Source organism: Notolepis coatsorum (assembly GCF_963971535.1).
Source record: "Notolepis coatsorum genome assembly, chromosome: 17".
In the NCBI taxonomy this organism is placed as follows: Eukaryota; Metazoa; Chordata; class Actinopteri; order Aulopiformes; family Paralepididae; genus Notolepis; species Notolepis coatsorum.
This window is the reverse complement of record NC_140181.1, coordinates 65,917,299-66,061,477: the sequence shown is the minus strand read 5'-3', so window position 1 is coordinate 66,061,477 and position 144,179 is coordinate 65,917,299. Positions and strand designations below refer to the sequence as shown.

The window sequence follows — 144,179 nt, the reverse complement described above, 5'->3', positions numbered from 1 at the left end:
CGTAGGCGCCAGTGCACGCGCCCCTCTAGACATGTTTCAGAACATGTTCAGACATGCCCGGACAAGTGAGAGAGCATATTGATCTGTATGGGTGAATAGGCTCAGAACACAGGAAAACTAGCAGAGTGAGAGAGAAGTAACGTTTGGAGCAGTTGTAAACAGCACGGCCAGGCAACGTATCGTTATAGAGAGCCGCACGGCTAATTAGATACAACTATAATATTGTCGAGCCATTATTGGCACAGTATAGTGACTTGTGTAAGCGAAGTAACGTGGAGAGACTTATAGTTGAACCCAGCGACGTTCTGGATATAACTACTCATTGGAGACTTCCTGCGGGTTAGCTTTAAGTACAAACGGAGCTAACTAGCTATCATCCATGCCAACGGGCTTTTGGACTAATAGCTATTAATCCTGCCATCGGGCGCTAGGAATAGAAGGATCGGTCCGTACGAGACCCTCTTTCCCAGCGACGACAGGATTATCCCACCAGTCTCCAGTTTCTCTGGAGCCGGAGCTCTAGAGAGAACCACCGTCTCCAGCCCTATCTTGCTTTTCCCAGTGCCGCTTCGCTCCGTCTCACTCCCTTCAGAGCTCCACCAGTCGGGTATCCGTAGTATAGGAACTATCGTTACCTCTGACTTTGTTGCACTGACATTCTATTATTAAAAGAGAGCTGTGATATATAATATGTATGTTGCTATTAACATTAAAATGCTTGTTTAACTTGTATCACTGTCCCCGCGCCGTTAATAGAGTGTCCGCCATTTTGTGTACTTATACTGTCTGGCCATCAACATATTCTTTAGCAGTGGTTTAATCTAACATATCTAAATACAGTCAGGGTTGTGTAGCCCCTTAGCTACACTTAGGCTACACTTCAACCCTTCACTCACAATTCATTTGGTAAGCGGGCACTTTAGGTTGGCTTGCAACTCCTCTCTGAGCTTTTTGGAGGAGAGCGTTTGGAGGAGATTCAGGGGCGTGAGTCTCAGGGTCCCCTTCTCCAGTTTTAATCCTTTTTGGTTTTGGACTGTTTGCTTTTTGGACACTGTGATGAAAGAACATCGAGCAGCCTTCCACCTGAACTCCATCCACCACGTTGCGGCTTGGCGGCTTCCCAGCGCAGGGACAGGGCTGGCCAAAATGTCTGTGACAGTAACGTTGATGACAAGACAGCACTGTGCCCATGCCTCCATTAGAGCAGTCTAGATTTGCATTCACCAGGTTTGGTTAGTGATCAAGTTCATGACAAACACGTATAGGTTTCAGTTTTGGGTTACACACGTTCAGAATCAGATTATTTCATTGTCACAGCTTTTTTAAATGTAGGCCTACTGTACATACATTCAGAAAAACGTGAGATGCTGGTTTTTCCCAGCTCCTCAACTGTAGTAGATTTGCAAACATAGTACACAACGTATATTCTATCTATACAAATTATAACTATAAACTATAACTATCAATATAAACTAAATAAGCTATAAATAAGCTATAAACTATAAACTAAACTATAAACGAAACTACACACTAAACATAATACACAATGTATATTCTATCAATACAAACTATACAATACAAGGTATATTAGCAGCAGTGTGTGCGTGTAAGGTGATTTTGTGTGTATGCTCATGTGATAATTCAGAGTCTATCTGTCAGTAGTCATGTACTAGTCATGTAGGCATGTAGTCATGTAGGCCTCTTGGTTCGCTGTAGAGTCACTTTTAGCATGTGTATGAGTCAGGGGCTTGGGTCGTAACACTATGAATATTATGCCATACTATCCTATAGAGGCCTTGCACAGAAAGTGCCACATAGTAGTAGGAAAAACACTGAAAAAGCATGATATTACTAAGATAATGATAATAATTAATAAGACATTCAGTTATTATGTTTTGTTGATATATTCATCATAAATGAACACATAAACCGTTGTTTTGCACATACTGTAGCAACCGTTGTGTTATGGTTTGTAACCGACCCCAATCGCACAACACAGGACAGGTATGAGAGTAAGCCAAAACAGGGCATTTATTTATTACAAAACAAAAAGCGGCACAGTCCCTTTAAGGGAGAACACAAAAACACTAGAGTCAAAGAAATATGGAAAATGCGGCACTGTGCCTTTAAGAGGCGAACAGGCTAAGGGACTAAGGCTAAGGGACAGGGCCAGGGCTAAATGTCAAGGACCAGGACCAGGGGCACTGGAGAGGGGGACAGGGACAGAGGCCCGGAGAGGCGGGCTGGAGACAGGGACAGAGAACAGGGTTAAGGCCTTGGACAGGGCGAGGGCCAGAGCTGCTTACAGGGATGAGGACAGGGTTCCGACGGCGGAGGCCTGGCAAATGTATATAATTAATCATTAAAACAGATATGTAACAAATAAGAAATACAAATTCCACAGAAGGCATTAAATAATTATTATTTTCAATCATTTCACAATAATTGCATAATTGTGTTTGAATATCTGAGTAATTAAAGTAATTATACATTTGTCCAAAATAGCTGGTTCAGATATGGTTAATCCAGCTGCCCTGTGATCAGATGAATCCATATTATTTATTTTTCCGACATCAAATGCGTAATTTCTTATCGTACAAATATTGTCATATTTATTTTAATTATGATTAACTAATTAATTCCAAGGAGGCCTGTAGTGTTGACATGAAGGAATCACTATGAGAACACAGTCTGTCAAGTTAATAAAATGTTCAATTAGTCAATCAATCATAAGTGTGCTCCTCAGCACTCTTAAATCTGCTCTCAGCCACGCTCAAATCTGATCTCAGGAAAATTTGGGGAATCGCGCTAGCAGCCCTAATATGTCTTAAATGGGCAGAAATCTGCCTAAGAGGAAATGTTTGGTCATAAATCCATTCGGGGATGAGACCCATTGTCATTTAGCATTCTGATGGCCTGAGGATAGATGCTTCTTCTTAGTCTCTCTGTGCTTGCCATGAGACTCCGGTATCGCTTGCCTGACCGCAGCAGTTCAAAGAGGCAGTTGTTTGGGTGGCTGGAGTCTTTGATTATTCTCTTAGCCTTACCCATGCACCGCTTGTTGTAAATGTCTTGGAGAGTGGGAAGCCCTCCTCCAATTGTGCGTTCGGCTGAACGGGCCACTCTCTGTAGTCTGCTACAGTCTTGTGCGGTGCTATTCTGAAACCAGGAGGTGATATTGCCAGTCAGGATGCTCTCTATTGTGCATGAGTAGAAGTTCTTAAGGATCTTCTGACTGACTTGGAACTTCCTTAGGCGCCTGAGGAAGTAGAGGCGTTGCCGTGCCTTCTTCACAACACTGTCAATGTGTGTGGTCCATGTCAAGTCCTCGGATATGTGGACTCTGAGGTACATTAAACTGTACACTCTCTCAACCGGTGCCCCCCTCGATGCTGAGGGGGCTGTAGTCCCTGACCCCCGACCTCCTGAAGTCCACAATCATCTCTTTTGTTTTGCTGACTTCAGGGAGAGGCAGTTCTCCTGACACCACTGCGACAGATTCTTTACCTCTTCCAGGTAGGCCCTCTCGTCGTTGGCGGAGATCAGGCCCACCACTACTGTGTCGTCAGCATATTTGATGATTGTGTTGTTGTTCCACTGTGCCACACAGTCGTGTGTGTACAGCGAGTAGAGGAGGGGACTCAGAACACAGCCCTGGGGGGCCCCTATGTTGAGCGTGATGGATGAGGAGGTGCAGTTGCCTGCTCTCACCACCTGGGGTCTACCCGTCAGGAAGTCCAAGACCCACTGGCAGAGGTCATAGTTCAAGCCCAGGTCCCTGAGCTTGGCTATGAGTTTGGAGGGGACTATGGTATTGAATGCTGAGCTGTAGTCAATGAACAGCATTCTCACATAGTTTCCCTGCCTCTTGTCCAGGTGTGATGCTGCTGTGTGCAGCACATGGGCTATGGCGTCCTCCGTGGACCTGTTGGGGCCATATGCAAATTGCAGGGGGTCCAGGTTGATGAATAGTCTCCACAAGTCGCGATCGCCATAGCTCACAAACTTGGCCCATTGATGACGGATCACGACATCATCAGAAATGAATGCAAGGACATATTCGCTGCTTGGCAGTCAGGAACAGCACAAAATATCTTGCCCGTTTTGCTCATAACGTTTTTTAAATGCTAACCCAATGCTAACTCACTGTTCAACTTAAATTCCACTAATTTGCTTGCATACTGCAATAAATAATGTTTGAGTGTGTGCACCTGCGGTGGCTGGCAGCTGGCAACAAACATAGAGGGGGCGGGCGTTATTATGCAGATGAGAAACTCTTGACGTCAAAGGTACGCTAAATTTCAGATGACTCACTTGAGTGAGGGACAATATTGTGAGAATTGGAAGAATGCGCCAAAATGAGAATTAGAGACATAGATCCTATAAATATAAGCCCACATAGCTATAGAAAACAATGCTAAACACTGGAAGAGGCCATTTATAAGATAGTTCCCCTTTAAATTGTGAAATAATCTAGTCTGTATTTCTTGATTGATTGTATGTTGATTTAGGTTTGTCTCTGTAGGAGGAGCTTCCAGGATAAAGCATTTGACAGAAGCTCCTCTCAGGTGGAAGAGGAAGAGAGACACAGTCGTGCTTGAGATAGCAGAGCTAGTTCCCATAGCCAAGGGCCTATAGTTTATTTTGCGATATTTTGTTTGTTAGAAAGTTAAGTATAGTTGTTTTCTCAAATGGCATTTCTTTAAATACTACATTATTGTAAATAGTTGTGCTGCAGATTTTTTCTCCCAACTGGAGAACAAATAAAAGAGAGAAAATAAAAACAAAACACCGGGTGATGACAACCTGCCTCAGACTCTCTTTTTCCACCACTTGGCCACATCCTAACAGTTAGCCTATGACCCTATCTGCAGCCTATAGTGATGACTAGTCCTATACATATGGAAACCTGAATTACTCTTATCGGCTAATAACCTGTATAAAAAAAAACCAATAACAAATAACAAAAAACATATAAATAACAAATAAAAAAATCAGTAGCACTTAAGAAATTGCTATTTTTGTCAACTATATCAAAATTGCGAAAAGGCATTCCTCTCATCAAAATGGATGAGAACAACTACACTATAGTACTTATTCTCATGCAAAATCATTGTAATGGTATTATAATGGTATACCTACATACCTAAAAATAGGGAAACAATGTCCAGGCACGCACTCCAGGTTTTTCCAAATTTATTTGCAGCCTGTAATCATGACGTTTCGGTGTGAACACACCTTCTTCAGAATGGCTTGCCATTCAATGGCTTGCCATTCTGAAGAAGGTGTGTTCACACCGAAACGTCATGATTACAGGCTGCCAATACATTTGGAAAAACCTGGAGTGCGTGCCTGGACATTGTTTCCCTATTTTTATGTATGATATTAGAGGTTACAGCACCCAGTGTCAAGTCTAGTGAGGTGAGCGGGTTCTTCTACTTTTTTTTTTATACCTATGTACCTAAAATTATTATTTTCTGAGCATTTATAGTTCAATAGGCTATGAATATAAGGTTTTTCCTGGCTCAGAATCTGATGGTGGCACCTCAGTTTATTGAATTGAAGAGCCAACCTTTAACCTAACATTACATCATTGTAATGTTTGCTTCCATTCCAGTCACACTTGCATAGAAGTCTTTGACATAACGTTACACTTATTATTATTATTATTATTATTATTATTATTATTATTATTATTATTATTATTATTATTATTATTATTATTATTATTATTATTATTATTATTATTATTATTATTATTATTATTATTAAACTCAAGTATTTGTGCAGCAACCTAACCTTATCTTCTTAACGTACTGTCTCTCTCTCTCTCTCTCTCTCTCTCTCTCTCTCTCTCTCTCTCTCTCTCTCCCCTCTCTCTCTCTCTCTCTCTCTCTATCTCTCTCTCTCTCTCTCTCTCTCTCTCTCTCTCTCTCTCTCTCTCTCTCTCTCTCTCTCTCTCTCTCTCTCTCTCTCTCTCTCTCTCTCTCTCCATCTCTCAAGCGTTGCCAGTTAGGCCAAAGACATTTCAGTATCTTGGTTAACATAACATACTAATGTCACTGCTTGAACTGGATAGACTTATTTTTTTTAGTGTCAATGGGGTGCTATCCGCATGTTTATTGAGCCAAAAAAAACAACCTGCAAGTTGGACTTACAGTAGCTAACATTCACTAACGCCAATGCGGTTGGTCAGGCTCGGCTGTTGGCTATAGCATGACTAAACAGTACACGGTACAAACTATTATTCACCAGTAACCTAACACATCTAACATGGAGGAGAATGAGGTGGTGGTTATGTTAACCAAAGATACAACTTTCTCTGGTCTGCATCCCCTTAACAATTGTGTGTATTGAGCTGTACTGTATTGTACCAATTCTGCAATCTGTTAATACAATTTTCAATCAATCAATCAATCAATCAATCAATCAATCAATCAATCAATCAATCAATCAATCAATCAATCAATCAATCAATCAATCAATCACCTCATTTGTTTTGTTAAAATAACCAATTTTAGTGCTATTTGACAAAGGTGCTTGCTAATGCTATACTATAGCAGTAGGTGCTATATAGCACCAAAAGGATTGATTGATTGAAAACTTTATTAACAGATTGCAGAATGGGCACAGTACAGTACAGCTCAATACATTGTTAAGGGGATGCAGACCAGAGAAAGACTTTCGTCTTGTTTACATCAGGGTCCCCCATTTTCAATTCATCATAACATATATGACACACACGACATACAGATAGACAGTACTGCTACATCTATACATTTATGACATACCATATTTGCAAATACAGTACTGTTTGTGATACAAAAAGTGTCCAGAAAAGAGTGTATATAAAAAAAAAAATTATCCACTTTTTCTCCCATTTTCTATATTTTCTCCCATCCCAATTTCGTATCATCCAATTCAACCCTCCCCTGTCACGAACGCTGTTTCTTGCCTCCCACAAGCCGGCTGCAATGTGGACTAAGTCATACATAGCACAAGTCCCCTCCGGTACTTGAGGTAACAGCAGTCGCATCTTTTCACCTGCGCAGCTCGATCTCTCAGTGGCGAGGAGTAACGCGTGGGAGGCTCACGCTGCCCCCGACACTTCCTGATTCTACTGCGCAGGCGCACCAACCGACCTGTAGGAGTCGCTGTCCACAACGCCCGATCCCCACCCATCAGTTTCCCACCCCCTAATACGGCCAATGTGTATTAGTATGAATGACCAGCTAAACTGAAAGCAATGTGGAGCGCTGGGCTCGAACAGGCGAGCCCAGCGTCTCTGCATTCGTGGCGAGCGCCTTGCCCACTATGCCACGTAGCCGCCCAGAGTGTATATACATTTAACGTAGAAACTGTACATTGGAGGAGGTTGGGTAGGTGGGGTGGGGTTGGGTGGGTGGGGGGGGGACACTGTACATTGGAGGTGGGGGGGGGGGTTGGGTAGGGGGTGGGTGGGTGGGGCGTGGGGGACACTGTACATTGTACATTGGAATACTGACAAAGCCATACTTGGTCATTTACTGTACAACTGGGTTAGGACATTATAGGGGCCAGTTTCTTTGAGAGTGTTTTTGAAAGTGGGTATTCACATTCCTTTGCAGCTTTGGGTAGGGCGTTCCAGGGGTTCCCTTTGATTACAAATTATTTTTGCTATTTAGCACCCTTTTTGTTTTTGTATAATTTTTTAAAAACAATTTACGATATGTATAGCCAATAGGGTCGATATTTGACCATTATTATTCACCTTGGGACATTGCAGATGTTTTTTGAACAGGTGAAGTGTCAAGTGCTGACGTTCGCAAGAGGGGATGACTCACACCTGCGTCAGACTTCGTCGTCGTGACTTTACCATAGTAATTCCACCATCCTCTGTATTGTTTGTCCTCCCACCGTCCACGACACAATAACCACGTGGACACCAGTGAGCTGACGTTACGAAGCAACGGGCAGGCTTAACTGAGATGCCTGTGCTTTAAATTAACATTTTATCTAAATGAAAGGCAAGCGTATTTATAATCCAACCGCCGTTGAGTTACTGCGTCACATTTCACACGCCTTGCATGTCGACATAGGAGCTCCATAATTTCGCATCTCTGTGCATGCGATGATGCTGCCTCCGAAGATGAAGCCTGAATGAAGACGCACTTGGATCAGACGCTTTATTGAATCAGACGTGTTACCGTGCCACAGATTAAGGTAAGAATATATTTCTAGCCGATATAATTTTATCAATAAAACCACGCTTATTTTATTGCAACGTTCCCCTTTAAAGACAAGTCACTTGAGCGATATGTGTTTATTCTTTCCCGAAATATCAATACAAATCACGTAAAGGTGGATTTGTTAGTGGAAATTGAAGGTCAGGTTTTTTTTTTTTTTTTTTTTTTTTTTACCTCGTCTTTGGCACCCGTGATTTCACATACGTGCATGGTGGTATTATTACGCTCCGTGCATCCTGGAGTGGAAGAGGGTTTGTTTGTTAATTCACCCACGTTGACGATGTCGTGCCGTGTGTGTCCAAACTGGCACGTGTCATAGACCTATTATTAACCATAGTGTTTAATATTGCTTTTGTTTGTTTCTGTAAAATCTTTCATCATTTGACCTTGACACGGCATTATAGGTTATCCACACATGGGGTCTTCAAGCATTAGTAGCTAGGCCTGGATGCACTGTCTATGCAAAGGTGTTTCACAGTCGAATGCCTCATTTGACACGAAGATACCAATTCTGACCTGTCAGATTGACTGATGAATGTCAGCTACCCAGGAGGCAAATCATTCATGTTTTCTTATTGTCTGTTGTCCAACCCTTGGTATCAAGGATACCATTTTCAATTCAAAAATTACTTATCATTGTCAATTTCATAATGGAAGTCATATTTTCAGACATGATGAATTCTGATGGCCTACGGGGTGTTTATTCTCCATGTATAACTCCATGTTATTTGCAGCTGTCCTTCAGGGGATATCACGTCTGTCCATATGAGCCAGTGAGAGGAGAGATAGGGTACCACTGATGCTGCAGGATATAGGATTTCAATTGAGCAGGCAGAGCCATTGCTTAGCAACCAGACTAGATCAAAGTGGAACACTTCCATGTGGCTGACACCGGTAACCTGGACTGGTGTTCACCAGCATGCACCAGGCTGTCCACAGAGAGAGTTGCTAGGATGCAGCCAGGAGCACGTGGTGGGAGGATGCAGTGCAGGAGCAGATCCAGGCCTCAGCAGGGTGCCAACTGGGTCATTGGCTACACAGCTTTTTATCAGATTTTAACATTTTAGAAATAATCTACAAGGATTATATATGATTGATTATTATTATTATTATTATTATTATTATTATTATTATTATTATTATTATTATTATTATTATTATTGACAAATCAACCAATGTATACTGTAAGAATATAGGCTATGTTATCATTCCATGGCCTGCTGTGTGAGCATATTATATACATCTATGAGGGAATCATGTTCCCTCGGTCCCACGGAGCCGCAGCATAAGCCAGCTTAATGTTATCATCCCTGACCCCCACCCCACAACTGAATATACTCATAATGTCGCATGATACTATTCATTACATAATAACCGCACAATGTCACAGTGCATGGATATCATTTCTACTATGAGAGGTTGATGGTACAGAACATGTAAGTCGCTTTGGATAAAAGCGTCAGCTAAATGACTAAATGTAAATGTAAATGATGGGGGGAAATGGGTCATATAGGAGTGACAGCTCCCAGTCTGAGAACTGGGCTGGCCCCTATGTCCCACCCAGAAGAGGGTTTAAAGGGGAAAGCTTTCTGTAGCACAGCTGCTAGGGGTTTGGGGGGGGGGGGGGGGGGGGGGGGGGGGGGGCGCAGCAATAGACATATGTTAATCTTAACTATATGAACTGCTGACCAGGTTTTATTTTTAGCCAAAATAGTGACCATCATTCTCATCATTCATCATACTCGTTAAAACAAAACCATTACCATTTGTTTTTGCTTTGATAATATATTATGTGTATGTGTGTGTGTGTGTTGTGTGTGTGTGTGTGTGTGTGTGTGTGTGTGTGTGTGTGTGTGGTGTGTGTGTGTGTGTGTGTGTGTGTGTGTGTGTGTGTGTGTGTGTGTGTGTGTGCGTGCGTGCGTGTGTGTGTGTGTGTAAGCCTGCATAGCCCCTCACACTGAGTAAATCTCTTCCAATTTGCATGTACAGTATGGAGGTAGGAGAGAGAGAGCAGCTGATATGAGTGTTGATATGAGTTATCATGTCCATCTTCAGTTTGACTTTATTCGTCATGTGTAGGTTAACACATGGGGTCATGCAGTCCAATGAAATGTATTTGACGAGAGAAACTGGTCAGCTTAGCAGTTAAGAGCACTATAGCCGCAATAGAGCGCTATTCATAGAAAGATAAAGAAAAAATGATTAATTAAAAAAAGTTTTAAAAAATATATATAAAAAAATTAATATATATAATGATGGCTTTAGTTGATTTGATTTGATCTTTATTTATCTCGAACAACCATAAACACACAAACTTGAAATAACAAAAAAATTACAAAAACTAAATAAAATAATATAAAAAAAACGAAATAAAATACAAATACAAATACAATTTAATATATCTTCCTAGACATTGAAGCAATTGTCAACATAGCTCAAGACAAATGGTTTTCTTCGAGAAGGGACAGAAGAAGCTAAGCTTATCTGGTCCTGCCCCTTCCATACAATATCATATTAATATGTAATAGGCTTAAGTTATCTATCAATATTAGGGATGTCCGATATTATCGGCCGACCGATATTATCGGCCGATATCGGCAGTAAAATGTGATATCGGAAAATATCGGTATCGGTTTAAAAAAAGAAAAAAACAATAACAATATTTGTTATATATATATCCAGTGAAATTATTAGTTACCTGAAATTATTCCGTTTTTTGGGGGGGGGGGGGGCCCTGCATATATCGGTATCGGTTGATATCGGTTGATATCGGTATCGGAAATTAAGAGTTGGACAATATCGGAATATCGGTATCGGTAAAAAAGCCAATATCGAGCATCCCTAATCAATATCAAAAATAATATACCTATCCACTACAGCAAAAGATAAATAAATAATTACAAAAATACTAGTTCACATTATTTTCAAGCTCCTCTAACTTATACTTGTCCAAGAATTCCTGTTTATATCTGCATTTAAACATTTCAATAGTACTTGTTTTTATTGCTCAAGGCCATTCCAAATGGTTGAATTTATATAGCGCCTTTCACGTACCCAAGGCGCTTTACAATAAAAAGGGGGAGGGGAGAGGATAACGGTGACCTAAACTAACAAACAAAATACAAAAACAGACAAGAACAAACAGAACAGAACAGAACAAAAACAGAACAAAACTAAATAGAACAAAACTGAATGAATAGGATGCTCAGGAGCATCAGAGACCATAGGCCTGTGTGAAGAGATAGGTCTTCAGCAGGTTTTTAAACTGGACAAGAGAATTAGCATTTTGGATGTCCATGGTGGGGGCAGCGACACTAAAAGCCCTGTCCCTGAAGGTCCGCAACCTGGCTTGTGGGATGGTAAGTAAGCCTGTGTCAGAGGAGCGGAGATTCCGGGGGTGTAGGTGTGGAGAAGGTCAGATAGGTATTGAGGGCCGGTGGTGTGCAGGGATTTATATGTGAGCAGGATGATCTTGAAGGTGAGACGAGATTTGACAGGAAGCCAGTGAAGGTGTATAAGGGTGGGGGTGATATGCTACCAGGGTTTGGTGTGGGTGAGAATGAGAACCCTGGCGGCAGAGTTCTGAACGTATTGGAGCCTAGGGCTTTGTGGCTCACCCCGGATAGGACTCCATTACAATAGTCCAAGCGGGAGGTGATGAGGGTTTCAGCCACAGAGTCTGTAAGCAGTGGCGGCCGGTGGGTTTCGCCACTAGGGGGCGCTATACCAAACATTTTGCAAAATGCAAACATGTACAGTACAGTACCACGCAACACTCATTGCCAGACGTGAGCGATTCGACTCACGCTCACGGCAATGAATCGGCTCTTATGAACGAGTCGCTCAGCTGTTACTACAACAACACACAACCAGTCAAATAAAGTATAGTCTAGACTCTAATTCACAACTTGAAACACAATATATAAATAGAAAAGTTAGAAACAAAACTCGCCCGTCTACAAACACAGGCAGATCTCTCCCTCTCTCCTTCTCTCTCTCACACACAGCGCGACGTGGAATCGATTCGTTACACAATCAGACCTATTATATACCAAGAATAACTTCAGTATGAGTACAGGGCTGTACACATATTTTGCATATTGTTAAACGAGCCAAGGCTAGCTATTAAACTATCGATATGAATCGAAAATCTGGGACCCTGATGTAAACAAGACAAACGTCTTTCTCTGGTCTGCATCCCCTTAACAATTGTGTGTATTGAGCCGTACTGTATTGTACCCATTCTGCAATCTGTTAATAAAGTTCTCATTCATTCATTCAAACATAGACGATCTCTCTGTCTCTCAGATCAATCAAATCAAATAATTAACACATGTATGTTGTCATTTTAAACAACTCACCATTCATTCATTATGCATCAGCAGCATCAGAGAGCATTTTAGTAGTTACATTTTCAACAAGATTGCTGCTATTTAAACACTTCATGGAAACGGGGTAACGTTAACCTTATGTCGACTGTAGTATTGTATGACCTCGACATAACGTTTAAATGTATGTTGTCATTTTAAACAACTCACCATTCATTCATTATGCATCAGCAGCAACACAAACACGCACAGCTCTCTCTCTCTCTCTCTCTCTCTCTCTCTCTCTCGCTCTCTCTCTCTCTCACTCTCTCTCAGATGATGTCAGAACCATTCAATAATAAACACATTTGTAAAGCTCGTTATTTTAAACAAGTTACCATTCATTGTCTGAGTGGTTATGTCCCACATGCAGCGAAATTAGAGAGAGAGAGAGAGAGAGAGAGAGAGAGAGAGAGAGAGAGAGCGAGAGAGCGAGAGCATTTTACTAGTAAAGTTACATTTTCAAGATTGCTGCTATTTAAACACTTCATGGAAACGGGGTAACGTTAACCTTATGTCGACTGTAGTATTGTATGACCTCGACATAACGTTTAAACGTTAACTTTACTCCGTTTCCATGCAGGAATTATAAAAGTGGCCGGCTAACGGAGCTAACAGCTAGCAGTACTGTAACGTTACATTATGCGGCATCAGTAGACAACGTATCATGTATTAAACTAGAGTTAAGATCGCTAATCTACCTTGTTGTTGGCTTGTTGTTGTTGATAAAGTATATCCACTCCATCCAGCCTGTGTTGATGTCCATCCATTGTCCATACATGTCCCTCCATGACTGCATCCATATTATAGCTTGCAAGCTGTGTGAGTGAAGAGCTGTGCATTTGTCCATGTCCGCCTCGAACAGCCTGCAAACTACCTGGCGTTCTATCGCCATGCTCTAAGACAAACTCTAACCTTAACCAACTTTGAAAGAGTGCCTAAGCTTAGCCTCAGTGTAGTTACTTGCTGTTGTTGTTGACGAGTCAACTGAACTGCTCTCTGTAAACCAACCCGAGAAATGCGGCTATGGAAAAAAACTGGCATCGCGTCGGCCAATCAGAGAGCGTCTCCACGAAATGCGGCTATGGAAAATTCTTCACGGAAGTTCACGCGGCTGGGCTAGACCGCTTCAAATAGCGCTCGGATTCCAACATAATAGTCATATTTCAACGCACAACGCCGTATGCACTGATTGGCTGTGACGGAGACAGCGATCAAACTGTGACGCGCAGTCAGAGCGCTATCGCTTCTTGCCCGGGCGTGAAATACAAAAAAAAAAAAAAAAACGTCACTTCCTGCCCATGAAAACGCTGTTTTTTTTATTTAGATAATAACGTTATATTGTGCATTGGAAATACAAACATACTTAAAACGAGTAAATATTATTCATTTTAAACATGTTTATATTATTTATAGGGCTATAAAACAAAAAACAAAAAAGTTTTTTTTTTCTTCTTATTCTCTCATTTAACAGGTGGGTCGGCGCCCATAGCGCCACCAGTGGCGAGCCGCTACTGTCTGTAAGTGAGGGCCGGAGTCTTGAAATGTACTTGAGGTGAAAAAACGGCTGATTTATATTATATATATATATATATATATATATATATACCCAAATGGCAAGTAAATGTACCATGAAGTAATAAATAAAAAGTAATTAGTGACAAGTAAAATATGAAGTATAACACTATATACATTGGAAAAAAGGACATACAGTATGAGAGTAAAGTGACAAGTGTGTATCAGTAAATTGCACAAATGGAACAGAAGACAAATGAAATATGAGATACGAGAGAATGGAGTGAGATAACTATACCTCTATATATGAAATGGGGATTTGTGTGAAAGAGTGTGTATGACACAACAGTGGAGTAATCCCCCCTTTTTTTTATCCACTTTTTCTCCTTATTTTCTATTTCTCCTTATTTTCCATCCCAATTTCGTGTATCCAATTCTCCCCTCCCCTGTCTTGAACGTTGCTCGACTATGCCCCCCACTGGTCGGTTGTAAGGAGGATAGAAGCCTTGCATCACGTGTCCCCTCCGGTACACGAGAGGGCAGCCTGTAACATCTTTTCACCTGCCAGCGCATACTCTCAGTGGCGAGGTGTAACGCATGGGAGGCTCACACTACCCCCGCTACTTCCTGTCTCTACTGTGCAGGCGTCCCCCAACCGACCTGTAGGAGTCGCTGTCCACAACGTCCAATCTCCACCCATCGACTTCCACCCTCTAACTCTGCCAATTGAGTTAGTATGACGGCTGGCCCAAGCCGGAGGCAATGCTGACACCCGGATTCGAGACCGGAGTCTCTTGCATTGGTGACGAGCACAATCTCCGCTACGCCACCCAGCCGCCTAGTAATCCCTTTTCTTGTTCCAAGATGATAGCTTAACCCTTTCACTACCACACCACAGAAGGTTAACCCTTTCACTACCACACTACAGACGGTTAACCATCTGTAGTGTGGTAGTGAAAGGGTTAACATTCTGTAGTGTGGTCGTGAAAGGGTTAACCCTTTGTCGCGTGGCAGTGAAAGGGTTAACCTTCTGTATTGTCACAGTGAAAGGGTTAACCCTTTGGTAGTGTGGCAGTGAAAGGGTTAAATATCACACCATGGGAGGGCAGAGGGCCAAGGCTCTCACCCCTCCTTAATCTTAAGGCCAGTGTCCCCATACCCTTTTCAGTGTAACCTAGTTGGCCATGATGGGAGCACTCCTTTTCAGACAAGCTCATTTGACCTCTCCACGTGTAGTACAGGGATTCATGTGTCTTACTAATAAACCTATACTGATCATGAAGATCTGTCCACGAGCATAATTGATGAATCTGGTTCCACCACAGTGTGTAGCAGTCCAGGTTCAACAGCAGCAGTCGTGGTTTGATGAATTTTTTTTATTGCATTTGTATGTAAACATTGCAGGTTTATGAGTTGAGAAGCCTGATGGCCCGTGGTCTTTGAGTCTGGTAGTGCGTGCGGCCAATGCTGCTGTATCGTCTGCCAGATGGTAACAAGAACATTCTGCATGCTGGGTGGCTGTGGTCCTTAATGATGCTGATGAAAGATGTGCTGAATGACCGGGATGTTGCCAGCGGTGTGTGCTGTGCTGCCTCCGCTGTTCTCCACCTCCCCATCTGTAGTCCACGATCATCTCGTTAGTTTTGCTGACGTTGAGCAAGAGGGTGTAGTCCTGGCATGAGTGAGTGTCCTCACATCCTCTCTTGTCGGCTGTCCCAGCATTGTCTGTGATGAGGCCCGGGATGGTCGTGTCATCAGGGAGCTGCACTTGGCAGCACAGTCATAGGTGAACAGGGAATACAGGAGAGGGCTGAGCACACAGCCCTGTGGTGCGCATGTGTTAAGGGTTAGCGAGGAGGAGGTGTGGCTGCCGATTCTCACTACCTGGGGCCTGCCTGTCAGGAAATCGAATATCCAGCTGCAGATAGAGCTCTCCAGTCTGAGATCAGTGAGCTTACAGACGAGTTTAGAGGGAATGATGATGTTGAATGCTGAGCTGTAATCAATGAAGAGCATTCTCACATATGTATTCTCTTTGTCCAGGTGATTGAGTGCGGTGTCACCAGCAGGGGTGCAGTCGTAATATGGGCGAAGGCCAAACGCCCGCGCAAGCGCGCTCCCGCGCACGCGCGCGCGTGCACACGCATACATGTTCCCTCTGTTGCGCACAAAACAGATGATACACCTTGTCTCATCCTTCCAGTGAAGTCGGGAGATCAAGCAACCCCCCACCACACCTACAGGGCTTGTATGTGGTTGTCGGTATCCTATTATTATGCAAAGTCTAGGTGATAAGTGGCACGACGAGTCATTTTATCACCTAGACTTTGCATAATAATAGGATGCGCGCACTTCGGCCTCAGTGACGAAGGCCAAACGCCGTTTGACTGTGTTTGCCCAGCACTGCACCCCTGGTCACCAGGGCGATGGCATCTTCCATGGTCCTGTTTGGTCTGTATGTGAACTAGGGAGACATTGTGAATATGATTAGATTTATTGTATAGCCTTAATAAGTAACTTCCAGTCTCGGGAGTCTCGGGAGTCTCGGGAGTTGTACAGTGTGCAACAGGTAAATTTGGTAGAAAAGATGGCTGCTATCCTGTGAATGAGAAAAGCCAGCCCCCAGCCTAGTGAATGAGAAAAGCCTGCCCCTAGTGGAGCAGGAAAGTCCCTACACAATTACAGTGGCGTCGCGTGGGTAAAATAACAGGGGAAGCCAAAAAAAAATTATTAAAAAAAAATTATTCAATATTTTTATTAATAATTTTTTTTTTTTTTTTTTTTTTTTTTTAAGTCAAGCAGTCACCATGTACACTACAGTATGGCTCGGCGGCCAGTCAAACGTTATTTTTATTTATTTAACAGATTGCAGAATGGGTACAATACAGTACGGCTCAATACACATTTACGATGAATTGAAAATGGGGGACCCTGATGTAAACAAGACGAAAGTCTTTCTCTGGTCTGCATCCCCTTAACAATTGTATGTATTGAGCTGTACTGTACTGTACCCATTCTGCAATCTGTTAATAAAGTTTTCATTCATTCACACACAGTTGTATAAGGGGATGCAGACCAGAGAAAGACGTTTGTCTTGTTTACATCAGGGTCATTAATACTGCTGGAGCATTGGTTAATTTTTGGTCCGATTTTTCCTTGCGCGATTTTGCGCGCCGCGTGGGAGCAAATTCGAGACACATATTCGGTTGCAAAAAGGTGTCCCACGGTCTCCTCTATGGCCGTGAATATTTTCACGCGGATCGGAATCACGGCGCGCCCGTGGGACACTTTTCCGTTTCGGCGAGTTTATTCCACGCTTTCTGTTTTCCTTTTCTAAGCATTTTAGGGGCTACATGTGAATCAGTAAAAGTTGCGGGACGCCCAGATGTTTCCACGATAGAAAGCTCGCGTGGATCCCATAATAGGCTCACTTAATACAGCGTTTTTAAAATCACGCGACATTTTCAGGGTCGCGAGCCGACCTTTTCCCCTCGTTTTCGATGATGGAAGTGATTTAGGAAAAGCTTCGGCACGCCGAGAGGTCCCCGTGGATTTAATCTCGCGAGGATCGGGGCAATATTCGGCCCGTGGGAACAGTTACGGGTTAATACAATGTTCAGAGTGCAGAGGGGAAAATATGGCACCTGCCCCGCCTCCAGGTGGAATATTATGCTGAACGTCTTCCTCCCAGCTCCGTTTTAAACTTTTAGGGTGTGGCCAGTGGCAGTCAGCTCGAATCTGATTGGCTAGGATCGGATTTGGAGTTTGGACTCACTCTATAATGCTGGAAGCCTGGAGAAAGAGACCTACCCACTGCTTCTCTCCTATACTAGCTGCAGTAGTGAGCACAGTCTGACAGTGTGTTAGAGGGAGTGAGAAGGAGAAGAGGGAGACATTAAAAAAAAAAAAAAAAAAAAACACAGATGCACAGATGAAAATGAATGTAAACTATATTAAAAACAAATTATATTTTTTTTTTTTTTTTTTTCATATTTCATATTTCATAATTTGATATGAAATGTATAGGGAGGCATGGCTTCCGTTGGCTTCCACAAGGATTCGCCACTGCACAATTACAACAGTACAGGCAGTGGTGCGTTGTTAATATGGACTGAGCCGGCACGCAGGATAATGACGCCGCGCGCACGGGCGCGCGCACGCGGCCCCGCGTGCATGCGCATATGTTCCCTCCCGCACATAATAATAATAATACACTTTGTTTGTATAGCCTTTCATACAGAAACTGCAGCTCAAAGTGCTTCACAACAGAAGAAAGACAGGCATAAAATGAGCACATAAAGTGCAGACATATAAAATCAGTTTTTCACATTAGGATCTAACATCCCAACAGGCAACCTTGTTTATGGTTTGATTCAGTTTTAATATAAATAATAAAAATAAAGAGAAGATTAATTAATTATCTACTCAGTCCCAAAGTTTGTGATGTAAATATGGAATGTCCCAAGTTGCTGCTGTTTACAGAGTGTATTGTTGTCCAAAGGTGAATGATGGTGAATGAAGGGTTAAATCAAAACAGTTGTCAATTCCAAACGGTGAGACACATCATTCACCTTTGGACAACAATACACTCTGTAAACAGCAGCAACTTGGGACATTCCATATTTACATCACAAAGAGTCCAGACGTGGTTGAAGACACCGGCCTAGCGGCTATTGTTATGATAATGCGAGGTAGCGCCGGGAGGCAGGTAAACAGACGAGCCGAGTCGAGCGCAGCGTGTTCTTGAGTGCACGCGCATGCGCGCACAACCATGCATGTGCGTGCACGCGCTTCTGCTCAAATCTTTAATACTCAGTGAGCTTGCACACCGTGCTACCCCGTCCCATGAACAACGCATGCCTGAGTACAGGACACAACATGATCGAACTCCTACTGACTAGGGCTGCACGATTCTTGCTAAAATGTGAATCACGATTTTTCTCTCTAAGAATTGAGATCACGATTCTCTCACACGATTCTTATTTTTCGTCATCATTTAAAAAAAGTTAAGTAAAAAGTTAAAAAATATAAAAAATAGTAAAAAAAAATGAAGTAAAAACTAAAAGTTAATAAAAAAAATCATCATAATTTAGAAATGAGATCGCATAGGTCTATGAATCGAGATTGCGTTTTTTTTTTCTCGGTTAATCGGGCAGCCCTAATGTGAACTGAAGGGGGTCTAAGGTGTTGGGGGAGTAGGGATGGGTACCGTTCACATTTGAACCGATACGGTACCGGTACCGGTACCTGTGAATCGATCTACCTATATCAGTTGTAAAAAAAAAAATCCAAACTTCAAATAACCACACTTTTGACCGTTTTCGGCTTGCCATTGCCCCGACTGCTTTGTTGTTGAATCAAGTCAAATCCTAGGTAAGCGTATATTGTGCGTGTGAACGTTGACATGAAAAGAAAAAAGTTTATAAATTTTTTTACAGTACCGACAACGGTATCTCACGTGAATCGATACTCGGTAGTACCAAGGTGTTTCGGTAAGTACCTTTAAAAGTACCGAATTCGGTACCCATCCCTATCGGGGAGAGAGGAGCAGAAGTGGGTTTTTACTAGTCACTCAAAGTACTTCATGATAACTGATGTCAGTGCCATAAGGCGGTTATTTAGGCAGGAGGCCACTGTTTTTTTTTGGGAACAGGGACGATGGTGGTTGCCTTGAAGGGGGTGGGGACCACAGACTGACTCAGGAAGATGTTGAATAATGCTGGTGAACACCTCTGCCAGTTGGTCAGTGCACTGTCTAGCCGTGGAGCCATGTCTGTCCCTCCCTGGTCCAACAGTGAATCAGAAATACTGTGTCTATGTCTAATGAACCACCATCATCTCAACCCTATGTTGTATTAAGGTTATGGTTATGGTTAGGATTAAGGGTGGGTTTACAGTTAGTTGTGCACTCACCAATTCATAGGAAATCCAACAAAAAATCTGACTCATGAGAATTGAAATGACACGGCATATTCACACGGCAGCCATTTTGCTTTTATGTCACACTCCAGTTGGATTCTGTAAACAGGGTGGAAAGGAACCAAGCCTGAACATGACATAAAAACAAAATGACCGATGTGTGAATATGGTCATGGTCATTGAGTCAGAAGAACACTCTTGGCCAAATCTGAGTTGGTGTGGGGGGGGGGGGGGGGGGGGGTAATGTTTACAAACATAATACACATAATTGTCTCACACATCGTTAGTAGAGTGTTTGATGATGACTCAGGGCATTGTGTACTGTAGAGAGCTATGGGCGAGAGGCATTGTTGCTTAGGGAGTAGTATGGATGAGCACCGGGCCTCAGGCTGATCTGCTGCATGGCGTGACTGCAGGGGCTCACTGCTCCCGAGGAATGTGATGTGCGTGCAGCTGGAGTGACCCTCTGGGTGGGCCGACTGACTGACCGGCCCGGGCCGCCTGGCCACCTTCTTAAGAAGTCAGTCCACATGAAAGCTCAGCTTTGGCATTCGGTCTGCCGCGTTCGTCCTCACACTGTGCCGGCCTCTTCTCCTGTTCAAACGCCTCTGGCTGTTGTCCCGTGCCCTTCGGCTGCCGTGAGTGACACGCCAGATCTGTTGCCAGTCGCCACTTGGGCAGCGCTGCCTTAAGTCCAGCGTGGAAACAAACTACCCCCTGCGGACTGTCAGCAGAGTGACGTGACTCTGCTACTCTTGCTGCTGTTTGGCATTTAACCAATGATTGTTCTCCTCATGCATTGTTCAAATAAAATTGTATTAAGTAGTTGACATAATGACAAACGTTTACATTTCAATAAAACAATTTCTAGTCTTTTGTGTGCAAATACATTGTCTTTAGGTCTCGTCTCCACGCCTGGTGTGATGACTACAACATGTAGACAGCTATCTATGTCAGTGCAGATGAACGAGGCACTTGGACCCTCTGGGTTTTAGTTTGTGTTGCATTGCATTCTCTTCAGACCAGTAGCCACACAAACAGACTACAGACTGGAGGCTGTTCATGTGCTCAGCAATGACACTCACATGACTCAACTTTAGAGGATAATGAGGTTGTGTTTCTCTCATCCACTGCTAAAATGCATTGCTGAGATTCTTCACCAGTCTTATACTTGCCTACAAACAAAGGCATGGATCCAGTTAGCACTGTCTGTGAGGCACAGTATTATTATTATATTATTGAACACACCGGATGCATATAGATGTGAATGTTCTGTGGCATAGATGGTAGATTTAATGTTGCTGCTTTCCTCCTGCAAAATTTCCTATATCCCATTATTTGGTCATTATGTCTCTGCCTGTGATTATTTGTCCTCATTCATTTAGTAAAAGTCAAAGTTTAACCCTTTCACTACCACACTATTAACACTTTCACTACAGAATCTTGACCCTTTCATTACCACACTACAAAGGGTTAACATGTTCACTACTACACTACAAAGGGTAAATGCTTTCACTAAATGGTAAATGGCAAATGGCTGCATTTATATAGCGCTTTTATCCAAAGCGCTTTACAATTTGTTCCTCACATTTTACGCATTCACTCACACATTCACACACCGACGGCGGAGGCAACCATGCAAGGTGCCAATCTGCTCATCGGGAGCAGTTAGGGGTTAAGTGTCTTGCTCAAGGACACTTCGACACGCTGCCCGGGAGGAGCGGGAATCGAACCGGGAACCTCCGGATAACCAGATGCCTGCTCTACCTACCGAGCCACTGTCGCCCCGGGTTAACCGTCTATAGTGTGGTAGTGAAAGGTTAACCTTCTATAGTGTGGTAGTGAAAGGGTTAAAGTGCCTCAACTGGAATACACTCGCTGCCTTTTTAACATTGTCAAAAGGTTTCTATATGCTGCTGTCTACACTGCACCCAGTGGAGAATCCAACACAAGCTCTATAGTCGTTCCATATAAAGTCTCATCATAACACTATGATGAACTAGTAAAAACTGTTCATTATCCAATGTGTCCAGTGTTATGAACTTTGACATTTTGTAATTCACGACACCTGCCTTCTTTAACAGCCTGGAAAAATAGAGCCAGTACTCTATTCAAATACATTAATGAATTGATTCAAGATTCAAGAGGTTTATTCATCACACAAGACATATAGTGAAATGAAGGTGGCCATGCCCACCTTCGATTGTGCAAAAAATACAAATACTAATAGAATAAAATAGAATAGATAATAAAATTGTATGAAATTGAATTCAACAGTAACCATGAATGTGTTTTGGCAATAGAGCCTTCATCAGCGTATAAACAAACAAACTACATCAATTGGACAGGTGTCAGCTTAGGGATTTGATCAGGCCATTTCTTTGAGGGTACTGGCTGGTCTTTCCAGGTTTGCAATATATTTAACCTTTGCACCCCAATCTTACATCATATTGTGAGTTCATAACCTCCCACTGTGCTTTCACTTACCACCTCCAAAACCTCTGTTCACAGGTTGTGGGGCGAAGCACCGTTCTCCTCGGCACCTTCCCAGGTTCCTCCTTATCTCCTCCCTGCTTCTCCGCCTCTCCTGTTTCTATCCTCCATCTCCCCCGTCCCTCCCTCCATCACTTCCACCGTTAGTTCATCTCTCACCACCACCACCACCATGCCGAAGAATAGCAAGGTGACCCAGAAGGAGCACAGCAATGAGCCGGTCACCGAGTCTGTGGCTAACCTGCTGTCGCTGGAGCATCCCATGGACTATAAGAGCAGTCAGATGAGCATGGGCCTCAGCCCCGGGGCCATCGCCCCCGGGAGGAGCCTGCTGCCTTCTCCCGATCCGGACGTCGAGGATGGCCGGCCGGCCTGGAATAACAAGCTGGAGTACATCTTGGCCCAGGTGGGCTTCTCCGTAGGCCTGGGAAATGTCTGGAGGTTCCCATACCTCTGCCAGAAGAATGGAGGAGGTAAGTTCCCTGGGGAGATACAATAACACGGGGCCAGTCGAATAAAATGGCTAATCTAATGTGTTAAAGGCTGATGTAATGTGCTCTGGTGAAACCAGTTTTAGATTAGCTTCAAATGTATTGTCATTCATTATACAGTACAACGAAAATAAGTTTGGCATCCAACCAGGGTGCAATAGTAATATACAATGTACAGGTGATTAGACTGGGTTTAATCGTGTGTGATACATTATCAATTAGTACTACTGGGTGTAGTACTAATCAGAGTTGTAATGCCAATATGTACAGGGATAATACAGGTATAAAGACAGTGTGGTTGTAGTCATACTGGCCAGCAGCGTAACTATTAAGAGTAGGTAAGGGATATGTACAGATATATAGTATCTACAGATATGCAAAATTATTATGTGCAGGTATGTACAGACAGGTGGATAGATATATAAGAATACGGTATATACAGAATTATTATACATGCTATCATACAGAGTTATATAGGTTATATGCAGGTGTATAAGTAGGTATATAGGAGGATTATATGCAGGTATATTCAGACATATATATATATATATATATATATATATATATATGCGGTAAATATAAATATATAATGCGGTATATACAGCACTGTTGTATATTTAACAAGTATATGAATACAGGTGCAGCTCAATAGATTAGAATATCGTGGAAAAGTCTATATATTTAGCTGTATTGATGCAGTCATTTGTGCAAAAGGAGCCCCAACCAAGTACTGAGTGAACATACATAAACGTACTTTTCAGAAGGCCGACATTTCTATATACAAAAGAAAAATACATCTATTTTTTTTTTAATTATTGGTGATACAGAATTTTGGGATTTCATGAGCTGTAAGACATAATCATCAACATTTTAACAAATAAAGGCTTGAAATATTTCACTTTGTGTGTAATGAATCTATAATCTATGAGAGTTTCGCTTTTTGAATTGAATTACTGAAATAAAATAACTTTTCCACGATATTCTAATTTATCGAGCTGCACCTGTATCTATGTCAGTCTTTTTTTTGTGTCTGGTCTGGTTCCAAAAAAAGAAATTCCAACTAAATTGGAATACAGTCTTTTAAGTTTCATACTATCTTAATACATTGGGCACCAAAGACGAGTTAACCCGTTTTTGGCCGCCATGTGTTGAGCGCCAAAGACGAGTAAACTCGTTTTTAGATCCTTTTTTCTTTTATTCGATTTTTTTATTCATTACAGGTTCACGGACCTCTGTGTTACCATAGGAAATCATTCTGAGATCCCGAGAGTGCAATACCGGCCGCATCCTGCTAGGTGGCAGTATCGCCCACCATTTGAAATCTTATTTCACACTGTGTGTCACATCTAATTTCATCCGGGCGGAGAATTTAGACCAAGCCAAGTAAATCGCTTCATCCGATCACTTCTAAACACGTTCAGCACACTTGAGGTATATCTTGTGCCACTTCATGTCAGGGACCCGATCGACATCAATACTGGAAATCGCGATCAGACAATTGGAATATTCTTTTTGGAATAACCCAGATCAAAGGTAAGGACTATCTGACATCAATTCCACCTTGATCCTACAATGATTTCATATCGATCCAGGCGATCAACGTATGTAGTATTCAAAACGAATGCCGTTACTGGCGATCAAAGCATCAAACCCCCCCCTTTCATTCATTCATGATGAAACATAATACCTATTATATACCTTTGATTTGGAAATAGTAGCATGTCCAGGCGAGCAACGCGAACGCTTTTAGCAAAATTCACGTATTGCTCCATAACACAGTTACCAGGAATTAGCCAGGATCACTCTGAAACTATACAATATTCACCACAGTGAATTATACGCGAAGGTTGTGTCTTAGGAACACAGCCTTGTACAGCTCACTGAGGGAGGGGGATTTAGGGGTGTATTTGTATATGTATGTTTTTAAGCTCGGCTCTCAACGGGACCTCAATAGTTGGATGTATATCCATTGTGAATTCGTACTCCAGAAGCATTACCAACAATTACACAACAACATGTATAGATTATGGCTAGTTTGAATATAATGATCTGGAATACTGGGGGAATAAATAATCAACATAAACGCAAAAGCGTGCTCACACTGATGAAAAACAAACAGGTCGATGTGGCTCTTCTAAGCGAAACGCACATTTTAGTGGAAGACAAAACTACGTTAGCGGACAACATATATCATAACATTAGTCACTCTTCCTTTGGAACGAGATCCCATGGAGTTGCTATAGTCGTGAAACGGAAGTTGAATATTGAATTGAAGGAAGTATGGTCTGATACAGATGGTCGGATAACCATAGCTAAAATTGTATACAGGAATAGGAAAATAGCGTTGGTAGCGGCATATGCCCCAAATCTGTATGAGGCTAACTTCTACACTACACTTACCAGAACAATGTTAAACCTTCCTGAATACTCATTTATAATTGGCGCGGATTTTAATGCCATTTGGGATCCCGGGATGGATAAATCTTATCCCACCTTTTCCAACGACCAGAAAAATTCATCTAATGCGTTAAAGGATTGGGCTAAGAATACAGGTGTAAAAATTCCACAATGTACCTTTACATCCCAACATTCGTCTGGCCACACCCCTATCCGCTTACCTTCATAAGCAGGTGTGTGGTCACCTACTCGCCTCCTTCTTCACTTTCACCACAAGGAAGTGCCTTCGGTAGATCCCACACTTGACGAGGTTGTTAGCTGAAGAAAGTTGAGACGTGTTTACATTTCTTCTTGCTTTTTTCTTCTCTCATATATTTCGAAAGAAAAAAGCTAAGTCATAATGTTTACTTCGGAGGGTCGCGCTCGCAACGCTACTCTTCACCAGCGGTTCTCCATCGCCGCCTCTGTCGTGCGTCTTGGAGCGGGGTTGAGGCCTCTCTCGTGGTCGGCAGCCACGCCCGGTAGGCGTCCGATGGGTAGTTTGCCTCTCCAAGGAGCTGGTGCACCAGTGCCGTCTCCTGTGCGATGGCCTGGTTCCGGCTCTGGTTCCTCTGCTTCCGGGGAGTCGTCCGCTGTTGGGCGGCCGGCTCCTTTGGTTGCGGGGGATTTGAGACGCAAACTTTTTGCGTCAGCTCGCTCCCGTCGCAAGATGGTGGCTTGCAGACGCGAACGGCCTGGTTTTGGTGAGTTGCTGGAGCCAGATGAGGATGCGTCGGTCTCTACATGCCCGATGGAGACAGAGGACTACATGATAGAGGCGGACAGGTTCTTGTTTGAAGGCCCGGTGGAGACATGTCCCCTGCCTGTCCAGGTAACACTGGAGGGGGGTGAGATGTCTCCTTCGGGTTCCTCCGCAGATGTTGGGTTAGAACTTCCGACTCGGCGGCGGGATGCCCTGCTATCAGCCACATCAGAATGTGGCTCCTTGACCAGTAGTCTGTTGTACGTGAGGGACGCGGGCTCGGAGGAGGAAAGTATGCAGGGGGAACTGCGTGCTTTGTTCCCCGAGCTCATGGCGGCGGCGGCAGTCGCAAACGGCGTGCCGCTGCCGCAGCCACTGCCTGTTCCTGTCCCTGACGATCTCATAGGTCATCTATGGCAACGTCGCCCGGTGAGAGGGGTGGACGTTGTCTACCCATTTTTCCCCTCAATTGCGGCCTATGTCCGTCAGGGCCAGGTGGTCTCCCACATCATGGGCCTTACTCCCGCCTACGTGCAAGTCACGCGGGTGGCGGGTTTGGTAGACGGTATGAAGGAGGGCGTGCCACGGCTTGATAGGCCAATGGCGGCGCTCCTTTGTCCTGAGGTGGTGTGGGAGCCGTTACGGAAGCCGGTTCCCCAAGGGAAATCGGCGAGGCGGATGGCATTTTGGAGCGACCAGTCATTTATCTCCGGAACACAATCTTTAGCTGCCACTTCTAACATCGCGCAGCTGGCGAGATTCATGTCCGGGATATTGACGGGCGGCACGGAGCTGACTGATTTACAGCATGATCAGCTCGCATTGTGGGCAGGAGCCATCCTGCATCTGTTTCAGCCGCAGGCTATAGCCGCTGGGAAAGTGCGCGCCCTGGCCACTCTGATCCAGCGCCACCTTTGGCTGGAGCAGGCGCGTGTGCCGGAGAAGAAGAGGACTCCCCTTCTGACGGCACCTCTCTCCGAGGCTGGACTATTCGGGTCGGCACTGCAGCTGATGACCTCAACCTGCAGGGAGATGCAGGAGGAGCGCTCCGTGCTCCAGCCTCATTTCCCCCCGCCCGATGTTGCCGGTGGAGTCAGACGGCCGCCGCGTCGTCGAGGTTCCTCCGCCGTGGCCGGCGCTGCTACCACCGCCACTGCTGGACCTTCAGCGAAGAAGGCCAGGAGGAGAGAGGGCGCCTCCGCCACTGCAGCCGGCCCATCTACGCCCGGAGGTGACGGTAGGGATCATCGAGACCAGCCGCCGATCGTTTACCGTCCCTCCGGGGCTCCACGGGGTGGGAAGCCCCGAGCGGCTCGTGGCAGGCGTCGCTAAGACTTCAGTGACTTTTTCCCTCTGTGGTCCCCCCCTGTTTCCCTTCCCGGCCCCTCTATGATTATTGTTGGAAAATAAAGAGTCCCTCCTAAAGGGGGACTGTATTTTTTGTTAACAAACTGTGTGTTTATTCACCAAACATATGATGGGGATGCAATGTGTGACTCTTTCGCTAGTATGGGTTTGATAGGAGGGCTAGACGTTATTTTCATGTTAGAGCTTAAGCAAGGCCTGCAGCCTACACTCGGTTGAAAAAGGTTTTTTTCTGCCTCGACTTGAATCTCCACATAACAGTAGAGGTTAGTTGTGTGCTCTGTTGCTTAAACAGTGATATTGAACTGCAACACTATTGTGTTGGTTTGCAGTAATGCTCGTATGAAAACGTACCGCGGCTCACCCGCTCTCTCTCTCTATCAGATTTTCTGTGTCTTACAACATAGATACGGGTGTCGGGTTCACACACACACAACTTGGTCTTGCTATAAACCCTGTTCACAGATGTGTCTGTGGTTAGCGTGCAGTGAATTAGCTTGCGCTATTCATTAGCATTGCTACTGAAGGTATCATATGGCTATTGTTGTTGTCGTATGCAAGGGTTGGGCTTGTGAGGGGGTACCGGATAAACCCCTCCTTCCCTCTTCTGATTGGTCAGGGGGTTATTGGAATCTATTTTCATTTGATCAGGGCCAAGCTGTTAGGCGGCTTGGCAAGGAGGGGGGGGGGGGGAGGGTATCCCAGACTCCGCACCTATCACGGGCGGTTGAGTCTTGGGTTTCCCCCCGTCATAGCAAATGTCACTAAGCACGTTTCTATTGGACGACGGCTTCCGTGAGTTTAGACCCGTATGTAGGATCTGTTGTTGTCAAGTTGTCGGGGCAGAGCGTAGGAACTTACTGTTCTACTACGCTCGATATACGTGTAACTTGAGTCGGTTGGTCACATGACTCAATGTTACCGTGACTTTTCAATCTATGGCTCACGTGGGAAGTCTCTCCTCTGTGGTGAGGGTGGCGGGATGTAAAAATGTAGAACAAATGTAGAACATTTTTACCCTCGGCTGCGTCACGTGGGATTCATGTCAGTCGGTGTTTCTTTCTTTTTTAATAAAAAGAGTGGGGAATATGAAGCACGACAACCTTCTTGTCGTTCTCCCAGGCGCCTTGAAGGATCAATGTGGGGTCTGGTTAGACTGTCCATTGATGTGTTTTGGGTCCCGACGCATACATAGTGCTGGCTCGGGGTGTTTCTGTTAAGAATCATGCAGGAGGCTAGTACGCCTTGGTTGCTTGTTATTAAAACAGCGTTTTTATAGGGCAACTGGGATGGGGAATTTTTTTCTCACGCCCTTGGGGGTGGGCCACTGAGCGCGGTATAAATAGGACCGTCTGGGTGGCGCCCTCTTTTCATGTTTTAGATCAACACGCATTTCTGCCCCCTCTCCTGGAGTGGGCATGTCGGCGTGGTTAGGGCACGGGACTGGTTCTGGTCACGCTGGTCCAGGTCAGTTAACCCGTTGTCCGCCGGGGATGCAGGTCTGCTGTTCTGGTACCCTGAGAGACTTGCGCTTTTTTCAGGGGGAAAAATGCCGGGTCGGCCCGGGTGTCACGGGGTTAGGCGTTATGGAGACCCTTTGTTGGGTACATGTTGTACCTGGCACTATTGTAAGGGGCTGGTTCTCCTTTCTTTCGCTCCTCTCTCTCGCATGGCGAAGAGGGGGCTGTTGGGGTGGTCTTCTGGACCTCCTCTGGTAACCCTGTGTGCTTCCCGAGCCGCCGGGCCCGGTCCGAAGTAATGTTTAGTTGAAACCGTAGGCCTGGGATAAGCCTTTTTCTTGAGGGGTTATAGGAACAACCACCGTCTGTGTACCGAGAGGGTGGTTGATTCCCTGGTGTGTTGGAGCAGAGTCAACTCCCGGGTTACCCGGTTGAGTGTGCCCCTGCACGTTCATGACGTCTGCCAATCGTGTCAGCCTTCTCTGCCTCGACCCCTCTCTGGGTGGGTTTTTTTTTTATTGAGGCTTTGTCATGGTGCTCAACAACGCCAGCATACGCCCCTTCCTCCGGGGGGGCTGTTTTCAGTTGACCCCTTTGGCGCCTGTCTCGTCCGCAGTGCTCCAGGCTCAGGTCTACAGCCTGCTGCCTGGTTTCCCCTGTGCGCTGCCTGCTTCCGTTGGTTAACCTTTTTTGGGTGCTTTATGGCCATGCTGACTGCCTGTGTTACAGGGTCAGTGTGCCAGGCGGTGTACTATTGGGGGGAAAGGGCCCGCTCTTGGAGGGGCCCTGTCCGAATACGCTGGCGATGTGGGGGGCGGTCTCACTAAGTGACCGCCTGGTGGGGTCTTGATGCCTGGCGTCATTGACCTCTCCGGGCCCCCTTTTTCCAGGGGATCCAGTCCCTTCAGTGGGTCTGGGTCTTCCTTCACGCTCCGCTGCTACGGCCTTGCCACAGGGTTGAGTTTGCTCTTGACTCCGTGATTTTGGGGGCAGTAACGAGGGTTGTTCCTTCCGTTCGTTCCCTGGTGGCATGCGGGTTGTGCGTGTGCGTGGTCGTGGGGTCAAGCCACGATCTGCTCACCCTGTGCGTTGAGTTGCTTGAGTTCCTCTTCGCACGGTCGGATCTGTCTCCCTCCCATCCGCCAATAGGGAGGGTATCCTCCATTAGGGAGGGTCGGGGGGCTCAGTCCTCCCCGGTCTGATGGTTGTGGGGGGCCTCAGTGGGGTACATTTGTCGAGCTTCAGGCTCCCGCTCAGCTCCTGTAGTGCAGATGACGCTGAGCGGCAGCCATAATGAAATAGAACATAAGGTTATGTATATAACCAAGTTCTATGAATTCTGGTGACGCTCAGCGTCAGGACGCCACTGCGGCCCTTGATCTCACCTTGTGGTGAAAGTTTGGGAAGGAGGCGAGTAGGTGACCACACACCTGCTTATGAAGGTAAGCGGATAGGGGTGTGGCCAGACGAATGTTGGGATGTAAAGGTACATTGTGGAATTTTTTATTCAGTGCTCGTGCACGAAGTGAAGTGCGTGCAGATGACGCTGAGCGTCACCATAATTCATAGAACTTGGTTATATACATAACCTTACGTTAGAAACACCCATCACACTAGATGAACTTAGGGAGGCCATATCTGAAATGCAAAGTGGTAGGGCTCCTGGAAGAGACGGTTTCCCACCAGAAATGTACCTCTCATGTTGGGATGTAATTGGACCCCTATTACTTAATATGATTCTATATTCAATCAAGGAGGGGAACTTCCATAAGAACGACAATATTGCACTCATAACAGTCCTCCTTAAAAAAGACAAAGACCCTACCGATTGCGGTAGTTATAGACCCGTAAGCCTCCTCGGAACCGATATCAAGCTGTACTCCAAGGTATTAGCCATCAGATTTCAAAAGCATATGACGTCTTTAGTTCATCCTGACCAGACTGGCTTCATAAGAGGCCGCTTGATCACGGATAATATAAGACGGTTACTACATGTGCTATATGCCAGCAAGGATGACACCACACCTAAGGCGATGCTGTCCCTGGATGCGATGAAAGCCTTTGATAGGTTGGAATGGTCTTATCTATGGGCAGTATTAGAAGGAAAAGGATTCATTGATATGATTAAAGTATTATACAAAGACCCACCGGCCATGATTACAACAGGTATAATCACCTCCGAAATCTTTACGGTATCGCGCTCTTCCAGACAGGGTTGCCCTCTTAGTCGCGGACTATTCGCTTTATCATTAGAGCCTTTAGCACAATATATAAGACAATCCCAATCCATAGAACCAATCGCAATTAAGGGCACACAACATCATATTAGTTTATATGCGGACGACGTAATATTGTTCATGCAAAACCCTAACACCTCAATGCCTCATCTTCTCAAGTTGATTGATGACTTTGGCAATCTATCGGGATTTAGGATAAATTGGCCAAAGTCGGCTTTCCTTTCACTTAATGCCCCTGCAAAGAATATACTCCTTCCAGAAGAAATACCAATGGTTAAACACTTCAGAAGTTTAGGAATTGAGGTATTCCCTACTATAAGCCAAACGGTGAAGTACAATTACACAAAAATCCAAGATAAGATCAAATATGACTTTGACAGGTGGTCCAAACTTAAAAACTCAGTACAGGCATGTCATGTACAAAGGTCTAAGGACCACACAGAATAATAACTGGAGCTGGCTACACATGAGCAAAAGCAGCCTCTCTCAGTAAATGCTTTCAAAACAGTCCCGGGCAGGTAGGTAATAATAAACACAAGACGTTGTTCCAAAAATAGTAAATTATATTTATTATGCAGGGTAGGGGTTTAAACCTCCACTGATATTTAAATAGGCAACAAAGGGAAAAAACAACCCACAAACAATTAACAAACAGGGAGAGGGATAAAGGGAGAACACACAAGGTAAGTATAATACAAAGTAAACTAGATAAGCGCCCACAGACACTCACCAACCAGCCAGAGGTTGGTACTGGGAAAACCCCCAGCAAGGGTACCAAAGGTACAATTCCACACTCAGTGGGATTAGGCCTAAAGCCAACAAGAGAATACTTACTCCAATGGAGGAGTGGCGCAGAGGCCAACAATATCTATATACATATACCAGTACTTTAGTCCACCTGAAGCAGTAGATAAGCACAGTATCAATTCCACCACAGTGGCAAACAATGGCAACCTCACTCTACTCTGGTCACTGGCAATTGACAGAATGAGGCGCCCAGACGTGCTGTCAGGTATTTGGCTACCCATCCCTCTCGAGGTGATTGCCATCAGCTGTCATTCATTAGGCAATCAGCACTCTTCAGTGTAGGGACGGGCAGCACCTGACAGGGAGAGAAAAGAGACAGCATTAGCTCTCATGTTCACACACACACATCACATACAAAACACAACACATTAAATATACTAACCTGATGTTCAGAAGGTGTCATAAATACAGTAATAATGGTAATGACCAACCCACGTACCCAGGTACGTCACAAGGCACGAGTATCAATAGTTAAGATGGATGTTTTACCTAGAATCAACTTCATTAGCTCAATGTTACAGTTACCCCCTCCTGATGGTTACTGGAAAAAATTACACTCCACCGCATATAAATTTATTTGGAATAACAAACCTCCATGAATAAAAAGATCCACCGCACAGAGAAACAAAGCCGACGGAGGTTTGGCATTTCCAGACTTTTACCACTATTTTAAAGCGTACTCTTTAAGACCACTGACAACCTGGTTTGACTCCCAAGCATCTGTATCCTGGAGAAACTTAGAAGAAAATATAGTAGCACCACATAGACTGCAGGACATAGTATACACCATATTATCAATTAAGCAATGCAAATTGAAATTTGGCCCCCTTATTACACATGTGATCCGGATATGGCGTGAAACACAAAAAAATATTCTAACCAACATAAATGGCATAGCCATACTCCCCTATTCAATAACAATGCACTCCTTATTGGAAAACAACCTATAAGATACCCCAAATGGGAAAAGCAGGGCATACACACATTGGGAGATGTTTTCAACAAACAGGGTTTTTGTAGCTATCAAGATATACATAAAAAATGTAACCTCACCAGTTCCACATATTATTTTTACGCACAGTTATTGGATTGTTTGAAGGCTCATGGAGTCCCATTAAGGATACCAATTGAGCACCACAGATATCACAAATTCTTCTATGAAAGAGAGACATAGAGAGGATTCGTATCTGATTTTTATCATCACTTACTAACGTCTTCGTATGGAATCCTCCCCCTAGACTCAGTCTGGAGGAGGGATATACCAGACTTGGAAATAGATTTTGATTGGCAAGAAGTCTGGGCAAACGTTCGAATTGCGTCACGTAACCCGGACCATCAACAAATTAATCTTAATTATATTCATAGGACATACCTGACTCCTATAAGATTGAACAGAATGGGACTTAAACAAGACTCCTTATGTTCCTTATGTACAAATGGGGATGAGGGTACATTCATGCACATGTATTGGGATTGCCCACCGGTTAAGATATTTTGGAAAGAAGTGTCCCAGCAATTATCAGTATTCTTATCTCTGAACATACCTCTGTAATGCTGTTGAATGATGTATTTCAGTTTGCAGCCCCTATACAGCTAAAGAGACTAGTTTTATCTGGTCTCACAGCTGCTAAAAAGCTGATAGCATCACGATGGATTCAACCGGAAAAAATGTGCCGGAAGGTATGGGTTCTTACTTATCTCGATGTGATTTATCTAGAAATATCTACAGCTAGAATTTTAGGTGTCAGTGAAACCAACATTGCAATCTGGTTAGAAGTGGTGGAGAGAATAAAAGCTAGCATATGAATTGTAGTGCCTGGTTAGAAACGAAAGAAAATGGATGGATTATCCAAGTGGGGGTCCGGGGGGGGTGAGCGAGCAAGAGCATATGTATGTAGGGTATTAGATAGCAAGTATTATGTATATAACTCGTAAACTACATTTATAATGATTCAAATGGTGATTTCATTGGATGTTTACTGTTAATGCTTGTGAGCCTAATTTGTTTTTATGTTTATGTGTATGTTTAAAAAATAATAAAAAAATATATATAAAAAATATATATATATATATATATTCACCACGGTATAACACGCAAACGTATACATGAAAACATTTATTATTTTTCACATGTTGAACGAGGGATAGTTCATGTCAAATGAGCCATAGTATTGTCTCCATAGCTATAATATAGAATATATATAGCCCTGCAAACACCGCGACACAGTGAAAATCCCTATCTCTTACAGCGGTGGCCCATTGAGTACAAGAATACCTAGAACGGCTGGCGCTGAAAGTGTTAATGGAATAGAAGTATGTAAATGCTTGGAGATGCTTTTGCTGTATGTTTTGGATATGTTTTATCTTACCTGATCTTGGGCTTAAAACCAGATAAGCTTCTAAGTCAAGGCAACTATTTCCTTTTGAGTTGTGTAAGAAGGACAGCAACGACAGCAGTGGCCAACAGTGTTTAACATGGTGCATGTTTACTACTGTCATTTAATGATCCTGACTCTCCAACTCTGTCTGGGAGTGTCCTTGTCCAGTGTTCCTTAACACATTCTGCGCCAAAAACGAGTTAACTCGTTATTGCCGTCCAATCGAATAACGCCAACAACGAGTCAACTCGTTATTGTGATCGTTATTTATTGTATTCGCTATTTCCATTCATAATTCATCCAGCAAGGCTCTGAGAAACTCTGGCACTCTGTCTGTGATTGCAATGGCCCGATACCGCCGCCTGGTGGATTTCGGCCGATGTTGCACTTACTTTCTACAGGAAGTATGACTGTGCATCTGTGAATGTCGTCCCGGTGCAGTTTTCTCGTAACGTGAATCCAGATGAACAGTCGAGTGCATTGAATCGCCTTCGAGACGCAAGAATCATTATGCTTTTGGAGTTTAGGGTGTCGGCCAAATGGACATACGATCTAGCAGAAGGCAATCAAATAATTGGAATATTTTTTCTGCAGTATCATCGGCCGGAGGTAAGAGCAATCTGATTCCAGCTGATTGTCCATTTCTTTCATTGCAATTCATCTGATCAACGTATGCTGATGCGCTAAAGAAAGCCGTTATTGACAATCAATTAATCATAAACGACCCCCCCCCCATTTCCTTCATGCATAATTGTAGCGTCTATAGGGACGAAATGCCAATGGATTAAGTATAATATGCGTCAGGGCCTATTACTAGCATTCTAGGAAAATACCCCAGACCACTAAAACTATACTTATATTCACCACGGTGTAAAATGAGAATGTATGAATGGAAAAAGTATTACTTTCCCACATCTTGAACGATAAATACCTGATGTCGAATGGGCAATAGTATATCAGATATAGCTATAATATTTAAATAGTTATAGCCCTGCAAACAAGGTGAGCGACTCCCATCGTTTACAGCGTGGCGGTAGCAGGGGTGTAGCTCCAGATTCTGGGCCCCATGAAAGAATGTATTTGTAGGCCCCCAGTGAATGCGAGCGTGCGTAAGCGCGCAAGCAGATTTCTTTTTGGCAATTTTTTTATTGATGAAAACGCATAATATGGTTTTTACCTATACATTCGGATCAGCAGTTCAGCACCTGCACTGTTGGTGGGTGAGCCTAGTAAAGGATGTCGCATTGCGTTCATCTTCAATGAATGGACCAATGCAATAGTCTACCAAAGCCCCCCCTCTCTCTATATATATCTCACACACACACACACACACACACACACACACACACACACACACACACACACACACACACACACACACACACACACACACACACACACACACACACACACACACACACACACACACACACACACACACACACACTTCAGAAACAAACATAGTATCAATGAGAGCATCAATAATACACCTGAGTGATGTCTAGTGCTGGGCCCTTGGAATCATCCTAAGCTACCCCCCCCCCAGCTACGCCCCTGGGCGGTAGAGCTATAAGATGCTGATGTTGCGTGGCAGATATTGTGTTAAGGCGAGACAGTCTAGGTGAATAGGCAAAAGAAATATTTCTATGAAACTTTCCCAGTTTGTTATGTATATAACAACTAAGAATGTATTGCAAGTTTTCTGAGATGTTATGTTTATATATGCAAAATGGACGTTACCTAATTAAATATGCGCTCATTTGCATATATCGCCAGGATAGACATCACAAACTTTGGATGATGCAGGATTAAAAAAAAATCATTATGTTGACACATAACACAATTAACTTTTTACAGAAGGGATTGTGGCTATGTCTTTTTTTTTATCATCCCATAAATCAGGAAATACTGTCTACAGTCATAAAAATACATTTTCACCAGGTTTTTTTTGTATAGATGTACTATAAATCAGGCTATGAATGATGTATCAACAAATCCCTCTGTATGATGCAGGGTATAGATAGGAAGAAATGTGAAAAGTATGGTGTGTGTGTAGGTGCTAGGGAAATGGGACATTTCATCTCTTGTGTGTGTAAGAAAAACGCATAAAAACAAGATTTTGGGAATAAGATAAGATTTGTTTATTAAGGACAATGCAAATTAATGAACATCATTTACATGTGTATGCATAACATCACAGCATGATAAGGACGTAAATATGCCGGGAATAGCACAGGGCTAATTTCCACCCGTAGTCCTAACATAAAACAAACACAAAACGGACCATACAACGTTCATTCATAAAAACTGACATCACTGACATGACCACACTAACATGACATTCAGTCAGTACAACATCACTAACATCCCTAATGAGTGCATATTTGGCTGTCTAACAGCCATTTCCTGAGTTGGCCCTTAAAGGTGGACAGGGTGGGACATTCCCTTAAAGGACGACTCCACTTTTTTTGGAAATTAGCTTATTTAACATCTTCCCTGGAGTTAGACAAGAAGATGCATACCTTTTTTGTCTCTGTGCGTGCATTTTTAGCTTTGGGAATAGACGCTCCGTTAGCATAGCTTAGCTTCATCACTGGAAGTGGGGGAGGACAGTAGCCTTACAGTGCCTTACAGTGTATTGCAAGGTCTGACATTGACCAAACTTGATATGCATGACCTTGGTGGGCTCTAGGTCAACTCCTGAAAAGGGGGTCAATGTCAGACTTTGCAATCAAAGTTAGGGGGCTAATAACCCTGGCCATAATTTCAGTGCGCCCCCTAACTTTTGATTGCAAGGTCTGACATTGACCCCCTTTTCAGGAGTTGACCTAGAGCCCACCAAGGTCATGCATATCAAGTTTGGTCAATGTCAGACCTTGCAATACACTGTAAGGCACTGTAAGGCTACTGTCCTCCCCCACTTCCAGTGATGAAGCTAAGCTATGCTAACGGAGCGTCTATTCCCAAAGCTAAAATGCACGCACAGAGACAAAAAAGGTATGCATCTTCTTGTCTAACTCCAGGGAAGATGTTAAATAAGCTAATTTCCAAAAAAAGTGGAGTCGTCCTTTAAGGGGACCGGAAGGCTGTTCCATGTTCCACTTCCCTTTACCGATAGACAATTTTTGCTGAAGGCGGTCTTTCTAAAATGGACCTCACAATCCCCTCTGGTGTTTGATCTAGTGGCTAATCCAGTGTTCCTTTTCTCGTGGATAAACTCCTTGAGAGGGGGAGGGGCTAATCTGTGCAGGCATTTATATACAAAGCAGGAACTTTTATAACGTCTGAGGTTTTCAAAATTTAAAATTTGATGCTTATCCAGGATTTTACAGTGGTGGTATGAGTACTGTTTCCTGTCATATACCTTCAATGCTCTGTTGTAGAGTTGTTCTATGGGTTTCATGGCTGTGGCCCCAGTAAATGACCAGTTTAGAAGGCAATATTCAATGTGAGAGAAGACCATACAGTGTAGGTATGTCTTTGCGGCTTCAAGTGTTAGGGAGGGCCGTATTTGTTTGAAGTTGGAAATGTTGAAGTTGATGGTGTTCCTCACTTTCTTTATGTGTTTCTTAAAGGTCAGGTTTGAGTCCAAGATGACCCCAAGGAATTTGAAGTGGGAAACAAGTTCTAGTTCTTCCTTCCTTCCCTCCTTCCTCAGGAACACATTGGACCGCTTGATGGTTTCTGGACGCTTGCTAAAGAACATGCACACAGTCTTTTTCGCATTAAGTAGGAGACAGGTGCTGTTTAGCCAGCATTGTACCTTGTCTAGTGCGCATGTGAGCCTAGATGTAATCAACTCTATGTCCTTGCCCTGTGTGTAGATGACTGCGTCATCGGCATACATCTGTACATTGAGTTCGGGACACACATTTGGCAGGTCATTGATATACAGGGAGAATAGCAGGGGCCCAAGGATTGATCCCTGAGGGACACCTACAGGGTTGTCTAGATATGGGGACTTGGCGCCATTGACCGTGACACATTGTTTTCGGTTTGATAAGTAGGATCTAAACCATTCTATTGTAGCAGCTGAGAAATTGAAGTGAGTTAGTTTGGTTAGGAGGATATTATGGTTGACACAGTCGAAAGCCTTGCTAAGGTCTAAGAAGACAGCACCAACATACTTGTTGCTATCTAGTGCACTCTTGACCTTTTCAACAAACAGACAGTTGGCTGACTCTGTTGAGTGAAGGGCACGGAATCCAAACTGCATTGGGTTAAGTGGGGTGGGGCCCAAGTCGAGATGTTTAGTCATGAGATTCGACACCCACTTCTCTGCAACTTTGGATATGACAGGAAGTATACTGATGGGCCTATAATTGGTCACCAGTGCCTTGTTGCCAGATTTAAAGATAGGGGTCACCATGGCCATCTTCCAGGATGATGGAACTTCCCTGGAGGTGATTGATTGATTCACTAGTAGAGTGATGGGTTTAATGAGTGCATCAGAGTATGTTTTGAGGAAATCAGTGTCGAGCCCGTAGACGTCCTTGGCTTTGGAGCCTTTCAGAGCCAGAATGATCTTTTTCACTTCAGGCTCTGTTATCTCCTCCAGTTCAAAGATAGGCTGGGTGTTGGTTACTGGGTTTGGTAGGATACTGGAGAGGGCAAAGTGTTTGGTGCTGTCTAGAACACTATTTAAGAAGTGTTCGTTGAGGGTGCAGGCCAGTACTGTGGGGTCTTTAACTAGTATGTCATTCACATTCAGTTCTAGGGGGTCTTTTCCCCGATTCTGGTGTTTGCCTAGGAGTTTATTCAAGGTTTGCCAGATTTTTTTGACGTTCCCTTTTCCTGCTTCAATTATACTAATAAAGAAGTTTGCTCTGGCCTTTCTGAGGGTCTGTGTGACCTTGTTCCTAGCATGCGTGAATCTCTGTCTGTCGATAGACAGTCCAGACTTTAAGCTCTGTTTGAGGAGTGAGTCCCTGTATTTCAATTGCTGTCTGCAGCTGTGATCTAGCCATGGGAGGTGGGTTTGTTTTTTGACTTTTTGGCTCCCCTTCCTAGAGAAGGAGGCCATCGTCTCCTTGATTTTTGTTGTGAAGAGGGTGCAGTTTTTCTCTGTGGTATTGGAGGATAGTATCTCCTGCCAGTCAAGCTTTTTCACTGCATCCTCAAAGCTCTGTTGCAGGTTTTTTGGGATGTAGTTTGATGAGGTGGCAGATTTTTTGGATGTTTTTAGAAAGCGAGTTTTATTGAGTTTCCTGGTGAAACAGATGAAATTGTGGTCAGATATACCGGTCAACATATTGTTGGTCTTAGTGATTCTATCCGGTTGGTTGGTGAAAACTAGATCTATTTTGGTCTGGGAGGTTTTGGTAATTCTAGTTGGCTGTTTGATTATTTGTTCAAAGCTGTGGGCATCCATGGATTGTTTTAAGTTCTTTCTAGCCTGTTTACTGTCCCAGTTGACATTGAAGTCACCTATGATTATTGTTTCCTTGTTGCAGGATTTTAGGACATGTTTTAACTGGTCGTAAAACTCAACTTTTGCATCTGGTTTTCTGTAGAGACATATCAGGGTAAATTACATTTGTTCAGCGAGAGTGATTTCCACACCAACAGATTCTACACCAACACATTCAAAGTCAGTGGACCATTCCAGTTTTTTACAGGCAATTGTGTCTCTGATGTACAGTAGGACTCCCCCACCTCCTTTCCCAGTCTTCCTGTCATTCCTAAATACATTGTAGCCTGGCATGGATACTAGGGCTTCAGGGGATGACTTCTTTAGCCATGTCTCACTCAGACCTAAGCAATGTAAGTTAGAATCAAGTAGGAGGTGCTCTAGCTGTTCGCGTTTATTACCAACACTACGAATGTTGAGGTGACCACAAAAGAAACCCTTTGGTTTGCATAGGGGGTCCCATACAGTTCTGGCCTGGTTTAGGGTACCAAATAGTTTAGTCTTGCGGTGCTTTCTCAGTACATGGTTTCTACCTCTAGGTGCTACCTCAGGGTCTCCTCTGGCAGTGGAGATGTGGGGTGACAGCTCAGTGTTGGCCGCTGGGTTGCCAGTACTTGGGGGCCCGGGAGTTTCTAAGACGCTGGTAGCCGGACACTGCTGCGGAGCTGATGCTTGTCCACCAGTGCCGGTGAGCAAACGGAATACAGGTGGGGGTAGGTGGAGGATGTTGAGCCAATGTTTTAGGATTGGCTGGCAGCTGTTCAGAATTGTCTGACTATTATTTAATTGGATTGGCCAGGTGAATTGCAGGGTACTACTGTGTGTTGGAATGCTAGCACTGGTGATTGTGTTGGCAGCGCTGTTTAACACAGTCTCTGCGTTGTCACAGGGGCCAGGATGTTGGTGAATATCCCCACTCAGCAAAAAGCAGAGTATGATGATAAGTTTGCTTGCATTAATAGACTGTGTGTAAAACTTGGACTTGCGTTTGTTACTGGTTCTGTCATGGTTAATCAGGAAACTGAAAAGTACAGCATGTCCATACCCAGTGTGTTTCTCCGGTTTTCCATATGTGCAGCTCTTCTGGGTGTGTGGATATATTCCAGTACAGTTTAAAAATAGGAAGAATACTAGCAGCGTTGCGGTCGTTCCAAGGTAACCTGGTGGTGACATGTTATTGATTGCCAAGCAGCTAGCTAGCAACAGCAATGGCAAACTAGCTGGCTCTGGTGGTGGCTAGGCTGTTGGTGTAGCCTGGTGGTGGCTAGGCTATTGCTGTGGCCAGGTGGCGGCTAGGCTGTGGATTCACTACACATGGGGCTGGCCTGGTGGCCGGTAGCCTGGGGTTGGCCTGGCGGTGGTGGCTTGGTAGCTGGTATCCTGGGGCTGGCCTGGCGGTGGTGGCTGGTAGCTGGTATCCTGGGGCTGGCCTGGCGGTGGTGGCTGGTAGCTGGTATCCTGGGGCTGGCCTGGTGGTGGTGGCTGGTAGCTGGTTTCCTGGGGCTGGCCTGGTGGTGGTGGCTGGTAGCTGGTATCCTGGGGCTGGCCTGGTGGTGGTGGCTGGTAGCTGGTATCCTGGGGCTGGCCTGGTGGTGGTGGCTGGTAGCTAGTAGCCTGGGGCTGGCCTGGTGGTGGTGGCTGGTAGCTAGTAGCCTGGGGCTGGCCTGGTGGTGGTGGCTGGTAGCTAGTAGCCTGGGGCTGGCCTGGTGACTGGTAGCTGGTAGCCTGGGGCTGGCCTGGTGATGGTGGATGGTAGCTGGTAGCCTGGTGCTGACCTGGTGATGGTGGCTCAGAGTTCTGTATTGTAATTGTGATCTATGTATGGACACAATCAGACACGATTAAATTAAATAAACAACTAATTGTGTATTTTCTATATTGTATTGCCACTAGTTTGAAATAAGACATGTTAACACTTTGAGTGCCACGCCGGGTTTTCCTTTTTACCCCCTTGATGCCACCATCCACTTCAATGTTAACGTTAATATCGCCTAATCTATGTTTTAAATTATGTGTCTAATCTGCCCGTCGCTTATCAAAGACTATTTTCCAGTCAGTGATGTCAAGGCAGATTGTTTTTTTATCGCTTCATTTCCGTTTTAGAGCATTTAGAAAAGCACCCGTTTTGAGATAAAAAACAGTTCATTCTGGACCATTCTATGAAAATCGTCTTTTACTGGAATATTCCACAACGTTGATATTCGTCTGCCTATTTATGAATCGTTTTCAAATAAACGCTAGATGATCAATATTATACGTGCACGCAAGCACATTCGGGCCGCGCACAGGGATAATCGCCGCGTTGATTTCCTCTTGGACTTTTACAGTGAAACCGAAAGAGCCCATTTCACAAAACAGCTTATAACTTCATCAAAATTAGTCTGATTATCCTAACACTGATAACATAGATTCCTTACCTGACATCAGATGGTATCCAACTGGTATATTCCAATTCCTGATCACCATTCGAAAAAATCGATAAGTGTATAGATCCACCGTGTGTACAGTGCAGTACATGATTCCGCGGGTCTCAGAGGCTCCAGAATGAACTGTGATAACCCCGGCTGGATCAGTGGACTGGAAAATGTGGAATACCGGATTTTTTTCCCCATCCATTTTCATTGAGTCCATTCCAAAATCCCTTATGTCATCTGGGAGACGATAGGGGGCGCTTTTTTCCACATATGATCGCCGGCGGTGCTCGGGTATACTCGGGTAGGCTTGCGTGATGCAATATGATTTCAGATCGCTAAAAAAATAAAAATAAAAAAATTCAGAGAAATCTCGTGAGTGGCTTTCAACCACATATTAATAAACCCGAGATATCTCGTGTGTGGCAGTTAAAGTGTTAAGGAAGCAAAATATAAACAAATCTCAAAATCTAACAATTTCTTTTTTTACCTATTCACCTAGGCTGTCTCGCCTTAAATTGGGATTTTGCATAATGCAAGAGTGCAGCGAGAGTCCAGAGCGTGGTTTGGTGCCAGGTTACTGTGCTGGAGTGTAATGAGATTGGGAAATGCCCACTAGTCTCTGTGATTGGCGTGATATTTAATGCCGTTCTGCTCCATCTTGTGGAAATTGCATTTGTGTCACATTACCTTACTGTAGAAATGCTGCTGCAGTTGCAACTAATCTAGCTCTCATTTCCTTAATGTCAAGTGCAGTCAATCTATCCAGTACGCTAAGTGCTGCACTTCCATTTCAGTGGTACAGCTGACATAGAGGCAGCCATAGAGATGCTATCTTCTCAAGGAGGCCCAGTATTCCTGCTAATGCTCCAGTGTGTGTGTGTGTGTGTGTGTGTGTGTGTGTGTGTGTGTGTGTGTGTGTGTGTGTGTGTGTGTGTGTGTGTGTGTGTGTGTGTGTGTGTGTGTGTGTGTGTGTGTGTGTGTGTGTGTGTGTGTGTGTGTGTGTGTGTGTGTGTGTGTGTGTGTGTGTGTGTGTGTGTGTGTGTGTGTGCGTGCGTGCGTGCGTGCGTGCGTGCGTGCGTGCGTTGTCCTCTGGCCATCCAGTGCCAGAGGACAACATGTGGTGACAGGTTCAATACCTGCAGTTTCACACCCACCCGACCTAAACTTCCACAACAAGGTCTCCGCTACGTAGAGATGCATTCTACCCATGATCTTACTCCATTTACCATCTGCTTTTTAGACAGAAGAAGTACATTGGTATTAATGTTGGACAATATATCAATATTTTATCGTCTGTCATTGTGATTGTATCATTGATTGTCTTTGATATCATGAATAATGATGTGCAATATTGCTAAGAAAGCTAAAAGTAGAATTTCTGATAATATTTCAAAAGTGTATCAAAAGTTTCCAATTACCATGCAGTTTCTGTGGTGAGGAGGACATGTGATGATCACCAGACTTAACTCACCCACAGCCCCAGCTGAGATGGAGGAAGTGCAACAGTCAACACATTGATTGATTGTTGGTTGATCTCAGTGGCGGTTCTAGATCCTTTTTAGAGGGGCTGAAGACCAGAACAGAACAGTACAGACCAGTTTTATTATTATTATTATTATTATTATTACAGAGATGGATTGCCTGTAGTAGCCTGTTGAACTCATTGGTTAACTATAAACAAAATAATAATATTAAATAATATAAGCAGATGTAGCTAGCTACCTACTGTAACTAGTTTAGTAATAGTGAATTTGCCAGTGCTGATGAGCAACAAAACAAGTATGTTGAAACGTTAGCTAGCACTATATAAAATGACTGACTATTCTGACAGAGAATATTGTCAAATTGGTCATTAGTTCCATGGTGTTGGTGTAATAATAGTGTCAAAGAATGTTAGCTAATGTTAGCTAGCTGATGCTATTCGCTAGTTAGCTAGGGGTCCGCAAGGACGACTTCAAGCTGGAAATGGTAACAACAGATGAGGTACTCAATAAACTGAGCGCCCTCCAACCTAACAAGGCCACTGGCCATGACAACATCCCCTCCAAATTCCTCAGAGACTCAGCAGCCGCCATCACCCCAATCATCACACACATAATAAACCTCTTCATAAAACAGGGACACGTCCCCAAGGACTTCAAAATTGCGAGGGTGACCCCTCTGCACAAAAAGGGCAGCAAATTAGACCCAGGCAACTACCGCCCTGTTTCTATTCTCACCTCCATCTCGAAAGTCATGGAAAAAATAGTCTACGAACAGGTCGAAAAGTACCTAGCGGAAAAAAATCTAATCTACGAATTCCAATCTGGCTTCAGAACATCCCACTCCACTGACACATGCCTTCTCTATTTGAATGACCACATCAAACAAGAGGTGGACGCAGGCAAATACTGCGGCATGGTCATGCTGGACCTACAAAAGGCCTTTGACACGGTCAATCACTCCATTCTGATTGACAAGCTTAAATCAATTGGTTTTGATAGTCTATCAGTGAGCTGGATGCAATCCTACCTTGAGGGGAGGGAACAGATGGTGGAGGTAAACGGTACCCTATCCCCCCCCCCTCACAGTGAGCTGTGGTGTTCCACAAGGAAGCATACTAGGACCGCTACTGTTCCTAATTTATGCAAATGACATGTCGTCAGCTTGTGACTGCAACTTGTTCCTGTTTGCGGACGACTCAGCCCTGCTGGTCTCTGATAAGAACAAGTTACAGGTTGAAAAAACCCTCAGCTCGGAACTAGGCAGAATCTGCATATGGCTCGCTGATAACAAACTATCATTACACATGGGCAAAACAGAGTCAATTCTCTTCGGTTCAAATAACAAACTCAGCAAGACCGACGGCTTCTCAGTTACAGTGGGTGACAATATTGTCACAAGGAAAGATGAAATTACCTACCTGGGTTCCATCCTAGAGGCTAATCTCTCCTGTGACAAAATGGCATCCAATGTAATAAAAAAAGTCAACCAACGAACTCGATTCTTGTACCGGATCTCCTCTCTGGTAAACAAGAATACCCTGAAGACTCTGGCAGGAGCACTCATTCAGGGGTACTACGACTATGCTTGCACCTCATGGTACCAAAGCACCTCAAAGGCGCTAAAAACAAAATTACAAACATCTCAAAACAAACTGGTCAGACTACTGCTTGACCTTACTCCTAGAACCCACCTCACCCCTGCCCACTTTGACAACCTAGGATGGCTTAGAGTAGACGACAGAGTACAGCAACTTGCAATGGGCCTGGTCTACAAGATACACTACATGACCAAGGTACCCATATACATGTCAAAATACTTCCCAAAGGTCAGTGAATACCACGATCACAACACCAGAGGGAGCTCCACAAATCATGTTAAACCCAGATTCGGCTCAAATAAGGGACTAAACACGTTTCGCAATTATGCCACATCAATGTGGAACGCCCTACCCAAAGCTGTAAAGGAATGTGGATCACTACCCACTTTCAAAACCTCTCTCAAGGGACACCTACGGGAGACTGCAATTCAACACTGGCCCCTGTAAATATCCTAACCCAACCCCCTCCAATGTACAGTCATTTACCTAGTATGGTTTTGTCAATAGTCCAATGTACAATTTTGTTTGTTTGTACAGTGTCCCCCCCCCCCCCCCCCTCAATGTACAGTTTTGCTTGTTTATACAGTGTGCCCCCCCCCCCCCCAACCACCTCCAATGTAAATTACCCAGTATGGTTGTCAATATCCCAATGTACCCAACCCCCCCCACCCAACCTCCTCCAATGTACAGTTTCTACGTCAAATGTATATACTCCCTTTTCTTGACTCCTTCTGTATCACAAACAGTACTGTATTTGCAAATCTGGTATGTCATAAATGTATAGATGTAGCAGTACTGACTATCTGTATGTCATGCATGTCATATATGTCCTGATGAATTGAAAATGGGGGACCCTGATGTAAACAAGACAAAAGTCTTTCTCTGGTCTGCATCCCCTTAACAATTGTGTGTATTGAGCTGTACTGTATTGTACCCATTCTGCAATCTGTTAATAAAGTTTTCAATCAATCAATCAATCAGCTATCAAGCAAATGTCAGTTCAGCTAATGTTAGCTAGCTAGCCCAGCTAATCTGCTTGCTACAAAGGCTTATTGCTGCCACGCAAAATTAAGAAAATATGTCGTGGCCTCAAAATAGTATTTTGTTACCTCAAAATGTATTTAGTTACCTCCTGCATTGTCCCGGTGCCCAAGAAGGGACGTCCCAGCACCCCCAACGACTACAGGCCAGTCGCTCTGACGTCACACGTCATGAAGACGTTTGAGAGACTGGTCCTGCAACACCTCAAGCCCCTGGTGCGTGACTCCCTCGACCCCCTGCAGTTTGCATACCAGGCAAACATCGGGGTGGAGGATGCCATCATCTACATGCTCCACAGAGCGTACACGCACCTGGAGAAGCCGCGCAGCTCAGTGAGGATCATGTTCTTTGATTTCTCCAGCGCCTTCAACACCATCCAGCCGTCACTGCTAGCGGAGAAGCTCTCTGCGATGCAGCTGGAGCACGGCTTGGTGGCCTGGATCAAGGACTACCTCACTGAGAGGCCACAGTACGTCAGACTAAAGGACAGTCAGTCTGACGTACTGGTGAGCAACACCGGCGCCCCCCAGGGAACTGTGCTGTCACCCTTCCTCTTCACCCTCTACACCTCAGACTTCTGCCGCAACTCCAGCGGGTGCCACCTGCAGAAGTTCTCAGACGACTCCTCCATCGTAAGCTACATCACCGACGATGATGAGGAGGAGTACAGAGCCCTGGTGGAGAGCTTCGTGGGGTGGAGCGACAGCAACCACCTCCAACTCAACACCAGTAAGACCAAGGAGCTGGTGGTGGACTTCCGGAGGGGCAAGAAGAGGCCCCCCCCGATTCCCATCTCCATCCGAGGGGTGGATGTGGAGATGGTGGACTCATACAAGTTCCTTGGGGTACACCTGAACAATAAACTGGACTGGTCGGACAACACAGAGGCCCTCTACAGGAAGGGACAGAGCAGGCTGTTCTTCCTGAGGAGACTCAGGTCCTTCAATGTGTGCAACAAACTGCTGCAGTCTTTTTACCAGTCTGTTGTGGCCAGCATCCTCTTCTATGCTGTGGCATGCTGGGGAGGCTACATCAACTCAAGGGACACCAACAAGCTCAACAAGCTGGTGAGGAAGGCTAGCTCCGTGGTGGGAGTCGAGCTACCTAGACTTGAGGTGATGGTAGAGAGGGGGATGATAAGGAAGCTGGATGCCATCATGGAGAACCCCTACCACCCCCTCTACGACGAGCTAGTCAAGATGAGAAGCTTGTTCAGCCACAGACTCATCCCCCCCCCGACACTCAACTAACCGCCTCGGACAGTCCTTCATACCAGCGGCCATCAGGCTCCACAACAGTGGGCAGCGACTAGCAGCCTCCAGGCCCCACAACAGGGGGCAGCGACAGCGACTGCTACCAGACATTGACCTGGGACTTATAGGAACCCAAGGGGGACAAAGTAGACTACCCTGGTACTTTGATTAATGTATACTCAGTAGATAGTAAATTATTATAACACTACCTCTTGCATACTGCACCTCATGTGACACTGTGAATAATGTGAATATTCCTCAGCTAGTCAGATAGTAAATTATATTGACCATATTGATCAAATTGTTTACACTGCCTGTGTTGTCTTTTACTACCTGTATACTGTGTTGTTTTACTACCTGTACCCCTCCCCCCCTCCCCCCCATGCTGCTATGATGCCTGAATTTCCCCAAGGGGATCAATAAAGGAATATCTTATCTTATCTTATCTTATCTTATCTTAAATTAATCAATTTGGGGCCTCAAAATAGTATTTTGTTCCCTCATGATTTGACTAAACCTTCACTCACTGGAAATAGATGTATATACGAAAATGTGAGTCTCTCTCTCCCTCTCCATCTATTTCTCTCTCTCTCTCTCTCTCTCTCTCTCTCTCTCTCTCTCTCTCTCTCGAACACAGTGAGCGCTCAGTAATATGATCATGATCATTATGATCGACTGGAATAAAAATTATAATAATAATAATAGGTTTACTACTTACATACTGTAGTTGTCTCCTTAATACTGTAGTTGTTCATTAATGTTACCTAATTCATAAGTGAATTGTATAGAAACAACTCACCAAAATTGACTATTGCACAACTGATTTGACAAATAAAATCCACCAAGGGGGGGGGGGTAACCCCCCTTCAGCCCCTGCACCCTCCCTTGCCATACCTTGTCATTTAGTGAAATTATGCTACTGCTCTAGGGGCTGAAAGGTCTGATGATAGATCCGCCCCTGGTTGATCTGCAGTGGGAGGCTGGATAACTGATATCCACACTGTTTGCCCCTGCGTGTGCGTATGTGTGCATGAGTGTGTACAAGGCCTTCTTAATTGTGTATTTGCAAACTAGCGTCAATGTTTCTGTAAGAGGTGTGTATCCCCTAGTGAAACCCAACACTCTAGGTGCTATGTCCTCTAGTCTGGGCTTTCAGTGGTGATGTCTGATTCTCCTAGACAACCAGCTGTCACACACACACACACCTTTTTATTTGTCTCCCACCGCCTTTCCCAGTCCATTTCCTGCTCAACGGCAGACATGTAATTTCCTTTTCATCAAAGGCCAGTGGAATCAACCTTGAAAGGCCACCCGGCCATGATAGTACTACTGTATAATCATACTCCTTTGATTATACAGAATTGTGTGCTCCTTTATTCATTTCATATGCATGCTGTTTAGACCCTGCTTTAACATAGCGACTCATCCGGTCAAACATCAGAACTCACCAGAGTCATCTGTTTTCAGTCAGGAAACAGGTTTGGATCTTTCTGTGACCATGGAGCCTAGTTGTGTTTACTAGGGTTGGTTGGGTACCGTTCACATTTGAACCAATACGGTACCTGTACCAGTTCCTGGAATTCGGTATCGGTACACAACGGTACCTTTTTTCAGTACTTCTCTCGCATGATCATGTATTATGTTTTTAAATGTTTAAACATCAACATTATCTGGCCTCAGTAAGTATTATCAAACTTCTCTGACCTTATCTGGTCTTTGAAAAGACCAGTTTGGCATCCAACCAGAGTGCAATAGTAATATACAATGTACAGGTGATTCGACTGGGTTTAATCATGTGTGATACAGTATATCAATTAGTACTACTGGGTGTAGTGCTAATCAGAGTTGTAATGCCAATATGTACAGGGATACAGGTATAAATACAGTATGGTCGTAGTCATACTGGCCAGCAGCGTAACTATTACGAGTAGGTATTAGGTATGTAAAGATATGTAAAAGGACAGTAATATATATATATATATATATATATATATATATATATATATATATATATATATATATATATATATATATATATATATATATATATATTGTGGAAAAGGCTCCCTCTTGTCTAGTATATTACACTCTTATACTAAACATGTAAAGGTAGTCTAGTGTCTCGTGTGAATCGGTACTCGGTAGTACCGATGTAATTCGAGGAGAGGAGAGGAGAGGAGAGGAGATGAGATGAGATGAGAGGAGAGGAGATGAGAGGAGAGGAGAGGAGATGAGAGGAGAGGAGATGAGAGGAGAGGAGAAAGACAAAGAGAAACGGGTAGAGATAGGGTTGATTAATTGAAAACAGACTAGAATAGAATAGACACATTAGAGGATCAGTTGGGATCAATTGATCCCAAAAATAGACTGAGTGTGAGCATTAGGTTTAATGGTCTTCATTGTGCTGGTTTATAGGGTGCTTTTATACTTCACCAAACAATGGATACGTGTTCTCTTGCCATAATTGCATTGTTACTAAAACAGCTGTACATTGCCCTTGGCGTTCTCAGTTTCCACACTTCTTTTCTCTGTGTTAGGGGCGTACCTGATACCCTACACCATCCTCCTCATCCTCATCGGAATCCCCTTATTCTTCCTGGAGCTGGCGGTGGGCCAGGCGATCCGGCGTGGCAGCATCGGCGTGTGGAACTATGTCTACCCGCAGCTAGGTGGCATCGGGGTCTCCAGTCTAATGGTAAGACCTGGCATCAGTGCCTAAAGGTGCCTATACATAAGTATGTTTTTAGAATATAGTAGACCTCGGAAGACCTCCCACGTTCACTTGCAACCAAAGGACTGAAACAGTCTTGTCCTTTATGTCAGAGCCCACCTGTCCTATAAGCATGTCAAGCGATGTGCCTACTAGGAGCCCCCTCTTCAGGATCCCAGCATTGGCGAGAACAGGAGGAGAGACCCCCAAATTAACTCTCACTCGGGGCCCCTCTAAAAGGCTAGGGATGCCTCTCAGTACCATCTTATATAGTGTAGAATGTAGAATCCACCTGCACATCGTCCTCAGTTTGACATTTTGAAATGAGAGTGAGACATATTATCTAATGAGACGAGAAACATACTGTGTGTCAGAGAGGAGTGGCTTGGGGCAGTGAGGCATGTGAAAGCCAGGGAGTGGCACATGGAGAGACACTGGGCAGCTATAAATATCTCCTCATAGAGGACCTAGCCTGAGCTGCTGAGAGAACACACCTTAATAATTCATACCCACTCGAGCCGTGTGTGTGTGTGTGTGTGTGTGTGTGTGTGTGTGTGTGTGTGTGTGTGTGTGTGTGTGTGTGTGTGTGTGTGTGTGTGTGTGTGTGTGTGTGTGTGTGTGTGTGTGTGTGTGTGTGTGTGTGTGTGTGTGTGTGTGTGTGTGTGTGTGTGTGTGTGTGTGTGTGTGTGTGTGTGTGTGTGTGCGTGCGTGCTCAGGGTCTTAAAGCGCCAACAGGCTAAAGGGGGACATTCAGAGGACGGGGATTAAAAAAAAGCATTTGTATTTCACCACTGTGTTGCTTTTGTGTTTGTGAATCCCTCTGTGTGTCATACAGAGATGACTTGTGGAGATGCTGACCCAGCCTTGTTGTTGTTGCTCACTCCTCACCCCTGCAGGTGTGTGGTTTTGTGGGCCTCTATTACAACGTTATCATTGGATGGAGCATCTTCTACTTCTTCCAGTCCTTCCAGTACCCACTGCCCTGGGCTGAGTGCCCCATGCGGATAAACGGGAGCCAAGCCAGTGAGTCCAACACAGTACAGACCAGAACACCACAGTACAGACCAGAACAGAACAGTACAGACCAGAACAGAAGAGATCAGACCAGAACAACACAGTACAGACCAGAACACCACAGTACAGACCAGAACAGATCAGACCAGAACAGAACAACACAGTACAGACCAGAACAACACAGTACAGAACAGAACAACACAGTACAGACCAGAACAACACAGTACAGACCATAACAGAACAGTACAGACCAGAACAACACAGTACAGACCAGAACACCACAGTACAGACCATAACAGAACAGTACAGACCAGAACAACACAGTACACACCATAACAGAACAGTACAGACCAGAACAACACAGTCAATAGGTGCGATTGATGACCTCTGAGCAGGTCCTAAATTATTAATTATTATTACAGACCAGAACACCACAGTACAGACCAGAACAGAACAGTACAGACCAGAACAACACAGTACAGACCAGAACAGAACAGTACAGACCAGAACAGAACAGTACAGACCAGAACAACACAGTACAGACCAGAACACCACAGTACAGACCAGAACAGAACAGTACAGACCAGAACAACACAGTACAGACCAGAACACCACAGTACAGACCAGAACAGAACAGTACAGACCAGAACAACACAGTACAGACCAGAACACCACAGTACAGACCAGAACAGAACAGTACAGACCAGAACAGATCAGATCAGATCAGAACAGAACAACACAGTACAGACCAGAACAACACAGAACTGACCAGAACACTGCAGTACAGACCAGAACACCACAGTACAGACCAGAACAGAACAGTACAGACCAGAACAACACAGAACTGACCAGAACAACACAGAACTGACCAGAACACTGCAGTACAGACCAGAACAGAACAGTACAGACCAGAACAGAACAGTACAGACCAGAACAACACAGAACTGACCAGAACAACACAGAACTGACCAGAACACTGCAGTACAGACCAGAACAGTATACAGTACAGACCAGAACAGAACAGCGGAACAGAGTATGGCATAACACATAAATATAGTACACCAGCACAGTATATCATATCAAGTAAGTAAACCTAATTGAACCATTGTACTGAACAACTGTTTTAAAGAATTGTGGACAGCTCATGTACTTGTAGTGAAGTTCATCTAAATCACTTGGAGTGTGAATGTGATACAGTATATCAGTAATCAACCTTGTCTGAAAACCTAAAACGGACTGAGAGTATATGGGTCTTCGTCTGAGGTACTCAATTAATAACACATAATTAATAATTAATAATAAACAGAACTCGCACAAACACAGAACCACTGAGGCACAAAGCGTAACTGCACAGCACTGAATAGCTCCGGTAAATCCCACACACCGCAGAGTGCAGCTTAACGCGGTGTGCATGAACCCGCAGCAGTAGCCTGCTTTACTGTAGCTCCCCAGCCATGCAATCCTCTGTGCAAACCTACTGTATATTAAACAGCTGGGTCAGACTTCAGAGCTATACGGTAGGATGACCCTGCGGTTTATCCCACTGGGCAGCCCGGTCGGCAGGGAGCCTGTCGGAAGACATGACTCAGACGACCGTGTGAGAAGTTCTCAGAATGGCCAGCAGCAGCAGGTAGTCTGCGGTGAATGGCGGAGGTGCACACAGGTTCAGACACAGCGGAGGAGATCAGCTCTGTGTTCACGGTGGGGAATGTAGTCGGCTCAATGTGCTGCTGGCTCTATTTGGCTCTACTGTAGCATTTACCTGACTGTAGTAGAAGTTACATTACATTTACCCAATAGCGGCCTTGCTCGGAATGTTTGTGTAGTTCTCTCTCTTCCAGTATGGTTGCCTGTAACCATTGGTAACCACTTAAAATATCTGTGCAGTGGTAGAGTAGGTAAAACACTGGAGAAGCATGATATTACTGTTCTACTGTGACTGGTTTACAAGATCCGGTAATAACACACCAAATTCTTATGTTTTTGTTGATATATTTCTCATCTATGTTATGTGTCTTTGCACATAGCAACTGTTGTCTCTTCCATTGCCATGTACAAAACAATGTTTGCTATGTTACAGGCAGCTACTGCATGTTGGCACACAGAAAACTACACAAACATTCTATGCAAAGCCTCTATTCCCATGAATCTCTTGGCCCAATTATTTCCTACAGAATGCTTGCTCCACATCTAATGTTCATAATATTAAAGTGATATTTGCAGTCTACTGTCGTTTGTTTTGTCTTGCTGTCCCTGTGTATGTGAGGCAGTGTTGTAGTCGAATCACTAAATCTCGAGCCCGAGTCGAGTCTTGAGTCCCCAGTGTTCGAGTCCAAGTCCGAGTCACCAAAGAAGAGCCAGAGTCGAGTCCGAGTCAAGTCCCCATTACCCTAGTCCGAGTCTGAGTCCAAGTCGTCATGGTTGAGTTCACTCCACTCCTGCAGTCAAAGAGCTGACATACAAATAAAAAAAGGTCTACATTAAACATAAATGACACAGCGGTCACCATTTCAAAGGGAGTTTATTTACTTTATGACACAATAGCCAAACAAATGCACTAGCCATCAATATCTTATGCCAAATGATTAGGGCCTATTACAAAAATGTATTAAAAAAATAACTGTATTTATTCATCAAAGTCTGAGTCCTCGTCTGCACTTTCCGAGTCCGAATGCAGTCAATGCTCAAGTCCAAGTCCGAGTCATCAGTGCTCAAGTCCAAGTCGAGTCACGAGTCCTGAAAATCAGTCCAGGACTCGGACTCGGAGTACTATACAACACTGATCATGTTGTCATGTTGTCGTGTAGCGTGCGTGTCTGTTGTACCAGGGGATTCTGTAAGTTGTCGCTGTGTCTGTTCCCACATAGTCAGTTTCTGAGTGTTTCCGATACGTCCCTCGTGGAGCAATAATCCTGTTCCCTGGCTCCTCTCCTTCTCCCCGTCGTAGTTGTGGAGCCAGAGTGTGAGAAGAGCTCGGCCACCACCTACTTCTGGTACCGACAGACCCTGAACATCACCAGCAGCATCGACGACACCGGCGGGCTGAACTGGAAGATGACTCTGTCCCTGCTGGGCGCCTGGATCATCGTCTGCCTGGCCGTCATCAAGGGCATCCAGTCCTCCGGGAAGGTACAGGGTCTCCTCGGCTCTGCGGCAGGGGCTCAGGCTCTGGGAGAAACCAACAGTATATGGGGATTACAGTAGTAGTATTAGTGCACTGCACACGGTAGCAGTACAGAACGTTCAGCCGTTCCATCTATGGACAGTAATGGCATTGTATCTAAATATAAAAAAATATAAAAATAAAAAGGTTTAATCCACTATTATTCATTTTCATCAGAGGATTTAGGGATATTTTATTTGCCTAATACTCATCGGTCAGAGGGGAGGTGCTAAAGCCTCATCATCATCACTGTTCTATTTTGGGATCTCATTCATGTTATGGGAGAGAGAGAGAGATAGAGAGAGAGAGAGAAATAGAGAGAGAGAGAGAGAGAGAGAGAGAGAGAGAGAGAGAGAGAGAGAGAGAGAGAGAGAGAGAGAGAGAGAGAGAGAGAGAGAGAGAGAGAGAGAGACATGGACATGCAACATTGATGAGGTTATATTGAACCAAGAAAAGCAAAGCTTTGGTTAGAAGGGAAACAATATACTTTCAGCTCTATATCCAGAGAATGAGTCATATACCAACATCCAGCTCACATCTTCAATATGAAATACACAGCAGGAGAGTGTTTGCCAAGCTCTGATACCTTTGTTTTTTTAGTAATCCAATTATTATCGCAATGCCATAGATGTTCAGTGAAATAACGTAGGAGGGATTTTGAGTCATGCTCTCCAAACCTCAAGGATTCCTTTCTGCATTTCGACAAATGCTTCACCGCTAAGCAAATAACAAGCTGTTATAAGGGAGGGGGGGGGGGGGGGGGGGGGCGGACATGATAGCGTGTGAGGTGTGTGTTTATAACTGTGTATGGGTGTGTGTGTGTGTGTGTTTATAACTGCGTGTGTGTGTGTGTGTGTGTGTGTGTGTGTGTGTGTGTGTGTGTGTGTGTGTGTGTGTGTGTGTGTGTGTGTGTGTGTGTGTGCGTGCGTGTGTAGTGTACACAGTATGTGGTTTCGTTGTGGTCCTCTCATTCATGTGTGAGGCTGCAGAAGAATGGTTTCCATGGTAACAGTATGTGATGTCCTCTCCCTCTTTCACTCCCTCTTTTTCCCTCTCTCTCTGTTTATCTCTCTGTTTATCTCTCTTTTTCTCCCTTTCTCTCTCCCTCTCTCTGTTTCTCTCTCTCTCTCTCTCTCTCTCTCTCTCTCTCTCTCTCTCTCTCTATCTCCACTTCTCAGGTGATGTACTTCAGCTCTCTCTTCCCCTACGTGGTCCTGTTATGTTTCCTGGTGCGAGGCTTGATGCTCAAGGGAGCTGTGGATGGCATTGCTCACATGTTTACCCCAAAGGTGAGACAGAGCCACAGCCAACAAACACATGGCTGTCTCCAATAATAAGATAAGATAAGATAAGATAAGATAAGATAAGATAAGATAAGATAAGATAAGATAAGATATTCTTTTATTGATCCCCTTGGGGAAATTCAGGCATCATATCAGCATGGGGGAGGGGGGAGGGGAGGTACAGGTAGTAGAAGACAGGTCATAGAATTATAGTACAGTGGAGAAGTAAAAATAAAAATAGATTTTTTTTAAAGAAATTTATAAAAGCCAGTGTAAACAATATAACAATATAATTAACTCTGGACATGCACATATGGGCAACAAGGTGCAATAGGAGGGTATGGTGAGGGTCAGTTATATTTGCCCTACAATAAATATAGTTACAATATATAATATAATAATATAATATCTAATCTAATATATAATCTAAAATTATAAATGCTAAAAATTATAAATATATGCTCTGATGAAGTGTACAGTGTACACATAAGGTGCAGTATGCATAAGGTATGTCCGTATGTCACGTTATATATTGCCCTTTTGGGTGGGAGTCAGACACACTCAGCAGAGAGAAAGAGAGAGAGAGAGAGAGAGAGAGAGAGAGAGAGAGAGAGAGAGAGAGAGAGAGAGAGAGAGAGAGAGAGAGAGAGAGAGAGAGAGAGAGAGAGAGAGAGAGAGAGTGAGAGACTGCTGCCAGACATCCAACTACTAGGAACCTAAAAGGACAATATACTACCTTATGCCTACCGCACCTTATGTGAATACTGTATACTTCATCAGATCATATAGAGATAGCCTTCCCCACCAGCTTGTTCAGTTTGTTGGTGTCCCTCGAGTTGATGTAGCCCCCCCAGCATGCCACAGCATAGAAGAGGATGCTGGCCACTACAGACTGGTAGAATGACTGCAGCAGTCTATTGCACACATTTGAAACTGATCTACTCAAACTGACCATGGTGTTTACTTTAGGCAAGCACAGAAAGCCTAGATACCATTTATTCATTCAAACCTTTATTTAAACTAGAAAAAGCAGTTGATGTTTTAAATGATGTTGAGTTACATGCCAGTTAAAATAAATATTTAAAACACAGATGAATATAAAGGTGAGAAGAAAGATCAGTAAAACAGTTACATATCATCAATAATATAACAATTGAAACATAATGAAAACAATCAAATACAAGAAAAAGACAGACGGAATCCAGTTAAAACAGTTACATGATGTACCAGGGAGGTCTAAGATCATGGCCCTAAACTGTCCATAGGTCAGCAGAGAATCGATGCACTAAAACAAAACCCTGACTTTCTAAGTTCAGCTGCATTTCTATAAATTACATCCCCATAATCTAACGCTGATAGGAAAACTGCCTCAACAATCCTTTTTCTACTAAACATAGTGAAGCTGGTTCTGTTTTTGTAGAAGAAGCAGTTTGCTGACAAGCTCATCTATATGTTATGTAAACGTACATTTCTCATCAAGCCAGATGCCAAGATATTTATATTCAGTAACTCTTTCAGTGTTAGATCCATTCACAGTGGCTATATCCTACTCTCCTACTCTTACCCTACTCTTACTACCGGTAGTTACGCTGCTGGCCAGTATGACTACTACTATACTGTCCTTATACCTGTATAACTGTACATATTATACTACAACTATGTACATATAATTTGTATATTCTGTACCCAGTTTAATCACCTGTACATTGTATATTGCTATTGCACTTTACTGCTACATTTGCACTCTGGTTGGATGCCAAACTTATTTTCTTTGTACTGTACTTGAATAATGACAATACATTTTAATCTAATCTAATCTAATCTATATGCATATTATTACAATAAATATTTCTAGCTCTAGTAAAAAGGATGCACCCTGTTTCATCTGCATTAATCACCAGTTTAAGATTAATAAGCACATCCCGTAGACGTAGAGCCTAAAAGGAAAGCTGCAGTTTCTTAATGGCTAGTTGTTGATTTTATACAACTAGCCATTGAGAAACTGTGTCGTAGTGTCGTCAGCATAGAGATGGACTTGACAGCCACTCAATGAAGAGACAATATCATTAATATAAATTGTGAAAAGATGTTGGCTGATATGGCGATTTGTGTGTGAAGTTATGTTGATGACTTGCAGTCAATCAAGGTTTATCCCATGAAATGGTGGGGGATTGCATGAAAACGTAGCCTCAAAGCCACTGTCTCTGTTGCGATCATTCATTCATGACTTGTTGAGCAGATAGAAAGGTGCCATATTTTACTGCCGCTTCATCAGTGTAGGGGCGTGATTTTTAAACGTAGCCTATGTGTGCGAAGACACTCTGATTGGCTAGCCGCGTACAGCGAAGACACTCTCTGATTGGTTTAGTGCCGAAGGGTCTCTTCCGCCTAACCCTAACCCTAACCCTAACCCTAACATTAACCCTAACCCTAACCCTAACCTTAACCTTAACCTTAACCTTAACCTTAACCCTAACCCTAACCCTAACCCTAACTCTAAGCATAACCCACTTCGAAAGAGGGCCAAAGCATAACCACTTTGAAGCAGAGAATATATATGTACAAGGCGGAAGAGACCCTTTGGAGCTAAACCAATCAGAGAGGGTCTTCGCTGTACGCGGCTAGCCAATCAGAGAGCGAAATCACGCAGTGTTCAGCTGGGAGTGATTGATGGCCTCAGCTGTGAGTGATTGATGGAAGTGCTTGTAGGAAAATGTTGTGTCATTAGCTTCCATGCTGTAAGATGAAAAGTGTGGCTGCTGTTGCCCCCTCGTGGTGGATCAGGGTAGTGAGGTGTAAACAAGGCAGCATTTTTCCTGCTTGTGAGAGATTTGCATTTACCTTATTATGTCTCTGTTTCATCATTATACAGCATTAATTATTCAAATTCTCTTTAAAGGGATAGTCAGCATTTTTAAGAAGCCTTTCTGTTTTGTCCACAAACTGGGAGTCCTCAGTCCAAAAAGTAGCTGCATTGGTGATTATTAAAAAAATATATATATTGGGAGCAGAAAATTACAGCATTTGTTAATAATAATAATAATAATAATAATAATAATAATAATAATAATAATAATAATAATAATAATAATAATAATAATAATAATAATAATAATAATAATAATAATAATAACTTCGTTTTATATAGCGCCTTTCATAAAACCCAAGGTCGCTTTACATAGGGGGAAAAACTAAAATAACAAACATGGTGGACAGACACAACATTCAAAGTAGGAAATTAGGGGTCAAAGGCCAAGTTGAAGAGGTGGGTTTTGAGGAGTTTTTTGAAGGAGTCCAGAGCTGGGGCATTGTGGAGTTCTGTTGGGAGGGAGTTCCAGAGGGTGGGAACTGCCACGCTGAAAGCTCTGGCCCCAAAGGTCTGCAGTCTGGTTCGGGGAATGGAGAGTTGACCAGTGTCTGAGGATCGCAGGGACCGTGACTGAGTGAGGGGTGGAGGAGGTCAGTGAGGTACTGAGGTGACAGAGGATGGAGGGATTTGTAAGTGAGCAGGGGGGTTTTGTAGGTGATGCATGATTTGATGTGGAGCCAGTGGAGGTGGATGAGGGTGGGGGTGAGAACCCTGGCAGCTGAGTTTTGAACATACTGGAGCCTGTCCAGGGTTTTGCTTGGGACAGGACCCCGTTGCAGTAGTCCAGGCGGGAGGTGACGAAGGCATGGATGAGGGTCTCAGCTGTGGAGTCGGAAAGTGATGGTCGGAGTCTGGAGATGTTTCTGAGGTGATAGAAGGCGGATTTGGTGACAGAACTGACATGGGCTTGATAGGAAAGGGTGAAGTCCAGGATGATGTTAGCATTGCTTGTGCAAGTCAATAGGGGTAGGGTGTGAAGCAAAATTTCTTTCTGAGATGCTGATGCTGCATATAAAATAGATTACACAAACTACTTCTCTCAATGATCATATTCCATTTGAATAATTTCATATTGAATGACAATTTTACAATAATACGCCTATGATGTTATGATAACGCCAACAAAACAATGAAGTAGTAAATATGATGACAAGATAATTATTTTATTGGAGAGACTGAATTAATGGATACCCAACTCAACCATTAACCTAAGCTACTTGATGAACACAGAACAAGCCATACAAGAGAAGTTAGTTTCCTGGTCATCTCATCCTCCAATCTCCTTTAACACTTTCACTACCACTAGGGGTGCACCGATGTATCGGTCGGGTATCGGTATCGGCCGATAAGTGCCTTGTTGACTGCAATCGGCCTATCGGCCGATAAGCTCGAATGTGCCGATGGCAGTAGCCGATAAATATCCATCAATTTGTGTAGCGTCAAGACAAAAAAAAGTTCACTCGCGACCTACCTGCACAACGCCGCCCCCGGCCCACACACACACACACACACACACAAGCTACTGCATCAATGTTACTACTTATGATTAACAAGGCATTCGTTTTGTGGCATTAACATTATATAGTTAGTGTTACACGTTCATAACATCAGCATATTATTTACCCGAACGTAGCAAGCGTTCATACTAGCTCAGTTCCTTCCGTTGCTCACAGAGCCCTGAGTTTTACCCATTCTGCAATCTGTTAATAACGTTTTCAATCAGACACATGTATAGAAAGGCTTTGTTTTATTATAACATTAGTTGCAGTAAAATCATCGTCAAGACAAAAAAAAGTTCACTCGCGACCTACCTGCACAACGCCACCCCCGGCCCACACACACAAGCTACTGCATCAAAGTTACTACTTATGATTAACAAGGCATTCGTTTTGTGGCATTAACATTATATAGTTAGTGTAACTGAGGGGTACAATTCCCTGACTGTATTAATAAGTATGGTATCATTAAACCACTACCGTCTTATGTACATTACTACTGGCCATACAGTATACAGGTATCTTATGATGAACACTTCCCACAATGACTCGGTTCCACACAGAACTGGATTTAAGTATTTATTAGCAGCAATAATAGTACATAATATACTTTACTTTGGATGCGCTTATAAGGCAAAGGAATGTGCGTAGGCAAATCAATAACGTATGTCCATTCTCATATTACGCAGGAGATAATAATACAACCTGAATCTTAGGAATTATATCTATGGTACACTGGTAGGCAGCGGGAGATACTAGTAGGGGTTCCCACCGGTTGTAAGCCAGCAGGGGGGGGAAATGTCCGAATGCAAAGTCTGGATCAACGGGGACTCAATAAGCTCCTGCTATGGGAGGCGGTATATTACTCCCTGGATCAGCAGACGAAAGCAGCAGCTGTAATCCCAGTATGCGTGCAGCACAGGTGAAAGCCGGCCAGCCTCTCCAAGAGACGGGCTCGAGTGATGTTCCTCACGGGTAAATCCCACACAGTAGTGGGGTGTAGACGATTCTTCTCCGCTCCAACAGCCTGGTCCAAAGCAATATAATAATAATCCAGCCGGAAAGGGGCTCTGCATTCACCGGTGTAGATTCTCCGGTGCGCGGTACTTCACATTAACTAGGTAGAACTTGACGTTATTCCACTAAGCTCTGACACTTTACTATCCTATTCGCACGCGGTTATAAGTGCTCTATTTAGATGCACGGTTGCTCACTTCACTTGGTCGTTGACTCGTGATGAAGGCTTTACTAGTAAGGAGCGAACGATACGTTGAACGAACGTATTAGGATAAGACAAGACTCTATTTCGGGGCAAAAACGGGCCCACTTCACAGCACGTTGTATCGTGGTGTGAGGCTTCAACTTGTTACTAAGACTACTGCTGTATCCACCTGCGACGTATTTATACGTACGGTGAATAATCTAGTGCCAACCTTATTTCTGTCTCGTATTCCTGGGCAAAGCCGGGCATGTACAGACATGTCTTCGCGGTGACTTTGAACTCGGCATTGGGGGTATGGCCGTTGGCGCCTAGGGGGTCGCTTCCAATAGGAGAACGAAATATTATGGTCTGTACTAGGTTAAAGGGATATTCCGTGTATATGTACAAAGAATACACAAGGGATATCAGACGATATACAAATCCTATGCAATATATATCAATCAATAAATACATATATTCGGTTTAATCTGACCCTTTGTAACAGTTAGTGTTACACGTTCATAACATCAGCATATTATTTACCCGAACGTAGCAAGCGTTCATACTAGCTCAGTTCCTTCCGTTGCTCACAGAGCCCTGAGTTTTACCCATTCTGCAATCTGTTAATAATGTTTTCAATCAGACACATGTATAGAAAGGCTTTGTTTTATTATAACATTAGTTGCAGTAAAATCATTATGCCTCATTTAAGTCATCCTGCGGAGCTAAAAGCTAAACGTCGGCCGCGCCGTGTTGTTGTTCTAGAAAACCTCTGTGTCGTCAAAATCAATGGCGGACAAAAGCAGAAGTAAAAAAATGCAACACGCTTGCCGATTGGTGGTAACAGCAGAGGCGGGTGCAAGCGGTGTGTGACGTAATTGGCAGAATCGACTCTCAATCAAAATGTCATTGGTTGAGACAATAGTATCTCGCTGCAGCCCAGCAGGTAGACCATGCTGGGAGAACTAGTATCTAGCTGCAGCCCTGCAGAACATACTGGGAGAGAGATAGTGCTATTTCTTGATGTTTCCTTTTTTTAAGTAAGTAAAGAGGCCTATGTTCATATCGGTGAGCACAATTTGTAAGACAAATATACAGTAGTTTCATAAAAAAAAAAAAAAAAATATTACAAAAAAAAAGAATATTACAAAAAAATAAATATTACAAAAATATTAAAAAAAAATATTTTGCCACAAATATCGGTATCGGTGGCAAATTTTCATATCGGTGCATCCCTAACTACCACACTACAGAAGGTTAACCCATTCACTACCACACTACAAAGCGTTAACGCTTTCACTACCACATTACAGACGGTTAACCTTCTGTAGTGTGGTAGTGAACGGGTTAACCTTCTGTAGTGTGGTAGTGAACGTGTTAACCCTTTGTAGTGTGGTAGTGAATGGGTTAACCTGTAGTGTGGTAGTGAAAGGGTTAAGCTTCTGTAGTGTGGTAGTGAAAGGGTTAACCTTTTGTAGTGTGGTAGTGAAAGGGTTAACCCTTTGTAGTGGTAGTGAAATGGTTAATAAGATATGACACGAAGCAACCACAGCTATTAAAAATACATCGGGCATTTCTACAAGCATGAACGTTGACCTGGTCAACCTGAAACCTAGACTGAGCTGTCTCCTCATGTCCAGCTGGAGAAGATGCTGGAGCCGCAGGTGTGGAGAGAGGCAGCCACCCAGGTCTTCTTCGCCCTGGGCCTGGGCTTCGGAGGCGTCATCGCGTTCTCCAGCTACAACAAGCGGGACAACAACTGCCACTTCGACGCGGCCCTGGTCTCCATCATCAACTTCGTCACCTCCATCCTGGCCACGCTGGTGGTGTTCGCCGTTCTGGGCTTCAAGGCCAACCTCATGAACGAGAAGTGTGTCGTCGAGTGAGTAAGATGTGATATGTCACCTGACCGGTACCTTGAGACAAGTTAGAGGAGTCGGATTGAACAGAATCCAACAGTGTTGTGAGCTTTTTATCCTTGTGAAACAAGCGCAATTCCGCAATAGCTGCAAGCGTGCACATGCATCTCCGGTCTCTCTTTCATCATCTTTCTTTTCTGTTCTCCCAGCTGTTAACAGACCGTTATGCTACCTGGCTAGCTAGTTACCTGTACCCAGCATGTTGTAACCGTTAATAGGGTCCCCTCTCAATACACTACACATATTAGGTGCTGGTAAAAACAGGGGGAAATATATTTCTTTAGAAAAACAATATTCGCATAAACAAATACATTTAAAAAAAATGATTGAATGACTATTAGAATATTAGAAAATCGATGCCCACACACACACACACACACACACACACACACACACACACACACACACACACACACACACACACACACACACACACACACACACACACACACACACACACACACACACACACACACACACACACACACACACACACACACACACACACACACACACACACACACACACACACACACACACACACACACACACACACACACACACACACACACACACACACACACACACACACACACACACACACACACACACACACACACACACACACACACACACACACACACACACACACACACACACACACACACACACACACACACACACACACACACACACACACACACACACACACACACACACACACACACACACACAAACATTTGACCTCCATGCCAAATTTCAGCCTGTGGCCACTAGAGGGTGGGGACATCTTTATGGACCAACCAACAGAGCGAGCTATAGAGTTGCTGGTCACAGCTGATAAACATTATGAGATGGTGTAGTACAGGGGTATGCAACCCTAGGCACGTGGGGGAATTTTCATAGGCACAGGGGGCAGCATTAAAAAAAAAAATTTATATATATATATATTTTTTTTTTGCTTTGAAATATTATAGTGAAATATTTTGCACTGTTGTTGCATTTATCTTGTTGAAATCCTCCCACAGGTTCTTTTTACTACCACATATTTAAGGGGAGACACTGCAGGTGAATAGGGTAAAAAAATTAACTAATAGATATCACAATGAAACTTCCCCAGTTGATTACTTATATTAAGACAAGACTTTTTTGTATTACAAGTTTTCTGAAATTGTATGTTTAAATATGCAAATGAGGCATGATCTACTTAAATATGCACTAATTTGCATATAATTCCAGGCAGGGCCGGACTGGGGAAATAATTCATACCGGGAGATATAGCGCGAAATATAGCCCCAGTCAGGCCACTTTTTAAGCGGGGGGTCTGGGGGTCCCCCACCAGGATTTTTTTTGTTACAAAGACTTAATTTCCTGCATTCTGGTGAATTTTAGTGCATGTGAATCACAAACTAATGAGCCAACAATTGCTTAGTACAATGTACTGTTATGGACCTCAAATAAAACTGTTGTGGCACTAGCAATGGTACTCTCTCCACCTTCAAAAAGAAAAAAGCAAGAGCACAACATATTTTTCTATTTACTATTATAATACAGTTAACCACTCTCTCCTGTAAGGGCCTTTCTTTTTCTTTGTTTTATCCCTCTCTCCTCCACCCTTTCTCTTTCTTCCACTGTCCATCTTGACATCAACGTTAATTGACTTTCGCTCTACTGTATCTCTCCCGAGTCCCTCACTACCTGGCTCACTGCCTGGCTGTTATTCTGCATCTGAGTGCCGTCTGCCATTCCATTCGCCGCCTCCGCTGTCAATCAGTTGTATCGCCTGGTCCCGCCTCCACCAATCACAAGCGGCAGCACGGCTCCATTGTGTGTGTGTGTGTCCGCGTGAGGGAGAGAGTCTCCAACTCTGTCGCAGACAGTGAAATCCTGGTTGTTCCCCACTCACCTAGGTTATCTAACTATCGCGCCGCGCCGCCGCCACAACTAGAAACAATGGCCTGGCAAAAAAAAATAAAAAAAATAATAATATTATTATTATTTTTTTATATATAATTTTTTTTTTTTTTTATCTGTGCAGGCCAGGCCACCGGGAAAACTCCCGGTGCTCCCGATGGCCAGTCCGGGCCTGATTCCAGGACAGAAATCTGAACATTGGATAAAGCCATTTTCAAAATTATAGTTTCATTTTGTTGACATATTAGAGCCAAAGGTTATTACAGAGGGGATTTTGGATATCTCTTTTTATCACTCCATAAATCAGAAAATACTCCATTCAGTCAATTTTTATGGTAAAATTCCATATTTCGCCATGTTTTTAGGAATAAAATGTGATATAAATCAGGGTATGAATGCGATATCAACAAACCCTTCTGTAAATACCTTCAGAACATAGATATGAATAGAACTGGAAGGTTTGGTGTATGTGAGTGCTACTGAAGTGGAGATTTCTGGCTCAGAGTATGAGGAAAAACTCTTAAAACTCATTTTCGGGAAAACGCCTTCAAAGTTCTGTATTGTAAAATGCCATACTTTTTTTTTTAAACAGATATTTACAAACACAATACCTAATCAAACCATTAGTAATAGACAACCTAAACACATGCCTGATAACTGAATAATAATAATAATAATAATAATAATGATGTTATTGAACTGAACAGAACTACACACAGGCTACAAACAGTGTAGTACAGTGTAGTACCCCCTAATAGGCAAAAAATATTTGGATAGATATCACTATGAAACTTTCCCAATTTGTTATGTACATATAAACTAAGAAAAAATATATTGCAAGTTTTCTGAAATGTATGTTTATATATGCAAATGAGGCACTTCCCCATTAAATATGTGCACATTTATGGATGCAATAAGGCAAAATGATGTAAAATAAACAACTAAATGTGTGTTATTGACGTTGTATTGTCACTAGTTTCATAGAAGACATGTTTAGGAAGCAAAATATAACAAAATCTCAAAATCAACAAAAAAAGTATATTTGACTATTCACCTGCAGTGTCTCGCCTTAATTGAGACCCTTTATTTGTTTATTATTTCAATTTAGCTGGAAATACATTGCTACATCATTCAGTAACATTTGCAGAGCCTTATAACAAAAACATTATTACGGTCACCATTGTGTCCAGTGGGATTAATCAACACATTTTATTATTTATTTTTCTATTTCATTGAACATTGCACATGTTAAAAGCCATTTTTTTACTCAAAATGTGAGTATTACCAAGTCAACTTGTGTTCTTAAAACAATGACAATAAACATAGTTTTATTAGGTTGAAATAATGTGGTTGTGTACTTATTTTTCTGTTAACTTATTATGGATTGAAAACTGAAAACCTTAATGCACAGTAACTGAACTCAATATTTTTAAGTTCTGGTAACTTATTATTATAAAAAAATTTTACAGTGTAGTCTTGCGATCAATCAAAACTTATTTACACGATATACCTCACATTCACCCTCCATTCACATCCTGGTGTTCTCCTGGTGTTCTCCATTAGGCCTGTAGGTGGAGCTATGACAGCACACGTACAGTACACACACCGATGGTGTGTGATGTGTCCAAAAATGTGGCAAATGTGAGTGAAATGGTCGCACTGTATGCAGCTGTTTGTCTGCATTGCATCCCCCCCCCCCCAACTCAGATTTAGGGTTGATACAACCATCATAATAATATTGTTAATAATAACAATAACAATGATGTAATAATGTAAAAATTATCATTAAAAAGAACTGATTATGAGAAAAAAAATTACGATGCATGGAATATTGTTGAGGCACACTAGTTACAACTATATTTCAAATAGGCACTCCATGTCAAAAAGGTTGCTGACCCCTGGTGTAGTAGATAAGATCCTCCCCCCTTCCTCCCGCCTCTGGAATTGCACTAAGGAATCTACCTTGCCTATATATTACTACCTACTATGCTAATAATGCCTATACTAATATGCACTCAGGACTGTACAGTAGCACTCAAGTTCAACACTGTTTGACGAACAATGGCACAAGCGTGCAGTCGTTCAGTATTGACATTACTAAATGAGATGTCATGCTAATATGTCATGTTCTACAGTAGGACATACTACTATAATACCTAATAAAACAAGTCATTAGAATAATAGAAGCCTACTTTGCTGGAACGATTAATTTAGCACGTATTGTGAGGACTCGCCTGTCCCTGGACCCTTTTTTCCCTGTCTCCTACTCTTCACCAGCCCCCACCCTTGCGAGAACTTTTCCCTGTCTCCTACTCTTCACCAGCCCCCACCCTTGCGAGAACTTTTCCCTGTCTCCTACTCTTCACCAGCCCCCACCTTTGGACATTCTTGTTCCTCTACCTTCACGCACCTGTTGGGAGTTTGCGATCAGCTCGGGAGAGTACTTAGGTTGCAGACTCCCCTCCAGTCCTTGTCGGGTCGTTCTGTGTTCTGGACTCTGTGTTCGTTCTGTATTCTGTACGTTACCATCACCTGCCGCGTCTCCGGCGTGAGACGACGTGCCAGCCATCACCACCTGTCGCCGTTTGCCTGGAGTGGGACACCGCCTTCGCTCTCTAATTCTCTACGGGAGGTTTCCAGTGTTCCCACTCCAGACGTCAAGCCGGCTCGCCATCGCTCCCGATTCCACGGGAGGAAGGCGTCTCTTCGTGACCCTCGTTCCTGGGGTGAGGCTCGCCGTCGCTCCCTATTATTCCACGGGAGGATGGCGTGTGCTCATCCCGTTCCCCTCGGACCCCGGCTCGTCGTCGCTCCCTATTATTCCACGGGAGGATGGCGTGTGCCCATCCCGTTTCCCCTCGGACCCAGGCTCGCCGTCGCTCCCTATTATTCCACGGGAGGATGGCGTGTGCCCATCCCGTTTCCCCTCGGACCCAGGCTCGCCGTCGCTCCCTAGTATTCCACGGGAGGATGGCGTGTGCCCATCCCGTTTCCCCTCGGACCCCCTTTGTTCTGCGCTGCCCGTCTGCAGCATCCGAGGAGGAGGAGGAGGATTCCTTCCTGAGCAGCAGAGCCCTACTCGGTGTAGGGACGGGAGGAGGATCTCCGTGCCCGGCCTCCGCTGTCGGGCCCCTGTCCCCGTGCCAGGCCTCCGCCGTCGGGCCCCTGTCCCCGTGCCAGGCCTCCGCCGTCGGGCTCCTGTCCCGGTGCCCGGCCTCCGCCGTCGGGCCCCTGTCCCCGTGCCCGGCCTCCGCCGTCGTAACCCTGTCCTCATCCCTGTAAGTGGTCCTGGCCCTGACACTTAGCCCTGGCCCTTAGCCCTGGCCCTTAGCCCTGGTCCCTTAGCCTGTTCGCCTGTTAAAGGCACAGTGCCGCAGTTTCATATTTCATGGACTCTTGTGTTTTTTGTGTTCTCCCTTAAAGGGACTGTGCCGCTTTTTGTTATTTAATAAATATTGCCCTGTTTTGGCTACTCTCATACCTGTCTTGTGTTGTGCGATTGGGGTCGGTTTCAAACCATAACACGTATACAGTATGTGTGTGTGTGTGCGCTGAGGCTGCCTCATTAAGCCGTTTCTCCACGGATTTATATAGTTCTAGCAATAGGAATAAATCAAACCAACAATAAATAATATCATAGAGAAGAAGACAGTATATGGCATATTAATACAGTATATTCCACTATACAGTAGCTATATCCGCGGCTTCTTATTTATTTAGTTTGCAGTGTGTGTGTAATGCTCACAATGCCTCGAGTCAGGACTATAAATACAAAGCGTAATTTGTTAATGATACAAATATTGTCATATTTATTATCATTATAATTATTTAATTCCACAAATGTCTGTAGTATCTGCAATCCCCAATGACTTTTCACAGTGAAAACACAGGCGCACACCGGTCTGTCCGACAAAGTTTGTAAATCCTACATAAATCCTACAACAAATGTACAATACGAAGCCGTTCGAGAATGCGGAATAAGTACGTAAATCAAGTTACGAAGGAATTCCTTTGTAACTTTTACGTATGTCCGTCCGAGAATGAGGACCAATGTTCCTTACCCTTAGCTGCCAGAGTTGTACCCTTCCTTGATTTGTTGTACAGAACTTGTAAGTCGCTTTGGATAAAAGCGTCAGCTAAATGACTACAATTTACAATTTACAATTTAGTCATTTAGCTGACACTTTTATCCAAAGCAACTTACAGATTGTGAACAACATGTCACCAGGAGGGGTACATCTCTGGCAGCTAAGAGTCAGCGGCATTGTTCGTCAAATAGAATCGAGCTTGAGTGTTACACTCTGAGTGCATAGTAATATAGAACTATTAGCAATATAGGTAGTAGTATAAGAGTAGTAGCATAGTATTAGGGTACATAATAGTAATAGTAAATGCAGTAAGAGGGTTCGTTTTTTAAATGTAAAATGTAAATGTAGCAGACTCTGTGTCTGTACCATTGGATGAAACAGTGTCTGCTTATACTACAACAGATCTAGTACCAACAGCTCTCCCCTCCTCCTCCCCCATCTCCTCCGGCCTGTTCCCAGTGATGTACCTGAACGCGTTCAATGAACGATCGTTCATGAACTTGTTAATATTTTGGGGGAACGTGAACTGAACGTGCTGTATTCCCGCTAGATGAACGTAATTGTGAACATGTTCATTGTCGGCGCTCTATCACAGTATAACTTTGTTCCAAAGTGTGCCAGATTTGGGACGGGCGCACACACACACACACACACACACACACACACACACACACACACACACACACACACACACACACACACACACACACACACACACCGAAAGGTTTCGGTGTGTGCGACTGTGCGTGTTGCGTGCAGAGAGAGAGACTTGTTACGCGCGACACGGGCCGCCCCTTCAAGGCAATGGTAGGGGAAACACTGATAAATAATCACAGTGTGATGGAAATGCCAGTATTCTGATTGCTGTCTGTGGTTCTATATGGGTTGTGGCAATCATTTTGACAAATAATAGCTTGCAGCAACGTATAGAAAAAAAAACTATAAACTATAAACTAGTTCATTTTTTAAACCATGAAATTTAACTATGAACTATGAACTGAACTAGTTAATTTTAAAATGTGTGAACTGTGAACTGAACTAGTTCATGTAGAAAGTGAACTTTCCCAACACGGCCTTTTCCTTGTGCGCAGCAACGCGGAGAAGATCCTGGGCTTCCTGAACACCGGCGTGCTGAGCAAAGAGCTCATCCCTCCTCACATCAACTTCTCCCACCTGTCGTCTGAGGACTACGCTGAGATGTACGGCGTCATCAAGGCGGTGAAGGAGGACAGCTTCGGCCAGATGCGTCTGGAGCCCTGCCTCTTGGAGGACGAACTCAACAAGGTTAGTCGGGGGGGGGGGGGGGGGGGGGGGGCGCCACTCGCCAAATCAGATCTGGTTTCGGGTTACGCTTCTCTATATTTGGAAATGCACGAGTGCCACTTTGGAAGCCGTCCAACAAGAGTCGGTCTCTTTCTCTCTCTCTCTCTCTCTCGCCATACAGACAAGCACTTGGGTTTCGGGTTTCGCTCCCAAAAGGAGATCTACAATGTTAAAATGAAATTGAAGCTTACTCATGGCAAAATGAGTGTCAGCGTGATTCTAAAAACTCACTATGAGAGTGTTATTTTAAGCTTGCTGATGACATTGTCGACAAATGTGTGACTCGCATTTGCGGGATATTGCTTGGAAATTAGATGTACAATGTCAAAATAGAATTAAAGGGGCACTTCCCCAAAAGAACAATGCTGATTTATTTTGCACATAATCTCACACACAACCAAAAAATAATAATAAAATGATGTGCACACATTCATTTAGTTTGACAGTTATTGAGAGTCAATTTGTTTGAATATGGCTAACAGTGATGTCATCAGGGACATTGAATTTGCGTGTTGTGTTAATTACAGTTCAATGAAATTATGTAGATGAAAAAATAGCAATAGTCTTAAGGCCTCTACATGCTACAGCAACTTCAAAGCAACTGCAACACAACATCGACAAAGCAACGGTGTTGCAGACACTGCCTTTATTCTTCTGCAACATCGATGTGCAGCCTATGCAACATTGTACCCCGGATGTAGCTAGGTTCCCTAGATAGATGAAATTTCCCTTCTCAACCAACCCATTGATAACAAGCAGAAAAAGAAGCATTATTTTTACTTCCGGTTGGGGGATTTCAAAATAAAAGAGCGACGTCTAAAAGCACCGTAAATACGTTTATTTTGTACATTATCTAACGTAATCTAAAGTTAGTTTAGGTTCGTGTTAACGTTAGATAATGTACAAAATAAACGTATTTCCGGTACTTTTAGACGTCGCTCTTTTATTTTGAAATCCCCCGACCGGAAGTATTTGTGATGTATTCTGCTTGTGTAACTTTAGGTTAGTTTTAACGTTAGCTAGCAGCAGGGATGGACGCCTTTGTGCAAATGCAGGCAGCTACAGGCACTCGAGGTCGAGGAAGAGCTGCTGAATTTAATCGGCAGGAGGAGAGAGAGCTCGTCAAAGCTGGATATATCCCTGTGGCTGTGGTTGTAGGCACGAAAATGCAGCTCGAACTACCTGTTATATTAAATTAATTGATTGCTGTTTAACAACTTGTCCGTGTCCAGTCCTTTCGAACTGCCCCACCGTTCATTGTAAACAATGATGCATGTAATTATATTAACACTTTGATTGCCTAAGGCTAAATTCATGATATACCATCCCTTGCCAGCTCTATTTGTCTATGGAGAAGTTCCCCTTCTTTGCAGGGCTATAACTTTTTAAATTCTATTGCTAAATTGCCATTATTAGGGCCCATTCAATGTCCTATATGTATTGTTCAGGGTGTATGAACGTTAAACTTTTTCATTCACATATTCATACTAAAATATGATCTAAAGTATAAGTATGTTTTCATCTCTTTCTGCAGCTTTCTCCAGAACGTGATTTATAGCCCCAAATGCATTATATTGATGATCAAATACAGTTTGATAGCAATCGGCGCGATATAAAAAAATCCAACTGGACGGACTTCTGGAAGTTACTACACGTCATCTGATGTTGACCGGATGGACGAGGGGGCGTTTATAATTCCGTGGGCAGCGTTATACCATTCATCTAATGTGGGTCAAATGTTCATCATAGCAGTTAGTGTCGAACACGGTAATATTACACGCTAAAACTCACCCCAGTCTCCGCGGGCCGTTGGGCGATCAGCGTGGGGTAGACAGTTTTCCATTATGGGATGTCGAAATACCCGGTCCATTTCCAGGTTGTATAATACTATATACGTCCAAATCATGTTGTTTATCGAGTTATTTGCAACCGATCGATGTCCAGTGTATCAAGATGGAGTCCCGGGACCTATAGCGAGTGCCCGGAAGTAATATGGGTGATCAGCACTTCATCCACATAACTTCCTGTTTGGCGCTTCTGCCGATCGGCCACCAGATGGCGCTCTTGAACCGCTAGAGGATTGAGAGGAGCTCAGAACTGTGTGTGAAGGCTGCGGATGGAAAATATGATTCCGATCACAGATTTTTGAAATATTGATATTAAAGACGAGTTACGGTGTCCTCTGCAACTTGAGCATGGCGGGGAAGGACGCCTAAACACGTTTTCGGCACTTAAAGTGTTAACGTTACTGTGTGTTGTTGTAGCTATGTTAATAAATTCTGAATGACATTGACGTTAGTTGGGTATGATAGAGCATTGAATAGCATCATCAACGCTAGCTGGCTGGCTACAACAATGGAGGATGGTATTCCTCGCTGCCGGACCAATATTATTCTATGACAGCCCCGCCCCCATTCACTACCAACCAATCACCGGTACGCAATATCAACGCAACGGTTGTTTAGATTAGATTTTGGGGAGATGTACGCAACATCCTCGCAACACAGTCTACAAGACCCTCTGCAACAACCGCGTTGAAATCGCGCTGATGTTGTGTTGCAGTCGCTTTGAAGTTGCTGTAGCATGTAGAGGCCTTTATAGGGACTGCTACCTTATCATTTGGAGCTGTAATTAACACAACACAAGGATTCAATGCCCCCAATGACAACTGTCAAACTAAATGAATGTGTGAAAAACAGTTTAGAGTTTTTGGATGTGTGTGTGTGAGATTATGTGCAAAATAAATCAGCATTGTTTTTTTTTGGTGAAGTGCCCCTTTAACACGTTCAGCGCCAGAGGGCGCTGTGTACCGTGTGGTAAGAAGGCCACCACTTTAAAGTATAGGAAATTACATGGCGGTGTTTGCAGGGCTCAAACTATATTATATATCATAGCTATGATAATACTATTGCCCATTTGACATAGAGTATCTATCGTTCAATTTGTGAAAAAGAAAAAAAGATTTCATCCATACATTCCCGTTTTATACCGTGGTGATTATGAGCATAGTTTTAGAGTAATCCTGTCTAATCCCAGAAAACTACGCTATGCAGCAATACGTGCATTTCCCTAAAAACCGTGCAGTTTCTTTCCTGTATCAACAATCAATCTGAAATCAACGCTATATTATCGGTATTATGTTTCATCATGAATGCATGAAAGGGTGGGGGGGGGGGGTCGTTTTTCTATGCTTTGATCGTCACCAACGGAATACGTTACACACGCACACATTACACACATATGCTCGGATCGCAGTGAATGGATTCTTGGATCAACGCAAGATTGATACCATATAGCCCTTACCTTGACTAGGATGTACTCCAAAAAGAATATTCCAATTATCTGATCGCCATTCCAAGTATTGATGTCGATCGTGTTGCCAACATAATCCACCAAAGAACATGAACCAGGAGTGCTTGATTCTCCTCAATCCATGCGTTATAAACGCTTGTCCTGCCCGACAAGGAAAACCTTGCCCGGACACTTTAGATCGACGCACAGCTCAAGACAGAGAGTTTCAAATGATGTGCAATACCGGCCGCAAGGCGGCAGGCAGTGGTATTGGACGTTTGCGATCTAAGACTCATTCCCAATGATAACACAGGCTCCCTCGTTGGATTATGAATGGGAATATCGAATAAAATAAATAACGACCAAAACCCGAGAAATATCGGGTCTGGCGCCCAACCGCTGGCGAGTTAACCCGACTTATCTCGGGTTTGGCCTCCATTGTGTTAAAGCCTACTACTGGAACAATCTGGCATGATAGTAAACATTTACAATGGATTATTCTTATGAGCTGAATACATTTTTCTCGCAAATCTGTGACACTGTAGGACATTTGATAATCTGTGTTTTTGACATATTGATCTCTGAACATGTGCTAACAAGGTGTTTTACTAAACGGGTACAGTAGCAGTTAAGATAAGATAAGATAAGATATTCCTTTATTGATCCCCTTGGGGAAATTCAGGAGTTACTAGCCCTGTCAGATAGATATAGTAGCCATCTTGACCCTGTGCTCTGGCCCCCCTCAGGCAGTCCAGGGGACAGGCCTGGCCTTCATAGCCTTCACGGAGGCCATGACACACTTCCCCGGCAGTCCCTTCTGGTCCGTCATGTTCTTCTTCATGCTGATCAACTTGGGTCTGGGCAGCATGATCGGCACCATGACCGGCATCACCACGCCCATCCTGGACGCCTTCAAGATACGCAAGGAGATCCTATGCGGTGAGGGAGGGGTTCTGTTTCACGTCTTTGTTGATGGTAGAATCTGTGATGTCATCAAACAGCGACCTCTAAGCCAAAGAGCCCTGCTTGGTATTGCGCAATGTTTTTATTTAATTTTTATAAATTTTTTGGGTCTGAGGCCATGGTTACACTTACAACGTTTCATTTCCGAATTATTTCGTTTGCATGTCCAAGTTAACCCATTCTCTGCCACGCTTATATCCATCGCTGTTTGATCTCTGCCAGCACTGTACGTCTATGGAGATGTTCACCTTCTTTGCAGGGCTATAACTTTTTAAATTGTATTGCTAAATTGACATTACTATGGCCCATTCAACATCGATTATCTATTGTTCAGGATGTTGGAACGTTTTACTTTTTCATTCACACATTCAAAAGAAAATACCGTCTAGAGTATAAATATGTTTTTATCGTTTTCTGCAGTATTTCCCAGAACGTGAGATATAGGCACAAATGCATATATTAGATCATCAAATGCAGTTTGATACCGATCTACGCTATATTAAAAATTTCAACTGTACATGGTCCTAAACGTTATGACTGATCATGCGCGGGTGAACGGAGGGGGGGGGGGGGGGGGGGGTCGTTTATAATTCCGTGATAGTCGTTAGATGCTTCATGTAGCATGGGTGATATATTGATCAGAGCAGTTTGTATCGAAAATGATAAACAAAAACGCTGAAACTCACGTCAGTCTCCTCGTACCGTTGGGTGATGAGAGTGGAGCAAACAGATCCCAGTTATGTGGTGGGGATCGAGGCGATCCATTTCCGGTTTGTATATTACTAATACACGCCCAAATCATGTAGATTATTGAGTTATGGCAAAGATCCATATCCACGGTGTGTGTATTGAGTCCCGCGACGATAAACGAGTGGCCGGACGGAATAGGGAGACGCACCGGGATCACAAGAGATCCACTTCCGGTTGCAACTCGCCGATCAGCCACCAGGTGGCAGTATTGAAGTGTTGCAGAGTTGTGCTGGCTCACACAGCATCCGATAAGGCTCCGTGAGGGAAATATGAATACCATGGCGAAAATATGAAATTGTGATCAGAATCACGTTGTACGCCGTTATTGGCAGAATTCGCATGAACTTGAAACCCGTTGTACGACGTTATTGGCTTAAAAGGCAATGCCGTTTTGGCAGGCAATTTCGTTTTCCTAGCGTCAATGCTCAAAGGGGGTTTTCATTTTGAAAACTCGCCGACAACAGGGCCATGTAATATGCGCGAGCCAGATACGGAGCCGTTCACGCCCAACGCCCATGCGCAGTAGACACCGACGTCCGCGTCATAAATATTATTGATGTAAAATACGCAGGGGAGGTACTAGTGAGCAACGCATGGAGGACAACCCGTCACTTTCAAGCATTCTATCTGCTATTAATAAGATGAACAGCGACATGAACGAATGATTCACCAAACTGGAGATATCTTTGACATCTGTCCAAAACTTATTACACCAAAATGTAGCCCGAGTTACTGAACCAGAAAAAGGAATCGCCGACCGTCTACCGCATCATTATCCCTTCCCTTTTCCCCTTTTTTATACTACCAGCAGGGGGAAAAGAGTAAATAAATAAGAATAAAAATAAATAAATTGTTATCTTAATAAATATAGACTATGCTTGATTTTTCCTCTTTAAATGCATCTCTAGGACCATAGCCTAAATTAAGGCTGACTGAAGCTATACCTATTATCTTTTAAATTATTATTACAATACTTCTATTATTATTATTATTATTATTATTATTATTATTATTATTATTATTATTATTATTATTATTATTATTATTATTATTATTATTATTATTATTATTATTATTAAATAATAATAATAATAATAATTATTATTATTATTATTATTATTATTATTATTATTATTATTATTATTATTATTATTATTATTATTATTATTATTATTATTATTATTATTATTATTATTATTGTTATTATTATATATATAATTATTTATTTTACTCCCAGGCTACATAATAATTTCCTGGTCTGGTCAGAGACATGACTTCATTTATTTGTTATTGCCTATAGATACATAAGAGCGACTAGTATTATTTGATTGGAATTTGAGCTGAAGCCTAAACAATATGTTTAGCACCACTCCGTGTATTGCCCAGCAGCGTCACAAAGGTAATGCTTTTTTTTTATTTTGTATTATTCCTTCGTTCGGGGAAGCGGGAGGAAGGGGAGGTATGGGATGTGTTTATGTGTGTTATTGTGCTCTCTTACATTGTTCATGATGTCCTATTTCACTCTATAAAGTCCGATTATGATGACTCCTAATATCAACCCTATACGGGATGGTAATATCACTTTAGCCAGATTTAGATAATCTGACGTGCGTGCGTAAAAAGACGCTCACCTGACATATCTGCATGTAACTCGAGAACCGATGAACGGATTTTGTCGAGTCAGATGGCATTCGAACGGCAACAAATAGCGCTTTAATTCCGTCATTTATATGAAATGCAGCCCCAAGCCTTCAGACGCTCGCAAACTGCCGTGAGACTGAAACTGAAACTGAAAAAGCCAGACATTTTCACACGCTCTCTCTTTCCACAGTTAAATGTGACGGAGATATATAAGAGATATATCTTTACACTGTTTATTTACTTGATAGAATTTTTTATTATATGTCCTTTTATCGCTGCTGTGCTACACACACTGAGTCCCGACCGAGGCGCACACACAAATACCTCTTGCGCATACAGGAGACAAACAAGGTCTAACTTGCCTGCCAATACACAACATTCTGAAAAGTGAAATGAAACTAAATAGTTTTGTCTTTAATGTAACCGCAGCCTGAGTTTAGTAACTTGTTACACTGTGAATTTCTCCAGACCTCGCTTGGCCTGATGTGTAATAGCAATAGCCCTCTCCTATCCCCACCAAACTCCAACCGACATATCAAAACAAAACATGTAAACATTGTGCAATACCAAATGGGGATTTTTTGTCTAGAGGTCGCTGTTTGACAGCATTACAGAGTCTACCTTTAAGGGGCTTGGATATTATATATTGTATAATATCACAATACTTTCCCACGTTATTCTATTGAAACATTTACCCATAATAACCTTTTAACTTTTAATAAAAGGTCTCAAATGTAATCTTGAAAAATGGCCATTTAAAGAAGGCATTGGGTCTCATTCCCGAAAAATTTTCAAAGATATATTCTGGAAGACTTATCTTGGAACCACTGAGACATAATCAATGACAAGTTCACTCTGAGTCCTGAACGTGCTGGTAATATGTCTTAAGTGGCTGAAAAGGTCGCACAAATGATATGATCTGATATCTGCTTGGAGAATGGCATTCTGTCTTAAACTCGAAAGCGCGTTCCCGTTCAGGTAATTTGCATACAAAACAACGCCTCCAGAGCTCCTTATAAGGCAACTAGTGACGCAGCTGTGTGCAAATGGAATGGCGGAAGTGCTTTGCGAGTCTTGCGAGCCGCGTGATTACGAAACCTAGCGTCAGTCAGTGCCAATCAGAGAGCGTCTCCGAGAAATGCGGCTAGGTTTCGTAATCACGCTTGCGCGCCATCAAAACTAGATTAGATTAATGTATTGGCATCATATACAGCTCGCGGTACACCTGCCGCAGCGCGCGCGCACACACACACGCGCACGCGCAGTACTGTATATGAATGAATGAATGAAATATAATATATATAGCCTACGGCGGGCGTAATGAATGAACTCAGTATGGCTTATTATTCCATAATTAAGCCTATAGGCTACTGTTCATTCGTAGGCGCACACAAGACTTGTTATGGAATATTAATGCAGTCTATTTCCACCGATTAGCTTTAGTTCTTATTTATTTATCCACTGTCATTTCAGTGTTGGTGTATAGGCTATATAGTGTATTTCAATATAAGTTTAATTGATTAATGATATATTCGAAGGAATGCAGGTTTATAGCTATATCAACCCCCTCCAATGTACAGTAAATGACCAAGTATGGTTGTCAATATTCCAATGTACAGTTTTGCTTGTACAGTGTAAGTCTACCACCCCTCCAACCTCCTCCAACAGTTTCTACGTCAAATGTACTCTCTTTTCTGGACTCTTTTTGTATCACAAACAGTACTGTATTTGCAAATCTGGTATGTCATAAATGTATAGATGTAGCAGTACTGTCTATCTGTGTCGTGTGTGTCATATATGTTATGATGAATTGAAAATGGGGGACCCTGATGTAAACAAGACGAAATTCTTTCTCTGGTCTGCATCCCCTTATGTAATTGAGCTGTACTGTACTGTACCCATTCTGCAATCTGTTAATAAAGTTTTCAATCAATCAATCAATCAATCAAACAAAGGTCTGTCCCATTGTATACCAATCAATGGGATACATTGCATGTTGACCTGCATTCTTTCAAATGTATATAATTAATCATTAAAACAGATGTGTAACAAATAAGAAATACAAATTCCACAGAAGGCATTAAATAATTATTATTTTCAATCATTTCACAATAATTGCATAATTGTGTTTGAATATCTGAGTATCTGTCCAAAATAGCTGGTTCAGATATGGTTAAGCAGCTGCCCTGTGATCAGATGAATCCATATTATTTATTTTTCCGACATCAAATGCGTAATTTCTTATCGTACAAATATTGTCATATTTATTTTAATTATGATTAAGTAATTAATTCCAAGGAGGCCTGTAGCGTTGACCTGAAGGAATCACTATGAGAACACAGTCTGTCAAGTTATAATGACATTTTAAATTAGTCAATCAATCATGAGATTTGATCGTGGCTGAGAGCAGATTTAAGAGTGCTGAGGAGCTCTTAAATCTGCTCTCAGCCACGATCAAATCTGATCTCAGGAAAATTTGGGGACTCCCACTCCCAGCCCTAATATGTCTTAAATGGGCCGAAATCTGGCTAAAACGAATTTTTTTGTCGTAACTTCGTTCGGGAATGAGACCCATTGAATTTAATCTAGAGATTGATTCATGGCTGTTTATTTACAAGTATAAATGATTATGGGTCGGCCGGGTAGCACAGCGGACTAAGCGTCTGTCTACCACCGCAGAGACACTGGTATCGAATCCGGCTGTCAGCGGTGCCTCCGGCTTGGCCGGCCGTCATACTGACACAATTGGCGGTGTCAGCGGGAGGGAAGCCGGTGGGTGGTAATCTGGTCGTTGTAAACAGCGACTCCTACAGGTTGGTCAGGGTGCCTGCACAGCGAGGGAGGGAAATGGTGAAGGTAGTGTGACCTCCCACGCGTTACACTTCACCAATGAGAGTCCGCGCTGTCGGGTGAAAAGAGGCTGCTGGCTGTCTCCTATGTATCGGAGGAAGCATGTGATAGACTTCAGGGCTCCCTAGACCGACCAGTGGGGGGCACATGTGTGCAACGACCAGGAAGGGGAGGGGGGAATTGGCATAACGACTAAATTGGGATGGGAGGAAAATACAGAAAAACAGGAGGAGAAAAAGTGGATAAAAAAAAATAAAAAGTATAAATGATTATGTCATTCTGTTGTGCTAAGAGATATTAGCTTTTTTACTGTGGTCAAATGAGAGGAAACACAGTGATGAATCAACATGCAGGTATATCACGGTATCAAATCCATCGCTAATAGTCACGAACACACAATGCACTGGATGTCATAACATGTCAATTGTGAAAGATGTCGCAAACGTTGCAAAATGATACAAATCATATTTTCATTTAATTTCAAACCTTTATTTATAGTCGAATGGAAACTGAGGTTTCCCTCATTTACAGTTACGTTGAGTTTTTATATACAGAGATAAGCGTTCATAAATACAGCATAGAAACCACAGCATGTAAAGTAAAATCACAACAATAAGACAGCAAGACGAGGGTAGACAAAAGCAATGATAACAAATCAATTAAAATACGTACAACGTGATCGTCTATGATTAATGAAGGTCTTAAATTCTCTAAAAACTCTCTGGTCTAATGATCTCTCAGCACATACTGTTGTTCCATATTTCTGTATACATAAAGAGATGATGTAAGATGGTTTCAGATGATGGCATTGCAAGCCACTAACATGCCCCCCCCCCTCTCTCTCTCTCTCTCTCTCTCTCTCTCTCTCTCTCTCTCTCTCTCTCTCTCTCTCTCTCTCTCTCTCTCTCTCTCTCACACACTCAGTTGTGTGCTGTATCATAGCCTTCCTGCTAGGCCTGCTGTTTGTACAGCGCTCGGGGAACTACTTTGTCACCATGTTCGATGACTACTCCGCTGGGCTGCCTCTCACCGTGGTGGTGATCCTGGAGAACATCTCCGTGGCCTGGATCTACGGAACCAAGAGGTGACGCTCAAAATCAAAGTCCACTTTTATTTATTTAATTCAATTCAATTCAATTCAAAACACTTTATTAGTCCCGCAAGGGGCAATTTAAGGCATGAATATGACAAACAGCTGCACTTATACACATCCAAGACAGAACAAGGGACAAGAGACATACATGACACTATTAAAGCACAAGAAACATGACACTGTTAGACCAGTATCCTTATATAGCTGATCTGTCCAGTCTAATAAAGTACAAAGTAAAGCACTTTTTTATGCAGTACTTTAGACACAAGCTTGTGACACAGGGTTGATCCATTTGTGGTTTCCAAGACTCTAAATAAAGTGAGGCAGGCAGAGCACGTAATAATACGCTCATGCTGCTGATCTAATGCTCAGGGGGAGGTGGTTCCACGGTTTCTTGGCTGCAACTGCACAATTCTGACTAATTAACTGTTGATATGCACCTACTGTACTCAATGAAAGAAGAACAAGAGTCTTTATTTGTCATGCAGCAACACACACATGTAAGATGGGCGACACACAGGAACACACTGGGACACACACACCATATATATATATATATTATATATATTGCCATATATGCAATACAACTTTCACTCAACTTACATATGCCTTCCTTCCTTCCTTCCTTCCTTCCTTCCTTCCTTCCTTCCTTCCTTCCTTCCTTCCTTCCTTCCTTCCTTCCTTCCTTCCTTCCTTCCTTCCTTCCTTCCTTCCTTCCTTCCTTCCTTCCTTCCTTCCTTCCTTCCTTCCTTCCTTCCTTCCTTCCTTCCTTCCTTCCTTCCTTCCTTCCTTCCTTCCTTCCTTCCTTCCTTCCTTCCTTCCTTCCTTCCTTCCTTCCTTCCTTCCTTCCTTCCTTCCTTCCTTCCTTCCTTCCCCTCCCAGGTTCATGCAGGATCTGGAGGACATGCTTGGTTTCAGGCCCTACTCCTTCTACTACTACATGTGGAGGTACGTGTCCCCGGCCATCCTAGTGGTGCTCATCATCGCCACGGTCATCGAGATGGCCATCAGTCCTGCAGGCTACAACGCATGGATCGAGGAAGAGGTAACTCAGCACCTTCAGGCTACAGTATGTGTGTGAAAGAGAGAGAGAGAGAGAGAGAGAGAGAGAGAGAGAGAGAGAGAGAGAGAGAGAGAGAGAGAGGGGGGGGAGAGAAAGAGATGGAGAGAGAGAGAGGGAGAGAGAGACTCACATTTTTGTATATCCATCTATGGGAAAAAGACATTTCCAGTGCGTGAATGTTTGTTCCACCTCATTGCATATTGCTGTCAATATTGGTAATGGCCGACAGTGGCTGAGGAGGCAGAGTGGTCGTCCGATAATCTGAAAGTCCCAGGTCCGATCCCGGCTCCTCCCGGCAGCGTGTCCTCAAGCAAAGACACTTCACCCCCTAACTGCTCTCGATGAGCAGGTCGGCGCCTTGCATGGTCGCCCTCGCTGTGAATGTGTGAGCGAATTAATGAATGTGAAGCCATGAATTGTAAAACACTTTTATGGATAAAAGCGCTATATAAATGCGGTCCATTTACCAATATTTATCCATGCATCTGCTTGGCCTTTCACATATGGCTCCCTTTCAATGGTTCCTAGAGCCACCTGCTTCTGCTTTCTCTCCAACTCTTCAACTCTTCTTTTCGCCCCTCTCCTCTCCTCGCACTTGTCTAATCTGTTCTCCCTTTTCTCCTCTCCTCTCCCTCGCTATCCTCCTTCCTCTAACCCTCCTCTCTCCCCACCAGGGTACGGACCGTTTCCAGAGCTACCCCCCCTGGGCCCTGGCCATGGCCTACTCCCTCATAGTGTTGGCCATGCTGCCGCTGCCCGTGGTCTTCATCGCGCGCCACTTCAACCTGTGGTCGGACGGCTCCAACAAGCTGTCCGTCTCCTACCGCAAGGGCATGATGAAGGACATCTCCAACCTGGAGGAGCAGGATGAGCAGCGCTTCATCCTCGGCAAGCCCCCCGGCGAGGTGCCGCCCCCGATGCCCGCCGTGCCACGTGCCTACCTGGGGCCCGGTGGCACCCAGGAGATGGCCAACACCAACTACGGCACCGGCACCAAGACGGGCTACCAGAACATTGGCTCGCCCGAGTCCGAACTATGATCCACAGTGTTGACAGATGTACACCCCCCCTCCCCCATCCACTGAACAACCCCAGCCCTGCCAAGAGAGAGGGATAGGTAGAGCGAGATAGATGGAGAGTATGAGAGAGAGAAAGAGAGAGAGAGCACTGCCAAGGGTCATTGCAACATTCATCACACCTTAACCACCAGAGCTGGACCCCTCCATCCCATCCACTATCTCCGCTCCCTTGATTCTTCAGCCCCAATCACATGATCAGAAGATGTTGATTGCCTGACTGTACCAGCTGTGACGGAAGGGATCACAGAAGATAAGGTCGTCCAGATATGACAGCCCATTGCCATCTGCTAAAGTATTAAAGGTTTAGTCAAAGGAAGCACAGAGAGAGAGAGAGAGAGAGAGAGAGAGAGAGAGAGAGAGAGAGAGAGAGAGAGAGAGAGAGAGAGAGGAGAGGAGAGAGAGAGAGAGAGAGAGAGAGAGAGAGAGAGAGAGAGAGAGAGAGAGAGAGAGAGAGAGAGAGAGAGAGAGAGAGGAGAAAGAGAGAGAGAGAGAGAGAGTGGGGCCAGGCTTGGCAGGCACTGCAGTCTTCTGTAGCTCTGGGATTTAGCTGGGGTCACAGGGTCACGGTGTCCCCAACACTGCTATGCCGAATCCCATGCGTTCGCTAGTTTAGAGAGGGTCATTTTGGCAACAGCAGGAGTGCTCTGTAAAAGCTCTACTGCTTACTTCAGCTCCGTAAATGCTGGTTGTTAGTCCTTGTTAGAGGAGGGTAGAAGGAGAAGGAGGTAGAAGAAGACTCTGATATTTCTCCCCACTACTGCAGTGATTGTTCCTCTCATTCTATCTCAATGGAAGATACGTTGGCTCTCTCAGTGGAAGAACCTGGTTTTCACAAGTCACGTGACATCATAAAGGGAACATAACCAGTACGCAATCATTAATCCAGATCACATCCATTACAGTACAGTATGTCATAGCGAGCGATTATAGCTGATACTACAGCATGAAAAAGAAAAAAACTAGTGTTATGAGGAGATTAAGATAACTTTTAGCTTTTAAGTATCATGATGCGGTACATCAGCAATAACAACCTAGGCTCCTCCACCCAACCTACAGATCTCTAAACCCGTGTCTATGTAGATTTACTGTACATATGTTGTCGTGTGTTGTCGTTTTACGGTTGTAAAATAAATCATGTACATAAAATCCAAACTACAAAACACAGTACAGTAATACAGTAATACTGTACAATAGAGAAGCACAGACCCCCCCCCCCTCCCCTCCCCAGTGTATTTAAAGTATCTCTTAGCTTCAACACAAAAGACAAACAACCTTTCCCCCTATTGTCTGGAACAAATATGGCTATAGCAGGAAGCTACCGCCGATAGCACTCCATGCACACGTCTCTTCCCTGCTCCTGTCGCAGCTGGCCTAGACAAAGCTCTCACATTTTTAATCAGCGTCTCAGAAAGGCAAGAAGAGGTCTCGTCTCTGCAAAGATAAGCAGAGCAGCTCCTCGTTTGATCTTCAGGCGGTTCTTCAGGCTTTGTCTGAGCATCTGTCGCACGTGTGCATGTGTGAGAGAAAAGAGTGTTTGTGTGTGTGTGTGTGTGTGTGTGTGTATGGGTGTGCGAACAAGCAGGTGTGCGTCTGTGTCAGAGAGAGAGAGAGAGAGAAGGGAATGTGCGATGTGTGAGTGAGAGTGTGTCAGCAGGAGACAGAGAAGGCACGTGTGTGTGCGTGTGTATACACATGCATGTGTGTGTGTGTGCAAGTGCCACCCGGTGACCCCACACATATATAAATAGAGCAGCGTTACCTGGGGGAAACCGTAGCAACACACCATAGAGATGAATCCTCCTGTGATGTTGGAGAGAGAGTAGAGAGGCACGTTGCCTCGCTTTGTCTACCCCACCTGTGCGGCACGCACTGTTCTTTTCAGCAGCACGCCGTCGGACGGCCGCGTATAAGCACGGCGTTAGAATAACAGGGCATCCTTTCATGCTACAGGACACGGAGTCGTCGGTTGCTGACGGCTTTAAAGCGAGATTCACTGCCAAGCCATGGGGTGGGTTGTCTAGGAGTTCTTTCCGCGATAGATGAATGATATATTTAGGATGAATTCATCGTTGTGCATTCCTCAAATTAGATGTCGTGATGCAGGCCCGGCCCAAGCCTTTATGGGGTCATAGGCCAAATTTGGTTTGGGGGGCCGCATCAGCGGCGCCAGTACTATTGACTATTAAAAAAACAAATAGTAATTAAAAAAAGTTTTATTAGATATACAGCACGTTAACATAATATTGTAATTTTGGGTGATGATTACCATTGATTACCAAATATTTAAGCTCTCTTGTGGGACATTTAAAGCGCTCTTGGGGGCCCTCTGGTGGCCACGGGGCCTTAAACAGGCACTTCGCATAATATGCGCCGGCCGGCCCTGCATCGTCTCATAGGCACTACAAGCTACACTTATGTCTGTTCTTTTGTGAACTGTCAGGTGTGAAAACTAAAGCCTTTTTTATTATCGTTGTTGATATATGTAGGATATTGTGTCTTTAGAAGTATAATAATATGGAAAATGTTATTATTATTATAATTCTTTATCATTTTGGAGGGAATGTAATACACAAATTTGACCACAAGGTGTCTCTGTTGGCCAGCAGAGGAGCAGACGACAGTCTCTTGTGAGCAGCCCCTCCCTAGACACAAAGCAGTTCATGGGACTGAGATTTTAGATTCAGTGCGAAGAACGGTCGGTCACATTGTCGGTGCCTAGACAGCATCACTGTTGTCTGTTCGCCTTATTGCTTTAGTCCTTCTTACCATCGACTGTGGTGTCTTTTTTGTGTAGCGCAAGGACCGATGTCTCGTCTCTTTTTCACATGAGCACTTTAATTAGTGACCCTGGAGTTGTCCGTCAAGCACAGGTTTGACATTGGAGTTTTAGCAGGCAATCGGTCACAACAGCACTATCACTGAATGTGTCTTGATCGGAGACAGATAGATAGATATTGCTTTTATGTCTATAGGGCTTTCATCTTAAAAACGGATACACGGTTGAATGTCTATTAAAAACAACTGTACACAAAGATGATCTAACACAATGGCACACACACCTACAGAGTGTTTAGAGCAAAGCACACCAGGGGAAGCACATGAGGGCAAGCACAATGGCGCTGCATTTTTAATAAGCACTAAGCAACAGATTTGACCATTCAGTGATTTTATACAAGTACGTAGTGTTTTAATGGCATGATACTAACAGTCGCTAATATGTCCTTTTAGAAATATAATGTTTCAGACATCGTTCTACTCGGTCAAAGGCAAATTCAACTTTGTACTTTAAACTTTCTGTAAGCCTCACAGGAAGTTAGGCTCTCTATACAGTACCATTAGGCTATATGCCGCACAATTATGGATTTTGAAACTGCACTTAAACAGTCGCCTGGCATCACCACAGACAGCAGTCCGTCTGTGTCCTGGCTCATTAATGTAGCACAAAAACAGACATACAGATGACCACTTACAGAGATTAATCAATTTGAGCTTTTGATGAGGTGGATTGTGTACTGAGGCGAGCACAGTGGGAGTACCTTGGTTAATGGAACCATTCATTGTAAGAGATAATATCACCTGTTTCACTTCGGCCTGTTAAGATAAAAAACTGCACAATTTGCCACATTTCACAAAGGAGTTTCCGCTTCCCAACGCTACACACTTAAAGACTTGCTCCCTATCTTGCCTCTGAGATGGAAAGATACTCAGGCTTTGCTGAAATACAACGTGCAATAAATCAGTGGTTCTCAAAGTGCGGTCTGGGGAACCCCAGGGGTCCTTGAGGGAGTTCCAGGGAATCCCCGGCAAAACGGTGAATAGTTTAATTTCACTAATATTTGATTCACTAGACGTTAGTACAATGAGAGAACGTATAAAAATAACTATTCTAATCATATGTTTCACTCTCCCCAGCTACATAGACTTTGTAATTGTGGAATTCTGGACTAAATCGTACTGTATATAAAACCAAATATCATCTCAGATGGGTTTCCCTGGGACATCAAATGGGGGTCCTTGGCCAATTATGTATACATTTGGGGGTCCTTGACATGAAAGAGTTTTAGAACCACTGCAATAAATGACTCTGCTATTGAATGCCGGCCGATACCTGGCTCAAACAGGCCAGCGGTATCTGGAAAAACTTTCCCCAATACTAAAATCGGATAACAAGAGCAACGTGCAATTTGTGAGAAATCAAAGCAAAGCCACTCGTGCCCCTGTTTTGGCACATAAGAATACATTCCATCTCTGTAATGGTGAAACAATGGATTCTATCTCAATCATCAATCTAATCGAATTGGCTAAATCTACAAGTAATAGATTGGCTCTGTGCGAGTATAGTTTAGCACAAGAAAAATGGTTTAAATGCATTTCCTTTGCATTTACTTTTCCAACAATGCATTTCATTGTTACAATGTTTTTTGTCGTCGTTGTTGTTGTTTGTTTATTGGACCAAGTGAACTATTTGTCATTGGTATATTTTCATGGGAAAAGTTAATGTTGCAGCTCCAGGGTCTTCTTGTCTTGTGTCGTACGTGTTGTACATTAACTTTAAAGCGAATCCTGAGACTCACTCAGTTTAATAGAGTAATAGTGTATTTATTTTCATTGTCGAGATAGATCTTTTAAGTGACCAATCCATAGCTATATTTATAGTACTTAAAACAGTGTATTTAATCTGTACATATTGATGTATATTCTGTCAAAATTTACAGAAGATTTAGTATCTGGTAGGAGTGACAGAGTGCATACTTGAGCTGTAAATAATAACTGTATATTTTGAAATATTTCAGATTTTTGTACGTAGTGTACCTTTGGTGTCTGTGTTGGTCTGTGGTTTTAGTGTGTGGTTCTCAATGAAATTAACTCGGGAGACTATTCGGTGTGTGTGCTTGTGCGTGAGAGTGTGTGTGTACGTACTTGGGTGTGTGTGTGTGTGTGTGTGTGTTAGTGTGTGTGTGTGTGTGTGTGTGTGTGTGTGTGTGTGTGTGTGTGTGTGTGTGTGTGTGTGTGTGTGTGTGTGTGTGTGTGTGTGTGTGTGTGTGTGTGTGTGTGTGTGTGTGTGTGTGTGTGTGTGTGTGTGTGTGTGTGTGTGTGTGTAAAAGTACAGGTGTACTGTAAATTGGTTTTGGTGTTCAAATGTGTGTTTTTTCTCCACTCTCAGTGTTGTGCGCTGCTTACCATAATCCAGTAGATTAAATCCTGTCATTTATGATAACTTGGGACCACTAATGTAAAGCAATCTGTTCTTCTGGTGTTTTTCAGGGCGCACTCACTGGAACCGCACTAGGTTTCATTCACACACAAAAAAACACAACTTGAAAAACATAGTAATCAAATAATCATGCTACTTGAATGATAAACAGAAATTAGCTCTTTTGTCAAAGGCAATGTAAGTGTACAAACATGACGGAGGAAAACGGGAAATAAAAGTTGATACTTTTATGAAACTACATCATAAGTGTGTGTGTGGTATGTTATTTATTTCTTTTACATTACATTTACATTCAGTCATGTAGCTGACACTTTTATCCAAAGCAACTTACAAATTCTGCACAACAAGTCAGCAGGAAGGGTACAACTCTGGCAGCTAAGGGTAAATAACATTGTTCGTCATACAGTGTTGAATTTGAGTGCTATACTTGAGTGCATACTGTATAAGCATACTTAGAATTTAATCACTGCTTCAGTAGCTAAACCAGTTAAAACACTGTAATTTACTATGTCACGTCTTCACTAGTCAGTAGGTTTTGGGTGAACCACCTTGCCTGAACACATGTACAGTATGTCTTGATATTTGGCACACAACGACACAATTACATCGGGATCTGCCTCAACACTTTTGGTCCTATCTTCACATCATCCTGTGTGAAGAAAGAAACAAAGAAAGTCTAGGAGGAGGTGTGATATATCAGTATCTTGTCAGCATTCGGTAAGAAGGACACGCACAGCATCTAAGATGGTTTCATGAAACAATTATTTACTGCAGGGGAAGATGAGGAGAAGAAGCAAGTCAGTATCTGCCTGCCTGTAAAGAAAGTCAATATTGGTCAGAATAACATATCTAGTCTATATCTATTTATTCATTCATTCAAACCTTTATTCTCAAAAAGGACAATTGAGGTCACCCTCATTTTCAATGTCGTCGATACTTAGGCCTACAGACATTTCAATGCATACATTTTTAATAATATAAATAAATAATAACAACTATCTATATAGCACCCTTCACACATGGACCGCAGCCCAAAGTGCCCCACAGCAAGTAGCACAAAATGAACATAGGCATAAAATCAGCATACAGTCGACAGAATAAAAACAATGTATAAAATGCAGACATAAGAATAGGTATAAAAGTAGTGGAACGCAGAACGTGCAGACATAAGAATAGTCATAAAATAAGTACAATAAGTACAGTGTTGCTCGAAGGCATGTGAAGACCCCCGGAACAGCCAATCCCCAAACACCCCACACATCAATCCCCACCACATCCGCATCCAAAACACACCCCCTGATAAAGCATGTCATGACCGAAGGAAAACACAAACAGCCCGCGTGCCACTCACATCGCCATGCATGGTGACGGGGATGCCACCCCCGCATCTTTCCATCATTCCAAGAAAGGAGAATATTCTGAGAGGATAGATACTCCCTTTGGGACATATGGAGGCCAGCAGTGATGTCATGGTGGCTTCCAGGAAAGGAGCCTATGCTTTAATGCGCAAATTCCATCTGGTTTGATTCCGCTGGTACTCTCTTGTTGTCCCATGTTTGCCTGCTTGATGGCAGGGGTAACAACCCTGGTTGTACATAATGTATGAACTTTTGTCAATTGATCTACAGCAGATAATGTAGATCAGGTATGTTCTACCACGCAAACATTTATTGACTTAAAGGTGACATGCGTTATAAATGTAATTTTTCAGTCTCTAGCATTGTATTATAGTAATATAGTGGGGCGGCATAGCTCAACATATCAAACCAATTGTTCATTTTGTGATAAAAGCACCAAATTTGGCAGATGTGTTGAAACAAAACTGGATATTGATATTTACAAACTAACACCCTGGTGGCCGTGGCAGGCATTTTTCAAAATGGCCACCAGCGCTTAGTCAAACTTTCTTATCCCATTGGATTTGCATGCAATAATGGATATAATCTAGATCCCACTAACCCTGAGAACCAAAAAATTTACAATATTTTTATATATAATTTTTTTTTCTTTTTTACCACATGGTGGCGCTGGCGCATTATCACTGTGGCGCTGTGCCCCTATACCATTGTTTAGGGTTACCCTTGCCTTATTGCTGCTACTTCCAGCTGGACACATGATATGTCGCCCACCTTTTTCCCAGTCTGGAGATACATGTAGGTTAAATTTTTTTGTTTCTGACAAGTTGTGAATGAATACAAGATAAGATAGATTTTCGTGTTTCTTCACTGTATAGCAGATTATTGTGAGTAGCGCTGTATTTTGTGAGTTTATTCATCTACATTTTTACAGATGCTATGCTTATTTATTAGCTCAGCTAGCTACTGTAGCTAGCTATCAACGTTTACATGACTATGACTATGCGTGCACCTCATGGTACCAAAGCACCTCAAAGGCGCTTAAAACAAAATTACAAACATCACAAAACAAACTGGTCAGACTACTACTTGACCTGAACCTCAGAACCCACCTCACCCCTGCCCACTTTGACAACCTAGGATGGCTTAGAGTAGACGACAGAGTACAGCAACTTGCAATGGGCCTGGTCTACAAGATACACTATACGACCGGGGTGCCCATGTACATGTCAAAATACTTCCCAAAGGTCAGTGAATACCACAACCACTACACCAGAGGAAGCTCAACAAATCATGTTAAACCCAGATTCGGCTCAAACAAGGGACTAAACACGTTTCGCAATTATGCCACAACAATGTGGAACGCCCTACCCAAAGCTGTAAAGGAATGTGAATCCCTGCCCACATTCAAAACCGCTCAAGAGCACCTACGGGAGGCTGCAATTCGAAACTGGCCACCGTAAATGCCCAAAACCCCCACCACCTCCTAATAGACAGTCTCCTCCCCACCGCATGTATATATTCCCTCCCCGCCGTATGTATATTTCCCTCCCACCCACCCACCCCCTCCTAATGTACAGTCCCCTCCCCATCATATGTATATACTCTGTCAGGATCTAGGGGTAACAGTACTGTATATTTGAATACCGCTTATGTCACAAATGTATCAGTACTAAATACCTATATGTCCCTATGCCATAAATGTCATGTATGTTGTGTATGTCATAAATGTCTATATGAATTGAAAATGGGGGACCCTGATGGAAACAAGACAAACGTCTTTCTCAGGTCTGCATCCCCTTAACAATTGTATGTATTGAGCCGTACTGTATTGTACCCATTCTGCAATCTGTTAAATAAAGTTTTCATTCATTCATTCACACTTTGTTCCTATTGAAATTAAGTAGTTGTAGAAGTAGAGTATTAATACTATTAGAAGTATTAACTTACAGGCGGTTAGGTGGTCGAGCGGAGATTGCGTTCGTCACCAGCCCCGGAGCTGTGAGATTGGTTCGCCTGTTCGAATCCAGCTCACAGCTCCGGGGCTGTCACCAGCTTGGCTGGCCGTCTGCACTGATACAATTGGCTGTATCAGAGGGTGGGAGAAGCTGGCGGGGTGGGTCCGGGTCGCTGTAAACAGCGACTCCTACAGTTCGGTCGGGGCGCCTGCTAAGCGCGGATTGGACGTGAGGGGGATAGTGTGGTCCTCCCACACGCTACGCCCTCTCAATGAGAATCCGCGCTGCCAGGTGAAAAGAAGCGGTGATTGGCTGGACGTGTGTCGGAGGAAGCACGTGGTAGCCTCCACTCTCCCAAATGATCTGACTGTGGGGGGTAAAGCGCAGCGACCAGGAAGGGACTGGGAATTGGCATACGACTAACATTGGGATGGGAGAAAATCGGAGGAAAATGGAGGGGGAAAAAGACAAAAAAAAAAAAAAAAAAGTAAGTATTAACTTACTATACTGTAGAAAGAAGTCTTAATTGTGTCATGCAGCACACTCAACACACACATTAGGATGAAGGAACACACTGAATAGGTGTTTTAGGCTAATCATTAACCTTTTAAGTCTTAGCCATATTTTCAGAAAATTCACCTAAAAGTACATACCCAAGTAAATGGAAGATTGCTCCACTTCTACAAGGTCCATTTACATGTTCTTGGTATCTATGAGACATCTATGGATCTCAGGGAATGTATTCCCAGTGGCAGAAATATTGTGTCTGTTACTATGTTTGAGTAAATTGTAATGAATCAAAGGAGAATATAAAAAAAATTATATATTTTCTTTTTTTCATCTTTGACGGTGAATAACACCATGCTAACATTGACCAGATGTGAATACATTTACATTTAGTCATTTAGCTGACGCTTTTATCCAAAGCGACTTACAAGTTCTGTACGACAAGCCATCAGGAAGGGCACAACTCTATCAGCTGAGCAACAATGTTCATCAAAGTGTTGAGTGCTACAGTGTAGGTTAGTTTATTAGGACAAGTGCATGACAGTACGGTTAGTTAGGGTTAGATTTTTTTTTTTTTATTGTTTTTGTTTTTTAATTCAGATAATGGTTGAAGAAGTGCGTCTTTAGTCGACGGCGAAAGATTGGACGTGATTCGGCTGTCCTAACTGGGGTGGGTAGTTCATTCCACCATTGTGGGGCAAGGACTGAGAATAGGCGACTTCTCTTTGATGACCCTCCCGGAGCTTGGATAGGAGTAGGTCTGAGGCGGCCAGAAGATGCAGAGCGTAGGGGTCTTGAGGGTGTGTAGTTAGAGACCATTGACCGGAGGTAGGCGGGAGCGGTTCCCTTTGCCGCACGGTATGCTAGGTCGAGGGCCTTGAAGCGGATTCGTGCAGCTATGGGGAGCCAGTGCAGGTCCCTAAGAAGTGGGGTGACATGGGCCGACTTCGGTAGGTTTGAGATCAGGCGGGCCGCTGCGTTCTGAATGAGTTGAAGAGGCTTAGTGGCAGTGGCCGGGAGGCCAGCGAGCAGTGCATTGCAGTAGTCGAGGCGGGAGATGACTGTTGATTGGACGAGGAGTTGGGTGGCTTCTTTTGTCAGGAAGGGGCGGATCCTTCTGACGTTGCTCAGGAGGAATCGGCAGGTTCTGGTCGTCGCTGCGATGTGAGCAGAGAAGTTCAACTGGTCGTCGAGGACAACACCAAGGTTCTTGGCGGTCGGGGACGCAGTCACAGCTGCATTCTCGACTGTGATTGAAAGGTCGGTTAGGGGGGAGGATTTGGCCGGCAGGTGGAGCAATTCTGTTTTGCTTAGGTTCAGTTTGAGGTGGTTGGACGTCATCCAGGCTGAGATGTCGGACAGACAGGCCGAGATCCGCTCAGAGACGTGGATATCTGAGGGAGGGAAGGAGAGGAAGAGTTGAGTATCGTCGGCATAACAATGGTAGGAGAAGCCATGAGACGTGATAATGTTACCCAGTGATTTAGTGTAGAGGGAGAAGAGAAGGGGTCCTAAAACCGAGCCCTGGGGGACACCCGTCTGCAGGGGGCGGGTGGCCGACAGGGTCCCTCTCCATGACACTTGGTAGGAGCGGTCATTGAGGTATGATGACAGCCATGTCAGCGCAGAGCCAGCCACTCCCATTCCTGCGAGGGCCGCAAGGAGGATCTGGTGGTTGACTGTGTCGAAGGCTGCAGATAGATCTAGGAGAATCAGGACAGAGGAGAGGCCTTTCGCTTTTGCTAAGTGAAGTGCCTCTGTGACCGCAATGAGGGCTGTCTCTGTGGAGTGACCAGTCCTGAAGCCTGACTGATTAGGGTCTAGGAGGTCATTCTGTAAGAGATAAGCAGTAAGTTGGTTGGATACAGCATGTTCAAGTGTTTTAGAAAGGAAGGAGAGAAGAGAGACAGGACGGTAGTTGCCTATGACGGTAGGGTTCAGGGTTGGTTTTTTTATGAGCGGCGTGACTCTGGCTTGTTTTAGGGAGGTGGGGACCACCCCCGAGTTGAGTGAGGAGTTGATGGTTGCAGTTAGGAATGGGAGGATGTCTGGTGCTATGGTCTGGAGGAGTGGGGAGGGTAGCTGGTCCAGCTGGCAAGTAGTCGGACGGTTCGACGTTACCAGTGTCAGGGTCTCTGCTTCTGTAATGGGAGAGAAAGATGACAGAGTGAAGGATGAGGTTCTCGATTCAGCATTTGGAATGGGTGGGGGTTGGGAGAAGGAGCTGCGGATGTTCTCCACTTTTTCCTCAAAGAAGATCGCAAAGTCTTCGGCAGAGAAAGATGAGGGAGGGGGGGGTGGGGGGGGAGTGAGGAGGGAGGACATGGTAGCATGCAGTTTGCGAAGATTCTTGGCAGAGGCCTCGATCCTATGGTGGAAGAAAGAAGCTTTGGCATTAGTGATGGTTTTGGAGAATGTTAACAACAATATGTGTCGATGTCAGCAGTGAGGCGTGACTTTCTATACTTCCTTTCAGCTGCTCTCAGGACCTGTCTTTGTTCTCTCACTGGATCTGTCAGCCATGGACTGGGTGGGGAACGGCGGGCAGGTTTCTCAACGAGGGGACAGAGCTTGTTGAAGGAGGTTGCAAGGGCTGAAAGGAGGGTGGAGGTTGCCATCTCTGTGGAGAGAGCAGAGAAGGTGTCACTCAAAGGTAGAGCGGATAGTATGTCAGAGGAGAGGGTGGAGGGGGATAGGGAGGGCAGGTTGCGTCTGAGTGAGACTGTTTGAGTTGGGGTGAAGACCTTTCGGTTAAGCATGAGAGTTAGTGAGAAGGATATGAAGGAATGGTCAGATACATGTAGGGGAGTTACCGTGGTGTTAATGATGCTGGAGTTACGGGAAAATATGAGATAATTGCCACTGAACTCATTCAGAACCTTTTTGAGATCAAGTGTACAAAAGATCCAAACAAATGAATAAAGGGCAGATGATTTACAGGGTTTCTGTAGATACAGTACTAAATTTTGCCATCCGGACACATTTTAAATATGAATATAGAATATTAGGCCTATAAATTACCTTATTATGGCCAAGTCATACATCTACTGTATGTATCGGGCCAAATCTCCTCTTTCCAATGGAGTTAAATCTGAGGGCAGCAAATACTGTGAATGAAATCTACTGTAAAATCATTGGTAAACAAACGTAGTGCTGAAAATATACAATTTGACTGCTGTTTTGCTAGGGTTAGGGTCTTTACTCTTGGCTACATTTGAAGAAAAAAAATGCTACATTAATTAATACGGGCTGTATTGATCTATTTATGATGTGAAATAAATCTTGGCCCGGTACAGGGCCCCATCGGGCTTAAGGGTTTAAGAGGTTAATAGTAATAGAGCAGTGGTCACCAACCCGTCGATCTTGATCGACTGGTCGATCTTTGAGACTGTCCCTGTAGATCTTTCCATGAAAAAAAAAAAAAAAAACGTTTTTTTTTTTTTTTTTTTTTTTTTGGTCTTACCCTGAGAGTCTACATTACAGTTCTACCTTTGTTTTGATGTGAAAAGTGATGCTGCACTTAGCACTGACTGAGAAAGTACACATACAGTTCTACTTTTGTTTTGATGTGAAAATGATGCTGCACTTAGCACTGCACTTAGCACTGACTGCACTTAGCACTGACTGAGAAAGTACACATTACAGTTCTACTTTTGTTTTGATGTGAAAAGTGATGCTGCACTTAGCACACTTAGCTCTTAGCTCTTAGCACAAAAAAAATAAATAAAAAATGATCTAACCCTAACTAACCATACTGTCATGCACTTGTCCTAATAAACTAACCTACACTGTAGCACTCAACACTTTGACGAACATTGTTACTCAGCTGATAGAGTTGTGCCCTTCCTGATGGCTTGTCGTACAGAACTTGTAAGTCGCTTTGGATAAAAGCGTCAGCTAAATGACTAAATGTAAAATGTAATGACTGAGAAAGTACACATTACAGTTCTACTTTATAAAATGCTAATTGTAAATATGTTTGTCAATGTTAATAATATGAGAGTCCACATTACAGTTCTACTTTTGTTCTGATGTGAAAAGTGATGCTGCACTTAGCACTGACTGCACTTAGCACTGACTGAGAAAGTACACATTACAGTTCTACTTTATAAAATGCTAATTGTAAATATGTTTGTCAATGTTAATAATATGAGAAAGTCCACATTACAGTTCTACTTTTGTTTTGATGTGAAAAGTGATGCTGCATAAGATGACTGCACTTAGCACTGACTGAGAAAGTACATAATAGTTCTACTTTGACGTTTTAATGTTGGACCAAAGCATTGCATGTAATTAGAATACAGGCAAATAAAAGTAGTTTAGTTTAAAGTACAATCTTGGCTGTCTTTTTCTCTCAACGCTTCAATAGGTAGATCTTGCCTTCACCAAAAAAAAAAAAAAGTGATCTTGGGCTTAAAAAGGTTGGTGACCACTGTAATAGAGTATTAGTACTATAGTACTAGTTCTACAATTTATTAGTTCTAAAATATAAGATGTTCTTTTTGACTAATGTTGTACTGAATCTGTGATGTTTGTATTATTGCAGGTCACATAATAATCAAGATAGTGGTGATGGTGGTGACTAATTGACCATGTCAAAAAGGTTTCTGCTAAAAGACACAGGGTGTCCAACACCCTCAACATCTTCTAATTCACAGCCTGCAAACAAGATCAACTGGTCACTGTGTGTCCTCTGCCAACAAGACCATAATGAGACACTGACCAACCCAATGCTTACGAAGAGGAAGGATGCTGGGAGCGCATACACGTTGTTAGCTGACAGTCTCCTGAAAATGAATGAACTGAATGAACTACATAGAAATATACAGATAGAGAAACTAGATGAAGGTGAGGGGCTTGAAGCTGCTCTGGTTGTCAATAATGCTCGGTGGCGTAAATCGTGCAGGCTGGGCTTCAACAAGACAATGATTCAACGGGCCGAGAAGAGAGCTCTGAATAAGTCTACCAGTACAGACAACGATGAAACCATTGCAGGCAAAACTAAACGCACCAGGAGTAGTACTTCTATCACTGAGAAACCAGCACAGGAAGCACACTGTTTTTTCTGTTGCAAGCCAGCTGGCACTGAGGGTTTACATGAGGCAGCAACGTTTCAGATAGACAACCGAGTTCGGACATGTGCAGAGCTCTTACAGGACACAGAACTGCTGGCTCGACTTAGTCCAGGAGATATGGTTGCACTTGATTCAAAATATCACCGCAAATGCTTGGTGGGCCTCTACAACCGTGCCAGAAAACACAAAACCCAAAAATGCAGGCAACCAACAATGAAAAAGTGCTATCAGGAATCGCTTTTGCTGAAGTCGTCATGTACATCGAGGAAGCATGCCTTGATGACAGCACTGCACCAGTCTTCAAGCTGGCTGATCTGGCTCACCTATACAAGTTGAGGATGGAGCAGCTTGGCATTAAGCTTGATGCTAGAGTGAACACTACATAATTGAAGGAAAGACTCTTGGCTCAGATTCCAGATCTGCAAGCTCAGACCCAGGGGCGGGATGTCCTTCTCACATTCTCTGATAACATTGGTGCAGCCCTGACAAAGGCATGTGAATGGGACAGTGACAGTGATGCTGTGCACCTGACTCAGGCTGCAAGAATTGTGCGTAGACACATGTTTGATGAGCAGAAACCCTTCACAGGGTTCCAAGAAGGCTGCCAAAGAAACTCTGTGCCAAACCTACTGCTGGCTCTGGTAAACATGGTCCTTGAAGGTCCAAGCATCAGAGACCAGAGTGGTCCTTGAAGGTACAAGCATCAGAGACCAGAGTGAGTATCCAGCTACTTCAGCAGCCCTAACCCTCGCACAGCTGCTAAAGTTTAACAGCGTCAAGCACAGGGCGGCTACGTGGCGTAGTGGGCAAGGCGCTCGCCACAAATGCGGAGACGCTGGGCTCGCCTGTTCGAGCCCAGCGCTCCACATTGCTTTCAGTTTAGCTGGTCGTTCATACTAATACACATTGGCCGTATTAGGGGGTGGGAAACTGATGGGTGGGGATCGGGCGTTGTGGACAGCGACTCCTACAGGTCGGTTGGTGCGCCTGCGCAGTAGAATCAGGAAGTGTCGGGGGCAGCGTGAGCCTCCCACGCGTTACTCCTCGCCACTGAGAGATCGAGCTGCGCAGGTGAAAAGATGCGACTGCTGTTACCTCAAGTACCGGAGGGGACTTGTGCTATGTATGACTTAGTCCACATTGCAGCCGGCTTGTGGGAGGCAAGAAACAGCGTTTGTGACAGGGGAGGGTTGAATTGGATGATACGAAATTGGGATGGGAGAAAAAAAAAAACAGCGTCAAGCACAGACGGCTTGAAGTACCCACAACATTTGCCAGCGTCAGACACAGCATTGCTCAGGAAACACCTTTACTGATGTATATAGGCCTGATGGTCCATGCCCAAACCAGGAAAAGGAAACTTGTAGACCGGCTTTCACATGTGGGGGTCAGTATCACGTATGACCGCGTGCTTCGTCTGTCAGCCCAGCTAGGAGCAGTTCCATAAGGAACAGGTAGTCTGCCCTGCTAAGATGTGTGGTGACGTCTTCACAACTGCTGCGGTTGATAATATTGACCATAACCCTAGCTCAACTACCTCAAAGGAGTCCTTTCATGGCACAGGTATTTCACTCCTTCAACACCCTACATTTGCAGGTCAAGGAGTTGACCGCAGCATTGTGATTGTTGGAGGGTGTGGAAGCCAAAAGACAGTAGGCCATTTGCCAAGCTACTACACAGAAGTCCCACCAGTTGTCCGTAGCACCACAAAGGCACCTGTACCACCTAGCACTGTGGCATCTCTGAGCAGGGAAAACTCTGACCATAACATCAATGAAGAGTACTGCTGGCTAGAAAATGTGCGGAAGAGTCTTGCAAGTGATGAAGAGAACTCTGTGAATCAGAGTGTGGACAACATGTCCTGGGCTGAATACCATGCAAGTAAACAGCTTGCTGGAAGAAAAGTAATCTGCCCAAGTGTCCTACTACCCCTGTTCCACGAGAGTGCCCACACAGTGGCAATGATCAAACACTCCATGGATGTAGTCAGAAATGCAGTTCAACATCTGAATTCTGGGCAGACACCAGTAGTAACATTTGATCAACCCCTGTATGCTATTGCCAAGCAGATTCAGTGGAAGTGGCCAGAGATGTATGGGGAAGACAAATTTGTTGTGATGTTTGGCGGCCTGCATATAGAGATGGCAGCTCTGAAGACCCTGGGTGATTGGTTGAAAGGCAGTGGCTGGGTTGAGGCACTGGTACAAGCAGAGATCACAACAGCATGCACTGCTGACTCCTTCTTGCGTGCAGCACATGTTGCTCGCACCAGACGTGCCCACCAAGTCACAGTGGCTGCACTATATGTCCTGCAGTATCGGGCCTACAATAACCGTAATACAGATACAGAAGATGTACCTTTGGGGTTTGATGAATGGTGCTCAAGGAGGGAGGAGAGCTGCCCTCAATTCCAGTACTGGGCAACAGTCATGGCATTGGAGCTGTGTGTATTGGTCTATGTGAGATCCCTGCGGCAGTCCTCCTTCAGCATGTACCTCGATGCTCTGACAGAACTCGTCCCCTGGTTCTTCGCTCTGGACCATACAAACTATGCCCGCTGGATCCCAGTTCATCTTCGTGACATGACTGAACTACCAACAAGACATCCAGATGTTGCCAGAGAATTTAATGTTGGCAATTTCACCATTCAGAAGACCAATCGGGTCTTCTCGGCAATCCCCATTGATCAAGCACATGAGCAAAATAATGCGTGCATCAAGAGTGATGGAGGGGCGGTAGGTCTTACAGACAACCCTAGTGCCCTCCGACGGTGGATGCTAGCTGGCCCTGAGGTTGCAGCGCTGATTGAGGACTTTGAAGATGCTCACCAGCTCATGGGAAGACAAGATGGGGTGCTCCACCATGATCAGACAGCAAGTGTGCAGAAAGCATTTCGAAAAGATGTCTGCTCACTCGTCAATGTAATGGAAGAACTGGGCAACCCATTCGAAGAGGAGAGTGAAGACCTGCTTGTCCTTTACAGCAAAGAGATTGCAGATCCATCTGCAGTGGAGACTATTAAGAATGCACAGAAGATTGGCCAACACCAGTTCCAAGCATTCACAAAGGAATGTCTTGTGGAGAGAACAAAACCCATTGATGACACAATCCACCGCAACCGGTTGAAACTGTTTGTTGGCTCAACGCCAAAGACAACAAGTAAGGAGAAGCAGCAGCTGACATCAATGAAAAGTGATGTTGAGTTGTTTTCACGACTCTACATTAGCTGTCAAACAAGTGATGGAAACCTGGAAGACTTCTTCCAGCATGAGAACCAAGCATGGCCACCAGCACTCTCTGATGGAGGAAGATTACGACTTGGGACCAAGAGTGACCTTCTGATATGCCTGGAGGACCTATCTCCAGCTCAGACTAAAGCCCCTGATGCTACCTGTGTAGTTCTTGATGGAGCTGCCATGATTCAGATTATGAAGCCAGCAGGTGCCAAGACATTTGATGAATATGCCCAGCAGGTTTTCATTCCATATATCTATTCTCAGCTGTGCAGTGTGTCACGTGTGGACCTTGTCTGGGATACTTACAAGGATGACTCCCTGAAAGGCACATCAAGAGTCGAGCGTGGAAAGGGTGTAAGGAGACGTGTGGTTGGGAAGGCTGCCATACCAGGAAACTGGCAGAACTTTCTGCGGGTTGACAGTAACAAGACAGAACTATTCAGCTTCCTATCCAAGGTCCTCCTTCAGGTATTCAGTGAGGAAGACAAGGAGGTTGTCCTCACTGATGGGGTGGGGGTGCTCAGCACACAGCCACTGCAGGATCTCCACACCCTGGCCCCATGCAGCCATGAAGAAGCAGATAGTCGAATGCTACTGCATGTATCACACGCTGCACTGCATGGCCACCACCAATTGCTTATTCGCACTGTTGACACTGATGTTGTGGTCTTGGCTGTGTTTGCCATAACACAACTACCAGCTGGATGTGAACTGTGGCTAGCATTCGGAACTGGCAAGAGCTTTCGCTACTTGGCAGCCCACCAAATAGCTGCGTGCCTCGGACCAGAGATGTCATGTGCCCTTCCAATGTTCCATGCTTTGACAGGCTGTGACACTGTATCCAGTTTTGCTGGACACGGAAAGAAGGCAGCATGGTCAACATGGAAGTCACTGCCGGACCTGACAGATGCACTACTGATGCTGGCAAATGGACCAAAGGAGATCCCAGATTATGCAATGAACATTATTGAGAGGTTTGTCATACTTCTATTTGACAGAACCTGCACCTGCACCAAGGTGGACCAGGCAAGAAGGAAACTCTTTCCACGTAAAAGCTTGGCACAGAAAATCCCGCCTACCCGAGCTGCTCTGGTGGAGCACGTCAAGAGAGCAGTCTACCAGGGTGGTTACATCTGGGGGAAGACACTGCTTCCAGACCCTGTGCTGCCATCACCAATTGCCTGGGGGTGGGTGAAGACAGAAGGAATGTATGAGCCCCACTGGACGACATTGCCACAAGCATCACAATCCTGCCACAAGCTGATCTCTTGTGGCTGCAAGAGTGGTTGCAAAAAGCGCTGCAGGTACTTTTGAAACAGCACTGTGCAATACTACACATACTGTAGATCTCAGTATATTTTTACTGTATTTATTTACTGTATATTTTATTCCATTTTTATTCTATTTTATTCTACTTATCTTAGGCAATTTGATTTGTTTTGTTATTCTTATTCGTGACCTGTTCTGTCCAAATGTTTAATGTTGAGCGATTTGCAGTGTCAAATTTCACTCAGGATAATAAAAGTATTTCTATTCTATTCTATTTTATAGGTGCAAGAAGGCTGCACTTCAGTGCACATGTAACGGAGGTACCGCAGTATATCCACAGTCACGGGTACAAGTAGTGACGTGGCTGTGGATGGTAAGCGGTACTGCAAGTAAACTCACTCCCCAGAGGCATCCAGACCCGGAAGCAAGAAGTGAATTCACTTCTTGCTTAGTGGTCTGTGATGCCGCCCGCAACGCGGGCGTCCGGGGTTCAACTCCCACTCAGGGCGGAAGGGAGGGCCCCCCCCCCACAAGCTGCCGCGCAGCACACCGAGAGGCAGAGAAAAAAAGAACGGCCTGTCTTTTTTTTCTCTCTCTCTCTCTCTCTCTCTCTCTCTCTCTCTCTCTCTCTCTCTCTCTCTCTCTCTCTCTCTCTCTCTCTCTCTCTCTCTCTCTCTGTCTCTCTCTCTCTCTCTCTCTCTCTCTCTCTCCCTCCCACCCCCTCCCTCTCTCTCTCTCTCTCTATCTCTCTCTGTCTACCAGTCGCAGACTGTGTGGACTGACTGTCACTCAAAGTGCTTATGGGCGGAGCCAGGCCATAACAGCCTGAAATCTTGAAGCTGAAAAATGATGGTTTTGAGTACTTGATTAGAAATATAAAACAATGCATTTTTTTTTTAAATGTACAGATGTCTTCAATACACTCACAGGAATTGTGTAAAGTTGCCCAAATAGTGCTAGGAATAGCAACGTATGTCCCCTTTAATTCAACACAACGATTACTAAAAGTTAACTAAGTTCTATGTCATTTTGCATTAGTCAAACACTCACAGTACTCACAATAAAATAATGTCTGTGAAGAACTACAGCATGGGTGCTTTCATTGAGCATTTGAGCACATTGAACCAGGTTCAAGTGTGTGTTGATAGTGTGATAGAGTTATACAATTATAGTGATAGAGTGTAGATAAAGTGAGGGGAATTTGTTTTATCTTGATTTAATCTTAGTCTCTGACCCTGAATCAATTTCCCAGAGTGGTGTCTTAACATATGGAATTGTGATCACTTTCTGACTTATTGTACCGGAAGGGTCCCTAAGGTTTCGTTTCATACTCCATCAGGGCAAGATCCTTCAAACACTACTCGTTGCTAGGCTAAGTAATCAGGCCTGGGAACATTTTAAATCTCTGTTCATCTCTACCATATACTTAGTAGCCCCAGCAAGAACTGTTAGGGTCAAACAGAAATCTCACCACTGGTTTAAAGGGGAAATCTTGGATGCCATTCGTGCCAGGGACAAAGCCCTTTCCACTTTTAAACATTCTGAGGATCAAGCAGACCTTGGTCTGTTTAGAAACCTCAGGACCAAGGTCCAGCTCTAAGTTAGGGAAGCTACTTGTGATGTATATTTTAGATGATGAAATATTAAACACTTTTTTATTTCAGTTCACAGTATCACCTCGATCACCAAAAGAAAAGGTGTTCCTTTTTAAATGAAACATTTTAATAAATTAAAATAGCTGTTATTTATTTCCATATTATTATTATAATTTTTATCCACTTTTTCTCCTCCTATTTTTCTTGTATTTTCTCCCATCCGAATTTAGTCATTATGCCAATTCCCCCCTCCCCTTCCTGGTCGTTGCGCGCATTTGCCCCCTACTTGCCGGTCTAGGGAGCCCTGTCACATGCTTCCTCCGATACATAGGAGACAGCCAGCAGCCTCTTTTCACCTGGCAGCGAGGACTCTCATTGGGTGAGTGGAACGCGTGGGAGGGCACACTACCTCACCCAGATCCCTTCCTCGCTGTGCAGGCGCCCTGACCGACCTGTAGGAGTCGCTGTTTACAACGACCAGAACACCACCCACCGGCTTCCCTCCCGCTGACACAGCCAATTGTGTCAGTATGACGACCGCCCAAGCCAGAGGGACCGCTGACAGCCGGATTCGATACCAGTGTCTCTGCGGTGGTAGACAGATGCTTAGTCCGCTGCGCTACCTGGCCGCCCATATTATTATTATTTTTCAAACCTACAGGGAACCACTGCAGAGCCGTATGCGGCTCCAGAGCCACAGGTTGCCGACCCCTGGGTTGGTCAGAGGAGTCATTAGCCATGGCTTCAGTGGATAACCCCGACCACCTGCATTCAAGAGATATATTACAGATACCCCAGTAATAACATTACAATTTCATTTAATAACACTCACCAATAAGCCATCCGTCTTCAACAGCCCCTCCCTGGAGACAAAGGCCCACAGAACTGTTCTGCACAATGAGCGAGTCGTGCGTTGCTCCCGGCCACCGGGCAACAACATTTATCAGCCAAATGCGCATCGCAGATTATCTGTACATTGACAGAGTGGAATCCCCTTCTATTCACATAACTGAATCGGTTGATTGATGGTGCTTTGATAGCTACATGGGTACAGTCTATTGCTCCGATGATGTTGGGAAACCTGGCGATGGTGTAAAATCCTCTCTTGACCTCGGCCTGCTGTTTGTATTTATATGGGAATTGTGTGTAGTTGGGGGTTAGGGAAATTATGGCATCCAACACTGCGGGCATAATCCTGCTCATGGAGGGTTGGCAAATGCCCGATCGATCTCCAATCTCACACTGGAATGTGCCGGTGGCCAAAAGTCCCAGGGTGGCGAGAACTTGTATGTGCACAGGGATGGCATTCATGTGCTTTGTTTCACGCTCTAATTTGGGTACCAAATTGCGGCACAAATCAAAGAGAATGTGTCTCTCTTTTTCTGGGGGAGGACAGACAGAGCCCCACTCTAAATTAGTTGGTGAGGGTTAGGTTGAGGTAGTGGTTAGAAAAGGTTACATTTAGACAAGTACAACAAGATGGTTAAATCATATTTCATGACAATATTACTGAAAGCAAGTCATGCCTCACTGCTGACATCGCCACATATCACAACCTCTTGTTAACACTCTCCAAAACCATTACTACTGCCAAAGCTTCTTTCTTTCACCATAGGATCGAGGCCTCTGACAAGAACCTTCACAAACTGCATGCTGTCCTCCCTCCTCACTCCCCCTCCCCCATCACTTTGCGATCTTCTTTGAGGAAAAAGTGGAGAACATCCGCACCTCCTTCTCCCAACCCCCACCCATTCCAAATACTGAATCGAGAACCTCATCCTTCACTCTGTCATCTTTCTCTCCCATTACAGAAGCTGAGATCCTGACACTGGTAACGTCGCACCATCCGACTACATGCCAGCTGGATCAATTACCCTCCCCACTCCTCCAGACCATAGCACCAGACATCCTCCCATGCCTAACTGCAACCATCAACTCCTCCCTCAACTCGGGGGTGGTCCCCACCTCCCTAAAACAAGCCAGAGTCACACCGCTCATAAAAAAACCAACCATGAACCCCACCGTCATAGGCAACTATCGTCCTGTCTCTCTTCTCTCCTTCCTTTCTAAAACACTTGAACGTGCTGTATCCAACCAACTTATGGCTTATCTCTTACAGAATGACCTACCTAGACCCTAATCAGTCAGGCTTCAGGACTGGCCACTCCACAGAAACGGCCCACATTGCGGTCACAGATGCACTTCACTTAGCAAAAGCAAAAGGCCTCTCCTCTGTCCTGAATGATTCTCCCTAGACCTATCTGCAGCCTTCGACACAGTCAACCATCAGATCCTCCTCGCGTCCCTCGCAGGAATGGGAGTGGCTGGCTCTGTGCTGACATGGCTGACATCATACCTCAATGACCGCTCCTACCAAGTGTCATGGAGAGGGACCCTGTCGGCCACTTCTCTTCTCCCTCTACACTAAATCTCTGGGTAAAATTATCACCTCTCATGCCTTCTCGTATCATTGCTATGCCGATGATACTCAACTCTTTCTCTCCTTCCCTACCTCAGATATCCACGTCTCCTAGCGAATCTCGGCCTGTCTGTCCAACATCTCCTGGATGACGACCAACCACCTCAAACTGAACCTAAGCTAAACAGAATTGCTCCACCTGCCAGCCAAATCCTCCCCCCTGACCGACCTTTCCATCACAGTCGAGAATGCAGCTGTGACCGCATCCCCGACCGTCAAGAACCTTGGTGTTGTCCTCGACGACCAGTTGAACCGCTCACATCGCAGCGACAACCAGAACCTGCAGATTCCTCCTGAGCAACGTCATAAGGATCCGCCCCTCCTGACAAAAGAAGCCACCCATCTCCCGCCTCGACGACTGCAACGCACTGCTTGCTGGCCTTCCGACCAATGCCACCAAGCCACTTCAACTCATTCAGAACACAGCGGCCCGCCTGATCTCAAACCTACCGAAGTCAGCCCATGTCACCCCACTTCTTAGGGACCTGCACTGGCTCCCCATTGCCGCATGAATCCGCTTCAAGGCCCTCGACCTGGCATACCGTGCGGCAAAGGGAACCGCTCCCGCCTACCTCCGGTCAATGGTCTCTAACTACACACCCTCAAGACCCCTACGCTTTGCATCTTCTGGCACATAAACGCACGCGCACACACACACACAGAGACAGAGTGGGTGTGTGCGCTTTGAATAGGGTTTAGACCCCCGCAGAGACTGTCAGACTGTCGCTACCCCCCTCCAGCTTGTTTGATTGATTGAAAACTTTAATGAACAGATTGCATAATGAGTACAATCAATACAGTACAGCTCAATACACGCAATTGTTAAGGGGATGCAGACCAGAGAAAGACTTCCGTCTTGTTTACATCAGGGTCCCCCATTTTCAACTCATAATGACATTTATGACATATACAACATACAGATATAATAATCTAATCTAATCATCTAATCTAATCATGACATTTATGACATACATGACATACAGTACAGATATACAGTACTGTTACTTTTGTGACATACAACATATGCAAATGTACAGTACAGCATTTACTGATCCTAACAGTAAATATATACATACGAGGGGGAGGGAACACATTAGGAGGGGGTGGGAGGGGGGTTCAGACATTTTTGCGGGGGCCAGTTTCAAATGGCAGCCTCCTGTAGGTGCTCTTTGAGAGCGGTTTTGAAGGTGGGTAGTGATTCAAATTTTTTTTACGGCTGTGGGTAGGGCGTTCCACATTGATGTGGCATAATTACGGAACGTGTTTAGTCCCTTGTTTGAGCCGAATCTGGGTTGGACATGATTCGTGGAACTGCCTCGGGTGTTGTGGTCATGGTATTCACTGACCTTTGGGAAGTTTTTTGACATGTACATGGGTACCTTAGTGGTGTAGTGTATCTTGTAGACCAGGCCCATTGCAAGTTGCTGTACTCTGTCATCTACTCTAAGCCATCCTAGGTTGTCAAAATGGGCAGGGGTGAGGTGGGTTCTAGGAGTAAGGTCAAGCAGTAGTCTGACCAGTTTGTTTTGTGATGTTTGTAATCTTGTTTTTAGTGCCTTTGAGGTGCTTTGGTACCATGAGGTGCAAGCATAGTCGTAGTACCCTTGAATCAGGGTATTCTTGTTTACCAGAGAGGAGATCCGGTACAAGAATCTTGTTCGTTGGTTGACCTTTTTTATTACATTGGATGCCATCTTATCACAGGAAAGATTTGCCTCTAGGATGGAACCCAGGTATGTATTTTAATCTTTCCTTGTCACAATATTGTCACCCACTGTAACAGGTCTTGCTGAGTTTGTTATTTGATCCGAAGAGAATGGACTCTGTTTTACCCAGGTGTAATGATAGTTTGTTATCAGCGAGCCAGGTGCAGATTCTGCCGAGTTTTGAGCTGAGGGTTTGTTCAACCTGTAACTTGTTCTTGTCAGAGACCAGCAGGGCTGAGTCATCCGCGAACAGGAACAAGTTGCAGTCACAAGCTGATGACATGTAATTTGCATAGATTAGGAACAGTAACGGTCCTAGTATGCTTCCACAGTAACGGTCCTAGTATGCTTCCTTGTGGAACACCACAGTTCACTGGGAGGGGGGGGGGTACCGTTTACCTCTACCATCTGTTCTCTCCCCTCCAGGTAGGATTGCATCCAGCTCACTGATAAACTATCAAAACCAATAGCTTTTAGCTTGTCAATCAGAATGGAGTGATTGACAGTGTCGAAAGCCTTTTGGAGGTCCAGCATGACCATGCCGCAGTATTTCCCCGCATCCACCTCTTGTTTGATGTGGTCGTTCAAATAGAGAAGGCATGTGTCAGTCGAGTGGGATGTTCTGAAGCCAGATTGGAATTCGTAGATTCGATTTTAATATAACATTATCATGTATCTGTAGCACTGGACACACCTTGGCTTTTATAATATGTATGAATTATTTCTCGCAATAATATCCACGGGACTCGACTTTTGGCTGAGTCGTTGCGCGAGTTGGGCGTTTTATTTATTTTATTTGAGTTGAAACGTGATTACGGAATGATACCTAAATGCATTACGTTTCATTCAGAGAGAGAGAGAGGGGGGAGGGAGAGTGTGTCTGTGTGCGAGCAGCACATGTGAGCCGTATGGTGTTTCCAATTGTCTAACATGCTTTGCATTGTGTGTGTGTGTGTGTGTGTGTGTGTGTGTGTGTGTGTGTGTGTGTGTGTGTGTGTGTGTGTGTGTGTGTGTGTGTGTGTGTGTATGTGTGTGTGTGTGTGTCGCAATGACCACCAACCGGAGGACGCTTGCCCTCGTACTTTGTTGATGAGTGCAGTTACGTGGTGCGCCACCTTGGCGCCCCATCTAGTGCTATTTTATTTGAGCTATTTGCTTCCATATATCATAATATGAGATAGGGGTTTACTTTAAACCATATATCTAATCTACTCTGCGTTGTGTTCTGTATTGACCCTAAAACCTATTACTAGATAAGACCCACGGTCTGTAGGACGGCAGAGGAAAAAGCATCAATGAGGAGGAGAGGTTTTCTATGTCCCAGATCTGTTTTATTTCAAGGTCCAAAAGTGAACAAGAATCGTCTGGTTCAATTAAAAGGAAATGTGCAATAATATCAATGAATCAAAGCCCTATGCCGCTTGTCATTAATATTAGTCTAATCAAAAGTAGTGTCTTCAATGGAGCCTTGGCGGTGGAGCGTCGTTGATTGTTGATTTATTTGTTGCCAGGAGACAGAAAGATGGTATTCTCGTGCAGCGTCTCCAGGCAGGCCTCCCTCCGTCCAGCTTTGTGCATAGAATGTTTCCAGCAGCTCCTCTGTCCGTCTCTCCTGTGCATGGGATGGTTTCAAACGGCGTGTGTCCTCTGTCTATCCTGCATGCTATTTTTAAAGAGTAAACCACTCCTCACGAATACGCTAGATTAATACGTCAGAGGGAAGTGTCTCTACATCCTGATTGGCTAAAGCATATCGCGGCCATTTTAGATTTTTGAGTCAGCGGCCATCTGGGTAAAAAAGAGGCAGTCCTCTATTTTTAAGGACTAAATAATACTTTTGGAGTTTTTTGTATTCAAAGTATTCAACATCTAATTTGACCAACTAATATATAAGAAATTAATTATGACTATACTTTAATACTGGGTGTAAGTTCTTTCCTGGTTTTAATTGGTACTTAGGAACTTTATTTAGCCCTATTTATTGTTTTTAACAAAGAACAAAGAAACCTAAAATTACATCACTCATGATCTCAGTTTGTTCCGCCAGTTCTCGTTCTAGCATCTCCCTCTCGCGTGCGACTCGGTCAACCGTCAGCTGCTTCTCCACCAGCTTTCTACGGACTGTCTCATGTCTTTTAGACACTTCCGTGAACGCTCTCTGTCTTTCTGGAGAGAGGCACGTCATCCTCTCTTCCTCCACCCTGGCCCTCGCTGGCTGGCTCCTCGTCACCGGCCCACGCCTCTCATCCTGGCTCTGGTGTCGGGGGACGTCTGGACATGGGAAACTGGTGGGCTGTGGAAACTGTTTGTGTATATTTCCATACCTGCTGTCGGTCTCTGTTCCAGCCGTACGGCCAGAGTGGACTTCGTGGGACTGCTGTAACAACGCCGCTCTCCTCAGTCGCTTTCTTTGTCCCTTGGTTAAATTGCAGTCACCTGCAATGGACACTCCAGCGTGGATCGGTTCTGGTTGGAGTAAAACCGTTGTCTCTGGTTCTCTCTCCTCTAAGACCTCCTGTATTGGAATCAAAGTCATTATTTCCAGTCCCTCTGTCATACTGGTCACCTGAGGGAATTCCATCACATCCAACTCAATCAGATTAACTTCAGGTATCAATCTTTCTACGGGAGTGTCTGCAAAGGTTGTTAGTATGCTGCCATTATCGGCATTATTTCTTTTCATCGCCCTTCGTGTTTTCTTTTTCTGTTTTTTGTTTTGGTTTCTCAATATATAACGGCCTCCTATTCTATACTTAAATACAAGGTTCTGTAAAGGCCTGAATATCTTTGGCCATTGCTTCTTCACTTCTATTGTGACATTTCCAGTCATTGAAATAGACAGATTGTCTACTTTTGCTATTGTTATTGCATCTGAACCTTCCGTTACTCCTATAAATGTTCCACCAAGGTGAACCTCCTGTGTCTCCGACATTCTCTCCACTTTCAAACCACTCCTGCAATTACCGTTTGGAAAAACAAGTTTCTCTGTCTCTAAAACTATCTTTACCAACTTGAGTTAAAAATCACTCACCCTTTCTGATTTTTACCGGTGCAGACAGGGATTGATAAGTTTCTTATCATTCATACTTATACCAAGGCTTATATAGCCGTTTCCCCAGTTGGTATTGAGATCGTCAGAGCCCCACCTGTCCTGCCGAGCACCTGTGCAGAAAGAAAGCAAAAACACCCAAACTTAACATCAGTGGCATTTCCCTTTTCATTTCCTCAATATTTACGCATTGGAAATGTCGGGCATCTCTATACTAATATTTTTAGAGAGATTTGGTGTGATTTATCCGAACATAACGATACAGCCTTAGCTTTATTTATGTCCGTTCGTCCAACCGGAAAACTGGAGGTTCCAATCTCTTTGTGTGTTCCTTTCACCTGATTCTGGGGAATACAAACATTAGTTCCACACAGCCTATCAATTGTCTAACACTCTTGGTAAACCTGGTCATTCATCTGTTCCAATTTCTTTTTGCCTTGATGAATCTGTCATCCTGATCTCAACTTATACTTTAAATGACAACTCAGCGTATTAACCATGTAAATGTAATATTAACTTCGCTTCTTGCTTTCTCTGTTTTGCTTCTCAACCCCTACTATGGACATCAATTCTTTCCTCCTACATTACCTTCCACATTTACATCTTAACATCTCATCACCACATTCTTCATACAACATCATTTTCATTATACATTAACACATTTTCCCCCTACAACACCAAACATCTTGGTGTTGACTCGTCTTCCAACTGCTACCAAGGGAAAAATAATTTTTTAGTGACTTATATCACTAAACCCTTGACCGTCATATAGCCCAGTCGTCCATGTCATTAAACTCATAGACCCCCGTACTATATCTAAGCAATATCCTCACTGATCCTTGATTTCTCAACGACCTGTCATTTCTTAGTCTGAAGCATTTTCCCCTCAGTATCGATCCTGAACGAAAACACCCCAGGCCCCTATTTCAAGGAATATCACAAATACTGTCCCACTACACCTGTACCTAAACAGGCCAGCGCCCATCCGGTACCTACTTCACATACATTTTAACAACGCTGTTCAAATTAACATCCAACTAATAACACACACAACCTGACGTAAAGCCAACCCTGTCACCAAGGACCCTAACAGGAGGGGGAGATAGGGGACTGACACCTTGTCTAAAATGAAAAAATACACCCCATCCCTACACCTCAACCGTCCCCAAACAAACTCCAACCTAATGTAAAACCCATTCCCTTCATAACAAACGCTTGGACTCCCTCACACTGACGTCATCACCGGAAGACGCTTCTGCTGTTCTCCCCAAACCCCACGAGAAAATGTTAGTTTAAACACTACTTATAGTCAACAAAGTTTTAATCCATGGTAGAGTTGAAGTAACCCTAATAATGTCAACCAACGAGGAAAAGAAGAAGAAAGGACAAGGACGCGCCACAATTGAAACTCGCTCAGCGACAAACAAACAGGACGACGCCGACGTTGAACTTGAACCTGGCGCTGCGGGTGGCCGCGACGAGGAAAGTAAATGGGAAAACATCGCTGCCCGTGTGGTTCGCGATGTGACTGAAAAGTTAAGTGCCCTGATGGACCTAAAGCTTACTGCCCTGACTGCAACACTGGAGGGCTTTAATAGCCGACTGTCAGACAATACCAAACGCATTACAGAGGCGGAATCCCGCATCTCAGCGGCCGAGGACAACTCATCAACAATAGAAAACAGACTGAAAAAGCTGGAAAAAACAGTGACGACTTTGCAACAGCGGGCGGAAGATGCCGACAATCAAAGCCGACGTGAAAGCGTTTGTATTATGGGTTTGAAAGAGGGGACAGAGGGCACACAACCTGTTAAATTCTTCGAGACCTGGCTTCCAACTCTGCTTAATATCGATACAGAAAAAGGCAGTGTGAAGATTGACAGGTGTCGCAGGGCTGCAGGAAACATCCAGCCTGATAAAACCAGACCTGTGGTCATAAAATTTCAAACCATGCGAGATGCACAACGAATTATGACAGCAGCACGGGCGAAAGGCGTACTGAACTACGAGGGCAATAAACTTCTGATCAGACCAGACATCTCCTATCAGACCAGGATGGAAAGACGTAAATACAACACCGTGTGTGATCAGCTCATCAAAAAAGGGATACGATTTAAAATGCGCTTCCCTTCGAGACTAACCATTACACACAACGGCGAGGACCACTCTTTCAAGACCCCACAAGAAGCGGAAGACTTTCTGAAAGAAGGGGATTAAAGGTACTGCCCACCCAACACATATCAGACTGATGGAATGCGCTCATGCAGAACGGACTGAGATCTCTCTCTCTCTCTCTCTCTCTCTCTCTCTCTCTCTCTCTCTCTCTCTCTCTCTCTCTCTCTCTCTCTCTCTCTCTCTCTCTCTCGTTTTGTTGCTTGTTTTTTTTTTTCTTCTTTTTTTCCTCCCCATTTTTTTTACTGGCTCACTTCACATTATACTGGTATAGGTTATTAATTATTATGTATTAAAAGACTAGTTTTTATGATTGAAATGTCCAGCTTTGATCTCAGACACAAATATTGGGGCTCCCCCCAACCCCCACAATGAGTTGGAATGGAGTAGTCCGGATAAAACTATGGCAAGCATATCTATAACCTATGGAGTGCTACAGTAGTTCATGGTTAGGATGATATTTTTTGTATAGTCACCGTAATCTCCCGGGCTCTCCCCACATTTTTTTTTTTTTTTCTTTTAATTTAATTTGTATCACTTTATCTGATATGGGCTATACAGTTTCATGATATGCTTTAGTCACGTGATTTATGGTTTAAATACTCTTAACTCCTTCAGATATCAAACAATGGATTCAAAATCATGATTATAGATCAGTGGTACAACTATCTTTGTCTTATTATTATTATTATTATTATTATTATTATTATTATTATTATTATTATTATTATTATTATTATTATTATTATTATTATTATTATTATTATTATTATTATTATTATTATTATTATTATTATTATTATTATTATTATTATTATTATTATTATTATTATTATTATTATTATTATTATTATTATTATTATTTATTACACCGTATTCATGCAATTCAGACAAACAAACAGACCAATGTAACTCCAATTTGAATATATACACAAAAAAATATGATTCATTCCCATAGTTTATTATTATTATTATTCTCCTGATTGCAATTTTTCCTTTAACTCCATAAGGGCCACAATATGTGGACAAAAATAATGGTAGTAATAGGTGGGGGGGATTAAACAGAAGAAAATGGTCATACTATTTTTGGTCAAATTATCGGATGCGAGTAGCCTATATTATCTTTAAATATCTGATTGAAATTACACCTACAGACAAGGAGTGAAGCTCCAGTACTGTTGGGTTCTGTAACTATTTACTACCAATTGATACGGCGGTGTGGGGATGGGGGGGGTGTGCGGAGAGGGGCCGATTTTATCACTCGATAGATTGGCCTTTTACTCTCCCGCGGCGGGACTCCTCTCAGCTTCACTGGAACGATGTTAATCATTTTAGCCCATCCATTAGGGACGGGCCGTATGTGTTTTATGTGTAACCCGTCTGTACAAGACGGCAGGGTTATTTTGTTTTATGTACTTCACCCCTTCCCCCCTCCGTTCACCTCCTCCTTATTCCAGCCATTTAGAGACCTGCCCACATTAGCTTCAAGAGGCTCCCAGTACGCACTCATGCAACACATTATGTATTATATTAGTTTTTGACATGAGTGATCTTAAAATTATAACCCTCAATGTGAAGGGTATAAATAATGTGGTCAAGCGTCAAAAAATATTGTCCTATCTGAAAAAGGAAAAATGTCAAATAGCCTTTTTACAGGAAACTCACCTGTCTGACATAGAACATATGAAATTACAGCGTAACTGGGTAGGCCAGGTATATCACTCCTCTTACAATACAAAAAGCCGCGGAGTAGGTATTCTTGTACATAAGAATCTCCCATTTACCCTAGAAAAGGCGGTGTCTGACGATGAAGGGAGATATGTCTTGTTATCAGGTTTCCTTTATGGTGAACATATCCTTCTGGGCTGTGTATACGCTCCTAATGTATTTGAGGCCTCCTTTTTCTCTAAATTACTGTCTGCAATATCCGCATTCTCAATTAACTACACCATCATCGGGGGAGATTTTAACTCCGCTCCCAATGCAAATGTTGACCAGTCAACCCCACGACCTACTCCGTCTCGTAAAAGTGTCAGACTTGGGGAGCTATGTAATGATTTGGAGCTATTTGATGTTTGGAGAGTACTCAACCCAAGAACAAGAGACTTCACTTTTTTCTCTCGACCTCATCAGGTGTACTCTAGAATCGATTTTTTTCTGACGTCTAGAATGATATTGGATAGGACTAAGGAGTGTATAATAGGCACACAGACGCTCTCGGATCACTGTCCAGTTAGCCTGACTCTCCACATGCCCTATAGGGACCCTGCCAGTAGACAATGGCGTTTGAATCCTTCTTTGATGAGCAGCCCCCCGTTTTTGGAATATATTACTAACAAATGGAAGTTTTTCTTCTCTGTAAACAAAACCCCCGGGATGAGCCCCTCCACATTATGGGAGGCAGCAAAGGCATATCTCCGGGGCTGTATTATCTCGTACAATTCGGCTCAACGAAAAGAGGCCATCAAAAATCAACTGGAACTTGAAAAATTTATCTTAAAATTGGAATCTGAATGTAAACGTTCCTGGGCTAAAAATTTGGCAAAACAACTAGATGCCGCCCGGTCAGCTCTAGACCAACTTCTGACAAAACAAGCTAAGTCCACCATCTACGCGGCAAAGCACCAGTTCTATGAATCGGGAAACAAACCAGGTCGACTTTTGTCTCGACTGGCTAAAGGTAAACAGAATTCTAACACAATAACCTCCCTCAAAGATGACAACGAAGTTAGCCATCACACCTCTAAGGATATAAATAGAATTATGAAATCCTTTTATCAAAAGTTATACTCTTCAGAGTGTGGAACCTCTGACTTGCAGAGGAAAAACTTTCTTGATAAAATAACATTTCCATCACTATCTGAAGAACACAGAGAGTATCTCTGTAAAGATATAACAGAGGAAGAAATACTCATAACGATAAAAACCATTAAAGGGGGTAAGGCCCCAGGCCCGGACGGTTATGGCCCAGAATTCTATAAAAAAATGAGTAAGGTTATAGTCGGACCTCTGAGAGAGATGTATGCAGACTCATTACAAAGAGGCAGTCTTCCCCAAACACTGAACTTGGCTAATATATCTCTCATCCTTAAAAAAGATAAACCAGCCGACGTGTGTGGCTCTTATAGGCCCATTAGCTTGATAGCGGTGGATAGTAAAATACTCTCCAAATTATTAGCAAGGAGGATAGAGGGACTGCTGCCTCTGATAATAAACCCAGACCAGACAGGTTTTGTACAAGGCCGACACTCCATTGCAAACGTGAGGCGGTTACTGAATGTTATACAGTACTCTAATCAGCTGAAACACAAAGCGCTAGCAGTGTCACTAGACGCGCAGAAAGCTTTTGATAGAGTAGAATGGCGGTACCTGTTCGACGTCATGGAGAGATATGGACTTGGATGGGATTTCCTTAAGTGGATTCAAACCATCTACCACTCTCCCGTGGCCTGTGTCCTTACCAATGGTACCTGCTCTGAGCCTTTCCCCCTGGCAAGAGGCACAAGGCAAGGGGACCCTCTAAGCCCATTACTGTTTGCCGTAGCACTCGAACCGCTAGCAGAGGCTATCCGGTGTCATCATGAAATTGAGGGGGTCTCACTCACGACAGGGGGCACCCCCCACAAAATAGCTCTATATGCAGATGACATTATACTGTTTCTGTCCTCCCCGAAGAGGTCAGTGCCTACTGTCCTGTCAATTGTTAAAGAATTCGGCGTTATCTCAGGCTACAAAATTAACCAAAGTAAATCTGAGGCAATGCCACTAGGAACCCTGACCCAATCAGACATCCCAGATCATTTTCCTTTTAAATGGACTACGTCAGGATTCACATATCTTGGCATTAAAGTCTCTTCCAACTTAAAAGATATGGCACGTCTGAATCTGGCCCCAGTCACCACAGCGGTTAAGAGAGATCTGGAACGGTGGCATGACCTACCACTATCAGTCATGGGACGGGCGAGTCTAATAAAAATGAACATTCTACCCCGCCTTCTATACCCCTTACAAATGCTTCCTATATGGGTATCCAAAAAAGATATTAAAGATCTGGAGAAGGCTTTTTCTAAGTTCATTTGGCATGGAAAGAGACCCAGGCAAAGATTTAAAATCTTGCAGCTACCAACCAGTAAAGCGGGCCTTGCCATGCCAAATATACTCTTCTATAACTGGGCCTGTCACGCTCGTTACATCTGGGAATGGTTACAAGCCTATCTACACAATAAGAACTGTGTGGACTCGTGGGGCTGCTCACCAAACTCACTATGGGCACTGGTAACCGGTAATAAAGATAAGATTCATAGGGAGATACGAGGCAATCCAATTATCTATAACTCTATCAGAGTGTGGCGACAGATTACCATCTACACAGGGAGAGGAGACCTAAGATCATTGCTAATACCAATCTCTAGCAACCATGAATTTGGACCTGGGCGCAGTTCGGCCATCTTTAAGACCTGGCACTCACTAGGGCTTCGTGTATTGGGGGATCTGTTTAGGGATGGTGTGTTGATGTCGTTTCAGCAACTGCAAACACAATTTAACCTCCCAAGAGAACATTTTTTTGGTTTCTTGCAAATACGACATTTTATTAACTCACTACAGCTGCCAACACCAATGGGCTCCCTTTACAGCAAAACAGAGAACTTCTTATCCAACTGTAGTAAGGTATCACATTTCATCTCGGCGTTTTACTCACTGCTGCACTCACTGGACTCACAGGAGTTACCATCCCTCCGCAAATGGGAAAGAGATTTTAACAGTGAATATATTGAAGACGACTGGCAGGAGGCCATTGACTCAGTTAAAAAGGTTTATACTTGTAACAGACTAAGAGAAACACAATATAAAATTCTTCACAGATTACACATCACACCTGTGTTACTAAACAAAATGGACCGTTCAATATCTCCATTATGTTCGAAATGTAAAACAGATCTGGGCACCTACTATCACTACTTTTGGGAATGTAAGTGTATATCCAGGTTCTGGGGCCAAGTGGCACGTGAGCTGAGCGACATTTTCAAGGTGAAAATAAAGAAGGATCCAGGAGCTTTTTTACTGGGACTCCCATCAAAGGAAAATAATTTGACACCCTTACAATTCAAACTATTTGATAAACTTCTGCTTTCAGCCCGGAAATGCATTTTGATAAACTGGATTAAGGATAGGCCTCCATCCATACAGATGTGGTACAGAGAGATCTTCGGTGTGCTACCCCATGAAAGACTCTGTGCAATGCATAGAGGCAACGACGCTTCCTTTCAGGATGTGTGGGCCCCACTATTGGACTACTTTCCTGCTACAATTTCTCAGATCCTTCTAAAGGCCCAATGCCCCATTGTATGGACAGACTTTGGATAGAAAAAAATAATATATGTATATATATGTATGCCTACATGTGAATGGGCTCGATGCAAGTGCAGTACTGTGCAGTGCCTGTATGGGTTAGATTTCCTTTTTTTTGCTTGTTTTTCTTTTTGATCTGTTTTTGCTGGCATGACGGCATAGATGAACTGGAGGAACCCCCCCCCCCCCTTCTGTCCCAATGTGTGTTTTGTAATGTAAGTAACTGTATGTGAAAAATCTTTTAAAAAAACCAATAAAAATATCAAAAGAGAAACGCTTGGACTCCTTACCCCCAGTCTAAACATACACGCCACACTCAAGGCTGAATATTACCCTTAGGGCCAGTCAGGGAGATGGAGGGACCTTGAAATGGAAGCCTAAACCCAATTTAGCAGTCCACCACCTAAACTAGAAATGGTCTGCAGCGTACCCATAAACCATTCGAAGGCAAGCATTGGAGGGGGGAGACACATGGAGAAAGGGCGAGAGACACACGGAGGAGGGGAGATACACAAGGAGTGACAAAGGGGGGAAAGGGGGGGATGGAGGGAGGGGGAGAGGGATGGAGGGGGGGGAGACAGAGGGAGGGGGATGGAGGGGGGGGAGAGAGAGGGGGATGGAGGAGGGGGGGAAGGGAGGAGGGGAGCCTCCCTAATGAACATTATTATTATCAAAACTTTAGAATTAACTAGGAGACCCTACCGTATCGCCTGTTCCAGTTAACCCACAGGGCTTTAAACTACTAACAGCATCTGCTGCATAATTGTAACTTAAAGCACCTAATGGTTTGCTCATGGAGTTCCTAAAAGCTAACACCATTCTTTAAGCCTTACCGTAAAGGCATACTAACTTGAATTAAACTCCTTTGAAAACCTGGTAGCTCAACAGAGTCAAGCAGGGAGAGAGGGATAGAGAGGAAACAAAGGGAGGGGGAGATACCGGGAGGGAGAGACAAAGGGAGGGGGACGGAGGGGGGGAAGACGGAGGAGGGGGGAGAGGGAGGAGGGGGGGAAGAGAGGGAGAGAAGGAGGGAGGGAGAGAGGCAGGGAAGGAGGGAGGGAGGGAGGGAGGGAGGGAGGGAGGGAGGGAGGGAGGGAGGGAGGGAGGGAGGGAGGGAGGGAGGGAGGGAGGGAGGGAGGGAGGGAGGGAGGCAGGGAGGGAGGGAGAGAGAGAGGGAGGGAGAGAGGGAGGGGAGAGGGAGAGAGGGAGGGAGAGACACAGAGGAGAAGGGGGGGGGGCACACAGCCTGTCACAGCACACAACGTCGCTGTTCACTCCAATTCGTCTTGTCCAACACCGCCCCCTATAGCCTTTCACTGTCCATTGTCCTAACAAAAGCCCATAATCCATCCCCCTTGTACTGACGGCCCCGCGGCGCGCATGCGCAAACCGACACCCACCTCCACACGTTCCAACCACACCAGTCACCCCATAAGCTGCCTATCATTGGAATAAAACATCTAATAAAGTCACAAACCAACCCACACATCCGTCTCATTCCTACCCCACTAGTGCCATCATACTGGGCCCACAACAGATATAGATTGATAACTAAACAAGTATATACAGTCGTTCTTAAAAACGGGAAAACCCGATAAAAAGAACTACTTTTTTTTTTAAAAACGATAAAAACTACAAACTTTCTAAAATGGCAGCCAAAATGGCCGCTACGGCGCCCTGCTTACATGTGAAGGAGAGGTGTAAAAACCCAAGAGGCAACACCGCCCCCTGCTGTAATGTTCGTACATCACCTCTATTGTACTACAGTACTCACAACGTCCTGCAGGAGGCGTCAACACCCTCCTACAACAAGTGCGTCATCACGCAGCACGTCACCACACGACGTCAAACCGACGTTTTCACTCAATCATAAACCACAACCCCCAGAATCCCTTTATACCGGAAGTTACTGTCCGCGCCCCCCTAAGGTCTCGTACCAGCCACCAAGAGTAGCATTGTGTCCTTTCCGCTCATGGTTGTCAGCTTCACTGGATGCTTGTCTGTATTAAGACCGTCACTCACCTCTTGGTCGATAAATGTAGTATCGCTTTGAGTGTCGAGAAGAGCGTAGACAAGTCTCTCCACAGTTGGGTTACTTTTGGAGGAAACCCATACTGGTAGAATCATTGATGTGCTGGATGAGCCTCCAACTGCTACACTGAGGGATCTTGCCTCAGGGTCTTGATCTGATTCTGTATCAGGTGCAGGCCTTTCTTCTCTTTGATAGTTGTTATCGTGGAGGGCTGTAGGATGTTTTCTCTTGCAGGTGTCACAGGAGTGACGATGGCGACAGTCTTTCGCATTGTGTCCTGGCTTTAGACATCCATAGCATAGTCTCTTCTCCTTTATGAATTTGCGTCGCTCATCCAATGACATCTCTGTGAATCTTTCACATGCGTGGAGCTGGTGTCCATCATCTTCACACTGAATGCATGAAGCCTTAGTCCTAAACTTCCGGTTCTCATTGTCAGTGTTCGCTTGAGTGGCAAGAACGCTGGCTTTGTTTCTCTTAGAGTCTCTGACATTTCCCTTATCGGCGCTAGTGGCTGATGAGTGTAGAGCTTGGAAAGACGTGATTGGATTGCAGGCAATCTCCGCTTCAGTTGATATGAATTTTGTGAAGTCCTCGAAAGTTGGAAATTCTTGACATTCATTCAAGCGTTTTGTGACTTGACGGTTCCACTGGGCGGCTGCCCAGTCTGGCAGTTTGTAAATGAGCTTTCGGTTCTCCTCACAGTCGTTGAGTATGTCAAGACCCTTGACATGAGGAATGGCATCCCGACAGGCGTTGAGAAAATCAGAGAAATCCCTGAGTCCCTCTGCATCCTTAGGCTGAATCCTCGGCCAGTTGGATAGCTTCTCTCTGAATGATCTCTGAATGGCAAATGGCTGGCCAAAGCGATGATTCAGCTTATTCCAGGCGTCTTTGTAGGCTTCCTTGTCGTTACGATAGAACGTGCCCTCTAGAGCCTGGCGTGCTGGGCCACCAACGTACTTCTTCAGGTAGTAGAGTTTTTCAGCTGGGGTTGTTGCTCTTTGGTCGATGAGTGAAGTAAACGTTGTTTTCCATTCGATGAACTGTATAGGATCACCATTGAAAACGAATGGCTCTGGCGCAGGAAGCCTACTCAAGGCTATGCTGTCATGGAAGACCTGTGCGAGAGAAGCAATGTCAGAATGAGAGGTTGGTGCAGCATGAGATGGAAAGAGTGTGGCAGCAGGTGCGTTCCTCGTCTCTGCATCGCTTTCATTGATGTGTTCGGCAGCTTCATGTCTGATCTGATCGTCGTAGACCTTTAGTTTGGCTTGGGCTGCGAACACTTCCTTCTTGGCCTGCAGTCGCTCCAACTCACGCCGTTGTACCTCCAGAGCCTTTCGTTGTTGTTCCTCTAGTTCGCCTATAACTTCCCTTTGTTTTTCCTCTACTTGCATCATCTGATAGGTGGCTTCCTTTTCGGCTAGTTCAGCCGCTGCCTCCACACGCTTCGTTGTTATTATAGACAAGCCTTGTGCAGACCCGCTGCTCTGAGTTAATGCAGAGACGTCAGAGGCAGCTCCATAGACCGACCTTGCGTAGTCATGGCGACGCAGTTCATGAAGTCGGCTCCTTTCCCGTTGGACATTGAAATCGTCTTCTGAACCTATGGTTCTATCATGAGCGATGTTGACTAATTCATTGGTTACTGTCTCGCACGTATCCACTCGTCGTCTTATGTCATTGTGAGGCGCGGCGGAACCTCTGATTTCGACGTACATCGTACAAATGTCCATCTTAGACCCATTTAGTTTGTCGATGAGAGTCCAGAGCTCCTCCTGTGACATGTATGTCTTCATCTCATCTCTTGCCTTGCAAATGTCGAGCTTCCATTTTTCATACAGGTACAGCAGTCTTTTCTCCCTTTTGCGTGCTTCGTCCTCTTGGTGCGCACGCATCCTTTCTGTTGGGCGCGGCGTACGATGGGAGCGTCGGAGACCTTCAGTTAGGTCATCCTCTTCCTCAGGGATATCAGTGGGACCTTTTTCCTCTTCACTAGCTTCCTTCTGTGGGTTTTCAGACTCTTCCAACCCTAGTTCTACCTCTGTATGATGCTCTTCTCCTACGCCTTTGACCTCATCTGGGGAGCTAGTTTCCTTATATAATCCTCCTTTCCCTTCTAAGGATGCCATGATGAGCTAATTATTGCACCTTTCAACGTTAGAATAAAGTGAATGTGGTTGCGCCTTCATACAGAGCAGCATAGACATGGACAGAGAAATAGCCCAGCATGCATACACTTTGAATGGTAAATTAGGGCAATTAAGCAGCATTGAATGTGTTATCTAAGGGCATTTACATCAGTGTTCATGCCAAAGCAATGACTAGAATACACACAATAACAAAGGAAGCTCTACATGAAGTGTGCATTTTTAAAACAAAAAAAAGGTAATTAATTATCAGGTCTATAGTAAAGTAATAAAACGGTTCCTTCTCTTAACAACTCAAGTGAGGGTGAAGTTCAGTGCAGGGTCCGGGAGACAAATATCCGAAGTTCCACTTCACCATAGAGTAAGCTCTTACTGTAGCATCCCTGGGAGAGTGATGGATGGACTCCTTTACTGGTGTTTCATGAATGTTTATTTCCAATTCACAACGTAAGAGCTGAAGTGAAATGACAGAGAAAGACAAAGAAAAGATACTCAGATATATATACATTATATACATTAGTGCCACATTCACATTGTTCCATAAGCTAACATAACACTTGACACAAATGGCTTCCAATAACAGTGACATAGCCAATACATTAAATGAATACAAATATAAAGTAAACAGCCCATATCAATAAGTAGGACAAATAGACATCCCAGTACCTTGTCCTCTCTCTCTCCAACAGGGGCTTAACCATAACCCACATGAAAGTCTTCTTTTCCAGATCTACAATCAAACAAAAACTCTTAAAATGCTGGTACTCTGGACCTTATTAAATGTGTAGACAAGCTAACAATTTGCAATGACCAAGTTAGCTAGAAAACAACGTATTTTCACAGTAGCAGGAATAACTTTAAGTTGTCAAAACACAAACAAAAGTGAATTCAAACCAACATTAAAACCATAGAAAGTGCACAGCAGTTACCTTGTAGACCATTTCCATATAACAAAAGAATAAAGAAGATATTCACGGAGAACTCTGTTTCCTTGTAGCCGTATGTCTAACGTTCATTTGGACCGTCAAGCTGCGCTCATGCTCGCGGTATCTGCTTCCGGTTAGCTACTTCCGGTTTGGCGGTGCTTCAAAATAAAGGTTCCCTATCACACACAAACTGAATGACGCTACCTGGAGGGTCGTTTACACGCGATATTTACAGAGAGTTACATCATGCTACATTGTTAGCACAGGTAGCTTAGCATATTAGCTTCGTTAGCTTCCCACCATTAGCTCCGTTAGCTTAGCACTGCTAGCTCAATTAGCTTAGCTCAATCATGTTATCGCCCGCTTAGCCTAGCATGGCTAGTTAGCTTAGCTTAACATCAGCAACGACCCCATAATAGCGTCCCCTAAACGGCATATCGCCTCGTTATTTCGAGTGGCACCACGCACCACAACGTTTTCGCAACACAGTTATACCCCGCAACATAACTTTAATCTCATTAAGCACTAGTTTACAGATCATAATATTAACTTCATCTTAGCTCGCTCGCCCGTTTGGCCCCGCCTGGCCGAAATACACAGTATTTTAAATCCAACGCTCCCAAAGCCCCCTCCGACCAGACGTTTCTAGTGACGTCATCAGCTCCCAAAAGATCGCTTCTCTCGAGTCCTACTACATTAAACTAAGACCTTAATACCACCGATTTAAAAAATTTCAACGAACACCACACATCATTTTCGCCCCATCACACTCGCCATTCACTCAATACACTTGATATCGCCACGCAGCGTCCATATTTAAACCTGCTCGTCCTTGCGGCTAATCTAGCAAGCTAACCTTTGCTGCATTCCACCGGCCCTTGAAAAAACCAACATTCTCTATACAACGGACAGTGTTATGGTTTCTCCGCGGCCGTTTTGGTCACTAGAGTTTCATAACGATACAAAAATAACCTATTCACACCGGCATTCACTCATAACCTCTAACAGACATTCATAAAACATATATATTTAGCAAAACACATTATCCTATTTATAAAACATACCATTCTTTTGGCCACATCCGTCCTCAGCGCATTTTCCTAACCTAAACATCGCCCATACAATGCAACTTGTCCTAATCATAAGTACAGTTCATTCATCCAATTTTCAACAAGTGCTTTATATACCAAGGTTTGAGATTCGTCTTACTATACCCCAGAGCCTTTCACCATACACTTTAAGTAGCTCGCAGAGAGTACATTCGCAGGAGCCCCTTGGCGGCTTGAATGGCGTTTTGCGGCCAAATCTGTGCTCTTAGCTTAACCTCAACTATTTCCTACAGTATCCTTCCTCCACGAGCTTGATATTTCTCAGATTCAACAAAAGGTGAACCCAAGCTTGTATGATGTCGGATTGCGTCTTGACAGCTTCACGTATGAAACGTCTCCCAACGTTAACTGCTAGCGCACTGATTCTAAGAAAGAAATCTGTTAAGTAACCTGGCCCGACTCTCTATATCCCCCTGGCTGCGCGCGACCTGAACCAAATACAGACCAGTTTAAACCTCTCGATACCGGCAGTCATAATATTGACCGATGAAGGGTTTGTAAAATCCATAATGCTACACCATGTCCCTCCGTCAGCCGTTCCCAGAGCGAGGGGCCCGGTTTGACGAGTGAAAACAGCGCCTCATTTAACCCATTCATCAACCAAAAATCGTTACTACCAGACTCTCAATTGTCCCTTGAACAATTTATCCCTATTTATAGTGCTTCTAGTCGCTTATAAATTCGACACTTCCCCTGCAACTCTGTACTGTTCAATCCGATTGCGCGCCCCTCCTTAATTCCCTATTCTATCAAGTGCTGTGTTGGCGCGGCCGAGACCAGAGCCAGGTTGTGAATTCTGGTCTCTGGCATCTTCCGACACCAACACATCTTTGGTCTAGCACAGAATTTACATCTACTCATAGCAAACCCTGTTCGAAACTGCTCGACCTCCACAAATTCAGACGCCCCATCTTTTACTCACCTACAAAACCTGCTGTCCTTGGCTGGTGAGGTGAAGGATCAACAGTCGTAGAGGCATCGATGAGGGAGAGAACCTCTCGGTCCCTTTTGAGAAGTAGCTTTCGTCGTCTTCAACCGGCTTTGGTCGAACTCAGCACGGGTCACGGGTACCATTTTGAAGTATAATTTCATTAATATCTATAGTCTCTGTGATCGTCTCTGTGATCGTCTCTGTGATCGTATAGTTTTTACCCTTCTACTCTTCGTTGTTTGCATTTCAATGTGGTTCGGTTGTAGGAAGGAAGCGCAGACGAGATGGTTTGAATAAAGCAAGCTGTGGTGTTTATTCCATTCTTAAATAAACACAAACTATGAATCAAACAAATACTGAATCTTCATTGTATATCTAATCGTCGTCCTCGGTGTGGCTATCGGCCCCGGTCTGATCGATTGGCTGGTGCCGCTCCGATCGTCTTCTTCGGTTTGGTTGTCTCAGGTTGTCCAGACAACACAAGGCCTCTCTTTGTGGTTTCTGGTTGCCAAGGCAACTCTTCTCCGCGATTCCCTGACGCAGCGCGGGGGCGCTCGTTTTCCTCTCAGGATCGTCTTCCCAGCGTCTGTGTTTCTTCTCCTCCTGCCACGGTGCCTTAAAAACCTGCTGGACCCGCCTCCCACAAACGTCCTCCCTATGACGCTCACAACTGGCTCATCCAATCACGGTTCTGTGGCTAGTTTGATAACTGGGGAAGTTTGTTTCAGACCCTCCTCTTCCCCGTATTAGAGGAGATTAATTTTATCCTGGTTAAACAGTACACGTATCAATTCCACATTGCCACATATATATTGTTTGGTAATTTTCAAAGACCAACACATTGCTTCTTTTATTATTGTTTGTACCTTCTATTATACCTGAAAAAGACTTTATCAGATTAATTACAATCATGTGGTTATTGTAATTTCTAACTTTACATTTTAGACTATAAATATTTAGCCTTGCCATAGATATTGACTTGTTGGCCTATATGCATCGATAATTGAAGACACTTTTCAGTAAGTTAAGGAGTGGTCTCCTGTATGGTTTTCATCCTGCTCCGTCTCAGTATATCTGTATGAAAAGAGATAAGATCACTGTTGTGAAGGGCCAGATTAAACTGAATATATATATGTATCGTTTGATATACTTTGTATATTATTTATATATATACACGGAATATCCCTTTACCTGCATACAGACCAGAGTAATATTCGCTCTCCTATTGGACAGCGCCCCCAGGCGCCAACGCGCAAGCCCCCAACGGCAAGTTCAAAGACAACTGCAGGCATGTCAGAACATGCCCAGAGTCAGCGTAGTAATACGAGACAAGGACTGAGGTTGGGACTAGATATTCACTTAAGTATAAATACGGCGCAGGTGTAAACAGCAGCACTTCGTTCATTCAGTACCTTACCCACCTTCACCACGAGTCAACGTGCATTGAAGTGAGCAACCGTGCGTTTAGAACATGTGCGAATAGAATAGTAAAAGTGTCAGAGTTTAGTGAAGTGACGTCAAGTTCGACCTAGTTTAATGTGAAGTATAGTGCACAGGAGAATCGGCGTCGGCGATTGCAGAATCATTCCTGGTTGGATTATATTGCTTTGGGACCGTGACTACCGGAGAAGAGTACCGTTGATTCCACTATCGTTTGGGATTTAACCTCGTGAGGATTACCACTCGGGCCTGCCTCGTGGAAGGGGCTGGCTAGCTGTCGTCAATGCTGTCGAGCATCTTGGATTACAACTATTGCTTTTGCCTGCTGATCAAGGGAGTACAAGCACTGACTCCTGTACCTGGAGTCTCTTTATTCCTCGTTGACTCAGACGGAGTACCCGAACATTCCTCTACCCATTGTCTCCAGTTGGTACCGGTGTTGCCCTATATAATTGCTACTATACAACAGGTGGCGTCAGCTTAGACCCATCATAGTATTCATACTATTCTTAGTGACTTATGCTCTTGACTGACTTTACGTATATTCTTCGCCATACAAGCGCGACCCTAATTCTCATTCTGTAACCTAACGTTGCCTAATAATAATAAATTACCCTCCAATAGTATTTCTGTGTCAATGCCGTGTTCTTGTGAGTGTTCACCATCTATATTTGATGTACTGTCTGGCCAGTAATTAAAGTACATAACTAGCAGTGGTTTAATCTATCACAATCTTTAATACAGTCAGGGTTTTGTAACCCCTCAGTTACAATCACCCTTCCTTTGAACTGTGGTGCTGTGTAGTGTGGAATATATGTATGAACTACGCCCCCTTCCTCCCCTCCCCTTCCCCCACTCCCCCCATTGTTCACCTGTTACTTAACTGCTCCCCCAACTGGGGAACGAGATCTTTTTACCTGACTGACGGAGCTGGTCTGTTTAGGTAAGATCTCCAGCCATACTCTCTATTGTTGTTGTGATTTGATTTGATCTGGTTAATAAACCTTATTATCTGGACCCTCTGAGTGAGCAAGTCATTTGACTCTATTCCTATTTGAATACTATTATTATCCTACAATTTGGCGTCGCGATTTTCGAATTTTGTGCAGACTGATCTGTTCTCAGGTGTAGAGAGAAAAGGATTCGTTTAGGCCGGCCGGTATCTGGAACACATTGGTGTGATCCCCACTTCTCTCTACACAAGGTGAGCATTTACTGTGTGTTTTAATATTCGAGACTATGGCTGGACAATAGAATAAAGTGTGTTGAATATCTGGGCTGTATTGGGATTCGTTACGGGGGAAACGCGTGTACTCCGGTCCTATATCAGGAGGTTCTGGTAGGATTTGCTATAGGTTGAAGTGCTATTCCTGGTCGAGTCGGAGCCGACCAAAAGCTAAGGCACACAGTAAGGTTGTCAACAAAGGAAGATACGTGAGCTTATTAGAGTGATATCATTGGAAAACGCGACTCTCTTAGAAACTATTCTATGATTCTTGTGGCAAAGAGGCGGGACGCTAGGACCGAGAAGCTGTTATAATCTAATTAGATTTAACAGAGTAACGATATATATTCATAGATACAACCTTAAAATAAGCTCACAACCTCTTCCATTCCTGAAAACGATATATTTGGATTGAATTAATCAATTAATCATACAGAGAGCGGGAAGGAAAACCGGCGGTGCCTCGACAGTACGTAAATGTACATTTAACGGGACATTAATCGCTGGTTGAAGGGACCGAGACTATGATTAAAAGGTATATATAATCTAATATATCGCTATTAAATTTCGAAGTTCAGGATTCGGTCGTTATGCTTTAATAACGGTGTATAGTGTATATCAAGGGTATAAATGCCTTATCGCAGCAGGGTGCTGGGCGATTAAACGAACAGCGATCCAATACAGACCAGGTATATACACACGTTAACTTTTATGTATTTTCGTTTGTTTGTCTGTTTGAGTCTTGTTTGTGTGTGCACAGTATTATAACCCGCTGAGGTGTTTATTGAGTTAAGAACGAACCGGCTGATATCGCAAAGCATTGAGTTAACGTTATACGTTATACGTTATACAAGGAAGCCAGGAAAGTGATTTCCGGTAGTGATTTCCGGTTGGGAATTGTAGTTTTGGTTCCACTTCCGGTTTCACGATAGGTAATGATAACGGCGCTATAAATTACATAGTGATAACGATACATAAAGTAATTGGAATAATATGTATAAGGATTCAACATCTAAATTAGGTATAGCAGTATACAACTGAAATACATATATCTTAGAATCAGACCTGAAAAATTTACTTTGACTTGAATGAATACCTAAATTGGTTCTCTAGAACAATATAGATTGCTACAGTTAATAAGCTATAATTAAGATACCAAGTATATAAAATAAGTTATAATTAAGATACCAAAAATATAAGATTGAGTGTCTGGTCTCCACCTTATATACAATTATTTAGTTATAACTAAAAATAGGGCATATGTTCTAGTTTTTTTGTCTGTCTATCTCTGTCTGTCTATTTCTCTCTCTCTCTTTCCTCCTCACTGTTTACCAGTCTGATCATATCAGGGACGTTACATCGAGGGCAACGCGGGGCATATAGCTGGTATACCATTACCGGCAACTCTCCGTGCGACTTCATGCTAACAAAATATGGACCTATAGCTGTAAAATATTTGGGATTGTGGTCAAAATGGACAAAAAACAACTGGCCAGTCCTAGGGTGTTTTCATAACGGGAAACTTAGAGGCGTACGCGAAAGTTTCCGTGAACGTGCCAGATCGTTTACCGTGAGAAAACAAAGTCGTATCGAACATGCATTGGTTTTGTGGCAATGTGAAATTGATTTGAGAAATATGACACGTTTAAAAGAAGAGGCGGAAAAAAGTATTATAACGCAGTCTCAAACTAAAACGCTTGACAACGGAAAAGACAGAGAAAGTAACACAAGGCCCAATATCAAAAATGTTAAAGGCCTATATCCAAGCCTGACCGCAAGCGTGGTAGAAGACGATTCAGACGATGACATATCCACAAGAGTGACGTTTAACAGAGACGCACATGTGGTTTTAGATAGGAACCCAGACGAAAGAGAAAATGTAGAAGCAGGACCATCAAGGAACAATAGACCTGCTAGAACACAGGACAGTTCACCAACAGTGCAACCACCGTCACCACCAGCGGATAAAATAGAAAAGGTTAAAACACCTCCGGAACCATCACAAATGGTCACTAGATCCGAGAAACCGACCAGCACATATCCTATGAGGATTGTCCCACTAGGCGAAAATGTAAACGCTACAGTTTACCGACCATGGTCACCGACAGAATTAAAAGGACTCGTTGAACAATTTCCCAAACCCGACAGAGACCCAATGGGTTTTATCGAACAATTGGATTTAATATGCCATTGCTATAGCCCGACCCCTAGGGACATGAAACAGCTAATGTTGGGATGTCTAGGAAATAAATATCACAGCGTCTCAACGCAAATGGCTATTCCAAGCAGTGATGCCTGGAGTGAAAACAACACTAGAGAACAGTGTATTACTGCGATAACAGCCGCGGTACAAGGTTTGGCAAGGCGAAATGCATGCATGTCAAATATCACAGCTTGCGTTCAAAACGAGTTTGAAACAGTCGATGCGTTTTACAGTAAATTCAAATCGGCTTGGGCCGCGAACAGCGGATTAACGGCAGACGAGGGACTCGCAATCCAGGTATCCTATTTCGTTAACGGCCTCCTACCACACGTTGGAAAACATTTGAAAGCCGTCCAGTTAGATTGGGAGAGCTCTCCTATTACAAACGTTAAGAACGCAGCCATCAATATAGAACGACAGCATCACGACAAGAAACGTGTCATCAAAGACATCGGAGTCTTTGTATCTCGACCAGAGGTGGTAAAAGAGGAAACAATACACTGCTATCCAGCTAGAAATTATTACCCCCAGGGAAACAACCAAAGGGGTGGGGGTGGGAACACGCGAAACGGGCTTCCACAGAGGAACGGGGTACAAACATGTTACCACTGCAATCAACCAGGACACCGAATACAGGAGTGTCCCTATGTAACATGTCATATTTGCCAACAAAAGGGTCATGTGGCGTTCTATTGTCCAAAGGAGAATAGAAACAATGGGAACAAAGGGGAATATATGCAAAGAGACTCACGCAGGCCCCACAAACCCCATCCTAGCGCCCCACCATATGCAGATTACACTATGGCGGATCCGTTCAAAGGAGACGAGGCGACGAATGTCGCATAGAGGTGCCAACAGGAAAAAAAGATCTGTCTGGAGAATGTTATGCAAATATTAACAGCAAATCCCGAAGAGGAACCCAAAATTAACTTAATGATAAATAACAAAGAAGTTACTTTCATGATAGACACCGGGGCCACACAATCATCAATTGATGAGAGCACAATGGCATTACCCTTGTCTGGACAGTCTGTATTAACAGTCGGGATAAGCGGTGTCCCACAGACAATCCCTTTGTCTATACCAGTTAAAATAGAATCAACTAGCGATTCTTTTTCAACTGAACACTCTTTGTTATTAACATCTAAAGCAGCAGTTAACCTTTGTGGACGAGATTTGCTTTGTAAAATGAACGCTAACATTTACTGCTCACAAGATGGAGTCTTTTTACAGCTACCAGAGAAGGGAGAAAGAATTGAAATGCAACAGATGATGTCACAACGAGTGGGAAATGTGATAGAATACAGATGGAAATTAAATAATGATCCTATCAATGAGTTTGTTTCCACAGCATTGAAAGAAATAACAGAAGCCGACACAGGAGTGAACGCGAGGTGTTTACAGATGAAGTTCCTGGCCGAACACCACGTAACAGCGTCCAAATGGGATACAGACGTACTAAAAGTATATATAGAAAAGGTAAAATCATCCATTGGTAAGACCACACTGTTTCCAGCATTCTCAGAAATATACATCTCCCATGAGGGCATTGCAGCCACAGTAATCTTATCAGAAGTTCAAAGAGTGGCAATTCATGACTCTGATTATACCCCACACATAGCAATCGCATTCGACACGGCGGAAGGAGAACAGGACTTGTCCCCCATGATGAAGAGACTACAGACAGACAAAAGAACAGCTACCTCCCACACTGTTAAGATGAAAAATGGGTGGAATTTAACTAGATTGAAAGATGGATACATAATAGCCACACCCCCATTCATGATTGAAGGGCCATTGATATGCATACCAGAGCCCCCACACGCTGTTTTCCTTCCTGAAACTTCATTGTCTAAGGTACCCCATAAACTGTGGGCATCACACTCCACTGAAGTCGGGCTAATGACATCTGCAGTCCCCCACAGAGTCACACTGAAACCAGATTGTACCCCTCCCAAACTTGAGCAGTATCCGCTGAAACAGGAAGCCATCGATGGAATAACACCAGTAATAGAATCACTGCTATCACAAGGCATTTTAAAACACTGCGAAAGTCCTTGCAACACACCAATTTGTCCTATTATAAAGGCTAACAAACGTGATTGGCGATTTATACAAGACTTGAGAGCCATAAATCAATGCGTGATCCCCATCACCCCATTGGTTTCTGATTCATCTACAGTAATGGCATTAATCCCCACAACAACAACACATTACACAGTAGTGGATTTATCCAGTGCATATTTTAGTTTCCCAATCCATGCCGACTCACAATATCTTTTCGCTTTCGAATTTAATGGTAAACAACTGACGTGGACGAGAGCACCACAAGGATACACAGAATCAGGAACATTGTATAGTCAAGCTTTGCACCACGACCTAAAAGATATACAGTTCCCCGGCGGAAGTACACTGTTAATGTTCATAGATGACCTATTGTTGTCATCCCCAAGTGAAGCAGCATGCCACACAGACTCTGTCATACTATTGACTGCCCTTGCAAACAAAGGACACAAAGCGTCATTGCCAAAACTACAGTTTTGCAAAACCAGAGTAAAATACCTGGGACACACACTCGACGGTTCGAAACGGGTAATATCCCACACCCGAGTACAAGCTCTGCAAAACTGCCCCAATCCAAAATCAAAGACAGAAATGCTATCATTTTTGGGAGCAGCTAATTTTTGTCGCCAACACGTGTTCAACTACGCCGCATTAGACCAGCCTCTTCGTGCACTAACGTTATCTGACCAACCCAAACAGATCGCATGGACTCCGACACTACAACTTGCGTTCCAAGCAATGAAAGAAGCTTTAACCACAGCGCCCGGCCTTGGCATGCCAGACTACAGTATGGAATTCTCACTTTTTGCCGCAGAAAGAGAAGGCTACGCGACAGGGATCCTAGCCCAGAGAAATTGCGACAAGATGAGACCAATAGCATACTATTCACAAAGACTTGATAGTGTAGCCTTGGGGTATGCTCCGTGTCTACGGTCAGTTGCTGCAGCCGCGTTCTGCGTATCGAGAAGCGCCAACATTACTCTAGAACATCCAGTAACAGTCTACGTCCCACATTCTGTGTGTATTATTTTACAAAACGCAGCTACACAACACTTATCAGCATCCAGACACACTACATACACAGCGATCCTATTGGCAAACCCAAACTTGACCATAAAACGTGCACCGCCAATAAACCCAGCAAATTTTGTTCCCCTATATGAGGATAACGAAATGTCACATAACTGTATTGATACAATCTCAGCTGTCACCTCACCCAGAGCCGACTTACAACAAACACCACTAGTTAACAGTGATCTAGTATATTATGTTGACGGTAGCGCGTCAAGACACACTAATGGATGTGATTTGAATGCTGGATACGCTGTTGTTGATGACCATGTGATGATTGAAAGTGCAAAACTACCTAATAATTGTTCAGCACAGGCAGCGGAGATCTTCGCTTTGACGAGAGCGTGCGTGTTGGCCAGGGGTAAGTCTGCTACAATTTTCACCGACTCAAGTTATGCATTCAATGTAGTGCACAATGTGGGATTAATATGGAAACACAGAGGGTTCATTAAGACATCAGGCATTCCCATCAAACATGCTGTATTAGTCACTAACCTACTAGAGGCGTGTTTACTTCCTAAGCTATTGGCTGTTGTAAAATGTGTTGCACATTCTTCTTCTCCTTCTCTGGTTGCAAAGGGAAACGCCAGAGCGGATCACTGTGCCAAAAGGGCAGCGACCGTCCCCTCCCTGTTGGTAAAACAAATGGCTATCACAATCGCCAATGATAATACTCCCACTTTTGATCATGTCGTTTCATTACAGGCAGAGGCGACATCTGAGTGGCCAGTATGGACGTCAGCAGGTTGTTCCAAAATGCCAGACGGCATGTGGAAACATGCTGACGGTAGAGTTGTAGCTCCAAAACAACTCCTCCCCCTGTTAGTAAGATTAGCACATGGACTTAGCCACGTGTCAAAATTCGCAATGGTGGGCAGTATCACTTCACAGTGGCACGCGCCAGGTATCACCAGTTTAGCTCACCAATACTGCTCAAGATGTGTTGTATGCAATCAACACAATATAGGTAAAGCTATAAAGACTAGACGTGGCGCCCACCCACCACCTTGGGGACCATTTGTTAACATCCAAATGGATTTCATCCAATTAGAAAAAAGCATGGGATACCAGTACGCGCTAGTCTTAGTAGATATGTTCTCTAAATGGGTCGAAGTCTTCCCATGCAGACGCAACGACGCTCAAGCAGTAGCTAAGGTATTAGTCAGAGAAATAATTCCAAGATTCGGGTGTCCACACTCCATAAATTCAGACAGAGGTACGCACTTTACGGCACAACTGATAAACAACTTATCTACCGCATTAGGCATGAAAATACACCTGCACACACCCTACCACCCTGAAAGTGCAGGTGCGGTAGAAAGACAAAACTCAACCATCAAGAACCGTCTAGCTAAGACATGTACAGAGACAGGCCTTAAATGGCCCGACGCCCTCCCCTTAGTATTAATGCAAATGAGATCAATGCCAAACAGAGGAACAGGATTGTCACCTCACGAGATATTATTTGGACGTCCAATGTCGACACCAACCACAATGCTTCCCCCGTTATCACAAGTCCAGTTATTGCTAGCAGACGAAATTGCTATTAACTATTACAAAGCTTTGTGTGCCCAGATGAAGAGGCTCCACCCCTTAGTGAGGCAGGCACAACCACAACCACCAACAACACCATGTCATGGATTGAACCCAGGTGACTATGTATATATAATGGTGTTCAAAAGAAAAAGTAAACTAAACCCCAGATGGTCTGGTCCATTTCAGGTGCTGCTAGTAACGGACACGGCAGTAAAGTGCGACGGAAAAGCATCCTGGATCCACGCATCCCACTGCAAAAGGGCAAATCTACCATGAGACCAATAACAATAGGAAAAATGACCACCAACTGGAACTGCTTAATCATCGCATGTGGCATAGCGGGATGCATTGTGTGGGCGACACTGGACGAACCTCAATCATGGATCAATGGGTTTAAGGGCGGTAAGGGGAAAGCAGTTGAACGCACCAAAAGATATGTTAACAGTCACCGCAACAACCTATATTTAAAGCTAAGCCAAGCAGTCGCACATTTTGCTAACCAATCAAATTGCTATGTATGCGGCTTAATACCCCATTCTACCGAAGATGGTTTTCCGTTAATGGGCCTCCCACTAACAGAATGCCACAAAGCCTCTCTAAACAAGTCCACAGGGACAGCTGAAAGCTGCACAAAATCAAACATGAAGATTCGACAAAGTCATGATACAAATGGAATACCAGTTTCTATTACCCCAGTGAAGTTTACAGAATGTGTATCTCAAAAGGGTTGGGGAAAGAATGTCGGGGTGTTGGAACATTGTGAAGTGCCCCAGGCGACCCGCAAACGAAGAACGATATCCCCCCGGACCAGAGACAATATCTACCCCATCCGCCAACAAAGATTAACACCACCCTGGGACAACATCCACCCTGTAAAGACACCACTGAAACCCACAACCAAAGAAACCCCCACCACCCAACGAACGACAACACCAGCACCGCCTGGGACCTACTGGATATGTGGCGCACAAGCTTACCCGTCCCTTCCACCCGGATGGAAAGGCACATGTGCATTAGGATATTTAGTGCCAGCCATGAGAGTGACACCGACCCTACCACAACACCCACTGACTAGAAAGACACGCCACGCAAATCACTTCCACACACATGACCGGGCCTGCAAGACATGCGACATTTTCAGAGCACTAATCCCCTCCTATGGTGTGATGTCAGCCCTAGATCAAATCGCAGACCTATCCACACTGATAGAAGACTTAGCCAACACAGATGCTGAAGGACTGTCACTCGTCAGCAACGAACTGACATCAATCAGATTGATGACATTGCAGAACAGAGCAGCACTGGACTTCCTGCTATCTAGTACTGGAGGAACATGTAAACTAATCGGTCAAGAATGCTGTGTCTACATACCTGCAAACGACAACATGACTATACCAAGCATCATTGAACACCTGCACAACATCTCCAGAGCCGCACACATCCCGCCAACGTATACCATGACCGATTGGATGACCGAGAAACTTGGTACAATAGGAGCAGTGGTAGTTCGGTACATTATGTATGCAATAATAATATTTGTTATCCTAGTAGTGTGTGTGCATACTATAAAATTCGGAGTTGGATACATCACAAAAGTACTCTGCACAAGCCAACCCCCCCCGATAACCATGATGATCGCCACGACCATGAGAGAAGAAACGCAAAACGAACCCACCAACCCCCTTGCACCATACTTCCACAGATACGCACTAGAATCCACAATGCAGAACCTCTAATGTTTACTATTTTAATTCATTTTATATTTCTCTTTAACATTCCTGTAAATTGTGTCATTCACTGAGCTGATGGTCATATTTGCATTAAGTCCTATTCCATTCATGTTTTTACCGTTTTATCTCATTATTTACTATTCTAATTCATTTTATATTTCTTTTCATTTCTTTATCCAACCTTTAAATGATGTATATTTTACCGTTTTATCTCATTGTTTACTATTTTAATTCATTTTATATTTCTCTTTAACATTCCTGTAAATTGTGTCATTCACTGAGCTGATGGTCATATTTGCATTAAGTCCTATTCCATTCATGTTTTTACCGTTTTATCTCATTGTTTACTATTCTAATTCATTTTATATTTCTTTTCATTTCTTTCATTCACGCTTATATCTGTTTGCCAACCTTTAAATGCTTTTATATTTTACCATTGACCTGATGGTCATAGCCAGATGACAGTGTATATACTAAAGTAAAAGGTGTTGCCATCAAGTAAAAAGTAAAAGGGGCGATATTCACAACCCTAAAAATACACATAGATCTTAACCCACACTGTATAAATACTGACATTCAAATAATAACTCATTTTATCTTTAATTGTGTATTTTATATTACATTCATTTTATATTTACTTTGTTTATTTTATATTTCACCATATTCTATCTCATTTATTAATTCATTTTATATTTACTTTCATTCCTTTAATTGTTTATTTTATATTTCACCAAATTATCTCATTTATTCATTCCTTTAAATTGTGTATCTCATGTGTTTACTATTTTATATTTCTTTTCATTTATTGACCCTATGACCGAAATAGGTCACAACAAGTTTATAATTTTACTATTTTATCTAATTTATTATCTCATGTTATGCTGACCTTACCTATTCCAGTCATACATCTGAGAATACTTGTCCCAGCCACATTATAAAAGAGAAAAGGACCCAACTGTGGAATATATGTATGAACTACGCCCCCTTCCTCCCCTCCCCTTCCCCCACTCCCCCCATTGTTCACCTGTTACTTAACTGCTCCCCCAACTGGGGAACGAGATCTTTTTACCTGACTGACGGAGCTGGTCTGTTTAGGTAAGATCTCCAGCCATACTCTCTATTGTTGTTGTGATTTGATTTGATCTGGTTAATAAACCTTATTATCTGGACCCTCTGAGTGAGCAAGTCATTTGACTCTATTCCTATTTGAATACTATTATTATCCTACAGTAGTCATAAAATACCTTCTAACCCTTACACAAACACGTTTTTCTGCTGGTCTCAGCTTATTTGAAGGCTAGACACATTTGTCCTTCCCTGACATAATAACTAATTAACTTCCACAAATAACGTGCAACTTTGTTACAGCTTTTACCAAGGCTGACTCTTACAGTTTTGGCCATGTGTGTGGCAATGTTTAACCTAAGTCCATTTTTTGAGGTAATCTGACCTCCCTCAGCTGTGTTCAGTGTTTCTCTCCTTACATCTCAAGGTAACTTTTGGCCATCTGTCACCATTTTGACTGAGGTCAGGTGACAGCATTCGTGTTGACTCAAATGTATGGTTAACTTAACAGGTGATTTGGCATGGCTGTGAGTCTCTATTTTTAAGAGAAAAGAACCTAGTCCTTTTGGCCATCCTATTTCTTTGCTATCACAAATATGTACATAATTTCTATTGTTTAATTTAGATTATTTACAACACTATATTTTAGTTGAATATAGGTTCTCCAAATGTTAGCTATTTTAGTCCCTTTTGTTTTTAAGACAATCCTGTTACATTTATTAATTCTATAACCTTATGTTTGACGTTAGATTAACTTTCTAATTATATTACACATATCCTAACTGTATTACTGGCTGAATTAGACTTTACAACGGTGGATAAGAGTCTAGGTGTTTCCTTAACCTATTCATTATATTCTATGTTCTAATCTATACTATTTTACTGTTATTTATGAATGTCTATTTTACATTAAAACTACAGTTTAAACTAAACCTGTTTTTATCTGTTCTAACAGACAGAAGCCTTTGTTTACAAGCAGTTTCGGTGTGCCTGCCGAACCAGAACACTATTTGAAGTGCTGTACCAAATGGTCTCTCAGGAATGTGTCATCTGTAGTTGGGGGAAGTTTATCATTCTACTGCTAGGTGTCGGTGACAGTTCTATTGTCCCCTTAACCAAAAGGCCCCAAGCATTTCTGCTGCTTTGACTGTTATAAAGAACGGGGGGCCGATTTAATCATTAGTCTATACTGTTTACCTAGCAAGCCCTTTTCCAGATCCTGCTTGAAGTAAACAAAGCCATCTTTTGAAATGTTAAATTCAGCTGCTAGCAGCTCAGTTACCTGTTCCAACGTGGGGGAAGAGGAGCAGCTGCATTTACTTTAGGATTGTAATGCTAAATCACTCTGTCTCAAGTCCTGTCTTTTTAGGAAGATAGGCCAGCTAGTATTTACTGTTGCAGCGAGACAGAGGGAAGTGGCAGAGTAATTTAATCGCCTTTTTAGAACTCTGTGCAAATTAAGAGGTGGTCTCATCCTGTGTTATCTCACCTCTCCTCTCCAGGGGGGGTTGAGACACAGTTTGAACCAGAACCTCTAACTATCTTCAGGGCATAATCTAATCAATATTACTTTACTTGTGGTCTATTTTTAAAGCCTATGTATATTAATGATCTCTTTTTAGTGATATACCAATATGAGACTTATCTAACGTGTTGTGCACTGATCCTACCGAGTTCACCTCTTTCCCTAGCCGGCGACCTGTCTTGGGGGATCAAGATTCAACAATATTCCCATATTCCATAACAGTTTGAGAAGGGAATTATACTACACATAACATGTATTCCTTCAGACGGAAACGTTCAAAATACATATTTGTACCTGTAGATTTCGCCTAAATTCATCAGTCTGAACTTGGTAAGTCTGCCTTTTGTTTTGATGCACCAGCTTCCTGGAATGATCTTCAACTCACAAAAAATCAATACCCCACTATCCAATGGACAATTTAAAAACAAGATATATTCATGCAAATGTTTTTTTCCCCATTCATATGTATTCTGAACTGTTTGAACTTGTAATCTCGACAGCATTGCAAATTAGGGTAAAACCGCAATGTCAATTTTGAGAATAAATAGAGAATAAAGGTACTTTCAATCAATTGTGTTTTAATCCTCGATGTCAAGCAGCTTTATATGTATTTTTTAAACTGTCTAATAAATTAAATCAATCAATAGCAGCAGGGCTGCTGTTGCACCTATCAGCTGAGCTGAATGATCATTAAATGCAATTGTAGGCCTATGATGGGTGTCTGAGAGAAAATGAGAGAGAATACTAAAATGAGAAAAATCATAGAATGCATTTCAATCAGGGCAGCTAGGTGGCGCAGTGGGCAAGGCGCTCGCCACCAACACAGGAGATGCTGGGTTCGAGCCCAGCTCTCGGCGTTGCTACCAGCTTGGCTGGTCGTTCATACTAATACAATTGGCAGTATTAGGGGGTGGGAAGCTGGTTAGTGGGGATCGGCAGTGTGCGATCCATAGCATGATCTTTGGGTGAGCCGCGTCGGGGGGGGGGGGGGGATGCGCGGCGCGCCTCTCAGCGAGGAGTGCTCAGGAGTCGGACTGTGTAATCGCAGACGTTACTAGTCTGTAGCCTGTAGTAGGTAGAGTAGAGTTAGAGTAGACAACTCACTTACCGTCCGGCCGTCTGGACGGTCTGGGCTGGGCTTCCACAGCACATTCCATGATAAAAAAAAAATACGATCGTTGTAATACTAATAATAGTCCCCACGGCCACCGGAGCAGCACCAGCCGCAGGTGTAATTGCGCCTGTAGATGATCCGATTCCCGCCTCCTGCTGCTCTGTCAGCTTCACTGTCTTCGTGAAACCAAAATTGGTTAGGCTTACTTGTTTTCGTTTAGACATTTTACTGGCTGTCAAAACGATCACTGTCTGTGTCAACAAGTAACAGCCACAGCACAGGTTACATACAAAGTGGGTCAAGTTTGATGTGTGCCGTGCAGGCTGCAGCGCCGCCACGCTCCGAATGGTAATTGCAAGAATAGCATGCATGTTGCCATATTACGTGTGAATTAGTGCGCAAATCATTAATCATACATCCAAAATAGCATACGTTTATTATTATACACGATGATGATACAGAAAATTACAGAAAAATGAGAAATGCATGGCAAAAGTAGCATTTATTTTCAGTAATTTAGAGACCCCCCAAAAAATCGCAAATCAAGTTTGCAGGGGAGCTGATGTCTGATCTAGGGGAGCTATAGCGGACCGAGCTCCCCTCGTGGATCGTACCCTGGGGATCGGACATTGTGGACAGCGACTCCTACAGGTTGGTTGGTGCGCCTGCGCAGTAGAATCAGGAAGCGACGAGGGCGGCGTGTCCCTCCCACGCAGACCTTCGCCGCTGAGAGATCACGCTGTGCAGGTGAAAAGATGCGACGGCTGCCTCCTCGAGTACCGGAGGGGACACGTGATGCAACTAAAGGCTTCGTCCACATTGCAGCCGGCTTGTGGGAGGCATGGCCTAACAACGTTCGAGACAGGGGAGGGTAGAATTGGACAATACGAAATTGGGGACGGGAGAAAAATAGAAAAATGGGGAGAAAAAGTAGATAAAAAAAAAGAATGCATTTCAATCAATAGGCTATGCAGTTCATTTGAAAAGATTCAATAAATGTTTTCAACCTGACAAAGACACCATTTAGTATTTTGGTGTTTTGGTGTTTGAGTTCAGTAGTGGCCAGTGATGCCACAGATTACTTGTGAAAATAATCTGATTACTGATTACTCATTTAAAAAATAATCTAGTTACTTTACTGATTACTTGATTATCAAAGTAACTTAGTTACTTTGAAAGTAACTAGGTTACGAAGTCGTCGTCGTCCCCCCCTGCTGCTGCCACAACATAAGAATGACAACGACAATGACTAAGAGAATCATCAAGGACTCCAGCCACCCGAACAACTGCCTCTTTGAACTACTGCGGTCAGGCAAGCGATACCGGAGTCTTAAGGCGAGCACAGAAAGACTCAGAAGAAGCTTCTATCCCCAGGCCATCAGGCTGCTCAACGAACAATAAACACTATGCAACAACCATCAAATGCACACAGCACACACACCCACACGCACACACTCACTTAAACAAACAACACACTGCAGCACCCACTCTACACACTTTAGATCACCTAAACACACTTTACACTTTATATTTATTGGTAAAGGATTTGCACTACAACTCGTACACCTTACTGTAAATTGTACCTAAATTGTACCTCATCCCATTTCTGCTCTGCACTATATAGTATTGTATATTAGTACATTGCATAGAATATTGTATATTGTATGGTAACTCAGTTACTTCTATTCTGCATCGAACATTGTACATATGTCTATACTGAACACTGTGACCTTTTGTACTTCTATTTTACATACTATACTATTTTATTTCATACTATCTTGTCTAGCACAGTCTCTGGAGCGTAACAGTAAGAAGCATTTTGTATAAAAGTATTCTGTACTTCTGTATGACAACTATTAAAGAAACTTGAAACTTGAAACAGTTTTTTTTTTTTATAATTCTTTATTGAAAGTGCATAATGTCATAAATCATGATTGGCTGCTCAGACAGGTCATCATGAGACGTCAGCCATCAGGCCATATAAGGTCACAGCTGTCCACTGCTCAGGCACTCTAGGACAGTGGTTCCCAAACTAAATAAAATAGAAAATGTATATAATATAATTTTAAATAAAAATAAAATTGTAAAACCGTTGTGTAATATAAAACATGGTATTATAGTTTGTTATTCTCTCAAATTAGGCTTATCATTATGGGTAAATAAATAGTGGCGCTTGTGCGTGATGACAGTTTTACTGACGCACCTGCTCCTCTGCTCTGCACTTACCCACGTAAAAGCAGTGGCTCAGCAAGCAAAATATATTCACTGCTGCATCCACAGGAAGGCCCTAGCTGCCAAAAAAATACCTGCTGATCTCAAAAAAGGTTTTGGACCAAGCGGTAAGAACTGTCAATTTTATCAAGGCCCGTCCATTGAATTCACGGTTGTTTGCAGCTTTATGCGATGAGATGGGCAGTGATCACCGGCAATTACTTCTCCACACCGAGGTCCGCTGGCTATCAAGAGGAAAGTTGCTTGCGCGGCTCTACGAGTTGCGTGATGATGTTTCTACTTGACTCAAAATGTGATCTTTCACATAGTTTCTGTGATGCTCAGTGGCTTGCCAAATTGGCATACATGGCAGATATTTTTTAGCATTTGAATGGACTCAATTGGAGTCTTCAGGGGACTTCACCCGTCTCATTAGGTAAGTGATAAAGTTATCCAGTCTCTCTCTCTCTACCTCTCTCTCTCTCTCTCTCTCTCTCTCTCTCTCTCTCTACCAAATACAATCTGAGACAACGTACTCCACAAGTCGCGCATAACATGAATCTCTCTCTCTCACTCTCACTCTCTCTCAAGTAGCCAAATTACACTATAAAACGAACTGGATAGTTGATTTAACTTCATGCTGAAGCCATTCTAAAATCAGCTATAAACGTAAACATGTGTGTGTGGCTGTGTGCGTGCGCGAGCGCACATCCCATCTCCGGTCTAGCTCTGTACCCCTGGCTCTCTTATCATCAGCATTATGAGATAGTAACTAAATAGTAACGCACAGCCACTTGGAAAAGTAACTATAATCAGATTACTGGCTTGTAAAAAGTAACAAGTTAGATTACTATTTACTGAAAAAAGTTATCAGATTAGAGTAACTAGTTACTTAGTAACTAGTTACTGGCATCACTGGTAGTGGCCTACTGACATACCGCACAACATGACCCAGACACTTGCAGGAATTGCCTGGCTGCCCACTCTGCGAGTGCCATTCTAGTTCTAAATATATTTACTTGTCAGTTTGAATGTGTACTGTGGATAATCACATTCACAGCTTGATGTACCCATTAAATGTTATTTCCTTATGGTTGTATGGTATATATATTAAGAGAGACCTCTAACCTTCATAAAGACATCCCTCTCTCTTTTAATCCCTTCCCATTTGTCCCCTCTCCTGTGTTCACCCCCCCCCCCCCTTGACCCATGTCCCCCTCCCCCTCCTCACTATAAAGGGCCCCTCCCTTGCTTCTGGTCTTGGGTCATGTAGCTGATCACCCGGGCAGAAGCCTCAGCCATTTTCTCTAACTACCTTGTAACAATTGATCTATCTGGCTAATAAACCTTATTAACCGGATCCACCGACTGAGTATGTTTATTCCTATCTAATGATATATCCTACAATTGCCTCAAGTAATTAAATAATTAAAGGTGCACTGTGACGTTTTGGGGTATTTGCTTACATTTGCAGAGCCAGTCATTTGTTTACTAACTGTATTTTCATTGTTAACCTTATTCTGTTTTGTCATCATAAATTAAAACTAAATCATTTTGAGGCACTGTGTGAATC

General features: G+C 43.7%; 1 protein-coding gene across 1 annotated transcript; it reads left to right on the top strand.

Annotated features, from left to right (window-relative positions):
- Positions 1–22,691: 22,691 nt before the first annotated feature.
- slc6a17 (solute carrier family 6 member 17) lies at positions 22,692–83,267 on the top strand (the record flags this gene model as incomplete). Its single annotated transcript, XM_084332573.1, has 11 exons — positions 22,692–22,992; positions 50,134–50,291; positions 51,203–51,329; positions 54,268–54,449; positions 55,662–55,772; positions 62,973–63,214; positions 70,345–70,537; positions 74,614–74,806; positions 80,996–81,155; positions 82,047–82,209; positions 82,902–83,267. The coding sequence occupies 11 exons, from the start codon at positions 22,692–22,694 to the stop codon at positions 83,265–83,267; spliced, it is 2,196 nt and encodes a 731-aa protein (XP_084188699.1).
- Positions 83,268–144,179: the final 60,912 nt, after the last annotated feature.